The sequence below is a fragment of the Drosophila suzukii genome, unplaced genomic scaffold, assembly GCF_043229965.1.
Source record: "Drosophila suzukii unplaced genomic scaffold, CBGP_Dsuzu_IsoJpt1.0 scf_22, whole genome shotgun sequence".
NCBI lineage: Eukaryota > Metazoa > Arthropoda > Insecta > Diptera > Drosophilidae > Drosophila > Drosophila suzukii.
The window spans coordinates 283,791-427,969 of record NW_027255909.1 but is presented as its reverse complement, the minus strand read 5'-3'; the positions used below and the strand labels follow the sequence as shown (position 1 = coordinate 427,969).

General features: G+C 46.7%; 1 protein-coding gene and 3 long non-coding RNA genes across 5 annotated transcripts in view; 2 read left to right on the top strand and 2 right to left on the bottom strand.

The window, feature by feature from the left end:
- LOC139354783 (uncharacterized) overlaps window positions 1-117 on the top strand; it is a 3,048-nt gene extending 2,931 nt beyond the window's left edge. For both annotated transcript variants that reach the window (XR_011605641.1, XR_011605640.1), the window contains one exon: window positions 1-117. This exon is cut by the window's left edge and continues 1,823 nt beyond it. This is a non-coding gene — a long non-coding RNA (uncharacterized lncRNA).
- A 15,347-nt stretch (window positions 118-15,464) lies between these two features.
- On the top strand, window positions 15,465-16,543 carry LOC139354797 (uncharacterized). Its single transcript, XM_070999042.1, has 2 exons — window positions 15,465-15,926; window positions 15,986-16,543. Exons 1-2 carry the CDS (start codon window positions 15,465-15,467, stop codon window positions 16,541-16,543), a joined length of 1,020 nt encoding a protein of 339 aa, XP_070855143.1.
- A 10,539-nt stretch (window positions 16,544-27,082) lies between these two features.
- Window positions 27,083-107,027, bottom strand: LOC139354789 (uncharacterized). The gene is made up of 3 exons (XR_011605647.1): window positions 106,857-107,027; window positions 27,390-27,622; window positions 27,083-27,324 (listed from the first exon to the last, which is right to left on the bottom strand). It is a non-coding gene; the product is annotated as an uncharacterized lncRNA (long non-coding RNA).
- A 5,340-nt stretch (window positions 107,028-112,367) lies between these two features.
- On the bottom strand, window positions 112,368-143,469 carry LOC139354781 (uncharacterized). The gene is made up of 2 exons (XR_011605638.1): window positions 143,085-143,469; window positions 112,368-120,501 (listed from the first exon to the last, which is right to left on the bottom strand). It is a non-coding gene; the product is annotated as an uncharacterized lncRNA (long non-coding RNA).
- Window positions 143,470-144,179: the final 710 nt, after the last annotated feature.

Here is a 144,179-nt window from a genome sequence, read left to right as displayed (position 1 = left end):
TACTGACAAGCAGCTGGGTTTGTTGCCAAAACGAAAACAAATCAATTGGAGAAATTTAAAAAGGAGGAGTCTGCTGGTACACAAAGAAATTAAACCGAAAATATATGGAATGTTCAACGAATGTTTTTATTTATGTAAATTATTAGTTTAAAGCTTCCTTCTCGTTTCACGGATGCTTCGCCAACTGGAGAGGTCGTCGGAGATAATATAACTGCTGGTTCTGCCAAAAATATACTTCTACTAGTAGTTCTTTTGGACAGATCTTACTTTCTTTGCGAGGACACGCTCGGCAGGATGTCCATGTAGGGAGCGAAGTCTCACTCGGCATGTTCCTTCAAGCTGAAATTTTCTAGTGGATCCCCTCCAATACTTCAACTAGTTTGTGGATTTGCCCTGTATTGATATTGCTTCCTGTCGGTGAAGTCCCACAATATTGAGCAACAGCTTGGATTAGGCGTCCTGTTTCATCTGCACTGACATCCTGCTGGCGATTTTGGGGATTTCTTTCCATTTTTAATGTTGTTGGTTTCGCACAGCTGAAGATTACATTTCTTATTCTCTGGGCAGCGGCTTACGGCGTTCATCGAAATTGAATGGTATTTTTCTGGTACTTCCTTAGCTCATTTGAGTACCGCGGTGAAAAAGAGACCCGACAAAAAGCGTTAGCTGCGTATTTGCCTCTCGCTTACTCCTGTGGTTAACTCGTGGTTTTTGTCGATGTGAGTACTAGGCTTTAAGTTTGAAATGGCTGGAAATATACCGATATTGGGATAGACAGGCTATCGATATCGTGTGCACGATTACCCCTATGCCGGTGACGACCCCTATTGTTGGCCACTGGGCGATCTAACTATTTAAATAAATCCCGGTTCGGTCTCAGGAATTCTTTTAGATGGTCTCGGTCGTCCAAGGGGCTCCACAGGATTAGGTGACCCGACATTCGCGCATCGCGGGTGTCCCTTGTTGTGTGCCGTGTTTTTATACGAGCTCTACCAATGCGTGAATGGTAAGGCATTTTTTTCGCGGCGCCTATGGAATTGGATATAGGAAATTCCTTTGGAATTTGTTTGTGCCAAACCGAAGTAGACACTTCCGGGTCACACCGCGGGACAGGGGGGTAATGAGCACTTGTCGCTGGCACAGGGACGCTTTGCTGGCAGGACGATCGCGTCGCGGCAACGGTAACGATGGTTACTGCGATGCCGAACCACAGGCGATGCGGAACTGTGCTGAGGTAGAGCTAACGTGGTTAGTTGCTAGTTGAGATAGTGTATTACGAGCCCTATTCCCAGTGGTAGGAGGTAGAGTCGCGGAGTTATGAGATGCGTTAATAACTGTTTTATTCTTCATTTGGAACATGTTTATGTACGACTTGGAGCACGGAAGATTAGTGTAATGATTAGTGAAGTAAGCTATATTCTAAAGTAGGTCAGGGAATTATGATTATGGTAGCAGTTTACGTAGTTGGCCTTGCGCAGTTGGCTGACACTGCAAAATGTGCTGACTGCATTGGCGGGTCAGTGTGCCGTTGAGTCGCTGAGACGGTGAGTTAGTGAGACATATAATGCTACTGGTGGGTGCTACTGAGCGCCTGGTACTGTTCCCAACTTGGCTACTGCTTGATTTGTTGGGTGTGGTCATGTTGAGCACCTTTGGGTACGAACATTCTCCCCCCCATTGAGGAGAACCCTCAATTAAGTCGTGATGTTGGTCAGCCCTTGGCCGTATTGTATAGGAAACACCTAACAAATCAATGACCGAGGTGGATCCTTCCTTCAACTGCGGCGGTTCATGTTTGTGATTCAGGTCCCTCATACCTTCTTGATGCTGCTTAACACTCCCCGTTGCGATAAAATTTACATTACCGTGGGGACTGAAATTGTGCCCTCGTAGAACTTGATTATTTGACCTGTGGTATGTGGACTTTCTGCAACAACACTTAGGTATTTCTTGGTTAAATTTAGAAAAGTTGAACAAGTGTCAGGCTCCTTATTGGATTTAAGTTGATGGGAAGTCGGTTGTGTATCAATTGGTTTTTCTTTTGTAGTATAAAGTGCTGCAACTAACTATTTGTATAGCGGTTGATTCTCGATCGGACGAGTCAGTGTCGCTGGTTCTTGAATGGCTACATATATCTTCAGGTTCCCTTTTTTTATGATCCATCAATGCTAAGTTCGTTTAATGAATCCTTGAATTGGTACTGACGGTTGGTCTATAATGACTGTGGGAATAATAAATACCTCCATTAGTCTTTCAAACCCAGATGTAACTGATGAGATCTTTAGTGTTGATCTAATTGCTGTTGATATCTTTCCTCCGATTCCAGATATTTCAATCGGTAACCTTTCCTTAAGAGATAGCAGATCTGCCATTATCCTTGAGATAAGATTCACCTGTGATCCACCATCTATTACATCGCGACATGTTTGTAATTGACCGTTTGGCCCTTGTAATGAGACCTTGGCGGTCGCGAGCAGAGTATATCCTGCTACGTAGTCGTAGCCTGTAATGGTTACTGCGCCGGCCACTGGATTGCTAGTCGGTCCTTGGTGTAACAGTGAATGATGCCGTTGCTGGCAGACTCGACAAGTGGTCGGTGATCCACAGTTTTCAACCTTATGAGCTGTAGACAAACAATTTGTGCATGCTCCTACTTCAATAATGGCTTGGCGCCGTGCTTTGGGGTCCATTTGCTGGATACGGCTACATGCTTTAAGATTATGTTGTCCTAGGTGACAAATCATACAGCTCTCTTCGTTGTGAACTGACTGATGGCGGAGTGTTGCTGTAGGTTGAGCGCTTATCGTCTCCAGCATGCAAGCGCGCCGCTCAATAAACGTCAGTACACTCAATAACGTTGGAATTTCCGTTGGTGCATCCGCTGAACTTTCTAGAGCAGCTAGAGACTGCTGGTCTAGTTTTCTTCTGATAAGAAAACACAGGATTGGATCCCAGGATTTTGTGCTGATATCGAGGTTTTTGAGAGTACTCATTGAGTTTTTATAGTGTCATGTAAGGCCCTTAGTTGTCGTGAGGAGCCGAATACTAGTATTTTTCCGTTCTGGTACCTCGCCTTTAAACGCAACCAAGTGTCCTCATAGCCACCCTGTGAGAAGGCTGTGTCTGTCAAGACGTTTCTCGCTTCACCACGAAGCGAACTCTGTAGAATATGTAGTTTTTGCCTGGCCGAATATGGTTTATTATGTACCAATTCCACAAAGAGATCATGGAACCGTGGCCAGTCTAGATACTCGCCGTTGAACTCCGGAATGCTAATTGGCGAAAGTGACAAGTTTAGGCTCATTGGCGAGTCGTTTTCTTGAAGCACGTTCAATTCGTATTCCTCGTATTATGTGTGGAATTGAGCTAGCTCTGTTTCTGCCAGAGCTGCGGCCTCAGGTGTGCTTTCCAGTGCGTCGTGAGCTTGCCTCAGTAACGCCCAATGGAGATCCAGGTGCCTTTGTAGGGCTGGGGTGACGGTTGGGGCGTTCGAGGCTAATGTTAATGATGACTCCAATTCGTTGCATCTTCTCTGCAACTGTCGGATCACTGTGTCAATTGCGGAATCTCCTGTTGATCTCTTGTTGTGATCTTGATGTGGGCCGACGTTCGTCTCGGGGCCTTCGGAAGCCCGCTTCCAGTCGGCATGTTGTCCAGAAAGATATTCTGATATTTTTCGACCAGCTCCTTAAGTGCTACTAATCGTGAAGAGTACTCACTTTCAGTGGGTAATGCCGCTTGTTGGACTTCTTCATCTAGGTCGCAAAACTGCTGCCAGAGATCGTTTAACTGATTTAGCTTACCAGAATAGTAGCCGTCTCGGTGGCGTCGGTTGGCAGAATCCTTGCCATAATTCTTAATGAGCTGTTGGATTTTCAATTGTAGCTCGTTTTGGGTATCTAGTAATCGATTGTGTGTGACTTGTTTCCTCTATGAATGAAGTAGACATATTGTGTGTCTTGGAAACAACGAATCCTGTGAAGCTGCATGAAGCTGAGTATCTTGTGAAGCTGAATGCAGCTGACGTTCCTGTGACACTGGAAGAAGATGTCCCGTGAAGCTGGGTTAAGCTGAGTATTCGGTGAAGCTGGATGAAGCTGCGTATCCTTTGAAGCTGGATGAAGCTGACGTTCCTGTGACGCTGGAAGAAGAAGCGTATCCTGTGAAGCTGGATGAAGTTCCTGTGACGTAGGAAGAAGAAGCGTATCCTGTGAAGCTGGATTAAGCATAGTTCCTGTGACGCTGGAAGAAGAAGCGTATCCTGTGAAGCTGGATTAAGCTGAAGTTCTTATGACGCTGGAAGAAGAAGCGTATCCTGTGAAGCTGGATTAACCTGAGTTCCTGTGACGCTGGAAGAAGAAGCGTATCCTGTGATGCTGGATTAAGCAGAGTTCCTGTGACGCTGGAAGAAGAAGCGTATCCTGTGAAGCTGGATTAAGCTGAAGTTCCTGTGACGCTGGAAGAAGAAGCGTATCCTGTGAAGCTGGATGAAGCTGACGATCCTGTGACGCTGGATGACGACGCCTATCCTGTGAAGCTGGATGAGCTATGGTTTCCAGGGCGGGTGGATGTGGTGAACCTAACGGGTCTTCTTACCAGTCAGAGGTTCAGCCTTTGGTGGGAAGGGTTTTGCTTGAGTGTGATCCTTTGTTGGTAAAGGATCACGTCGGGGTCACCAATGTTTGTGCCTAACCGAAGTAGACACTTCCGGGTCACACCGCGGGACAAGGGGGTAATGAGCACTTGTCGCTGGCACGGGGAGGCTTTGCTAGCAGGACGATCGCGTCGCGACAATGGTAACGATGGTTACTGCGATGCCGGACCACAGGCGATGCGGAACTGCGCTGAGATTGAGCTAACGTAGGTTAGCTGCTAGTGGAGATAGTGTATTACGAGCCCTATTCCCAGAGGTAGGAAGTTGAGCCGCGGAGTTATGAGATGCGTTAATAACTGTTTTATTCTTCATTTGAAACATGTTTATGTACTACTTGGAGCACGGAAGATTAGTGTAGTGATTAGTGAAGTAAGCTATATTCTAAAGTAGGTCAGGGAATTATGATTATGGTAGCAGTTTACGTAGTTGGCCTTGCGTAGTTGGCTGACACTGCAAAATGTGCTGACTGCATGGGCGGGTCAGTGTGCCGTTGAGTCGGTGAGACGGTGAGACGGTGAGTTAGTGAGACATATAATATGCTGATCATCAATTCTCATATGCAGTGGGTGCTACTGAGCGCCTGGTACTGTTCCCAACTTGGCTACTGCTTGATTTGTTGGGTGTGGTCATTTTGAGCAACTTTGGGTACGAATAGTGTAGGACCAAGTACAACTTCCAAGGATACTCACCAAGGGTGATCAAGGTAGGGTCTCAAACAAGTTGGTTAGGGAACTGAGAGGAACAACGAACCGCAGCATCCAGAGTGCCACTGTGATCTGAGGGAGTACAATATTAGTGTTTTACGAAGAAAGGGGGAAGACGGCACAGCAAAGAGAGCTATACCGTAAGAGAGCGAGCGCCCCAAAGAAAGGACATAACGGTATCGGGCAAAGAGGAAGGCGCGCAACCGAGGTTTCATGTATGGGGAGCCTGGCGACGGTCGAGCATTACAAGTCAGGAAACCAAGATGAGCACACGCGTCACAAGGTCCGAAGGGCGCCGGAGGATGGCGGCCCTACAAGGACCCCGCCCGGGGCAAGGTCCGCGGCGGGCCCTGGAGCGGACCCACGCCCAGGACTCCGCACCAGAACCCGCGGAGAGCTCGGACAGCGACGTGGAGGTGGTCGGCGATCCCGTCGTCGAAGAGAGAGAGTGGCGGCTCCGGAGAGCGGCGGTGGGCGACCGGATACCGCGCGGGACGACGGACGTCGAAGGAGCGGAACTCCCGAGGGGCCACGCAGAGGACCTCGGAAGAGGTTCCGGGACAGGGAGCCGTCGGACGAGGAGCAGCAGCGGGCGACGGAGGAGGAGGCGCTGGCAGGTCCGGCTGCGTCAGGACCACGAAGCGGCGGCGTCGCGATGGCATGCCCGTCTGCAGGAGGCGGAGGAGGAAGAGCGACGACTGTGGGAGGAACCGGTGGAGGACTCGTGGGAGGTTCCACTCACCCCCAGGTACGCGGCCGAGGAGCCCAGTCCGGGACGGAAGAGCGAGGATTGGGACGAGCCCTGCGCCCCATCCCCTCCGCGGTGGCTGCCGGAGGTGCCTCCCACTCCCCGCTACGAGGGGGAGTGGTTCGCGAACGAGGTCCGAGACAGCGACGGAGGAGCCCCGTAGGCCACGCCGCCGTGGAGGCCGGCCCGGCCACCCACGCCGCGATACGCTGAGTCGCAAACCGCGGCGCAGCCGCAGCCACAGCCGCACGAGGAGACAACCCACCAGGCACAGGCGGAGGAGCAGACGATGGTGCGGACGGAGGTGCCGGCAGCACACGTAAGCCACAGCACGCGGACATTCGTGGCCGAGGGCGTGCGGTGGCGGCAGCAGACGGTGGTGTGGTCGTTGGGAAGCCCAGGATATGGGAAGAGGGGGTCCCCAAGGTGAGTCCTCGGGATCCCGGACGAGAGGCCGGCAGGATGCGTGGGTCCCGCCGACACTGAGCACGGGCCCGCCAACACCGGCGACGACAGCACCGACGGAGGAGGCGGAATCATTAGAAAAGGGACCTTGAGTGTGGCCCGAGCCACCGGCCACCCAAAGACCCCCGTTGCAGCGGCAGACTTCGACGCCCGGACCGCCGCGCCCGCGGCCGCAGTTCACGCGGCAAGTAGCGGCCCCGGAGGAAGGCGGTTGGCGCGAGATCGCTAGGAGCGAATGGCCGGAGGGGATAGAGGAGGCACCCGCGGTCGCGACGGCACGGCGGAAGGGCGGCAGGCGTTGCGTCCTGGTCAACGAAGGAGGGCGGAGGTACCGGGTGAGGCTCGGAGTCGCGGGCATCCGGGTGTTCGCGCAATGAAATAAACAGTAAAAAAAAAAAAAACTCACAAACAATGGTTTCCCAAGTAAAGATAAGGAAGGGGCACGGGGCCAAGAGGATGATTGGGGACGTGGCTGGGAAAAATGGGGCATGCATGGGCCGCACCAGCCACCTGAAATTCAAAGGGGTTTAATGCAGGAAGCAGAAACGAACATCATGATACTTACCTGCTGTCCCGGTTGCGAAGCAAATGCGAAGTCCTCTCCGCCCCGGCTCTCGAAAGTTGCCAAGATGGAGTCAGGTGCAGCCAACAGAGGATAAGTGAAGGGCGAGAGAGGACGAGATGAGAGAAAGGGATGAGATCAAAAGGAGTGAAAGAAATGCAAAAAAAAACTTTGCTATGAAAGTTGCAAAATCACCACGAGCCAGAAAAAGGGGGCGCCTCGATAAGCGATTGATTGGCACTGGACGATAGTGCGATCGATGGGCACACGAAAATGGAAATATCAACCAAGGTGGAAATATCGAAACGAGCAGGTGGCAACGCCGCACCGTCGGTATCGATATTCGAAGAAACATCGATCTCGCAGGGATGGTGTGACCAGGCGGAGGAACCATGGAAAGGAGTGGGACGCAGCAATGAGCAGCGAGCTGGGGACCGATAGCCCATTAGTATCGATGTCCCAGTGGAAACACGGGAAATATCGGCGCGGGAGATTTAAAGAATCTACGAGGAGGATGACCAGCGCTGTAGTAACTCAGTAGAGTTAAGAGCGTCGAGGGAGCATCGGGGGAGCAACGAGGGAGCGCCGCGGGAATCACAAGGACTCGAAGGCTAGGATATGCAAGGACACGCCGGAGAGTAGGAACAAGTTTTTAATGTTTCCCGAAAAAAGGGGGGAATGTGCGGAGTTGAAAAACTCCCCACAAATAGAAGCAGCAGCAGATGGCCGGCCGCTTACCAGATACGCAGCGAATTCGCGTAGTAACGGCGCGGCGAGGAGAGCTTGGAGACTTGGATGGAGAAAGAGCGAGCTTGGAGACCAAGGGTGGAGATCGAGAGAGTTTGGAGACCAATGATGGAGATCGAGAGAGTTTGGAGACCAAGGATGGAGAGCGACAGAGTTTGCAGGCCAAGGATGGAGATCGAGAGAGAATGGAGACTTCACGGGCACGGCAAGAGGGCCGTGTGCAAAAGCGGATAACGGAACTCCACCGGACTTTGGAATCTCCCGTGATCGATTGTAAGCAGTACGTAATGGACAAGTGGGAGGCACCAGGAGGAACGGACTTTGGACCCGGAGTGGAGAGATCCAGCGGGCCATGTGCAAACGGGAAATAACGGTTCCCGGAGGCCCTATATAAGGCCGCAGAGCGCAAACCTTCAAGATCAGTTAAAGTACCAAGTGAACAGTCAGTCAAGCAAGTAATATACGAGGGAGCCACGACCAAGCGAGTCGTCGGAAGCAGCGCCATGGGAAGCACACAAGGAGCAAGATCGCCACGTCGAGACGTTCGGGATGGGGACATCAGGAATCTCCGAATTGAGACACAAGTGGCTGAGTTCCGGAAGGTATCACACGGCTAAGTCAAGGCGTTTGTTTTCCAACTTTGTCGACCACACCCTGGCGAGTCGCCCGGTGGATCTGTCAGAGACAAGGAAAAGAGTCCTACGGCGAACGTACTCCCCCCCATTGAGGGGTACTGCCAATTAAGTCGTGATGTCGGCCAGTCCTTGGCCGAATTGTATAGGAAACACCTAACAAATCAATGACCGAGGAGGATCCTTCCTTCAACTGCGGCGGTTCATGTTTGTGATTCAGGTCACTTATACCTTCTTGATGCTGCTTAACACTCCCCGTTGCGATAAAATTTACATTACCGTGTGGACTGAAATTGTGCCCTCGTAGAACTTGATTATTTGGCACGTCTGTGGTATGTGGACTTTCTGCAACAACACTTAGGTATTTCTTGGTTAAATTTAGAAATGTTGAACAAAAGTCAGGTTTCTTATTGGTTTTAAGTTGATGGGAAGTCGGTTCTGTATCAATTGGTTTTTCTTTTGTAGTATAAAGTGCTGCAATTAACTATTATGTATAGCGGTTGATCCTCGATAGGATGAGTCAGTGTCGCTGGTTCTTGATTGGCTACATATATCTTCATATCTTCCCTTATTTTATGATCCATTGTTGTGAGAAACGCCTTGTATTGGTAGTTTTAATATTCTTTATCCATATAGTGAGAACGCATCTTTTATTAGTTTTAATATTCTTTATTTGTATTTTGTATTTGTATTTAGGAGCAGCGTGAAGGCCGCTTCCAACGTCAAGTTGTTTCTGATTTTACAATTTGCCTTAGGATCTAAGTAAGCCAAAGTCTTGTAGCTGCGCTGCCTACAGTTGAGCGGCAAAGAGACGGCTATGTATATCTTATGTATATCAAGTGTATTTAATTATGCTCTATTTAGCTGGAGCGCGAGGGTATATGTATGTACTTGAGTTTGGCTGAGCGACCGGCGTGTGCAACAGAATGCTGACACTTGCACTTTTTGTGAGCGCGCCGATCGACTCATGTTTCGGCCACTTAGGTTTTTGACCGAGCCTTTGTTTATATAAATACTGCAACAAAGTGTTACAGTGTGTTTGTTTCAAGTACTCTTGGTACAGTAGATATTCGATATAAGTGCATACTACATCTTCCTCCTTTTGAAAGATAACGTAATATTATGAAGTTATTTTGTTAGTATATTTTACTTAAAGGAATAATTTTTTTTTTTTTAATCTTGTTTTAATTTTTAATTTTATTTTTTTTGGTACAAAGAGAATGGAATTGGGAATATTATACGTATTAAAAGAAGAAGTATTTCTAAAGCATGGCCATGCCAAATGCAATTATGAAATAAACGTTTTTAATCTATCTTTACGTACTATTTGTGTTTTATTTTTGTTATTTATTATAGTTATGTTATCTCTATCTCCTATTTGTTCTACCCTATAAGGACCTGTATATTTCGATTCTAAATTATGTCCTGTTTCATTTTTCAATAAAAACTGATCACCTATTTTTAAATCGAAATTTAAACTGGTTTTGTCTTAACTAATTTTCTGTTTTAACTTATGAGGTTCTAGCATTTGTCTAGCTCTCTCAATTGCCGGTTCTAATCTAAATTTGGATTCCTTAGCATAATCTTCTATATTATAAAGGGGTTTTATTTTATCTATGCTATTAAAGTGTTTTGGTAGATTTGAAGTTTTACCGAAAACTAGCTCATATGGACAATAGTCATGTGCCATAGATGGGGTTGTGTTAAAACAATAGACGAAGTATCGTAGCCATACATCCCAATCTGTTTTGTCAACTGAGATGTATGAACGAATGAACTCATTGAGTGTTCTGTGGCTTCGCTCCACGGTACCTACAGTCTGGTGGTGGTGTGCAGTTGAAGTTATGTTCTTAACATGTAAGTATTTACATAGATCTTCAATAATTGAATTTTTATATTCTGTTCCCATGTCCGTAATGAACGTCTTCATTGGACCGTACTTTAGAATAAAATCTTCAAATATAGCTTTTGCTACTGTATTTGCACTTTTATTTGGTATAGGTATAGCTACTAGGTATTTAGTTAAATCGCAGATGAGTGTTACTGCGTATTCGTTTCCATTATTAGACTTTGGAAGTGGACCAATAGTATCTACAATTACTATAACAAAAGCTCTTTGTGGAGTTTCGGTTATAGTTAGTGGGGTCTTAGTATGTTTAGTCGTTTTCGACTTTTGGCATTTAGGACATTTCTTTATGTACTCTTTTATGTCTTTGGACATATTTTTCCAGTAATAGTGTCTCTGGACCTTGGCCAAGGTTTTTGTAATGCCTGTATGACCACCTTGTATTGGATCATCATGGAATGTAGACAATATAGCTTCTTTTTCTTTATTATTTTTGATTACGGTCAACGGGTTGAGTAGCGCTACTCTCAATGATTTCAATATATTATTGCCCATCATTTTAAAATTATCAATTGAAACATGTTCAAAGATATTTTCCCATGGTGCCACTTTGAGTTGGTTGACTTAGTGAATACCGGCCTGCTTTTCAAGCCTTTGAAAGAATTGACCTAAGTCAATGGTTCCATTAGTATACAAATCGCTAACATCATAACTTGCTGTAATTTTCTTTCCGTGCTTAAATAAACACATTTTATTATTTACATGCAAGGTCACTACTTTACGTACTTCATCATTATTAATGACTTCATATACGTTGGGCTTTGAAGCTTTTTCTATAGATTGCTTATGCAATTCTAGTTGATCTTTTCCTGCGCAGGATTTCTGTCTACTTTGGTTTCTGGTAGTGACTTTCAGAATTTTATTGCTTGTTTGTATATTTGTTAGGTCTGTGATGGTTATTCTAGAGAGCGCATCGGCTACATAGTTATCTTTACCCTTTATATACTCTACCGTAAAATTATATTCCTCCAATTCAAGTCTCATTCGTGTTAGTTTGGAACTGGGATTTACCATTGAAAATAAGTATGCAAGTGCTCTATGGTCTGTTTTGACAGTGAAGTGTCTACCATAAATATATGGTCTGAAGTGTGTTATTGCCCAATGAATGGATGCTAATTCTTGTTCTGTAGTGCTCTTGTTGCTTTCACCTTTCGTAAAGGATCTTGATGCGTATGCCACTGGAAGCTGTAGTCCATTTTTGTTTTGAGTTAGAACTGCTCCACAAGCGTATTTGCTAGCATCTGTGATTATGCAAAATTCTTTACTAAAATCTAGGTATTGCAACAGAGTGGGATTTATTAATGCTGATTTAAGATGTTCGAAGGAGTTTTGACATTGTGTTGTCCATTCGAATTTTACATCTTTCTTACATAATCTTGTTATGTGACGGGAGTATTCAGCAAAATTCTTTATAAAACGTCGGTAATAATTGCAAAATGCAATGAATCTTCTAGCGCTGTCCGCATCATGTGGGACTGGATAATTTTGAATGCTAACTTCGTTAAATGAATCCTTTCTTTGGCGCATAAGCAGCATTCGGTCCTGCAAGATCATCTCTGTCTTCTACCAGAATAGGGTTGCTTTCCGTATCAAATGAGGTTTCTTTATTGAGATAACCTGTGATTACATAAGCAAGCCTTGTGACTTGCGCCAAAGGTTTATTAGGTCCTAGTTCAAGAAGTTCACCGGGTATTACACGAGAATAAGGTCAATGGGTCCACGTTGCCGAAAATCAGGATCTGCTAACGGCAGTCCCTCGGGAATATTAAGATCGGTATCAATCGGTACTGACGGTTGGTCTGTAATGACTGTGGGAATAATAAATACCTCTATTAGTGTTTCAAACCCTGATGAGAGCTTTAGTGTTGATCTAATTGCTGTTGATATTTTTCCTACGATTCCACATATTTCAGTCGGTGACCTTTCCTTAAGAGATAGCAGATCTGCCATTCTCCTTGAGATAAGATTCACCTGTGAACCACCATCTATTACAGCGCGACATGTCTGTAATTGGCCGTTTGGCCCTTTTAATGATACCTTGGCGTTTGCGAGCAGAGTATATCCTCCTACGTCCTACGTTACTACGCCGGCCACTGGATTGCTAGTCGGTTCTTGGTGTAACAGTGAATGATGCCGTTGCTGGCAGACTCGACAATTGGTCGGTGATCTACAGTTTTCAACCTTATGACAAACAATTTGTTGACAAACAATTTGTGTATGCTCCTACTCGAATAGTGGCTTGGCGCTGCGTTATGGGTTCCATTTCCTGGAAACGGCTACATGCTCTAAAATGATGTGGTCCTAGGTGACAAATCTTACAGTTCTCTTCGTTGTGAACTGACTGATGGCGGAGTGTTGCTGTAGGTTGAGCGCTTATCGTCTCCAGCATGCAAGCGCGCCGCTCAATAAACGTCAGTACACTCAATAACGTTGGAATTTCCGTTGGTGCATCCGCTGAACTTTCTAGAGCAGCTAGAGACTGCTGGTCTAGTTTTCTTCTGATAAGAAAACACAGGATTGGATCCCAGGATTTTGTGCTGATATCGAGGTTTTTGAGAGTACTCATTGAGTTTTTATAGTGTCATGTAAGGCCCTTAGTTGTCGTGAGGAGCCGAATACTAGTATTTTTCCGTTCTGGTACCTGGCCTTTAAACGCAACCAAGTGTCCTCATAGCCACTTTGTGAGAAGGCTGTGTCTGTCAAGACGTTTCTCGCTTCACCACGAAGCGAACTCTGTAGAAAATGTAGTTTTTGCCTGGCCGAATATGGTTTATTATGTACCAATTCCACAAAGAGATCATGGAACCGTGGGCAGTCTAAATACTCGCCGTTGAACTCCGGAATGCTAATTGGCGAAAGTGCCAAGTTTAGGCTCATTGGCGAGTCGTTTTCTTGAAGCACGTTCAATTCGTATTTCTCGTATAATGTGTGGAATTGAGCTAGCTCTGTTTCTGCCAGAGCTGCGGCCTCAGGTGTGCTTTCCAGTGCGTCGTGAGCTTGCCTCAGTAACGCCCAATGGAGATCCAGGTGCCTTTGAAGGGCTGGGGTGACGGTTGGGGCGTTCGAGGCTAATGTTAATGATGACTCCAATTCGTTGCAACTTCTCTGCAACTGTCGGATCACTGTGTCAATTGCGGAATCTCCTGTTGATCTCTTGTTGTGATCTTGATGTGGGCCGACGTTCGTCTCGGGGCCTTCGGAAGCCCGCTTCCAGTCGGCATGTTGTCCAGAAAGATATTCTGATATTTTTCGACCAGCTCCTTAAGTGCTACTAATCGTGAAGAGTACTCACTTCCAGTGGGTAATGCCGCTTGCTGGACTTCTTCATCTAGGTCGCAAAACTGCTGCCAGAGATCTTTTAACTGATTTAGCTTACCAGAATAGTAGCCGTCTCGGTGGCCTCGGTTGGCAGAATCCTTGCCATAATTCAATTTTCAATTGTAGCTCGTTTTGGGTATCTAGTAATCGATTGTGTGTGACTTGTTTCCTCTATGAATGAAGTAGACATATTGTGTGTCTTGGAAACAAAGAATCCTGCGAAGCTGAATGCAGCTGACGTTCCTGTGACGCTGGAAGAAGAAGCGTATCCTGTGAAGCTAGATGAAGCTGTGAGTCCTGTGAAGCTGGATTAAGCTGAGAATCCGGTGAAGCTGGATGAAGCTGAGTATCCTGTGAAGCTGGATGAAGCTGACGTTCCTGTGACGCTGGAAGAAGAAGCGTATGCTGTGAAGCTGGATGAAGTTCTTGTGACGCAGGAAGAAGAAGCGTATCCTGTGAAGCTGGATTAAGCTGAAGTTCCTGTGACGCTGGAAGAAGAAGCGTATCCTGTGAAGCTGGATTACGCTGAAGTTCCTGTGACGCTGGAAGAAGAAGCGTATCCTGTGAAGCTGGATGAAGCTGACGATCCTGTGACGCTGGATGACGAAGCGTATCCTGTGAAGCTGAATGAGCTATGGTTTCCAGGGCGGGTGGATGTGGTGAACTTAACGGGTTTTCTCACCAGTCAGAGGTTCAGCCTTTGGTGGGAAGGGGGTTGCTTGAGTGTGATCCTTTGTTGGTAAAGGATCACGTCGGGGTCACCAATGTTTGTGCCTAACTGAAGTAGACACTTCCGGGTCACACCGCGGGACAAGGGGGTAATGAGCACTTGTCGCTGGCACGGGGAGGCTTTGCTAGCAGGACGATCGCGTCGCGGCAACGGTAACGATGGTTACTGCGATGCTGGACCACAGGCGATGCGGAACTGCGCTGAGATTGAGCTAACGTAGGTTAGCTGCTAGTGGAGATAGTGTATTACGAGCCCTATTACCAGAGGTAGGAAGTTGAGCCGCGGAGATATGAGATTCGTTAATAACTGTTTTATTCTTAATTTGGAACATGTTTATGTACTACTTGGAGCACGGAAGGTTAGTGTAATGATTAGTGAAGTAAGCTATATTCTAAAGTAGGTCAGGGAATTATTATTATGGTAGCAGTTTACGTAGTTGGCCTTGTGTAGTTGGCTGACACTGCAATATGTGCTGACTGCATGGGCGGGTCAGTGTGCCGTTGAGTCGGTGAGACGGTGAGTTAGTGAGACATATAATATGCTGATCAGCAATTCTCATATGCAGTGGGTGCTACTGAGCGCCTGGTACTGTTCCCAACTTGGCTACTGCTTGATTTGTTGGGTGTGGTCATTTTGGTACGAATAGTGTAGGACGAAGGACAACTTCCAAGGATACTCCCCAAGGGTGATCAAGGTAGAGTCTTAAAGAAGAAGGGTTAGGGAACTGAGAGGAACAACGAACCGCAGCATCCAGAGTGCCACTGTGATCTGAGGGAGTACAATATTTGTGATTTACGAAGAAAGGGGGAAGACGGCACAGCAAAGAGAGCTGTACCGTAAGAGAGCGAGCGCCCCAAAGAAAGGACATAACGGTATCGGGCAAAGAGGAAGGCGCGCAACCGAGGTTTCATGTATGGGGAGTCTGGCGACGGTCGAGCATTACAAGTCAGGAAACCAAGATGAGCACACGCGTCACAAGGTCCGAAGCGCGCCGGAGGATGGCGGCCCTACAGGGACCCCGCCCGGGGCAAGGATGGTCGGAGACCCGGCCTACCCGAGGACCGCGGCGGGCCCTGGAGCGGACCCACGCCGAGGACTCCGCACCAGAAGCCGCGGAGAGCTCGGACAGCGACGTGGAGGTGGTCGGCGATCCCGTCGTCGAAGAGAGAGAGCGGCGGCTCCGGAGAGCGGCGGTGGGCGACCGGATACCGCGCGGGACGACGGACGTCGAAGGAGCGGAACTCCCGAGGGGCCACGCAGAGGCTGTCTGCCGGGCCACCGAGGAAACTCAGAAGAGGTTCCGGGACCGAGAGCCGTCGGACGAGGAGCAGCAGCGGACGACGGAGGAGGAGGCGCGGTGGCAGGTCCGGCTGCGTCAGGACCACGAAGCGGCGGCGGCGCGATGGCATGCTCGTCTGCAGGAGGCGGAGGAGGAAGAGCGACGACTGTGGGAGGAACCGGTGGAGGACTCGTCGGAGGTTCCACTCACCCCCAGGTACGCGCCCCATCCCCTTTGCAGTGGCTGCCGGAGGTGCCACCCACTCCCCGCTACGAGGGGGAGGGGTTCGCGAACGGGGTCCGAGACACCGACGGAGGAGCCCCGTTGGCCACGCCGCCGTGGAGGCCGGCCCGGCCACCCACGCCGCGTTACGCTGAGCCAGAGCGACCGGACGCGCAACCGCAATCCGAACAACCGACCGCGCAGCCGCAGCCACAACTGCACGAGGAGGCAACCAACCAGGCACAGACGGAGGAGCAGACGGTGGTGCGGACGGAGGTGCCGGGAGCACACGTAAGCCACAGCACGCGGGCATTCGTGGCCGAGGGCGTGCGGTGTCGGCAGCAGACGGTGGTGTGGACGTGGCTAGAGGGGCTCGCGACGGCACCGACGAGGGAGGAGCCCAGGATACGGGAAAAGGGGGTGCCCAAAGTGAGTCCTCGGGATCCCCCGGATCCCCAAAGACCCCCGTTGCAGCGGCAGACTTCGACAACCGGACCGACGCGCCAACGGCCGCAGTTCACGCGGCAAATATCGGCCCCGGAGGAAGGCGGTTGGCGCGAGATCGCTAGGAGCTAATGGCCGGAGGGGATAGAGGGGAAACGAACATCATGATACTCACCTGCTGTCCCGGTTGCGAAGCAAATGTGAAGTCCTCTCCGCACCCGCTCTCGAAAGTTGCCAAGATGGAGTCAAGTGCGGCCAACAGAGGACAAGTGAAGGGCGAGAGAGGACGAGAAGAGAGAAAGGGATGAGATCAAGGAGTGAAAGAAATACAAAAAAAAACTTACCTATGAAAGTTGCAATATCTCCACGAGCCAGGGAAGGGGGCGCCTCGATAGGCGATCGACTGGCACTTGACGATAGTGCGATCGATGGGCACACGAAAATGGAAATATCGGCCAAGGTGGAAATATCGCAACGATATTCGCAGAAACATCGATCACGCAGGGATGGTGTGACCAGGCGGAGGAACCATGGAAAGGAGTGGGACGCAGCAATGAGCAGCGAGCTGGGGATCGATAGCCCATGAGGAAACACGGGAAATATCGGCGCGGGAGATTTAAAGTTGCTAAGAGGAGGATGACCAGCGCTGTAGGAACTCAGTTAAGTTAAGAGCGTCGAGGGAGCATCGGGGGAGCAACGAGGAAGCGCCGCGGGAATCACAAGGACTCGAAGGCTAGGATATGCAAGGAAACGACGGAGAGTAGGAACAAGTTTTAAGTGTTTCCCGAAGTAAGGGGGGAATGTGAGGAGTTGAATAACTCCCCACAAATAGAAGCAGCAGCAGATGGCCGGCCGCTTACCAGATACGCGGCGAGTTCGCGTAGTAACGGCGCGGCGCGGAGAGCTTGGAGACTTGGATGGAGAACGAGCGAGCTTGGGGGCCAAGGGTGGAGAGCGAGAGAGTTTGGAGACCAAGGATGGAGATTGAGAGAGTTTGGAGACCAAGGATGGAGATCGAGAGAGTTTGGAGACCAAGGATGGAGAGCGACAGAGTTTGGAGACCAAGGATGGAGATCGTGAGAGAATGGAGACTTCGCGGGCAAGGCAAGAGTGCCGTGTGCAAAAGCGGATAACGGAACTCCACCGGACTTTGGACTCTCCCGTGAACTTTGGACCGGGAGACGAAGTGCCACATCTCGGCAGTGGAGCGGCACACAGGCGTGCCACAAGCACCACGGGAATCAGCGGGTTTGCAGCAGTGGGCGGAGCATCGATTGGAAGCGGTACAGGAACGACAAGTGGGTCATCCAGGAGGCACGGACTTTGGACCCAGAGCGGAGAGATCCAGCGGGCCGTGCGCAAAAGAGAAATAACGGTTCCCGGAGGCCCTGTATAAGGCCGCAGAGCGCTGGTAGCTGGATCAGTCGATCACGAGGAGTCAAACCTTCAAGATCAGTTAAAGTACCAAGTGAACAGTCAGTCAGGCAAGAAATCTACGAAGGAGCCATGACCAAGCAAGTCGTCGGAAGCAGCGCCGTGGGAAGCACACCATGAGCAAGATCGTGACGTCGAGACGTTCAGGATTGGGACATCAGGAATCTCCGAATTGAGACACAAGTGGCTGAGTTCCGGAAGTTATCACACGGCTAAGTCAAGGCGTTTGTTTTCCAACTTATTCGACCACACCCTGGCGAGTCGCCCGGCGGGTCTGTCAGAGACAAACAAAAGAGTCCTACGACGAAGAACCTACTGGCCAGGAGACAGCGCAGAGGACATCGGCAGCGACGCCAGCAGACATTTCCGGCAGGACGTTACCATCGTCGCGCGGAGGTTATTGGGGAGCGCAGGAGCGTCGCGGACGTCACGCATTAGGGTGAAGCCGGGTGGAACGTTCGTCTGCGCTAGGCGTAAAGTAAAGTGAACTGCTAGGCAGCTCCTGGCGGCAGCCTTGACTGTCAGCGCGATCTGATCAAGAACCTAGCGGGACCGTCTGGGACAGAGCAAAGGACAGGTATTGCCTCGAAAGGCGTCGGCCTGGAGAGCAAGGCTTGTTCACCCTAGTCTGAGAACGGTGAACAACGCTTCCCTAAGCCTGCAAGGCCGAACTATCTGTGAGTCCAATGCGCAACAAGCGACCCCAAGGCAGCGCGTCGGCAAGCAAGCAATGGCTGCCACTACGAGCGTCCCGAAACCCAGGAGCCAGCGGAAGCCGAGGCAACGCGTCAACAAGCCAGAAAGAGGAGCGCCAGCAGCCGGCGGAACCATAGCCAGGAGATACCGAAGCCAGCCCAGCCACACACCCGCTGTATTAATACCACGAGAATAAATCCCACTGTTACCATTTCAATCCTTTGTTTTCTTACTGATCTACGGGGCAGTCACGTCATATAAATTTGGTGGGACGAACACACAATCTTCTGAGCTAGCCGCACGAATCTCGTAGAGAGCAGACACAAAAATCTGTTCTTTACAAGGTTAATTTCGTATTCCTCGTATGTGTGTGGAATTGAGCTAGCTCTGGTTCTGCCAAGGCTGCGGCCGCAGATGTGCTGTCCAATTCGTCGTGGGCTTGCCTCAGTAACGCCCAGGTGCCTTTGTAGGGCTGGGCTGACAGTTGGGGCGTTCGAGGCTAATGTTAATGATGACTTCAATTCGTTGCATCTTCTCTGCAACTGTCGGATCACCGTGTCAATTGCGGAATCTCCTGTAACTTGATCTCTTGATGTGATTTTGATGTTGGCCGCATTCGTCTCGGGGCCTTCGGAAGCCCGCTTCCCCACGGCATGTTGTCCAGAATGATATTCTGATATTTTTCGACCAGCTCCTTAAGTGCTACTAATCTTGAAGAGTACTCGCTTCCAGTGGGTAATGCCGCTTGCTGGACTTCTTCATCTAGGTCGCAAAACTGCTGCCAGAGATCGTTTAACTGGTTTAGCTTACCGGAATAGTAGCCGTCTCGGTGGCCTCGGTCGGCAGAATCCTTGCCATAATTCTTAATGAGCTTTTGGATTTTCAATTGTAGCTCGTTTTAGGTGTCTAGTAATCGATGCTGTAAATCGATTCTTGTGTGACTTGTTTCCTCAATGAATGAAGTAGACACATTGTGTGCCTTGGAAACAAAGAATCTTGTGAAGCTGGATGAAGCTGAGTATCCTGTGAAGCTGGATGAAGCTGAGTATCCTGTGAAGCTGGATGAAGCTGACGTTCCTGTGACGCTGGAAGAAGAAGCATATCCTGTGAAGCTGAATGAAGCTGACGTTCCTGGGACGCTTGAAGCAGAAGCGTGTCCTGTGAAGCTGAATGAAGCTGTGAGTCCTGTGAAGCTGGATTAAGCTGACGTTCCTGTGACGCTGGAAGAAGAAGCGTATCCTGTGAAGCTGGATTAAGCTGAAGTTCCTATGACGCTGGAAAAAGAAGCGTATCCTGTGAAGCTGGATTAAGCTGTAGTTCCTGTGACGCTGGAAGAAGAAGCGAATCTCGTGAAGCTGGATTAAGCTGAAGTTCCTGTGACGCTGGAAGAAGAAGCGTATCCTGTGAAGCTGAATTAAGCTGAGTATCCTGTGAAGCTGGATGAAGCTGAGTATCCTGTGAAGCTGGATAAGCTATGGTTTCCAGAGCGGGTGGATGTAGTGAACTTAACGGGTCTTCTCACCAGTCAGAGGTTCAGCGTTTGGTGGGAAGGGGGTTGCTTGAGTGTGATCCTTTGTTGTTAAAGGATCACGTTGGGGTTACCAATGTCTGTGCCTTACCGAAGTAGACACTTCCGGGCCACACCGCGTGACAAGGGGATAATGAGCACTTGTCGCTGGCACGGGGACGCTTTGCTGGCAGGGCGATCGCGTCGCGGCAATGGTAACGATGGTTACTGCGATGCCGGACCACAGGCGATGCGGAACTGCGCTGAGGTTGAGCTAACGTGGTTAGCTGCTAGTTGAGAGAGTGTATTACGAGCCCTATTCCCGGAGGTGGAAAGTAGAGCCGCGGAGTTACGAGTGGTGTTGATTACTGATTTATTCTTCATTTGGTACGTTTTTATATACTACTAGGAACATGGAAGTTTAGTGTAATGATTAGTGAAGTAAGCTATATTCTAAAGTAGGAAGGTAGGTCATGGAGTTTTGAATGTGGTAGCAGTTTGTGTAGTTGGCTTGGCAGACACTGCAAAATGTGCTGACCGCATTGGCGGGTCAGTGTGCCGTTGAGTCGGTGAGACGGTGAGTTGGTGAGACACATAATCAGCAATTCTCATATGCAGTGGTTGCTACTGAGCGCCTGGTACAGTTCCCAACTTGGCTATTGCTTGATTTGTTGGGTGGGGTCATGTTGAGCACCTTTGGGTACGAACAATGGCTAAGTCGACTCGGCTAGTGATCCTGAGCAAGAATATTTATACTTTCTGGAGTCGGAAACGCTTTCTTCTACATGTTACATCATTTTCGACGAATCTAGCATACCCTTTTACTTTACGAGTAGCGGGGATAAATATTCAAAAAAACATATATTTTAAAAAGATTTTTCTAAACAGTAATTCTGCATACTATTTTATTATTTTTTCTAAGCAAATGACATGTTTGAAACCACAAACAAGAAAGGAAGCTGACTTCGGCAAGCCGAAGTTTTTGTACCTTTGCAGTTATAACTATTAAATATAAGAATACAAAAAATGATATTCCCAATAGTATAAGATAATATGTCAAAAAACACCAAAGCTATAATTTGTTTCATATTATTTTCCCACCCATTTTTCGATCGTTCCTATGGCACCTTTATGATATAGTCGTCCGATTTAAATAAAATTAAATTCGAAACTCAGAACTAATTAAAAAATGTTATTTCCAAGCGTAGGAAATTATATGTTAGAAAACACAGAAGCTATAATTTGTTTCATATTATTTTCCCACCGATTTTACGATCGTTCCTATGGCAGCTATATGATATAGTAATCCGATTTTGATAAAATTAAATTCGAAATTCAGAACTAATTAAAAAATGTTTTTTCCAAGCGTAGGAGGTTATATGTTAAGGAACACCGAAGCTATAATTTGTTTCATATTATTTTCCCACCAATTTTACGATCGTTCCTATGGCAGCTATATGATATAGTCGTCCGATTGTGATATAATTAAATTCGAAATTCAGAACTAATTAAAAAATGTTATTTCCAAGCGTAGGAGGTTATATGTTAAAAAACACCGAAGCTATAATTTGTTTCATATTATTTTACAATCAATTTTCCGATCCTGTCTATGGCAGCTGTATGATACAGTAGTCCGATTTTAATATTATGAAATTCGCAGCTATATGATATAGTCGTCGGATTTGGATAAAATTTTATTCGAAATTCTAAACTTATTAAAAAATTTTATTTCCAAGCTGAGGAGGTTATTTGTTAAAAACACCAGATATAATTTTTTTAAAATTTCTTTTCCGATTAATCCTATGGGAGCTATAAGAGTTGTTCGATCCGGCTGCATCCGACTTATATACTACCTGCAAAATAAAGAAGATTAAAATCTGAAAGACTAGTTTGCGTAGAAACGGACGGACAGATGGACATGGCTAGATAGGGCCCGCCTAAAGTGGTAGCTTACGCGGACGACGTGGTTATCCTATTGCAAGCAAAATTTCCTCAATCTCTCTGCAATCTGATGGATCCACCCTCTCTAGGTGGACAGCGGATTGTGCACTAGGAATTAACCCAGAAAAGACCGAACTAGTTCTATACACAAGGAAGTATAAGATACCAAGTCTAACTCTCCCAAGCGACCATAGCACTCTTCGCTTCTAAAAAAGACATAGGGTGGAAGTGGGGTTTCTTCCCCTGTAATAGTTCACTGGCTATACACTGCAGTTAGGTTAGGTTAGGTAGCAGTGGTTGGAGATTAGATACTAGTCCCCACACTTACGCCACACTGGGCCCATTGTGATATTACGTGATCTCTGTGCAGAGCCTTTTCCCTAGCTCATGGGTTATTTCCTTTAGTATTTTGTTTTTCTTAGAAAAGAGTTTTTGAATGCTTTCGCCTTGAATGGCCGCAATGTTCGGAAGTGCTTAGCTGTCCTAGGGTTTGAAAGCGCTTAAGGTTATGCGCTGGGCAGATGCATAGTAGGTGTTTGATGCTGTCTCCATTAGATTGCAAAGAGTTTGCGGGAATTTACCCTGCAGTAGGAAAACCACGTCATCCGCGTAGGCTACCCGCCTGCCCGCCTCTTCTAGAAGTGATATTAGTTTGTTGACCACTATAACCGATAGAAGAGGTGAGAGTACACCCCCTTGTAGGGTTCCTCTGCTGACATTCCTGGTCGAGTGGGCTGATCCCATAGTGGAGTACACTACTCTGCTGGTAAGCATGGTGTGTATGAGTCCCACTATGGGCCGCTCAATGCCCAGTTCAGTCAGAGCGCCAGTAATAGCCGTTGGGGTGACGTTGTTGAAGGCACCTTCTATGTCTAGAAACGCTGCCAGAGTATTCCTTATTGCGGAACCCTCTCTCTATACTAAATACTAGAGAGTGGATGGCGGTATCTGTTGATCTACCTTTACGGTACGCGTCCTGTGCGTCGGAGAGTAGGCTTGGGTTGATGGTTAGCCTGATATGGATATCAATTAGCCTTTCCAGGGTATTCAACAAGAAGGAAGAGAGACTTATCGTGCGGAAGTTCTTTGCGTTGGTGTGGGAGGGTTTGCCGGCTTTCGGTATAAAAATTACTTTAACGTCCAGCCACCTTGTTGGAATGTGGCTTAGAGCAAGGCAGCAGTGGAAGATGGCTGTCAGCCAGGGTAGGGATATATCTAGTGCCCGTTGTAGCTGGGCCGGGAAGAACCCGTCCGGGCCGGGGTATTTGAGGGGCTTAAAAGAGTTAATAGCCCACTTAATGCGGTCAGCGTTCGAGATGTTGTCCATACTCTGGTCGTCAAGGTTCTCGTCTATGTAGAGGTCCTCCACTACTTGAGTGTTATTAGGGAAGTGGGAAGTCTAACAGTAGTTCAAGGGTTTCCTGGCTGTTTTTCGTCCAGCTATCAGCATTGGTTTTTAGGTAGCCAATGGTTGCTGAAGATTTTGCTAAAATTCTTCTGAGTCTGGATGCCTCCGCAGTAGATTCTCTGCTACTACAGCAATTCGCCCATGCTCTTCGTTTTGATATTCTTATTTCCTACTTGTATAGGCTTATCTTTGTATGGTATAAGTTCCAGGATGATTCGCTATTGTTGTGTTTAGCTCAATTGAAGTAAATCCTACACTCAATTTTAAGGTTCGCCAAGGTTGTGTTCCACCATGTGGATTGTGCTTTGCTTTGACTGTTCTGCTTGGGCAAGCCCTTTTTATGGCCTCACCGCAGATGTCAGTGAAAGTATTATTTAGGTTTTCTAATTCTTGACCGTTGAGTACGTGTGTCGGTGGAGCGTGTAAGTTCCTATTGAGGAGATTTTTGTAGTATCCCCAGTTGGTTAATCTTAGATTAGTAATGTTCTCGGCGGCAGGACAGCCTAGAGTTATTGTAAATTCTATGTATCGGTGGTCTGAGAATAAGTGCTCGATCGATTGGGTCATTACCTTTGTTGCAGATGAATAGATTTGATTGAAGGAGATAGTCGTAGAGTAACTCACCCCTTTCGTTTATGTTTGTACTTCCCCATTGCGTGTGGTGTGAGTTAGCGTCCCCACCCAGGATAAGTTCCATAGATGGGTGTGCATGTGAATGAGGACTACGTCTATGTTGTCTGTTGCCAGGCGGATGAGGAGGGCAGCGGATGCTGCCTTGCTGTGGTGCAGATAAATCTGCAGGAACTGCACCATCTTTAGGACCGTGGTCAAGCTGGGTACCCTGTCTTGCGCTCTGGTCGCGTCGTATCCTGAGTGCACATCTGCCTCAGGCTTTCTGTTAGCTCTGAGTCGGTTGACACGTACCCTGTATGGGTGGCCTCCTCGTGGTCCATTTCATCGTTGCTCGGGGGTTCATTCGACGCACAGGCAGCCAGGCTGTCTGCCGCTAGATTGTCTGTAACGTAGATGAAAAGTGGCACCTTGTCGAACCCGTAATTCAACTGGTTCTGTTGCGCTGCGAGGGGTTCCAAGCAGGCCTGGTTCAGGAGGATTACCACGTTCATAGTGAGGCGCTCGGTTTTCTCCACCTTAACCACCTTCCAACAATCTGTTGGAAGCTTCGGGTTGAACCTGGTCAGCAGGCTGAGGATAGCCACTAGCTCCGAGGGTTCCGACGGCAGCCACACCCTCGCCCTCGGTCAATAAGGGATGTCTGCAGCCTCGCAAACTGCCAGCTTGTTCCCGTGGTAGACCTCGCCGCCCTTGTTAATGGCAGCCTTGTAAAGTGCTGCCGATCTCTCGTCTTCACAGGCGATCTATTTTAAGTTGCCCTGGTACCACCCTGAATCTGTGCAATCGGGTGGCAGACCTGGCTTTTCGTCTAGCGCTTTTAGGGCCACTGACGCAAGGGCGCGTCTAACTAGACCCCATTGGTTCCTAGGGATCCTTCCGCCTTCATCGCTCTGGTTGATGACGCCAATGATCTCCCGATTCTTTACTACTTACGCAAAGGATATCGCCCATGTGCCGCGGTTGGTTATCTTGGACGTCTTGCTCGCTGGTTGCGTTGCTTCCATCCACCTCTCTCGCTTGTTGCCGTTGCTGATGGTCATAGCGATGCCGAAGTCTGGGACTACCGCCTTTGCCCAGGCTATGCCTTCTTGGATTTTTTGGCAATCCAATTTTGACGTTTTATTCTGACGTATTTGGTTGGTGGCCAGCCATTTAAGGATACAGAATGCTTTCTTTCATTCAAGAGGTCCTGCCTGGTCAGGTGGTGTCCTCTTGAACTCCTTTGCCCTGGTACTCATCACAAGACCGGCTTTGGCGCTCCCCTCAGGTTGGAGTAGCTGGTTAGCCACACCTACGCTGGTGGGAGTCTTTGGCTGGTCTTTTTGGTGAATTGGGCTTATACGGCTGCGTTGTTCGCTGGCCTTCGCAAGGGTCGACGTCACATGGACTTGGGTTTTCGGAGCAGTGTTCTTGTTCGTCTTATCGTCGCTGGTTGCGACTTCCGACTTTTTGTCGTTGTCGTTTTCCTTTTTGATAAAATTCTCCATAATTAATACCACGAGCTGCGGAGTGGGGACAGATCCACCCGGGCAGAGATCCGCTGTAGCCGGGTAAGGCTGACATAGAATAGGCGGTCGCCGCTTGCTTGAGCTCACCGCTTGAGACTGAGTTACTGGTTGACTCGGGCTGCCAGCCAGATTGACTCCCGGCACGGTACGAGTGACACCTTAGTCCAGCCCAGGGTGAGATGAGTTGTGTGGGTAGGGAAGAGGTAGGTTTAAAGAGTGTGGGAAGGGGGTATGTGTGAGCTATTTGTCGGAGGCGGCAGCACAAGCGCGACGTTGGTACTGCTACGGCGCAGATACCTGCTGACTGTCCGGGGCTACTTATTTACGTTTCGTGTTGGGGGCTTGGCGGTAGCCGGGCCGTGTCCAACTTCCACGCTTATTCGTAGCTACCCTGGAGAACCAGGGCGCTCGCTTTCCGCAACCTGCGACCCCATCCCACTAGCTCTTTGGCCGAACAAAATATAATACACTGCAGTAGTCAGGCCCATTGTTCTCTACGGAAACGTTGTCTGGGTGCCTTCCCTAGAAATGAATTATAACCTTAAGGTCCTTCACAAGATCCAAGGAAGTGCAGACCTCTGCATTAGTGAGGCGCTCCGCACCACCGCAACTGAAGCATTGAATACAATCCTCGACCTTGAACCCCTGGACCTGCTTGTTAGAAGCTGGGCATCAGCCACAGCGCTGAGGCTCCGCGAAGCAACGGCCTGGACAACAGGCTCAACTGGTCACTCCCTTATACTAACAAGTCAAAAATCGATACCACACATATCAGACTACGTTCCACCCATAGTCAACTTCGAAAAAAAGTACAAGGTCTTCATACTTACCCGTATAGACTGGGAGAACCTACCACACCAAAACAAAAACGCCGTCAATATACACACAGACGGATCCAAGCTTAGTATTCTTTCCTGAACTGGACATTAATGTCTCATTTCGCCTACCAGATCACTGTATTGTTTTCCAGGCGGAAGTCATGGCAATCCAGGTAGTCATGGAACACTTGGACACCTCGTAACATCACAACACAGACATCTTCGTCTTATTGGATATTTTTTCTGGTATTTCCTTATCTCATCCGAGAACCGTGCTCAAAAACAGACTCGACGAAAAGCGTTAGCCGCCTATTTGCTTCTCGCTCACTCCTATGGTTCATTCGCGGTTTCCGTCTATGTGAGTAATAGGCTATAATTAAAAATCGCCAACAAAACAAGACAAGCTGTTTGACAGTAAGACCATGCTCGTGCATTGCGGGAGAACTTTAAAAACATCGGACACACTACATAGAAAAAGATTTTTCGACAAGTGAAACTCTTAGCCGATCTGAGTACTGGGTTTCACCAGGTAACGATTTTTTGACGGAAACACAAGTGCCACACATATTAGAAAAATAACCTTGTTAGGTTTTTGGGGTTGTTTTAAATTCTTAATCACCTTTACATTCATAGTACGACAGTTTGTTACGATCAGACATGCACCTGGATATTTAATAATTTGACGGAAACACAATTTTGCATTTTTATTATTGTTTCCACGTTTCAGAAACACTTCTGAGATTCATTTTATTGGAATTTTTGAATTTCTAATTACTTTATCACTCATAGGTCACATTTTTCCTTAACAAGATTGGAAATTCTCCTCTAAGACAACAATCTGGGGATATTACGGGTGTGGGACCTTTCTCACGTAACCAACAACAGCTGGGGAAATGATGGTATGTGGGGGCAAGTGTGCCAACTTTCTCACGTACACAACAACACCTGTTGAATATTTATTACTCATACTGAGGAAAAAAGTCACGTTATAACTCGTGGGACACATTTCTCCTTAGCACTCTTGATCACGTACCTGTGTAGTTAATCCGTAAAATCCGCAAGGAATTTTAGTTATGATTTTAAATACTTTTAAGGAATGATTTAAAGGGAAGAGCAAGCAAAATATTTCAATCGGTAGATATGCATGATACAAACGCATACAGATCTGCAAGTCAGCATGTACCATGTATATGTTAAGACCACTATGAAATTTCATATTATCGATAATTATCCAGCAGTTCGAATTTTTGGGTTGTATTCTTAAAACTGAAAAAAGAACAAAGTAATACAATAAATAAAAATTAATAATAATAATAAATATAAAATAAAATCTAATATTATCGTTCTCAAAACCAAATTCGCATTTTAGATGAGGAAGTATTCGCTTAGAAGTGCTTGTTGCTGAGTTTCTGACCAAAATTATACAATTAATAATGTTTAAAAAGGTTTTGTTGTGATGCTACTTGTTTTTATTTGCTTTGTCGGTCCTGAACTATTTCCGACTGTGCATTTCGCAGATGCCGCAGATGCCAAGAATTAACGGTGTCAGGAGCCCAGCACTGGAAGCAGGATCAGTCGATCACGAGGAGTCAAACCGTCAAGATCAGTCAATATACCAAAGTGAACAGCCAGTCAACCACATAAACTACAAGGGAGCTACAACAAGTCGAGTCATCGGAAAAGTATCGCCGTGGCAATCTACAGGGAGAAAGATCGCTACGTTGAGACATTCGGGATTTGGATACCAGGAATCTCCGAATAGAATTCTCCACCCTGGAGAACCAGGGTGGATTCCTGGATACCAGGAATCTCCGAATAGAATTATCCACCCTGGAGAACCAAGGCGCTCTCTATCCGCAACCCACTAGCTCTTTGGCCGAATATAATATAATACACTGCAGTAGTCAGGCCCAATCTTCTCTGCGGAAACGTTGTCTGGGTGCCTTCCGTAGAAATGAATTATAACCTTAAGGTCCTTCACAAGATCCAAGGAAGTGCAGACCTCTGCATTAGTGAGGCGCTCCGCACCACCGCAACTGAAGCATTGAATACAATCCTCGACCTTGAACCCCTGGACCTGCTTGTTAAAAGCTGGACATCAGCCACAGCGCTGAGGCTGCGCGAAGCAACGGCCTGGACAACAGGTCACTGGTCACTCCCTTATACTAACAAGTCAAAAATCCACACCACACATATCAGACTACGTACGACCCATAGTCAACTTCGAAAAAAAGTACAAGGTCTTCATACCTACCCGTACAGACTGGGAAAACCTACCACACAAAAACAAAAACGCCGTCAATATACACACAAACGGCTCCAAGCTTAACTCGCAAACAGGTGGGGGAGTATTCTTTCCTGAACTGGACATTAATCTCTCATTTCACCTACCAGATCACTGAATTGTTTTCCAGGCGGAAGTCATGGCAATCCAGGTAGTCATGTCACACTTGGACACCTCGTAACATCACAACACAGACATCTTCGTCTTATTGGATAGTCAGTGTGGCCCAAGTGGGGGGATTAGTTTTCTAATCTCGAACCATACGTACCTAACCTGCCTTCCATGTCGTTTTTTTCATTCTTTGTCTGACAGCTAGCGGCGTTCATCGAAATTCACCCGCTAAGTCTGGTATTGTATCTGGTATTTCCTTATCTCAAACGAGAACCGTGCTCAAAAACAGACCCGACGAAAAGCGTTAGCCGCCTATTTGCTTCTCGCTCACTCCTATGGTTCGTTCGCGGTTTCCGTCTATGTGAGTAATAGGCTATAATTAAAAATCGCCAACAAAACAAGACAAGCTGTTTGACAGTAAGACCATGCTCGTGCATTGCGGGAGAACTTTGAAAACATCGGACACACTACATAGAAAAAGATTTTTCGACAAGTGAAACTCTTAGCCGATCTGAGTTCTGGGTTTCACCAGGTAACGATTTTGTGACTGAAACCCAAGTGCCACACATTTTAGAAAAATAACCTTGTTAGGTTTTTGGGGTTGTTTTAAATTCTTAATCACCTTCACATTTATAGTAAGACAGTTTGTTACGATCAGACATGCACAATTTTGCATTTTTATTATGGTTTTCACGTGTCAGAAACACTTCTGAGATTCATGTTGGTGGAATTTTTGAATTTCTAATTACTTTATCACTCATATGTCACATTTTTCCTTAACAAGATTAGAAATTCTCCTCTAAGACAACAATCTGGGGATATTACGGGTGTGGGACCTTTCTCACGTAACCAACAACACCTGGGGAAATGATGGTATGTGGGGGCAAGTGTGCCAACTTTCTCACGTACACAACAATACCTGTTGAATATTTATTACTCATAATGATGAAAAAAGTCACGTTATAACTCGTGGGACACATTTCTCCTTAACACCTGTGTAGCTAGTCCGTAAAATCCGCAAGGAATTTTAGATATGATTTTAAATACTTTTAAGGAATGATTTAAAGGGAAGAGCAAGCAAAATATTTCAATCGGTAGATATGCATGATATAAACGCATACAGATCTGCAAGTCAGCATTGTTCACGCCAAAAGGGCGTTTAATTTCAGGAGGCAGTGTCGAGCGGCAGTTTTATCCAGATTTCTATATCTCGCGCGCTCGCACTGCCGTCCGCTCTCCCTCTCCATCTCTCCCCTAAGTCTCCGCTCTGCTCTGGAGCGCTTAAGTTAAGTTAGGCTTAAGCAGTTCTTGTTTCAAAGTGATACAATAAACATCTACGCCCGTCGCGTAAAAACCCCAAAGTACCCGCGTATTTTTATGCGTACCACTCGATCTTGGGGCTTCAATTATTTCAGCGATCAAGCCGCACCGCCCCAACATTTTGGTCCTTCGAGCCGGATTTCAAAATCTTTGGACTTTCCTCTCCTGGAGTTTCCTTTGATTTTGTCCCAGCAGGCTTGAAACACTCCAGATAAGTTCCGCTTACTATAATTGCCGGTCATAAAGCCAGTTTTTCGAACCCTATTTCGACTAACTTTCTGTATGATATATTGTCTAAATCCAAAAGAGATTAATCCGACGCAACGGCATTAAATATATATATATTTCTATTCCGTTACTTGTGCCCGACAATATTCCAGTTTCCTTTGCCCACAGTTGCACACTTGAAACAATTCCAGTAAATATTTCAGTGCTACTATTCAACGAAAATATTTCTCAAATATATTTTCAATTCCAATTGTGTGTAAAATATAACTCAGCCACAGTAAAAAATTCCCGATCATAAAGATTGTCCTTAAGATTTGCACTCTTTATTTTTTACTGTGTTCCAGCTGCATGTGTATATTTACAAAAACAATCTAATACAGTCCACTCCAACTACTTTTCTCGACCTACAAATACGGCTAAACTATTTCTAAAATTAAAAACAAAGTGACAATATCCACAAATTTACTCCAGCAAATCGTTTGCAATTTAGTTGTGCAGGTGACAAACAAACGCACCGACACACAAACATAAGCGAAGTCTTTCCCATTCCCGCAACGTTATTCTGCTATTCGCACCCCACATATATACATACGTACAGTGTACATACATACGTATACCGTATATCGCCAGTGCACAGTGGGTCAAGAGCTCACAAAAAGTGTTCCTTCCAAACATACAATATTAAAGTCCGTAATTCTTTACATAAGTCCGACAATCCGATACAATAAATATTTATTGACTCTGCCTATCCTACAGTGTGACCGTATATATTTACAATCTTAATTGGTTCCTAAATTCCAATTTGATTCTAATCCGTTTCCTTACATCTGAATTAAAATTCTAAATTATTTAACGTCATGGCAACATCAGTAAAATCCGCTTTAACCCGATTTATGGCCACAGCTGACTGTCTGATCCACTTTGAGGCCACTGTGAACGCTCCAGGTGCTCCTACACCAACGTTATCCGCCTATAAAATCCGTCGCGATCATCTCAATTCCTTGTGGCAAACGGTAAAGGCAGCATACGACATATGCTCCGACTGCATTATAGCTGCAGGCGAGAGCGCCGCAGACACAAAATCCATACTAAAGTCCAAGTATTACCAAACGTACTCCACTTACGAAATATTTGCCGCGCAGCTGATGGAACAAATCCAAAAGGGCTCCTCCCAAATACCTCAAGCTCCAGTAACTCCGTCCCAAAATTTCACGTCTTATGGCTGTCGGCTCCCTCCTATTGACACAGAGGTTTTCTCTGGCGATTATCTTCGCTGGCCAACCTTCCGGGACCTTTTCACGGCAATATACATAGACAATCCGAGTCTAACGCCCGTTGAAAAATTATTCCATTTAAATTCAAAAACTAGTGGCGAAGCTCATTCCATAGTTTCAAGATCCCCACTCACCAATGATGGCTTTCGCTCAGCCTGGAATAACCTAACTGAGCGTTTCGAAAATAAGCGATTGCAGGTGAACAGTCACCTGAAAACACTTTTCAATGTGCAATCCATAGCACAGGAGTCGGGAGCAGCCTTAAAGGAACTTCAACGCACTTTTCAAGGTTGCTTAACTTCCTTAAAAATTTCCGGTGTTAATATTGAGAATTGGGACCCTATCCTGGTTTATATGTGCTCGACAAAACTACCAAAGCTCACTCTCTCATTATGGGAGCAATCCATCCAAAATAAAGCCGAAATTCCTACGTGGCTTGAGCTTGATTCATATTTGACGGAGCGCCATCTAACTCTTGAGGCCGTCGATAGCTTCCGATCTGCCAATTTCCAACACGTCCAGTCCAAAGACACAAATCGAGAGGCAGAATTTCCAAAAATAAATTCCTTCAACACAAGGTTAGTTCCGATAACCAAAGGCTGCGATCTGTGTTCGAAGAAGAACCACCCCGTGCGTATATGTCCACGCTTCCTACAGATGACGGTAGAAGATCGCTTAGCCTATATCCAAAGGAAGCAGTTGTGCTCCAATTGCTTTGCAAGTAGCCATCAATTCCGGGATTGCACAAGCGCTCACAACTGTCTCACTTGCCAAGATCGGCATCACACATTGCTGCATCGAAACAGCGGTCCTACTACTCCGACGATTCCATCCGACCCTCCAAGGCCAGTATCCGCCTCAGTTCCACACATCATTTCGTCCTATTCAACGCAAGTTTCCGTACAAAATGTTCCTCCTAAGAATACTCCATCCGAATATTGGATTCCATACCCCGCCTTGGATGGCAGACGTACTCGAGGTATTAAATCCTACCAATGCCGAGTCTGCCAAAAGATCCATCCTCTACGGAAGTGCCACCACTTTCTACGGCTAAGCCCCCAGAATCGGCTTCAGGAAGTACATATCCAGAAGTACTGCTCCAATTGCTTAGCTCACAATCATTCCAAGGACTCCTGCCGCAGTGGTCATCACTGCCACAAGTGTGGAAAGGCCCACCACACTCTCCTACATACGGACGACCGATCTATACTTCCAAAATATTCCTGAGCCTACTATCCTGAGGTTCTTGCTACGGGTGTCCTCGCAAGGGGGGGGAGAATGTTCACGCCAAAAGGGCGTTTAATTTCAGGAGGCAGTGTCGAGCGGCAGTTTTATCCAGATTTCTATATCTCGCGCGCTCGCACTGCCGTCCGCTCTCCCTCTCCATCTCTCCCCTAAGTCTCCGCTCTGCTCTGGAGCGCTTAAGTTAAGTTAGGCTTAAGCAGTTCTTGTTTCAAAGTGATACAATAAACATCTACGCCCGTCGCGTAAAAACCCCAAAGTACCCGCGTATTTTTATGCGTACCACTCGATCTTGGGGCTTCAATTATTTCAGCGATCAAGCCGCACCGCCCCAACAAGCATGTACCATGTATATGTTAAGACCACTATGAAACTATCCAGCAGTTCGAATTTTTGGGTTGTATTCTTAAAACTGAAAAAAAGAACAGAGTAATAAAATAAATAAAAAATAATAATTGTTCGGAGCAGATCGCCAGTGCCTAGTCATGCGCGCATAGGTGTACGACGGCACCTGCAGCGCTCTCTGCTTATCCTTGTCGCCTTCTTTCTTATGCCACTAAAGCTGTCGCTTATCTATTCAGCACCTATTTTTTAAGCCTGCAAATGTCTATATAAAGTTATTTTTTTTATTTATTTATATCCTAGCGCTACAAGTGCACACTTATAATTATCGCACTAGTCACATTGAGTTGATATTTTATATTATTATTATTTTTAAATTATTAAAACAAATTCTCTCGCTCTCTTAATTAATATTAATGACTAACATCAAATTTTCGTAGTTTCTTAGTTACTATTAATATTGTTTTTAATATATTTTTTTTATTTTAATTTTATTTTATTTCATTTAATTTTTATACTTATGTGTACAGGTATTTTAAAAGATCTTTTACTTTATTGTAAAATTGAGTTGCGCTCCCAATTGTTTTGTATTGGTGCGGTAGATTGCTCCATAACCGGATACCATTTATGAAAAATTGCCTTCTCGAACACAGTGTTTGTATTCGAGGGCATATGCAATTTTTGGTTAAGTTTATTGAAAAGATATTTTGGTTCTCCACTCGTCACTATTTTGTGAAAGAAGATTAAAATTCTGAGATCGATCCAGGAGGTCAAGTTAAGGTCGAGTATTTTATATGTCAGTTCTGATACATGGTCAAAACGTCTTAAGTTAAACACATAACGGACAATTGAATTAAAAGCTACAGTTAATGTGCGCAAATCCCGCGCATCACAATTTTCAAAAATTTCTATGCATTAAAAGAGAGTGGGCAGGAGGATTACTTTGGCGATCAATAGTCTAACTTCCTCAGTTAGGAACGATATAGAGAATGCAAATTTTCTCAACAGAGCATATGTACGCCCTGTCGCTTTGACTATATGGTTGCTCCATGATAAAGTATTGTTAAATGTTATCCCTAGATTAACTGCATTCACTTCATAGCTTATCTGTGTATGGTTTATATATAATTTTTGGAGTGAAAGTGTTAAAAGTTGCTTTTTACCAATTACAAAGCACTTCGATTTTTTAGGACTTATACCCAAGCCATTTTCCTTTGCCCATTTTTCAATTAGTCACAAAATTGTATTACTTATACGGACACAGGCATGTATTTCAGTTACGGGTCTACTAACATATATTTGGACATCATCAGCATATAAATGTACTTCACACTCAGACAGGATACTAGGGATATCATTGACATATATAGAAAACAATAAATTGCCTAGCACAGATCCATGTGGCACTCCTCTGGATAAGTTCCGGAGAGTAGAAACTTGCGTCTGAGAGACGACTGCTTGATACCTATTCGTTAAGTACGACCTAATAAACTTCGTCGCATTAGTTGAGAAATTAGACATATTCCTAAGCTTGGTACAGTGAATGTTTTGATTCACAGAATCAAAAGCCTTGCTGTGGTCAAGGAGCGTCAAAAACGTTACGCAGTTACTGTCCAGTTCTTGTCTTATATCCTCAGGCTGGTACAGAAACCTGGTCATAATGTATGATTTTGCTATGGTCATTGATAAGTGTTCACGCCAAAAGGGCGTTTAATTTCAGGAGACAGTGTCGAGCGGCAGTTTTATCCAGATTTCTATATCTCGCGCGCTCGCACTGCCGTCCGCTCTCCCTCTCCATCTCTCCCCTAAGTCTCCGCTCTGCTCTGGAGCGCTTAAGTTAAGTTAGGCTTAAGCAGTTCTTGTTTCAAAGTGATACAATAAACATCTACGCACGTCGCGTAAAAACCCCAAAATACTCCCGTGTTTTTTGGGTACCACTCGATCTTGGGGCTTCAATTATTTCAACGATCAAGCCGCACCGCCCCAACATTTTGGTCCTTCGAGCCGGATTTCAAAATCTTTGGACTTTCCTCTCCTGGAGTTTCCTTTGATTTTGTCCCAGCAGGCTTGAAACACTCCAGATAAGTTCCGCTTTCTATAATTGCCGGTCATACAGCCAGTTTTTCGAACCCTATTTCGACTAACTTTCTGTATGATATATTGTCTAAATCCAAAAGAGATTAATCCGACGCAACGGCATTTAATATATGTATTTCAATTCCGTTACTTGTGCCCCACAATATTCCAGTTTCCTTTGTCCACAGTTGCACACTCGAAACAATTCCAGTAAATATTTCAGTGCTACTATTCAACGAAAATATTTGTCAAATATATTTTCGTGTGTAAAATATAACTCAGCCACAGTAAAAAATTCCCGATCATAAAGATTGTCCTTAAGATTTGCACTCTTTATTTTTTACTGTGTTCCAGCTGCATGTGTATATTTACAAAAACAATCTAATACAGTCCACTCGAACTACTTTTTTCTAACACAGTCCACTCCAACTACTTTTCTCGACCTACAAATACGGCTAAACTATTTCTAAAATTAAAAACAAAGTGACAATATCCACAAATTTACTCCAGCAAATCGTTTGCAATTTAGTTGTGCAGGTGACAAACAAACGCACCGACATACAAACATAAGCGAAGTCTTTCCCATTCCCGCAACGTTATTCTGCTATTCGCACCCCACATATATACATACGTACAGTGTACATACATACGTATACCGTATATCGCCAGTGCACAGTGGGTCAAGAGCTCACAAAAAGTGTTCCTTTCAAACAAACAATATTAAAGTCCGTAATTCCTTACATAAGTCCGACCATCCGGTATAATAAATATTTATTGCCTATCCGACAGTGTGACCGTATATATTTACAATCTTAATTGGTTCCTAAATTCCAATTTGATTCCAATCCGTTTCCTTACATCAGAATTAAAATTCTAAATTATTTAACGTCATGGCAACATCAGTAAAATCCGCCTTAACCCGATTTATGGCCACAGCTGACTGTCTGATCCACTTTGAGGCCACTGTGAACGCTCCAGGTGCTCCTACACCAACGTTATCCGCCTGTAAAATCCGTCGCGATCACCTCAATTCCTTGTGGCAAACGGTAAAGGCAGCATACGACATATGCTCCGACTGCATTATAGCTGCAGGCGAGAGCGCCGCAGACACAAAATCCATACTAAAGTCCAAGTATTACCAAACGTACTCCACTTACGAAATATTTGTCGCGCAGCTGATGGAACAAATCCAAAAGGGCTCCTCCCAAATACCTCAAGCTCCAGTAACTCCGTCCCAAAATTCCACGTCTTATGGCTGTCGGCTCCCTCCTATCGACACAGAGGTTTTCTCTGGCGATTATCTTCGCTGGCCGACTTTCCGGGACCTTTTCACGGCAATATACATAGACAATTCGAGTCTAACGCCCGTTGAAAAATTATTCCATTTAAACTCAAAAACAAGTGGCGAAGCTCACTCCATAGTTTCGAGATCCCCACTTACCAATGATGGCTTTCGCTCAGCCTGGAATAACCTAACTGAGCGTTTCGAAAATAAGCGATTGCAGGTGAACAGTCACCTGAAAACACTTTTCAATGTGCAATCCATAGCACAGGAGTCGGGAGCAGCCTTAAAGGAACTACAACGCACTTTTCAAGGTTGCTTAACTTCCTTAAAATTTTCCGGTGTTAATATTGAGAATTGGGACCCTATCCTGGTTTATATGTGCTCGACAAAACTACCAAAGCTCACTCTCTCATTATGGGAGCAATCCATCCAAAATAAAGCCGAAATTCCTACGTGGCTTGAGCTTGATGCATATTTGACGGAGCGCCATCTAACTCTTGAGGCCGTCGATAGCTTCCGATCTGCCAATTTCCACCACGTCCAGTCCAAAGACACAAATCGAGAGGCAGAATTTCCAAAAATAAATTCCTTCAACACAAGGTTAGTTCCGATATCCAAAGGCTGCGATCTGTGTTCGAAGAAGAACCACCCTGTGCGTATATGTCCACGCTTCCTACAGATGACGGTAGAAGATCCTTAGCCTATATCCAAAGGAAGCAGTTGTGCTCCAATTGCTTTGCAAGTAGCCATCAATTCCGGGATTGCACAAGCGCTCACAACTGTCTCACTTGCCAAGATCGGCATCACACATTGCTGCATCGAAACAGCGGTCCTACTACTCCGACGATTCCATCCGACCCCCCAAGGCCAGTATCCGCCTCAGTTCCACACATCATTTCGTCCTATTCAACGCAAGTTTCCGTACCAAAAGTTCCTCCTAAGAATACTCCATCCGAATATTGGGTTCCATACCCCGCCTTGGATGGCAGACGTACTCGAGGTATTAAATCCTACCAATGCCGAGTCTGCCAAAAGATCCATCCTCTACGGAAGTGCCACCACTTTCTACGGCTAAGCCCTCAGAATCGGCTTCAGGAAGTACAAATCCAGAAGTACTGCTCCAATTGCTTGGCTCACAATCATTCCAAGGACTCCTGCCGCAGTGGTCATCACTGCCACAAGTGTGGAAAGGCCCACCACACTCTCCTACATACGGATGACCGATCTACACTTCCAACATATTCCTGAGCCTACTATCCTGAGGTTCTTGCTACGGGTGTCCTCGCAAGGGGGGGGAGAATGTTCACGCCAAAAGGGCGTTTAATTTCAGGAGACAGTGTCGAGCGGCAGTTTTATCCAGATTTCTATATCTCGCGCGCTCGCACTGCCGTCCGCTCTCCCTCTCCATCTCTCCCCTAAGTCTCCGCTCTGCTCTGGAGCGCTTAAGTTAAGTTAGGCTTAAGCAGTTCTTGCTTCAAAGTGATACAATAAACATCTACGCACGTCGCGTAAAAACCCCAAAATACTCCCGTGTTTTTTGGGTACCACTCGATCTTGGGGCTTCAATTATTTCAACGATCAAGCCGCACCAAGCCGGAATAAGTCAGGTTATGTATCACAGTGGCTGCTATAGTGCGTGGAAATCGTTTCGTTTACGGAAAGCAAACCTAGAGATTTAAATTTATCTACGAGATGGCTTTCTGACAATAGGTTGCTGTTAAAATAACCTGCCAATATGATGTCAGTGTACTCCAACGAAATGTCTGAAACAACATTAAGTAATGACCCGTAGTCAATTGTCCGATTCGGTCTATATATGCAACCTAGAAGGGTTCTTCCATGGGATATATTGGGAAGTTCTAATAGAATGTATTCAATAGTACTGTCACTTGGCCTTTGAAGTACCACTTTACATTTCTGTAAAGTATATTTTGTATTTTGTATAGAGCCTTCGATAATTTGACAGCTCTAGTCTGGGGTTAGATAGAAACACTAGTATTGTAGCTGAACTAACGTCTGTGGTCTTGTGTAAGTTAGCTAGACAAGGTTCCGGTCACTCCGCGGGACGAGGAGGGGTATGAACGCTCTTCGCGGGGACGGGGACGCTGTGTATTACAGTATGATCGCGTCGCGACACGGATGACTACGGGTAGCACGGTGCCGAACCACAGCCGATATGAGCTGTGTTGGGGGAGTTAGCGAATGTTCGTGTAACCAGGGATCAACAGTGTGTTGGGGTCACGCCGCGTGACAAGGGGGGTACTGACACACTTGTCGCTGGCACGGGGAAACTAAATAGAACAGGACGATTGCGTCGCGACACAGGTGAATAGAGTAGTACGGTGCCAGACCACAGGCGATCGAAGAACTGTGCTAGGGTGAGTTGACAAGAGTCTACATGTGATGGAAGTATTAAGTCTTGTGGGTGTTTAGATTTGTAACTGACTTTATTGAGCTGTTGATCAGAGCTTAAATACTATCATGACCTGGAAGCTTAGGTGCATACATTATCTGCTACGTTAAGCCTCATGTTGGGGTTTCACCTGCATGTGTGTTGACCTAGTTTAGCTTCTGGTTCGTTGACTGGTCGTCTACGCTGCAATGCCAGCAGTATTCTGCTTGCTGCTGCTGAGTCTTGGCCGAATGTTCCATACTGGCAGCGTCGGCATGATATTGTGCTGCTGTTGTGCGCCTGGTCGCTGTTCCGTATAAGTTGCATTGGTCGTATGTTCTGCTTGCTGACAAGTTAATACTCCGTCGTGTTGCGGGTTGCGTGCGTTTGACCCGTGCTGCGCAACCTTGCTAGACTGAGCCGAGTAACCTTGGTTAGGAACAGTCTGCACAGGCACTTTTAATATTGCTATGTTCATTGCTTGTAAGGTCCAAAATTTCTGGCCAGCCCCCTACTTTTTAATAAATTTTACTGCGGCTTTTTTTTTTTTTTTTTTTTTTTTTTTTATTCCTGCCCGGACACTTTTTAAAGCCACAAAAAAAAAATTTCACACACTGTAGAACAAATTTTTTAATTGTACAAAGGTTTTTAGTCCATATTGTTTTGATCTATACAATCATTCAAGGTTTTTCCTAAAATGTTGATTAAATTCCATCGAGAAAGTAAAAAAAAAAAAAAAAAACTTCAATGTTCCACCGTTCCGCTATCACTTCTAATTGGCCAATGCCAATTTGATGCCCACGTGAAAAACCAACACCCCAAAACAGCCAATTCACACAGAAGAGGTTTCCCCTTTAGCAAACAAATTTCGCTTCAGCCACTTAATCTTTCATTAGAAATGCACATGCTAGAAAAAGATGGGAAAAGTCGCTATAGCTCTCTTTAGCGGAAAATGAGACTGCACACGCAAATCAGCTCAGTATTCTTTACGAGCTAAGGTATTTCTATATTTTACGTTTCGTGATTTTTTTTTAGAAGAAAATGCATTTGCACTGCAGTGGCCCTGTTTCAAGAAAATGATTGTTGATGCAAGACCAAGAAGCCTTCCCACGGCTTCCCACGGCGCGGTACTCAGCAATCGATCTCATCATGAAATGAAATATTGCTACGCTTTTTTATTATCCAAAGAACAAACCAAGTGAAGGGATGCGCATCCCAAAATTCTTGCTTAAAGAGTGTTGCTCCGAGGGACGTCTTGGAGCCACCACCCATCTCACCCAAAAAGGTAAACACTCACACCTTTATGCTTTGTTTAGTGAGTGTACATTTTATATATGCTAGCTTTAAATTTGTCCCAAACCTCAATATTTCATTGCCCGACACGCGACGGTCCCCGGTGCTCTCTAAAGTGGGTCATTTTACGATCCAAAACCACTGAAGAAAATTCTCAAAGGCGAAGCGGGACTTATTTAAAAAGCTAGATCGCCCAATAGTTAACAACAGGAGGAGCCATGGGCATTGGGGTTAGCCCGCCTACGCTATCTGTCTCGGGCCAGGCCAAACGGTACGTAATATGCGCTGTTATCTATACCACTAAAAACTTATACTCGCGATCTTTTTTAAAGGCAAACGACGAGGACAACTAAGGCTCTCGGAAATGAATGTAAACTTGTAATTTACAATCCTGAATTTCAGCCACTTTTGGGACAAACATGGAGGGCAATTATAGCCCGGGCCGAAGACTTCTGGCCGGAGGCCACAGTCAAGTAAAGTCCACGAAAGTACTGGCGCACTAAGATGAGCTGCTGGACGGCCAGTCCAAAGTTTGGACGCCCGACTCAAAACGGCGGGCTTCTCACCGCCGCGCGTTTTGGGGGCGCTGATGTTCCCCAAAGTGAGTTGGACGTTATAGCCCGGAACGATCTCACCGGGGAATGTTGAATGGCGATGGCGGCGACTGAGAAAGGCGATTATAGCTGATCCAAGGACTTCTAAGCGGGCCGAACGGACACCGGTTGCAGGCAGCAAAATCGTTGCTTGCAGGTAAGGCAAAACTACGTCACAGACGTCGTGAAGCTCCCGAACGAATATCCTGGGGCCTTCGCTACTTTTTAAGCCTGGTGCGACATATTTAGGAGAATTCCCAAGAGTGAACCTGGATTAATTTAAATAGCTAGATTGCCCGATGGCCAACATAACGGGCGCCAATGGCATGGGGGTAACCTTGCCTACGCTATTAATAATCTGTCTGTCCCAATATCGGTTTACTTCCAGCCGGTTCCAACTTAAAATACAACACCGTCAAAGGATTTAAAGAGACGCCACCCGGTCTGAAGCCACTCGACGAAATCATTCTGACCATTGAAATCCTTTTCTGATGGAAGGTGGTTTCCCATCCAACTAGCAGTTCCAAACGGTAGGATTAGCTTACTGAATTGTGTTAGGTTGTGTTCTAAGTGATTATTTCCAGAATAAAACGGCTTTTACAGTCAGCCTGAGTAACCTTTCTACTCGCTGGGTGGAAACCGGCCGTTAAAGGCAACTCCATGGGGTCAGCAACATGGTCTTTTATTCGCAGTCCTAGAGGTCGACTGCAAGGTGCGGGCAGCGCAGAGGAAGACGCGGGTAGCGTTGGAACGCGGACAGCGTAAAGGCGCGGACAGCGCAGAGAAAGACGCGGTCAGCGTCGGAACGCGGACAGCGTAAAGATTGGTTTAAGTTCCTGGGCAGAATACAACAAAGCAACATTCCTCTAGACGAAGTCACTGGTTGATCGAGGAGCAGGTCATTCCCATATCAACGAGTGCGGGTCAATCACCCGCGAGCAATGGCGCGGGAAATAAGCGGGTAAAAAAGAAAGCGATAGCTACTACGGCTCCGCTGATTCCTATCCAGATCACTGCTTTCACGGTGTCAGCTTCCCAACCTGTAGGTATTGTTACCACGGTGGGAGGTATTGTACCAGAACAGATCCCGCCACCTCCAATGTTGGAGCTCTTGGAGAGAATCGCGTCGTTGTAGAAGGAGCTGGAAGCTGTAAAAGCTCGCAACAAAGTAAGCAGAGGCGATTACGTAACCGAAGGCGACGGTGGCGTGGGTAACGCAGCGCCATCTTTGACTAGTAGTAACGGGATCCCACATATCGGGGTCGGTACGGGCAGTACGGCACTCGTGGCGCCGCCATCTTGGAGCGGGCCAGCACTGCTAGCAGTCAGCAGTCATCACCATATAGTACAACAAGTACGGTGCAGACAGCGCATGGTTTTGCACCGCCGGGCGTGAGTATCCAGAACATCGTGACGCCGACGTCAATAGCTGGGTCCTACGCCTGGACGACATCGAATGGGAACAGTGGAAACTACATGCCACGCAAGCTTCCTGATCTGCCAGTATTTGGTGGTCAGCCCCAGGACTGGCCGATCTTGTATTGTGAGTTTACTGAGACAACTCAAGCGTACAACTGCACGAATATGGAGAACAACCAACGCTTGCTGAACGATATGGAATGTGAAACCGTCCAATCTTTCTTAATCCATCCAAGGAATGTCAGCGCTGTGGTAGAGCAGCTGCGCTTTTGGTATAGCCGACCGGAAAAACTTATTCGCAGCCAGCTGAATGGTATTCGAGAGGTGCCTCCAATTTCGGAGCACAACCTGGCGAAGATTGTGCCCTTCGCAACCCGTGTGAGTAACCTCACAGCCTTCTTGCAGTCAGCGAGGGCAGATCAGAATTTGGGGAATCCAAGCCCCCTCCCAGCAAACTAGTGGAGTGGGCAAGGCATGCTGCGACGATTATTCCTTTCCCAACCATTGTGCTTTTTAGTGCTTGGGTAACGGAGTAAGCGAATGTAGTGTGTACTATCGTGGACGTCGAAGGGAAAGAACCGAGGCGTCGATTGCTGCATGCGAGCATCTACGACAACATGCAGTCAGGGACTGCAGAGAATTCAATGGAGCTTCGCCGCCGGTCAGGTGGAGATATGTGAGGAGGTATCGATTATGCTTTACGTGCCTTCAAAGTGGTCACATGACTAGATCCTGCAATTCGCATGGTGAGTGTCAAATTAATTGATGCCGGCAGAGGCATCACAGCATGATGCACTAGGCGGACAGCCAACGCAGAAGATCGCAGCAACGAGGCAGCGATAGAAGGTACAACGAGGGAAACCAGCAGTCAGCAGTTTCTAGGCGTACCAACAATGAAGTAACTCCGCAGTCACGGACTCCTGGATGAGGGATCATCCGTTACGATGATCGACTACGAGCTACGGAGAGACCTTGGGGTTCAAGGTGAGCGTCGACAACTTAATATTCAGTGGTTTGGAGGTAGGGCAACCGGACAGCCCACCAACGTCGTGAGTCTGCAAATCAGTGGATTGGGCAAGCAAGTCCGCCATGCGCTGCGAAGCGTGTATTCCGTTCCGGATCTGAGCTTGCCGATGCAGACCCTGAACCGACGAGATGTTCAACGCATGCATAAGGATGCGCGACTCCCGATGAAACCCTACAGCAACGTGGTACCGAAATTGCTCATTGGGCTTGATCACGGACACTTGGGACTTCCACTTCCAACGCGACGGTTTGCCAGACAGGGACCGTACTCTGCCGTAACCGAGCTGGGCTGGGTTGTGTTTGGGCCCGTAAGTGGACAATCAATTTCGCCGTCACCGATGTCTTGCCTTTTAGCCGTGCCAAAGGATGAAACTGTTCAGAGGATGGTGTAAGACTACTTCGATATTGAGAATTTCGGCGTGAAGCTTGCACCACCAGTCGCAGGTAGCGACGACCTGCTGGCACAGAGGATACTCGAAGACACGACGGTGGAATTGGGCCTAAAAGATACGCTCGACGATTGGAGCCTAACGAAGTCGCGGTGGAAAGCGACAGGCTATGTTACCTGCTTCATTTCGGAGCGACAACCCGAATAAGCCAGGCAAGATTCGATTGGTCTTCGACGCTGCAGCCAAAGCTGGAGAAACATCGCTAAACTCAACCTTAAACAAAGGACCGGAACTTTTTCTTTTCCGAGAAGGAGCCGTCGGAGTTTGTGGGGACCATGGAAATGTTCCAGCAAGTTCTGATCCGACCCGAGGATAGATGTTCCCAACGCTTCCTGTGGAGAAATGGCAACGATGAGAGGGATCCTGATGTCTACGAGATGAACGTGATGACCTTCGGAGCAGTCTGCTCGCCAAGTGCTGCGCATTACGTTAAGACTGTGAATGCCAAACAGTTTGAGCACTCGGATCCCAGAGCAGTCAAGGCCATCATCGATTGTCATTATGTGGATGACAATGCGGACAGCTTTGCTACCGAGGGCGAAGCCATCAGCGTATCTACACGAGTGAAGGAGATACATGCGAACGCCGGATTTGCGTTATGCCAGTTTTTATCCAGTTCCCAATATCGGTTTACTTCCAGCCGGTTCCAACTTAAAATACAACACCGTCAAAGGATTTAAAGAGACGCCACCCGGTCTGAAGCCACTCGACGAAATCATTCTGACCATTGAAATCCTTTTCTGATGGAAGGTGGTTTCCCATCCAACTAGCAGTTCCAAACGGTAGGATTAGCTTACTGAATTGTGTTAGGTTGTGTTCTAAGTGATTATTTCCAGAATAAAACGGCTTTTACAGTCAGCCTGAGTAACCTTTCTACTCGCTGGGTGGAAACCGGCCGTTAAAGGCAACTCCATGGGGTCAGCAACATGGTCTTTTATTCGCAGTCCTAGAGGTCGACTGCAAGGTGCGGGCAGCGCAGAGGAAGACGCGGGTAGCGTTGGAACGCGGACAGCGTAAAGGCGCGGACAGCGCAGAGAAAGACGCGGTCAGCGTCGGAACGCGGACAGCGTAAAGATTGGTTTAAGTTCCTGGGCAGAATACAACAAAGCAACATTCCTCTAGACGAAGTCACTGGTTGATCGAGGAGCAGGTCATTCCCATATCAACGAGTGCGGGTCAATCACCCGCGAGCAATGGCGCGGGAAATAAGCGGGTAAAAAAGAAAGCGATAGCTACTACGGCTCCGCTGATTCCTATCCAGATCACTGCTTTCACGGTGTCAGCTTCCCAACCTGTAGGTATTGTTACCACGGTGGGAGGTATTGTACCAGAACAGATCCCGCCACCTCCAATGTTGGAGCTCTTGGAGAGAATCGCGTCGTTGTAGAAGGAGCTGGAAGCTGTAAAAGCTCGCAACAAAGTAAGCAGAGGCGATTACGTAACCGAAGGCGACGGTGGCGTGGGTAACGCAGCGCCATCTTTGACTAGTAGTAACGGGATCCCACATATCGGGGTCGGTACGGGCAGTACGGCACTCGTGGCGCCGCCATCTTGGAGCGGGCCAGCACTGCTAGCAGTCAGCAGTCATCACCATATAGTACAACAAGTACGGTGCAGACAGCGCATGGTTTTGCACCGCCGGGCGTGAGTATCCAGAACATCGTGACGCCGACGTCAATAGCTGGGTCCTACGCCTGGACGACATCGAATGGGAACAGTGGAAACTACATGCCACGCAAGCTTCCTGATCTGCCAGTATTTGGTGGTCAGCCCCAGGACTGGCCGATCTTGTATTGTGAGTTTACTGAGACAACTCAAGCGTACAACTGCACGAATATGGAGAACAACCAACGCTTGCTGAACGATATGGAATGTGAAACCGTCCAATCTTTCTTAATCCATCCAAGGAATGTCAGCGCTGTGGTAGAGCAGCTGCGCTTTTGGTATAGCCGACCGGAAAAACTTATTCGCAGCCAGCTGAATGGTATTCGAGAGGTGCCTCCAATTTCGGAGCACAACCTGGCGAAGATTGTGCCCTTCGCAACCCGTGTGAGTAACCTCACAGCCTTCTTGCAGTCAGCGAGGGCAGATCAGAATTTGGGGAATCCAAGCCCCCTCCCAGCAAACTAGTGGAGTGGGCAAGGCATGCTGCGACGATTATTCCTTTCCCAACCATTGTGCTTTTTAGTGCTTGGGTAACGGAGTAAGCGAATGTAGTGTGTACTATCGTGGACGTCGAAGGGAAAGAACCGAGGCGTCGATTGCTGCATGCGAGCATCTACGACAACATGCAGTCAGGGACTGCAGAGAATTCAATGGAGCTTCGCCGCCGGTCAGGTGGAGATATGTGAGGAGGTATCGATTATGCTTTACGTGCCTTCAAAGTGGTCACATGACTAGATCCTGCAATTCGCATGGTGAGTGTCAAATTAATTGATGCCGGCAGAGGCATCACAGCATGATGCACTAGGCGGACAGCCAACGCAGAAGATCGCAGCAACGAGGCAGCGATAGAAGGTACAACGAGGGAAACCAGCAGTCAGCAGTTTCTAGGCGTACCAACAATGAAGTAACTCCGCAGTCACGGACTCCTGGATGAGGGATCATCCGTTACGATGATCGACTACGAGCTACGGAGAGACCTTGGGGTTCAAGGTGAGCGTCGACAACTTAATATTCAGTGGTTTGGAGGTAGGGCAACCGGACAGCCCACCAACGTCGTGAGTCTGCAAATCAGTGGATTGGGCAAGCAAGTCCGCCATGCGCTGCGAAGCGTGTATTCCGTTCCGGATCTGAGCTTGCCGATGCAGACCCTGAACCGACGAGATGTTCAACGCATGCATAAGGATGCGCGACTCCCGATGAAACCCTACAGCAACGTGGTACCGAAATTGCTCATTGGGCTTGATCACGGACACTTGGGACTTCCACTTCCAACGCGACGGTTTGCCAGACAGGGACCGTACTCTGCCGTAACCGAGCTGGGCTGGGTTGTGTTTGGGCCCGTAAGTGGACAATCAATTTCGCCGTCACCGATGTCTTGCCTTTTAGCCGTGCCAAAGGATGAAACTGTTCAGAGGATGGTGTAAGACTACTTCGATATTGAGAATTTCGGCGTGAAGCTTGCACCACCAGTCGCAGGTAGCGACGACCTGCTGGCACAGAGGATACTCGAAGACACGACGGTGGAATTGGGCCTAAAAGATACGCTCGACGATTGGAGCCTAACGAAGTCGCGGTGGAAAGCGACAGGCTATGTTACCTGCTTCATTTCGGAGCGACAACCCGAATAAGCCAGGCAAGATTCGATTGGTCTTCGACGCTGCAGCCAAAGCTGGAGAAACATCGCTAAACTCAACCTTAAACAAAGGACCGGAACTTTTTCTTTTCCGAGAAGGAGCCGTCGGAGTTTGTGGGGACCATGGAAATGTTCCAGCAAGTTCTGATCCGACCCGAGGATAGATGTTCCCAACGCTTCCTGTGGAGAAATGGCAACGATGAGAGGGATCCTGATGTCTACGAGATGAACGTGATGACCTTCGGAGCAGTCTGCTCGCCAAGTGCTGCGCATTACGTTAAGACTGTGAATGCCAAACAGTTTGAGCACTCGGATCCCAGAGCAGTCAAGGCCATCATCGATTGTCATTATGTGGATGACAATGCGGACAGCTTTGCTACCGAGGGCGAAGCCATCAACGTATCTACACGAGTGAAGGAGATACATGCGAACGCCGGATTTGCGTTATGCCAGTTTTTATCCAGTTCATCCGTTGTGGAGACAGCATTGGGTCCATCAGGACACTAATGTATTGGCAGGCAGTCATGGATTACTTCAAGTTTAACGTGAAGTATCATCGAAATCCGAGCAGTGAAGTGTACGGAGAACAAGTCCCTACCAAGAGGGAGTTTTTGAGCTTGGTCATGCCTACGTTTGATCTCTGGGATTTCTTTGCTGTCTCATGATAACAGCTAAGTTGCTGTTGCGAGAGATCTGGAGGCAGAAAGTGCACTGGAATGAACCACTACCGGATGAGATCAACAGAGCTATTGTGAATTGGCGTAAAGAGATGGACACCGTGGGACAGTTCCGATGTCCTCGCCATTATTTTGGGCGCGGACATGTAAGGAGGAATAGAATTGCACGTCTTCGTGGATGCGAGTCAATTAGCATTCGCAGTAGTGGCTTACTGGAGGGTCACTTATGAGGATGACGACGTGCTAGTGAGCTTTGTATGTGTGTGAACGAGATTGATGGACGCTGTCAGGCTGGAACACAGCATGGCCATCAATGATATCGTGCTATGGTCGGATTCTAAGACGGTGCTTCGATGGATTGGCAGCACACATCGCCGTTACAAGCAGTTTGTCGTCGAAGGTATCTCAATGGAGGTGGGTGCCAACAGCCGACAACGCAGCGGATGATGCAACGCGTTCGCAATACCACGTGAAGCTCAGTCAGAAGTCACGGTGGCTAGGCGGACCAGCGTTCTTGAAGCAGCCAGCGGGTAGCTGGCCACAGCCTGAATCCGGACTTGAACAAGGTCTTGATATAAATGACGCCGAGGAAGCCTCAAGTGAGTTTGCGTTGGTTGCCGCAAACAACTTTTGTATTTCGTTTCAGAGATCCTCGAGCTACAGTCAGCTACTCAGGACCACAGCCTGGGTCATAAGGTTTACGAGAAGGTGCCGTAGATAAAGGAGCCAGCTCGAGGAATATGGACTCACCGTAGCGGAGTGTGCTGCGGCAGAAAACCTGTTGGTCAGACAGGCGCAACGAGAGGCATTTCCCTATAAGATGCGGTCGACAGATGACTGCAAGGTCGTCACCAATGGAAGCGACATTCGAGGGCTGATGCCCAACATAAATGACCGTGGCGTTTTGCGAGCCTACGGCAGATTTTAAGCCTCACTGTGTATGCCATACAGTGCGAGGAGACCTATAATCCTGTCACATCGACACAGTCTTGCGGAGATGATTGTGTACCATTTTCACGCCAAGATGAAGCCTCAAAATGTGGATGTGACAATTACTGAGATCCGGATGAGATTCTGGGTCACGAAGTTGAGACGTGTCCTACGCAAGGTGATCTCAACGTGTAACGTGTGTAAGCTCAACGAGCGCGGCCGGTGCCGCCGGTTATGGGACCCCTCCCGGAGGATCGCTTGGAGGCCAATGGTTGGCCGTTCAAGAACACTGGACTGGATTATTTTGGGCCATTGATGGTGATGGTCTGCCGTCGAGGGCAAGTGTACAAGCTGCGCAGTGATAACGGCAAGAATTTCGTGGGAGCTGACAGGGAAGCCAGACGATTTGGTGATGTTTTCGAGCCGAAAAGAATACAAGGAGAGCTCTCAGGCAGAGGCATTGAGTGGAAGCGAATGGTGAGAGGGTCCTGCGTCACACACTAAAGGAGGTGGCGACACGAGATCACGTACTGGATAGTTTCCTGATCGAGGCGAAGAACATTGTCAATTTGCGTCCGCTTACCCACTTGCCGGTGGATGCGGACCAGGAAGCGCCTCTGACGCCGAATGATCTACTCAGAGGAGTAGACAACTTGCCTGACACGCCTTGCGAGGATGTGGAGCTGCCCAAGGAGTGCGATACACGGAATTAAAGGAGGATAGCACGGCTTCTGAGGGATCGTTTCTGGAAGAGGCCGGTCTTGGAGTACTTGCCTACACTTGTGCGCCGCGAGAAGTGGTGCCGGAGGACGGAGCCGAAAAGCCAGGGTGAAATGGTCTTCGTTTGAATCCAGCCTTGCCCCGAAGAGAGTGGCGCAAGGGAATAATCGAGGAGGTCTATCATGGATCGCGTGAGCGACAACGGCCTATCTAGAAATATTGTGCGTCCCGTCGTTTGAGTAAAGCGGGTCTTCACGGGGTCGGGAATGTCGACGCACGATAGTTAATCCGATAGGTCTTAAGATAGTTTTAGTATATATATCGAGAAATGTAATGATTAGATCTCGATCGGTATACGGTCATAGTAGGCCATTGATTTGCCGCCATGGTTTAAGCTTCCGCATTTATTGTCGCGTGTTGAATTAAGGAGGACATACTGCGGTAAATTAGCTTACAGATTTTTGTTAGGTTATGTTCTAAGTGAATATTTCCAGAATAAAATGGCCTTACAACGGCAGTCAGCCTGAGTAACCTTTCTACTTGCGGGGTGGAAACCGGCCGTTAAAGGCAACTCCGTTTGGCCAGCGACAATATTTAATCGGAAAGCTCTGTACATACAATGCTCCCCTGGGAACGACCTGCAAGGGTTTATAAACGTCGGCATGCCGAGGCTAGCTTCCTTTCTTGTTGTTAATATTGTCTGCCATCCTAACCCACCCCTAAGAGCTCTAAAGGGGATTTAGAGCCATTAGTGTTATTTATCATTAAAATTACATTAACCATTACAAAATCACTAATGTTATTGTTAATCACATAAATTGACCGAAGGCTAGTAAAACCCATCTTCCACGACAAAATCTGGCTGTCGAGGCTGTCAGGTTACGGTCACTCCTCGTGGGCTTCCAAGATGAATATCCCAAAAAAATGAGCAAGGCCAATCGTTTTGATCTGGCTAGTCTCTCCAGAATTTACTGGGTCAAGTCGAGTCCAGAAGCCTGCCACTAACCTAAAGGGTTCCTCGGTCTAGCTTCCCAGTCTCCTGATTAATTTAACGGCACAATAATATATAAATAAATATGTATTTAAATCAATCGCGCGCTGCTGCGAATGCGCAACCGACAATTTCATTAGAAAAAACAGACAGATTTAAGCGTTATGGGCGTAAGAGTTTGCGTGTCAAACTTTTGTTGTGTCAATCGATAGGATTGACAATTTTCTCAAAATGGAGTCAAACGATTTCTTTATAAATTTTAAATCATATAGCCCTTGAGATTCCTCAACATTTGATATATAGCACTTTTTGCCCTAAAAATTACCGTTTGTAAGATATTAAGCGATATAAAGTGCAACTCGTTTCAGCTCCGTATACGTAATTTTTCATACTTATTCGAGAAAACAAGAAAAAAACCAATTTGATGAAAAAGTTCTTATTCGATTTCGGAAAATCTGTTATGGTTTTAGGGTCCTTTACTTGCATGAAGCTAATCGAAATAGAAAATCTTGATTTATTTGTTCTACCACTTTGGAAAAACCCGCTAGTTCGGCGGGAAATGTAAGAAACGACAGATTTCTTTTGGAATCTGAAACTATACAGCCCTTGAGATTCCAAACTTGTTCTTTTAAAATAGGTAATTGACGCGATAAAACTTGTTATTAAAAAGTTTAATATTCATGGGGACGACTCCTAGTCATGGTATTTCGGTACTTAAACTCTTGTGCAAAAAAAAAATTCTGATATCAAACAAAAACACGAGGTAAACGAGGTAAAAAGGTAGTGGCGAAAGCGCTCTTAACAAAAATTTCTGATATCAACAATTGTGACGAAAAATGATATTACATTCGATAAAATAAATAAACTATATTAAATTTATGTATTCGGCACGCTACAACGGAAAATCTACGTGTAGGTTAATAAATATTTACTGTTGCGGGCCGAAATCATAAATTTAATATAGTTTATTTATTTTATCGAATGTAATGTCATTTTTCGACACAATTGTTGATATCAGACATTTTTGTTAAAGGCGCGTTCGCCACTACTTTTTACCTCGTTAAGAGGTGTTTTTGTTTGATACACTTTATTGGGTCGGAAACGATTCTTTCTACCTGTTACATACTTTCCGATGGATCTAGTATACTCTTTTACTCTAAAAAAACTGTGCGGAGCAGCAGCCTAAAACAACTTTCCTCAATTTTCGACTCCTTCAATCTGTCCCTCTCTCTATCTCCTCGTCAAGTCATGGAGATAAGATTTCAGTTTTTCTCTTCAAAAATTCCGGGTCGTTGACCACGAAAATCCTAAGATGACTATGGTTTCCTGCCCGTGAAATGAGTTGGCAGGTCTCTGGCACTGCTTGCAGGTCTATTAAAAAGGTTGGCTCTACCTGGCCGATTTCTAAAATCGCTATCGATAACCTAAAATGTGCACAGCAGGAAACCGGACAAGAACCAAAATTTTAAAATAATTTGAATTGGCAGCGAAAAATGTATCTTGTTGGATATCTTTCGAAGCGACCAACGAGAACAAAAACTTTTGCTGAAGTCGCTCAAAATAAAGTTTCGCCGGAAAATCATCATCGCTTGTGAACAGATGCGTTTACTCTTGTGCTCTGAGTCTTTCTTATTAGGTGATTTTTTGCGAGTGTCTTGTGTTTGTTTATTAACAAATCTTAGCTTATCAGTTGTGTTAGTGTTTTAAACTAGATCTCTCAGTAAACGGGTACGTGGTTATAGTTATTTTAACATTCCTATTAGATTTGTTTAATCTGCTTGCATTGTTAGTGTAATTTACACTCTCTAAACTTGGCAAAAACACTTTTGATCACTCTCTCTTCCGCTCAATATTACAACTGTAATTAACACTCTCTCTGAACCTGCCAATCTTCTGGTAGACTTTTGGTGTGCTATATGATTTTCTGAAGTTTGTGGGTGTTAAAGTGGGCGTGGATCAATCGATAGGTATTGACGAGACCAATACATTTCAGTTAAAATTTTGGGCGCAACAGGATTGGTCGGCTTGTGAGCGTTAGAAGGGGCGTGGCATTTTTGTTTTTAGATCAATCGATAGGTATTGACGACACTAATACACTTCAGTTACAATTTTTTATCTAGCATGAAAATTGTGGGCGCTACAGGGTTGGGCGGTTTGCGGGCGTTAGAGTGGACGTGTCATTTTCGCGCAACAAACTTGCGCTGCGTACAACGCTATGGAATCTAAATCGAATATCCCAATTCTCTATCTTTGATAGTTTTTGAGATATCCGCGTTCATACTTACGATTTTCTAAAGTTTGTGGGCGGTATGTGGGTGTTAAAGTGGGCGTTGGAAACTTTTTTTTGGTCAGTCGATAGGTATTAATGAGAACAATACATTTCTGTTAAAACTTTTATCCTAGCATCAAAACTATAGGAGCCACAGTTTTGGGCGGCTTGTGGGCGTTACAGTGGGCGTGGCACTCAGCTGAAACAATCTTGCGCTCAGGAATCGGAATGCCAAATCTCAATAGCCTAGCTCTTATAGTTTCCGAGATCTCAGCGTTCATCCGGACAGACGGACATGGCTAGATTGACTCGGCTAGTGATCCTGATCATGAATATATATACTTTATCGGGTCGGAAACGCTTCCTTCTACCTGTTACATACTTTCCGATGGATCTAGTATACCCTTTTAATCTACAAGTAACGGGTATAAAAATTACTAGCTGAGTCGCCCAAACGCAAAAAAGCCAGCTTAGCATAATCCGAACTTGGTAGCTGCAGCAGCTTCTGTTGACACAGGGGTAAGTGAGCCAACTTTGATACAGTTTCTGGAAGTCTGGCTGACTAACAATCTTCAGTGCTGGCTAAGTCAAACAATTCGGTGCCGACCGTACCTATAGGTACAGAGGTATCCTTTTTGGCTCTCAGCTTAGGGAGGTTCAGACTGCTGCTGGGGGCGTGAGAAACTGTCAGTTATTCCACATAGGAAGCAATTATTTTGTTCTAGATTCACCCCAGATACCACATCTGAGGATCTTTTCGAATTTATACGTGAAAAATTCCCATCCGAGAATATTGCTGTTGAACAATTTCGATTTTCATACGCTCGTAGTATATGGTCTTTTAAAATATTTTCTCAATCTGATGTGTTTAATGTACTTCTTTTTGAAAGCTTTTGGCTTAATGATGATTTGGTAATAAAAGAAATTGTTTCCAATAAACCGAGAACAAATAACAAGCCTTCCACAGCGCCAAAAACTAAACAATTTTTTTTTGCTTATCGAAATGTACCCAAGCTGTATGCTGACTCCTCTGCATTTACTGAAGATATTTTAACTTTTGCGAAATCTTGACTGAAACTAGAGATATCTGACTCTGAAGTTCTGTCAAATAACTTTTTTACCTATAGGACCGATCGCTCCTCACGTTGGAGGGGGCGGTGTGCTGACTGCCGTTACCTCTAGCCTAACATCTGAGAGAATTCACTATGATATCCCTAACGAAATTGAATTTGTTAGTCTTAAAGTTTCCTTGCAATCCTTATTTTTTTTTGTTACATGTTCCTATCTTCCACCGGGCTCTGATTAAATAATTTATGAGCACCATCTGTCTGCGATAAAATCTGTTCAATCGCTTCTCTCTAACAGAGACCTTTTGATTGTTTTAATCTTTGACTTTAATCTCCCTGATATTTGTTGGTCTCCTCCTACTGACTCACTTGTCGCTATACCTTTGTCCATCCATGATTTTGTGGATGACCTTTTAGAATTATCGTTACAGAAAGTAAGCTTTATATGGAATTTTGTTTGTTGTGTTTGTTTCAGACGCGTCTGAAGTCACGATATCTAGAATTGACGGTCTTGTTGTAGCTGAAGACCGATATCATCAAACAATAGAATTGACAATCAGCCTCCCCTGCGTTGATACCCTCTCTCCTTTAGTTTCAACAACTAAAATGAGATGTTTTCGAAAATGTGACTATAATAAACCTAACGACATGATATTTCAATATAACTGGACAGACTTGTACAATTGTATGGATATTGAAAGTGCCACTGAACTATTCTTTACAGTGTTAAATACTTTTTTTAATGAATTCGTTCTTGATAGACTTCCTTCAAGGCTAAACAGGCCTCTTTAGTTTACCAATGCGCTTCAAATAGTTAAAAAGCTTAAAACAAACACTTATAAAAAGTATAACAAATCGGGTAAGTCATTTGATTTCTCGAAATATGTAGTGGCTCGATCGAATTTTAATGTTCTCAATAGTCATTGCTATTGTATGTATTTAGGTCGATGTAAACTTGAATTTTCAAAAGATCCGAAGCAGTTTCATAACGTTGTTAATGTCAAGCGTAAGTCGTCGGCATTGCCTTCATCGGTATGTTTTAACTCAATGGAGGCATTGACGGATTCTGAAATTGCTGATTTATTTGCCGAGTTTTTCCCAACTACTTATAGTTCGGCTGCTTGGTCAAACTACACTAATCCCTTAAATAGGGCAAATTTTACTTTTACCTCATTAATTAACGAAAGTTCTCTCTTAAGAGATTTAACAGCAATAACGCCAACATATTCTCCCGGTCCAGATGGACTCCCAGGGTGTGTGCTTAAGTTTTTTGCATCAACCATTTGTAAACCGATTCTTAAACTTTTTAATTAGTCTATTTCATCATCAGCTTTTCCTACTATCTGGAAGGACTCTTTTATCATTCCACTTCACAATACGGGTGCGAAGGCGGATAGCCAGAATTTTAAACGTATTTCTAACTTCTCATTTCTTTACATTAATGCTCCTCGCTAATATCACCGTGTCAGCGTGATTTTGTTAAGCGAAGATCGACCACCACCAATCTTCTTGAATTGGCATCTATTGTAATAAATGGATTTAAGAAAAAAACGCAGACTGACGTTATATATACAGATTTTTGTAAGGCCTTTGACTCTGTCAAAAACCCTCTTCTCTTATTCAAATAAAATCAGCTTGGGTTTCCAAGAAATCTATTAACTTGTATTTCAAGTTTTTGAATGGTTAGACTCAGAGAGTTATATTCAAGAACGCTGCTTCAAAATTGATCTACGTGACATCTGGAGTGCCTCATGCTAGTCATTTGGGCCCTTTAATGTTTACTTTGTTTATTAACGATCTTCCGTCTAGCATAACACAATCCCGTGCACTAATGTATGCTGATGATGTTAAGCTTTGTTTATCATAAATTGATATAGCGTCGGGTTTCAATTACAGTCAGATATTGATTGTTTTCAGGGATGGTGTGAGTACAACCTTTTAAATTTGAATTGCCTTAAATGCAACTTTATGACTTTTTATAGGGGTTCTCCTACTTTTGTTGTTACTCTCTTCAAATAAAATATTCAGTTAACGATTTAGGTGTTCTCCTGGACCCAAAACTTAAATTTTACTGCCACATAATGTCCACTGTCAACAAAGCCATGAGTGTTCTTGGGTTTATAAAGTGTTGGTCAAAAAAATTTGATGACCCTTATACAACCAAATTATTATTTACCTCCCTTGTCCGTCCTATTTTGGAATATTTTTCTTCGGTTTGGAGTCCACAATATCAATACCGACTCAATACGGTCGATATGTATTGAGTCGGTACAAAAATATTTCTTCGTTTTGCCCTTCGCAGTTTGAACTGGGAGCAAAACTTAGGGCTACCTTCCTACCAGATTATATTACAATCGCTTAATTTACCTACACTTGTAAGTCGTAGTACAATGCTTGGTACTATTTTTATGCAAAACGTTATAAGAGGTCATATTGATTCTATAGAACTTGTAAGCCGCCTACCTTTCAATGTTCCTGTTAGACTAACACGAAATTTTTATCCTCTAAATTTGCCACGATGTACATAAAATTTTTTTTTGCACGAGCCCTTTCGCGTTCTATGTAATAACTATAATAACCTTTATCATTTAATATGCACTTGAACTTCTATCCCGTTATTAAAAACTAATATTTTAAGTAATTTGCTTCATTCTAAGTCACGTCTTTTATTTTCATTTGTGTCCCGTCTATATTTGTTTTATGTATCTTCCTCGCGAACTCGAATTTTTTGCCCAAATTGATAAAAGGGCCCTGCGCGTAACAAGCACGTACTTGGTGCATCAACGTCCATCATATATATATATATATATGTATAACCTCCTATCCTGACCTGAACTTCATTTCTCGCGTCCTCTGGTTGAAGTATCGCGCTCTAGACTCGTGTGATTTATGAAAAGTTTTTTACGAGTCTTGCCCCTCAGCAGTGCAAGCATATAATTTTGCCTCAAGTTTCTTATCTTACTGTTTTCCAACGATTGCATCATTCTTGCCAGTTGATAGTCGCTTTCGCTAGTGCTGTTCAAACATTGCAAAGTACGGTGAAACTCCTGTAGGCCTGACAGTGAACTGGCACTGATTAGCTTACGTGGGATGTTTTTCGTAACTGCGAATTCATCTGTTGACCAGTATGTTGGTGAAGCAGGTGAAACACAGTCCACCCTATTCCTTCCTCTTGGAGTCATAAGGCGAGAGCCCCAGTGCGTGTGCTTGGCGTTATAGTCTCCTGCTGCTCTGAAGTGTTCGCCTAGTGTGTTGAAGCTGTCCATAAACTGTGCTTCAGTTATTGTGAAATGGGGAGGACAGTATACAGCCGCTAGAGTTATATTTTAGCTTTCCGTTTGTAGATTTATAGAAGTGGCTTACAAAAAGTTGGTTGCGAACTCATTGTGGAAGTGATGTTTTATGCGGTTTCTGATCAAGATTTCGGTGACTCCAAGTGATTTTCCGTTGGGATGACTTGTACTGTAAAACAAGTGCCCACGGATTTGCAAATGTTACTTGTTTGTAAAGTGTGTTTCAGCAAAAAGCATGTCGTCGATTTTGTTATCATTAATGAATTGAGCTATCTCAAGTTGGTTTCGTGAAACGCCGTTAGCATTCCAAAGAGCTACACGCAGGGAAGCCATTATAATTACCGTTACTATCAAAATAAGATGTTTTGGAGCCACTGAATCAAAATATCTTGATTTCTCATCAAACCTTGCATACTTTGTTGCTGGTAACGTATCAATATTTCAATTTTGGTACCTGTCTGCTCAATAGGTTGGTAGGAGGCTGAAGGTGGTATTGCATCATTGAAGGTAGTGCCTGCAAGGTTGAATTTTAAAACGCTCGCAAAGCTTACGTTCTGGGAAAAGTTTAAAATACCCAATGAAGATCTCCCTGCAGTTAAAAATAAGACGTCAGGGGTAGCTTTCGATCGTATCAATGGTGCTGTCTGGAACCGAGATGTAGACATTTTTTGTTGGATCCGGCTTTTCAGCTTCTTGTAAACCGGACAACCTCTGTAGTTTGCCGTGTGGTTACCTCCACAGTTTCCACACTTTTTGTTGATGGGGTACTCTTTGTTTAATTTGCATTCAGGAGACCCATGAAGCCCAGCCTTCGTCGATTTCTATTAATTATGTTGGTAACAATTTTTGCTTCAAGTCCGATCTCCCTAAGTGCATGTGCTACGTCTGTTGGTTGTACGTCTGCTTCAATGCCCTTTATTATTACTTTTAGCCGTTGCTGCTTTTAAGCTGATAAGTGTACTAGATCTTTTTATTGTCATCTAGGTATTTAGTCAGAATTCTGAACTTGTCATCGTGCTTACTTGGACTTTAGTCTCATTAATATTGCCTTTTGTTAAGGGAATAACGTGGAACTTATCAATCCCAATAAGTTTTCGTCCGTATAAAAATTGGAGGCGGCTTTGGCTTTCTCTTTTCCGATTTAGTGTCTGTATCGGGCAGAACATTGGACTTGTCCTCCCGAATTGCAAATCAATTCTTTCTGCTTTTGTTCTCCACCGTAAGTTGTTTGCAGGCAACACGGTTAAGCTTTGCCATGTTGCCCGACTTTGCATTCTGTGGGCCTAATTTCCGCTTTATTTGAATGTAGCTGTCCATTCCAGTCTCCACGGTTTAACCTGTTTTTGCCGGCAGTGCGCTGGTCAGTGTTGAGCTCGTGAAAGTCGTCGATTCGGCATCGATGGTATCGTGAGCACGGCTGATACAGTTGCAGTTGTTGTTGTAGTTGCTGTTGCAGTGACTAGTGAGGTTAGTGTGCTAGTAACCGTCGCCAAGCACCTTAGTATTTTATAGGGGGAAAGATGCATTTGACGAAGGGAAATACATTGATTTTCGCCACGTATTGCTAACCATTGTGCGAATTAATTATTTTGTCAGGAATTTGATTACGGCAGCAGTCGTGGCCATTTTTATTTCCTTTAAAAACACAAATTTGGAAAATTTATCCACCACAAAAAATATGTACGCGTGCCCACATTTTCACCTGTGGTACTTTCCCAAAAAATCTATATACACCTATCCCTCGCTTTGCGTCGGGGATGCGTTCCAAAAAAATACGACGCAAATTGAAACGACGCAAAGTGAATTGGGATTTTCTATAGCAAACCATGTAAAGTTCGAAGATGGGTTCCAGGGTTACAAAAATACTACTTTTTAAAAAGAAAATTAAGCAAAGTGATCATTAAAAAAAAAAATAAAATAACATTTCATTTTGTTACATATTATACATATAAAAACAAAAAGAAACTAAATTATTTAAAACAAAATAAATTCTTCAATTACATACTGAATTATGAAAAATAAATTAGAATTAATCATTCTCTGACGAGTCTTTAACTACTGCTGTCGTAGGCCGGCTTTCTTTAAAAAAAAAAATTGGTACAATGTTTGCTGAACATTTTTTTTTAAAGCCTAGTACTCACATCGACGAAATCCGCGAACTAACCATGGGAGTGGGCGAGAAGCAAATACGCGGCTAACCCTTTTCGTCGGGTCTGTTTTCCAGCGCGGTACTCAGATTATTTGCCAGCCTATTGGGACTCGGAGCTGGACTACAGATGGCGCGGGAAAGATGGCGAAGCATCCGTGGGACGAGAAGGAAGCCTTAAACTTATAATTTACATAAATAAAAACATTCGTTGAACATTTCATCTATTTTAATTTTAATTTCTTCTTTTTTAAATTGCTCCAATTGATTTGTTTTCCCTTTGGCAATAAGCCCAGCTGCTTGACAGTAAGACCATGCCACATGCATTGCGGATGAACTTTGAAAACTTCGGTCACACTACAAAGAATAAGATTTTTCGACTAGTGAAACTCTTAGCCGATCTGTGTACTAGGCTTAAGTGTGAAATACATTTCCTTGTAGCTAATGATATTCGTAACTACCGCATGGGACACTTTAAGATTCCTTTCGCTGTCGGGATCGACACCCTTAAAAAACATATTAACGACTTCGTCCCAAAACAACGCAACATCAAAAATTAGTTCTAATTAAGAAGCGACGCAACTTCGACAAAACGCAAAACGAAAAGACGCAAAGCGAGGGATAGGTGTACATTATTAGTGGATTTTTTCTCTGCGCACACTTTGCAATCATGCACAAACCTTGAGCGACCGTCCCGGACCAATAAGATCGCTGCCTCAAGAAATTAAGAGTTTTTGTCAGCCCTCCATAAGCTTTTGTATGGGCGAATGTGCTTTCGCAAAGCTATGTTCCTCGGGGCTGCCACAAGCCTGATTACGTTATAATATGAGCCCCTCAACAATTTCCACATCCGGCAATCGCCCCTTGTTGGCCTCTCAAGTCCGTTGTCTCAAATCGCAGCATCCAATCGTCATCCTGCCCCATTTCTTCATTTCTTCATTTCTACAGCTCGTGAGACCGTATCTGCTGGCACCGTTATCTGAACCTTTCGGATGTACGATTTCAAAATCAAAAGCCTGAAACATCAGCGGCCATCTTGCCAGTTTGCCACTAAGGTCTTTAAGTGATATCATTCATATTAAGCTCGAATCACCGTGAACGGCATCATTTCGGTGTAGGGTCTGAAACCGCTTAATTGCTAAAACAGCTGCGTAGCACTCCTTCTCCGCCACGCTATAGTTTCGCTGGCAAGGATTTAATTTGTTGTCGTCATGAACGCTCTTTCTTCAGTCGCCTCATAGCTTCCATTGCCTTCTTGGTCATCTCAAACCTTTTTCCCGTTTTATGTGTATCCGTCAGTGGGGCTGCCATCTCTTCAAAATTTTGGAAAAACCTCCTAGCAACTCCTTGGAATCGGCTTATTTTTGATCGTCTCCACCTTGACAGGATCAGTCTTTAAAAGTCCTCCACCAGTAAAGAACCCCAAATTCCGAAGCTCTATAAAGCAGAAGTGGGACTTCTTATGCCCGAAAGTCAGACCTGCTTCCTTCGGGCATCGATAGACTTCCCTCAGAGATTCTTAGTGGTTATCCTACTCAAGATTTCCTCTATGTTCTGTTCCGGATATTCCCCGGCTTCCTTATTAGGGTGATTGTCACTCTTTTTTAAGACCCCAAGAGGAGCATCTCATCGATTTCCTAGTAGATTACTGCTCTGCTGGAGAAACCGGAACTTTAACGGGCGTGGCACCTGGCACCAGCTCTATGACGTGCTTCATCTTTGCAGTTCGCCCCAGTCCATTCTTTTCAAACGAGAAATGGGATTTCCGGACCAGTTTCAACTGCTGTTGCTCTGCATTCACCTTCTGTGTTTCGGTTCAGTCACCTTATGCGGCTCCTCGATTCCGGAAAGAGTTTCCCTGCTTGCAATTGGGGCAATGGGGTGTCAGCGTGTCTGCCAATCCAAATCTGTAGCAAAACGGACTTACTTTGGCGGAAACACATTGCTTAAAGTAGTGTCCCGGCTCTTTGACAGTTCCAACATATCATTGTTTTTCCGTAGACGGCCTCATTGGTACAATCATGTTGTTCTACATTATCGTAATTCTATTCGTCCACTGTGTCACGAACCCGCCTAGAAGACGCGTGCGCCACAATAAGTTCTACTTTCTTTATTATAGCTATAAGAGAAATACAGTGAATTATAATAAATGTTAAGTCGAATTAAGAATAAATAAGTCATAGCTAAGTTCAGAACCCTGGGAGGCAACGCCAACCGATGGTTCATCAAGCCATGTTAAATACTAGAAAAGCAAAGGAGCTAAAATACCAGAAGTAGGAAAATACTAGAAATCCCGAATAGAGGAAAAGGCCGGAAAATGAGGGAGGGTCACGCGGCGATCGTGGCGGCTCTCTTCTCTCGGGATCGCGGAACGGAAAAGACGTGTGATTCGGACACGGCTTAGCGAGGTTTCAAAAGTCACGCGTGCTCCTCGAAATAGCCGAGCGGAGGCGATCAAGTTCTGTGGAGTGGCCGCGGACGCGGACGATTACAAGGCACACATATATATATAAGCAAGTCAGCTAAGGTTAGTACGATCATATTCTCATGTGCTGAAGACGGTGTAGCGGACCCGAGTGACGACAAATTGAATAAACGGTGAAGAATATCTAATTGCATCTCTCTATCGTGTGTTTCCTTCTCGTAGTTAGGTACCAAAGCTTTCCTAACTTTACCCCGTTCACACCGCTGCTTCGGACCTGGATGTGGACCCCCTTCCCGTCCGGTCCAGTAGTTTTCCTGCCTCCCCCGTAATTTTGGGATTCGTGCGTGGACACCCTTCCGCCGTATCCGCAATCCTAGCTTTCCCACCGCCTCCGTAGTTTTTGGAATTTGCGCGTGGACACCCTTCCCGCCTTATCCGCAAGCCTAGTTTTCCTGCCTCCCCCGTAGTTTTGGGATTCGTGCGTGGACACCCTTCCCGCCGTATCCGCAATCCTAGCTTTCCCACCGTCTCCGTAGTTTTTGGGATTTGTGCGTGGACACCCTTCCCGCCTTATCCGCAAGCCTAGTTTTCCTGCCTCCCCCGTAGTTTTGGGATTCGTGCGTGGACACCCTTCCCGCCGTATCCACAAACCTAGTTTACCTGCCTCCCCCGTAGTTTTGGGATTTGCGCGTGGACACCCTTCCCGCCTTATCCACAATCCTAGCTCCTTCGCCATCCTGGGGCTCGTGCGCGGCCCCGCCCCTCGTGCTGACTTACGCCCGCAAAGTAATCTCCCGGCTTGGCCTCGCCCGAAGGTCCAGCCCGGTGTATTTTTCGCCTCCGACGCGAACCCCAGGACTGATGCCCGCCAAGTAATCTCCCGGCTTGGCCTCGCCCGAAGGTCCAGCCCGGTGGATTTTTCGCCTCTGACGCGAAGTGCAAGACTCCGGCCAGCCCGTTAGGTCGCAGCCCAGGTATCGGACTCTGCATAACCAACGTCATCTGTTTTCTTCGACGTAAATAAGGACCTCTGGTGAAGACTCCCCTCAAAGTTAACCGTTCCCCCTGTGGAGTGGAACCCTCTAGTCCGGCGTTTCGGTGATTTACAAATTTTCTTGTAAAGGACTCTGGATCCGACTGAGATCTGTATTCCGGCCGAGAAAGCATCCTTACAAGTGGCGCCCGAACAGGGACACCGAGACTAGCGGGACATTTATCCAAGTGGCCTAAAGAACCACCGTGAAAAGAGAAGAGTCGCCCGGAGAGTCGAGACGACCGCCCCTACCCAGAGTCGGGAAGGAATAGGAGGATTTAAGAAGGAAGTCCGCCCAGGAAAACAAGACGATGAGTACCCCTAAAGAATCAGACGGTGAGTCCGAAGAAACCGATTTTATCAAAAACCCTGGTGTAGGAGTTCGCTGGATATATGCTCGCCGAAAAGGCCAACTCAACTCACTCGCCGTTGAGTTTGGCTTTAAAGCGGATGGTACCGTCGAGGAGGCCAGGAGGGCGTTCGCTAACCTAGTCAGCGCAGGATCCTTCCCACAGCGGGTGTGGACCCGACTAGCTCAGTTGCAGGAACAGTATAGCAGTCGGGCCCCGAGCCCCAACCCTGCGGGGAAGAACGATGAGATGGGACAATTTGCGGAGTCCCTCCGGATCCCCGTCGGCTCGGACGCCGCGCCGATCAAGGTTCCAACGCGTCATCGAGGGATACATCCAGGAACGACACACGGCGTCTGGATGCCGCCAGGAGATGTTCGCCCAGCCACCGGCCTACAGGAACAAAACGTACAAGGTAACACGACTTCCACTCAACATTTGCTCCCCGAGAAGATGCTACGGTTCGACGGTAGCTCAGATCCGTTGGCTCTCGTCGCCGCACTCGAGGAGAAGATGACGACATATAGGAAAAATCCGAATGAGATCCCCCGGGCTATGTCCGAAATCTTCGAGGGCCCGGCGGCACGGTGGCTCCGCACTAGCCATCTGCAATCTGCCTCTTGGGAAACTTTCCGAAGGGAATTTCTGGATTTCTTCCTACTTCCTCGATATTTCGAAAGGTTAGAGGACGAGATTCGCACTCACATGCAAAGGAAAGGAGAGTCTTTCAAAACATACCTGATCGAGCTCAGGACGAAGATGCAACAGGCTGGGTACCGAGAAGAGGAAGAGTTGTACCGGGCATACGAGAACATGGCTCCCGAGTATCGGCTGTATATCAAGCGCGGCGAATTCGCGTCATTGAAGCAGCTGACACACATGGCTACCGAGTACGAGAGTGTCAAACAACTCGAGTTGATTCGTGGTGGAGCCCCAGGGGTGACGGGCGGAAACCGCGAGGGAGCTGGAGCCGGTCGCCTTCGCTTATTTAGATGACATTATTGTCATTAGCGCTACGGAGGAACAGCACTTCGTTAACCTCGTCGAAGTGTTCCGCAGATTGCGGGCGGCAAATTTGAGGATAAATCCAAAGAAGTGTACTTTCTTCAAGCAAAAACTGGTTTACCTCGGTCATGTGATCAGTGGTAAAGGGATTCAGACTGACCCCGAGAAGGTGTCCGCGATTAATGGGTTGAAGACTCCCACCAACCTGAAGGAACTCCGCCAATGGATCGGGATGGCCTCATGGTATCGGAGGTTCGTCCCCAGCTTCGCGACCATCGTACAACCAGTGACCGCTCTACTGAAGAAAGGTCAGAAGTGGACTTGGGGACCAGAACAGCAAACCGCCTTGGAAGAGATTAGAAGATGCCTGACTACCGCCCCCGTGTTGGGTTGTCCAGATTTCGACCAGAAGTTTGTTTTACAGACTGACGCGAGTGACGTCGGTTTGGGAGCGATGCTATCCCAGGACATCGAGGGTCAAGGGAAGGTCATCGCATACGCTAGCCGCCGACTAACTCCTGCGGAACATAACTATACGACGACAGAAAAAGAGTGCCTGGCCGTCATCTGGGCCATCAGGAAGATGCGGAGTTACTTGGAGGGCTACCGATTCGAAGTCATTACCGACCACTTGGCTCTCAAATGGTTAAATTCTATCGAGAGTCCTTCCGGCCGAATAGCGCGCTGGGCTTTAGAACTGCAACAGTTCCAATTCGACGTGCGCTACCGACGAGGGAAGCTGAACGTCGTGGCAGATACACTTTCGCGACAGCCCTGTGAGGTGCTTCAAGGCGCTGTCGAGATCGAGGACCACTGCGAGTGGATCGGTAAGATGAAGAACAAGGTACTCGACGAGCCTGAGAAGTTCGCGGACTATACGCTAGAGAACGACCAGCTGTACTGGAATATGGGTTACCGAGCTGACGACGAGGACTACTTTCCGTGGAAACTCTGTGTGCCCACTCCCCATAGAGCCCGCGCCTTATATGAGTGTCATGATTCCCCGACCGCAGGACACTTGGGGACGATTAACCGCCTGTCACAAAGATATTTCTGGCCCGGCATGTACCGCGACGCAAAACACCATGTTCGACACTGCGAGTCGTACCAGAAATTTAAGACTGTTCAGACCAAAGCAGCAGGGAAAATGCTTACCCGCGTCGTAAACGAATCCTTTGACATTCTTTGTGCCGACTTCGTGGGTCCACTGCCCCGTTCGAAACTATGCTTCTGGTTTTCCACGAAGTGTTCTCCAAATGGGTAGAGTTGATCCCACTCCGGAAAGCCACCGCCGCGGAAGTACAGAAAGCGTTTCGGGAACGCATACTCGGGCGAGTGGGCGTCCCTCGGAAGTTCGTGTGCGACAATGGAACCCAGTTCACAAGTCGGGCCCTAAAAGACTACTTTACTAAACTCGGCGTGGAAGTCCAGTACACGGCTCCGTATTGTCCGCAGGAGAATCCCACCGAGAGGATCAACCGTACAGTGAAGACGCTGATATCTCAGCTGTCGGAAGACGACCAAAGTTCTTGGGATAGTATGTTGCCGGAGATTTCTCTCGCTATCAATAGTAGCATATCGGATTCGACGGGATATACTCCCGCATATCTCACCCAGGGACGGGAGTTACGCCTTCCTGCGATGTTGTACGACGAACTTACCCCTGGATCGGGGGTCTTACATACAGGTCCTGAAGACAAGGCGTCGCGTCTCAAAGGGATCTTCGACATAGTGCGATCGAATCTACAACGAGCATCTCTAGAGCAGGCGAGGCACTATAACCTTCGAAGGCGCGAATGGAGACCAACGCTAGGGAGTCAAGTGTGGCTGCGACAACATCCCTTATCAAAGGCCGCTGAGGGATTCGCCGCCAAACTCGCTCCCAAATACGACGGTCCCTATACCGTCGCGAAGTTTACGTCTCCGGTCTCCCCGGGAGACCGACGGCGACGGATCGCCAATATATCACAGCTTAAACCCTACTATGCGGTAGACACCCGCGACACGATCGACGACGGCATCACCGGGGCGAGTAACCCGGCTCGGTAAGCGCACATAACCGCGGAATAGTTTTAAGATCAATGCTTGTAATAGGTTAAGATTGACGGGTCCTATGTTAGCTACACCGTTAGGTAGGGAGTTCAGAAGGTAGGGTTATACCAATAAGTCTAGACTAATATTCCAGATGGACGAGGCAATCGTGGTATCCGACGACTCCGGCGACACCGAGGCCTTCCACCCGGGGGCAAACTACGGAGACGGCCGTGAAGAAGAAGAGGAGGAGGAGTCCCCCACCTCCGAAGGTGAAGCCGAGGGCACCTCAATGGGAATGGACGGCGACGATTCCCAGGATCCCGGCGACCCACACTTTGCTGGACTTCGCGGAGGTCTGTGGAGTCCCCGACCCGGGGAGTCGCGTCAAGGCTACCAGCCGACGTCGCCCCAACCAGCCTCGTACCGCCTCGACGACGACGAGGACAGCGCGAGCGACCACGATGCTGACCGATTCAGTCGACCCCCACGCTCTGGCTTCAGCTCACCGTACGGTCATACCCAAGGACGACGGCCCGGGGAGCCGTACTACGCCGAGTCGCGACAATCCGAATCGGAGGAGGACTGCCCGTGGACCAGGCGCGATTCCCGGGCCGGCCATCCGAGGTATTCACGGCCCAGACAACCACCGTTTCCGGACGTAGAACACTTCTACCACCATTCGACCGAGGATCAGGTGTGCAGATACGCCGGACACGTGTCGCTCATGCGCATCGACGTCCGATCGGTACTCATAAAGGTACCTGGGCTACCCGCACAAGAGCCATATGCGGACGAACCTCCATCCCCACCCCCACGCCCGGCACTTGAAGCCGGCGAAGGAGGTAACCTCGAGGACGATCAACGTAGCCGTACGACGTAGCAGCCCAACTAGAGGGGGAAGCTACTAAGGGATCCGAAGGGCTAACAACTCCTCCCCGACGAGTTTCGACGACCCCAGCTACGCTTTCTCAAGGGGTCCAGACGTCCCCAATAAGAGAGGACCATCCGCAGGAGGTGTTAGATCAGGGAACCCAAACCTCGCCGCCCAACCGGCAGGACCTACGTCGCTTGACTCAGACGCCCGAGATGCAGGTACCTTACGACGAGGGGCCTATCAGTCCGAGACGCGACGTCGAAGTCTCAACACCGATCGTTCCGTGTTCCGAGTATCTGGCCGGCTTTGAGTTGGTCACGGACACTGAGGACGATGACCCAGCCCCTGTTTCGCCGTTCCTTTGTGGCATCGCCTCAGCAGGATCAGACGACCGAGACGAACCCGCCTAGAAGGCGCGTGCGCCACAATAAGTACTACTTTCTTTATTATAGTTTTAAGAGAAATACAGTGAATTATAATAAATGTTAAGTCGAATTAAGAATAAATAAGTCATAGCTAAGTTCAGAACCCTGGGAGGCAACGCCAACCGATGGTTCATCAAGACATGTTAAATACTAGAAAAGCAAAGGAGCTAAAATACCAGAAGTAGGAAAATACTAGAAATCCCGAATAGAGGAAAAGGCCGGAAAATGAGGGAGGGTCACGCGGCGATCGTGGCGGCTCTCTTCTCTCGGGATCGCGGAACGGAAAATACGTGTGCTTCGGACACGGCTTAGAGAGGTTTCAATAGTCACGCGTGCTCCTCGAAATAGCCGAGCGGAGGCGATCAAGTTCTGTGGAGTGGCCACGCAGACGATTACAAGGCACTCATATATATATAAGCAAGTCAGCTAAGGTTAGTATGATCAGATTCAGATGTGCTGAAGACGGTGTAGCGGGCCCGAGTGAGGACAAATTGAATAAACGGTGAAGAATATCTAATTGCATCTCTTGATCGTGTGTTTCCTTCTCGTAGTTAGGTACCAAAGCTAACCTAACTTTACCCCGTTCACACCGCTGCTTCGGACCTGGATGTGGACCCCCTTTCCGTCCGGTCCAGTAGTTTTCCTGCCTCCCCCGTAGTTTTGGGATTCATGCGTGGACACCCTTCCCGCCATATCCGCAATCCTAGCTTTCCCACCGCCTCCGTAGTTTTTGGAATTTGCGCGTGGACACCCTTCCCGCCTTATCCGCAAGCCTAGTTTTCCTGCCTCCCCCGTAGTTTTGGGATTCGTGCGTGGACACCCTTCCCGCCGTATCCGCAATCCTAGCTTTCCCACCGTCTCCGTAGTTTTTGGGATTTGTGCGTGGACACCCTTCCCGCCTTATCCGCAAGCCTAGTTTTCCTGCCTCCCCCGTAGTTTTGGGATTCGTGCGTGGACACCCTTCCCGCCGTATCCACAAACCTAGTTTACCTGCCTCCCCCGTAGTTTTGGGATTTGCGCGTGGACACCCTTCCCGCCTTATCCACAATCCTAGCTCCTTCGCCATCCTGGGGCTCGTGCGCGGCCCCGCCCCTCGTGCTGACTTACGCCCGCAAAGTAATCTCCCGGCTTGGCCTCGCCCGAAGGTCCAGCCCGGTGGATTTTTCGCCTCCGACGCGAAACCCAAGACTTACGCCCGCAAAGTAACATCCCGGCTTGGCCTCGCCCGAAGGTCCAGCCCGGTGTATTTTTCGCCTCCGACGCGAACCCCAGGACTGATGCCCGCCAAGTAATCTCCCGGCTTGGCCTCGCCCGAAGGTCCAGCCCGGTGGATTTTTCGCCTCTGACGCGAAGTGCAAGACTCCGGCCAGCCCGTTAGGTCGCAGCCCAGGTATCGGACTCTGCATAACCAACGTCATCTGTTTTCTTCGACGTAAATAAGGACCTCTGGTGAAGACTCCCCTCAAAGTTACCCGTTCCCCCTGTGGAGTGGAACCCTCTAGTCCGGCGTTTCGGTGATTTACAAATTTTCTTGTAAAGGACTCTGGATCCGACTGAGATCTGTATTCCGGCCGAGAAAGCATCCTTACAAGTGGCGCCCGAACAGGGACACCGAGACTAGCGGGACATTTATCCAAGTGGCCTAAAGAACCACCGTGAAAAGAGAAGAGTCGCCCGGAGAGTCGAGACGACCGCCCCTACCCAGAGTCGGGAAGGAATAGGAGGATTTAAGAAGGAAGTCCGCCCAGGAAAACAAGACGATGAGTACCCCTAAAGAATCAGACGGTGAGTCCGAAGAAACCGATTTTATCAAAAACCCTGGTGTAGGAGTTCGCTGGATATATGCTCGCCGAAAAGGCCAACTCAACTCACTCGCCGTTGAGTTTGGCTTTAAAGCGGATGGTACCGTCGAGGAGGCCAGGAGGGCGTTCGCTAACCTAGTCAGCGCAGGATCCTTCCCACAGCGGGTGTGGACCCGACTAGCTCAGTTGCAGGAACAGTATAGCAGTCGGGCCCCGAGCCCCAACCCTGCGGGGAAGAACGATGAGATGGGACAATTTGCGGAGTCCCTCCGGATCCCCGTCGGCTCGGACGCCGCGCCGATCAAGGTTCCAACGCGTCATCGAGGGATACATCAAGGAACGACACACGGCGTCTGGATGCCGCCAGGAGATGTTCGCCCAGCCACCGGCCTACAGGAACAAAACGTACAAGGTAACACGACTCCCACTCAACATTTGCTCCCCGAGAAGATGCTACGGTTCGACGGTAGCTCAGATCCGTTGGCTCTCGTCGCCGCACTCGAGGAGAAGATGACGACATATAGGAAAAATCCGAATGAGATCCCCCGGGCTATGTCCGAAATCTTCGAGGGCCCGGCGGCACGGTGGCTCCGCACTAGCCATCTGCAATCTGCCTCTTGGGAAACTTTCCGAAGGGAATTTCTGGATTTCTTCCTACTTCCTCGATATTTCGAAAGGTTAGAGGACGAGATTCGCACTCACATGCAAAGGAAAGGAGAGTCTTTCAAAACATACCTGATCGAGCTCAGGACGAAGATGCAACAGGCTGGGTACCGAGAAGAGGAAGAGTTGTACCGGGCATACGAGAACATGGCTCCCGAGTATCGGCTGTATATCAAGCGCGGCGAATTCGCGTCATTGAAGCAGCTGACACACATGGCTACCGAGTACGAGAGTGTCAAACAACTCGAGTTGATTCGTGGTGGAGCCCCAGGGGTGACGGGCGGAAACCGCGAGGGATCGCAATTTCGACGGTCGCCGAATCCCTTCCGGAGCTCGGAGAGTACTACACAGGCAGGTCACGTGACCCACCGTATGATCGAGCAAGGAACATCCCGAGTAGCGGTGAGAACGGACACTTCCGTCGAGACTGTCCCAACCCACGCCGCGACTTCTGTTGGGATTGTGGCCGAGTAGGATTTCTAACCATAGAGTGCTGCCGTCAGGATGCCTCGGGAAACGGAGGACGTCTCCGCCGGAATCTGGGTGCGGCGGAGACGAACGAAGCATCGGCTCGACCCCAGCAAACCCCCCGTTAAGGGTACACGGTGGGCTCATCACAGCAGCGATAGAAGTCGGAGGGAGATGGGTGGACGCCACCGTTGATACCGGGGCATCGAGGAGTTTCGCCAGCGAAAGTTTTACAAACCTGGTCGCCCGCGCCGGCGAGGTTCGGGATGTGGTCACTAGAATAGCGTTGGCCGATCGGTCATGTCTGGACATTACGAAATTGTGGCGAACTCCAGTCACGTTGGCGGGCACCACAGTACTCTTACCCATGTTGGTGATGCCCACCATGTTGGATCGAGTGATACTTGGGATGGATTTCCTCAAGACCGCAGGAACGCGCGTGCGATGTGGGCAGCCCGAGCCACAAGCGGTAGGCGATCCGTTGTTACTCCCAGTGCTCATACCACCGAGGGACGATCGAGGGGAAGCAGTACGCCCTGTCAAGTTTAAGGTCCAATTGGGGACTGCCAGACAAGGAGGTCCAGAGGTTCTCAGTCCGACGCCTACGCGGGCCACGGCTGCGACAGACGACACTGGGATACCCGAAGGGATGGGAGCGGGAGAGCACGACGAAGAGCGACAAATCGTACCTTTGAGCCTGGGGCAACAAAGCTTTATCGACCGGGAGTTAGCTTTGTTCGAGAGTCTCCAGGGGGTATCGCATGTCGCCGAACACCGTATCGTCATGCGCGACGATAAACCATTGAAGCAACGGTATTATCCCAGGAACCCCGCGATGCAACATGTCATCGATACCCAAGTAGACGAGCTGCTCCGCTCCGGAGCCATCGAGCCTTCCAGGAGTCCACAAAGCGCACCAATCGTTTTGGTGAAGAAAGAGGCTGGCGATTGGCGCATGTGCGTTGACTACCGACAGTTGAACGCACACTCGGTGCCCGACGCTTATCCGGTCCCGAGGATCAATCACATCCTGGTGAAGTTGCGTCACGCACGGTACATCTCTACGTTGGATCTGAAAAACGGCTATTGGCATATACCCATGGCCAGGGGTAGTCGCCAATACACGGCCTTCACCGTTCCAAGTCGGGGACTATACCAATGGAAGGTCATGCCCTTTGGGCTGCACTCCGCCAGTGCCACGTTCCAACGTGCTCTGGATAGCGTAATCGGGGGGGAGATGGAGCCGGTCGCCTTCGCTTATTTAGATGACATTATTGTCATTAGCGCTACGGAGGAACAGCACTTCGTTAACCTCGTCGAAGTGTTCCGCAGATTGCGGGCGGCAAATTTGAGGATAAATCCAAAGAAGTGTACTTTCTTCAAGCAAAAACTGGTTTACCTCGGTCATGTGATCAGTGGTGAAGGGATTCAGACTGACCCCGAGAAGGTGTCCGCGATTAATGGGTTGAAGACTCCCACCAACCTGAAGGAACTCCGCCAATGGATCGGGATGGCCTCATGGTATCGGAGGTTCGTCCCCAGCTTCGCGACCATCGTACAACCAGTGACCGCTCTACTGAAGAAAGGTCAGAAGTGGACTTGGGGACCAGAACAGCAAACCGCCTTGGAAGAGATTAGAAGATGCCTGACTACCGCCCCCGTGTTGGGTTGTCCAGATTTCGACCAGAAGTTTGTTTTACAGACCGATGCTATCCCAGGACATCGAGGGTCAAGGGAAGGTCATCGCATACGCTAGCCGCCGACTAACTCCTGCGGAACATAACTATACGACGACAGAAAAAGAGTGCCTGGCCGTCATCTGGGCTATCAGGAAGATGCGGAGTTACTTGGAAGGCTACCGATTCGAAGTCATTACCGACCACTTGGCTCTCAAATGGTTAAATTCTATCGAGAGTCCTTCCGGCCGAATAGCGCGCTGGGCTTTAGAACTGCAACAGTTCCAATTCGACGTGCGCTACCGACGAGGGAAGCTGAACGTCGTGGCAGATACACTTTCGCGACAGCCCTGTGAGGTGCTTCAAGGCGCTGTCGAGATCGAGGACCACTGCGAGTGGATCGGTAAGATGAAGAACAAGGTACTCGACGAGCCTGAGAAGTTCGCGGACTATACGCTAGAGAACGACCAGCTGTACTGGAATATGGGTTACCGAGCTGACGACGAGGACTACTTTCCGTGGAAACTCTGTGTGCCCACTCCCCATAGAGCCCGCGCCTTATATGAGTGTCATGATTCCCCGACCGCAGGACACTTGGGGACGATTAACCGCCTGTCACAAAGATATTTCTGGCCCGGCATGTACCGCGACGCAAAACACCATGTTCGACACTGCGAGTCGTACCAGAAATTTAAGACTGTTCAGACCAAAGCAGCAGGGAAAATGCTTACCCGCGTCGTAAACGAACCCTTTGACATTCTTTGTGCCGACTTCGTGGGTCCACTGCCCCGTTCGAAACTATGCTTCTGGTTTTCCACGAAGTGTTCTCCAAATGGGTAGAGTTGATCCCACTCCGGAAAGCCACCGCCGCGGAAGTACAGAAAGCGTTTCGGGAACGCATACTCGGGCGAATGGGCGTCCCTCGGAAGTTCGTGTGCGACAATGGAACCCAGTTCACAAGTCGGGCCCTAAAAGACTACTTTACTAAACTCGGCGTGGAAGTCCAGTACACGGCTCCGTATTGTCCGCAGGAGAATCCCACCGAGAGGATCAACCGTACAGTGAAGACGCTGATATCTCAGCTGTCGGAAGACGACCAAAGTTCTTGGGATAGTATGTTGCCGGAGATTTCTCTCGCTATCAATAGTAGCATATCGGATTCGACGGGATATACTCCCGCATATCTCACCCAGGGACGGGAGTTACGCCTTCCTGCGATGTTGTACGACGAACTTACCCCTGGATCGGGGGTCTTACATACAGGTCCTGAAGACATGGCGTCGCGTCTCAAAGGGATCTTCGACATAGTGCGATCGAATCTACATCGAGCATCTCTAGAGCAGGCGAGGCACTATAACCTTCGAAGGCGCGAATGGAGACCAACGCTAGGGAGTCAAGTGTGGCTGCGACAACATCCCTTATCAAAGGCCGCTGAGGGATTCGCCGCCAAACTCGCTCCCAAATACGACGGTCCCTATACCGTCGCGAAGTTTACGTCTCCGGTCTCCCCGGGAGACCGACGGCGACGGATCGCCAATATATCACAGCTTAAACCCTACTATGCGGTAGACACCCGCGACACGATCGACGACGGCATCACCGGGGCGAGTAACCCGGCTCGGTAAGCGCACATAACCGCGGAATAGTTTTAAGATCAATGCTTGTAATAGGTTAAGATTGACGGGTCCTATGTTAGCTACACCGTTAGGTAGGGAGTTCAGAAGGTAGGGTTATACCAATAAGTCTAGACTAATATTCCAGATGGACGAGGCAATCGTGGTATCCGACGACTTCGGCGACACCGAGGCCTTCCACCCGGGGGCAAACTACGGAGACGGCCGTGAAGAAGAAGAGGAGGAGGAGTCCCCCACCTCCGAAGGTGAAGCCGAGGGCACCTCAATGGGAATGGACGGCGACGATTCCCAGGATCCCAGCGACCCACACTTTGCTGGACTTCGCGGAGGTCTGTGGAGTCCCCGACCCGGGGAGTCGCGTCGCGGCTACCAGCCGACGTCGCCCCAACCAGCCTCGTACCGCCTCGACGACGACGAGGACAGCGCGAGCGACCACGATGCTGACCGATTCAGTCGACCCCCACGCTCTGGCTTCAGCTCACCGTACGGTCATACCCAAGGACGACGGCCCGGGGAGCCGTACTACGCCGAGTCGCGACAATCCGAATCGGAGGAGGACTGCCCGTGGACCAGGCGCGATTCCCGGGCCGGCCATCCGAGGTATTCACGGCCCAGACAACCACCGTTTCCGGACGTAGAACACTTCTACCACCATTCGACCGAGGATCAGGTGTGCAGATACGCCGGACACGTGTCGCTCATGCGCATCGACGTCCGATCGGTACTCATAAAGGTACCTGGGCTACCCGCACAAGAGCCATATGCGGACGAACCTCCATCCCCACCCCCACGCCCGGCACTTGAAGCCGGCGAAGGAGGTAACCTCGAGGACGATCAACGTAGCCGTACGACGTAGCAGCCCAACTAGAGGGGGAAGCTACTAAGGGATCCGAAGGGCTAACAACTCCTCCCCGACGAGTTTCGACGACCCCAGCTACGCTTTCTCAAGGGGTCCAGACGTCCCCAATAAGAGAGGACCATCCGCAGGAGGTGTTAGATCAGGGAACCCAAACCTCGCCGCCCAACCGGCAGGACCTACGTCGCTTGACTCAGACGCCCGAGATGCAGGTACCTTACGACGAGGGGCCTATCAGTCCGAGACGCGACGTCGAAGTCTCAACACCGATCGTTCCGTGTTCCGAGTATCTGGCCGGCTTTGAGTTGGTCACGGACACTGAGGACGATGACCCAGCCCCTGTTTCGCCGTTCCTTTGTGGCATCGCCTCAGCAGGATCAGACGACCGAGACGAACCCGCCTAGAAGACGCGTGCGCCACAATAAGTTCTACTTTCTTTATTATAGCTATAAGAGAAATACAGTGAATTATAATAAATGTTAAGTCGAATTAAGAATAAATAAGTCATAGCTAAGTTCAGAACCCTGGGAGGCAACGCCAACCGATGGTTCATCAAGCCATGTTAAATACTAGAAAAGCAAAGGAGCTAAAATACCAGAAGTAGGAAAATACTAGAAATCCCGAATAGAGGAAAAGGCCGGAAAATGAGGGAGGGTCACGCGGCGATCGTGGCGGCTCTCTTCTCTCGGGATCGCGGAACGGAAAAGACGTGTGATTCGGACACGGCTTAGCGAGGTTTCAAAAGTCACGCGTGCTCCTCGAAATAGCCGAGCGGAGGCGATCAAGTTCTGTGGAGTGGCCGCGGACGCGGACGATTACAAGGCACACATATATATATAAGCAAGTCAGCTAAGGTTAGTACGATCATATTCTCATGTGCTGAAGACGGTGTAGCGGACCCGAGTGACGACAAATTGAATAAACGGTGAAGAATATCTAATTGCATCTCTCTATCGTGTGTTTCCTTCTCGTAGTTAGGTACCAAAGCTTTCCTAACTTTACCCCGTTCACACCGCTGCTTCGGACCTGGATGTGGACCCCCTTCCCGTCCGGTCCAGTAGTTTTCCTGCCTCCCCCGTAATTTTGGGATTCGTGCGTGGACCGTAGTTTTTGGAATTTGCGCGTGGACACCCTTCCCGCCTTATCCGCAAGCCTAGTTTTCCTGCCTCCCCCGTAGTTTTGGGATTCGTGCGTGGACACCCTTCCCGCCGTATCCGCAATCCTAGCTTTCCCACCGTCTCCGTAGTTTTTGGGATTTGTGCGTGGACACCCTTCCCGCCTTATCCGCAAGCCTAGTTTTCCTGCCTCCCCCGTAGTTTTGGGATTCGTGCGTGGACACCCTTCCCGCCGTATCCACAAACCTAGTTTCCCTGCCTCCCCCGTAGTTTTGGGATTTTCGCGTGGACACCCTTCCCGCCTTATCCACAATCCTAGCTCCTTCGCCATCCTGGGGCTCGTGCGCGGCCCCGCCCCTCGTGCTGACTTACGCCCGCAAAGTAATCTCCCGGCTTGGCCTCGCCCGAAGGTCCAGCCCGGTGGATTTTTCGCCTCCGACGCGAAACCCAAGACTTACGCCCGCAAAGTAACATCCCGGCTTGGCCTCGCCCGAAGGTCCAGCCCGGTGTATTTTTCGCCACCGACGCGAAACCCAGGACTTATGCCCGGCAAGAAATCTCCCGGCTTGGCCTCGCCCGAAGGTCCAGCCCGGTGGATTTTTCGCCTCTGACGCGAAGTGCAAGACTCCGGCCAGCCCGTTAGGTCGCAGCCCAGGTATCGGACTCTGCATAACCAACGTCATCTGTTTTCTTCGACGTAAATAAGGACCTCTGGTGAAGACTCCCCTCAAAGTTACCCGTTCCCCTGTGGAGTGGAACCCTCTAGTCCGGCGTTTCGGTGATTTACAAATTTTCTTGTAAAGGACTCTGGATCCGACTGAGATCTGTATTCCGGCCGAGAAAGCATCCTTACAAGTGGCGCCCGAACAGGGACACCGAGACTAGCGGGACATTTATCCAAGTGGCCTAAAGAACCACCGTGAAAAGAGAAGAGTCGCCCGGAGAGTCGAGACGACCGCCCCTACCCAGAGTCGGGAAGGAATAGGAGGATTTAAGAAGGAAGTCCGCCCAGGAAAACAAGACGATGAGTACCCCTAAAGAATCAGACGGTGAGTCCGAAGAAACCGATTTTATCAAAAACCCTGGTGTAGGAGTTCGCTGGATATATGCTCGCCGAAAAGGCCAACTCAACTCACTCGCCGTTGAGTTTGGCTTTAAAGCGGATGGTACCGTCGAGGAGGCCAGGAGGGCGTTCGCTAACCTAGTCAGCGCAGGATCCTTCCCACAGCGGGTGTGGACCCGACTAGCTCAGTTGCAGGAACAGTATAGCAGTCGGGCCCCGAGCCCCAACCCTGCGGGGAAGAACGATGAGATGGGACAATTTGCGGAGTCCCTCCGGATCCCCGTCGGCTCGGACGCCGCGCCGATCAAGGTTCCAACGCGTCATCGAGGGATACATCCAGGAACGACACACGGCGTCTGGATGCCGCCAGGAGATGTTCGCCCAGCCACCGGCCTACAGGAACAAAATGTACAAGGTAACACGACTCCCACTCAACATTTGCTCCCCGAGAAGATGCTACGGTTCGACGGTAGCTCAGATCCGTTGGCTCTCGTCGCCGCACTCGAGGAGAAGATGACGACATATAGGAAAAATCCGAATGAGATCCCCCGGGCTATGTCCGAAATCTTCGAGGGCCCGGCGGCACGGTGGCTCCGCACTAGCCATCTGCAATCTGCCTCTTGGGAAACTTTCCGAAGGGAATTTCTGGATTTCTTCCTACTTCCTCGATATTTCGAAAGGTTAGAGGACGAGATTCGCACTCACATGCAAAGGAAAGGAGAGTCTTTCAAAACATACCTGATCGAGCTCAGGACGAAGATGCAACAGGCTGGGTACCGAGAAGAGGAAGAGTTGTACCGGGCATACGAGAACATGGCTCCCGAGTATCGGCTGTATATCAAGCGCGGCGAATTCGCGTCATTGAAGCAGCTGACACACATGGCTACCGAGTACGAGAGTGTCAAACAACTCGAGTTGATTCGTGGTGGAGCCCCAGGGGTGACGGGCGGAAACCGCGAGGGATCGCAATTTCGACGGTCGCCGAATCCCTTCCGGAGCTCGGAGAGTACTACACAGGCAGGTCACGTGACCCACCGTATGATCGAGCAAGGAACATCCCGAGTAGCGGTGAGAACGGACACTTCCGTCGAGACTGTCCCAACCCACGCCGCGACTTCTGTTGGGATTGTGGCCGAGTAGGATTTCTAACCATAGAGTGCTGCCGTCAGGATGCCTCGGGAAACGGAGGACGTCTCCGCCGGAATCTGGGTGCGGCGGAGACGAACGAAGCATCGGCTCGACCCCAGCAAACCCCCCGTTAAGGGTACACGGTGGGCTCATCACAGCAGCGATAGAAGTCGGAGGGAGATGGGTGGACGCCACCGTTGATACCGGGGCATCGAGGAGTTTCGCCAGCGAAAGTTTTACAAACCTGGTCGCCCGCGCCGGCGAGGTTCGGGATGTGGTCACTAGAATAGCGTTGGCCGATCGGTCATGTCTGGACATTACGAAATTGTGGCGAACTCCAGTCACGTTGGCGGGCACCACAGTACTCTTACCCATGTTGGTGATGCCCACCATGTTGGATCGAGTGATACTTGGGATGGATTTCCTCAAGACCGCAGGAACGCGCGTGCGATGTGGGCAGCCCGAGCCACAAGCGGTAGGCGATCCGTTGTTACTCCCAGTGCTCATACCACCGAGGGACGATCGAGGGGAAGCAGTACGCCCTGTCAAGTTTAAGGTCCAATTGGGGACTGCCAGACAAGGAGGTCCAGAGGTTCTCAGTCCGACGCCTACGCGGGCCACGGCTGCGACAGACGACACTGGGATACCCGAAGGGTATCACAAATCGACAAATCGTACCTTTGAGCCTGGGGCAACAAAGCTTTATCGACCGGGAGTTAGCTTTGTTCGAGAGTCTCCAGGGGGTATCGCATGTCGCCGAACACCGTATCGTCATGCGCGACGATAAACCATTGAAGCAACGGTATTATCCCAGGAACCCCGCGATGCAACATGTCATCGATACCCAAGTAGACGAGCTGCTCCGCTCCGGAGCCATCGAGCCTTCCAGGAGTCCACAAAGCGCACCAATCGTTTTGGTGAAGAAAGAGGCTGGCGATTGGCGCATGTGCGTTGACTACCGACAGTTGAACGCACACTCGGTGCCCGACGCTTATCCGGTCCCGAGGATCAATCACATCCTGGTGAAGTTGCGTCACGCACGGTACATCTCTACGTTGGATCTGAAAAACGGCTATTGGCATATACCCATGGCCAGGGGTAGTCGCCAATACACGGCCTTCACCGTTCCAAGTCGGGGACTATACCAATGGAAGGTCATGCCCTTTGGGCTGCACTCCGCCAGTGCCACGTTCCAACGTGCTCTGGATAGCGTAATCGGGGGGGAGATGGAGCCGGTCGCCTTCGCTTATTTAGATGACATTATTGTCATTAGCGCTACGGAGGAACAGCACTTCGTTAACCTCGTCGAAGTGTTCCGCAGATTGCGGGCGGCAAATTTGAGGATAAATCCAAAGAAGTGTACTTTCTTCAAGCAAAAACTGGTTTACCTCGGTCATGTGATCAGTGGTGAAGGGATTCAGACTGACCCCGAGAAGGTGTCCGCGATTAATGGGTTGAAGACTCCCACCAACCTGAAGGAACTCCGCCAATGGATCGGGATGGCCTCATGGTATCGGAGGTTCGTCCCCAGCTTCGCGACCATCGTACAACCAGTGACCGCTCTACTGAAGAAAGGTCAGAAGTGGACTTGGGGACCAGAACAGCAAACCGCCTTGGAAGAGATTAGAAGATGCCTGACTACCGCCCCCGTGTTGGGTTGTCCAGATTTCGACCAGAAGTTTGTTTTACAGACCGATGCTATCCCAGGACATCGAGGGTCAAGGGAAGGTCATCGCATACGCTAGCCGCCGACTAACTCCTGCGGAACATAACTATACGACGACAGAAAAAGAGTGCCTGGCCGTCATCTGGGCTATCAGGAAGATGCGGAGTTACTTGGAAGGCTACCGATTCGAAGTCATTACCGACCACTTGGCTCTCAAATGGCTAAATTCTATCGAGAGTCCTTCCGGCCGAATAGCGCGCTGGGCTTTAGAACTGCAACAGTTCCAATTCGACGTGCGCTACCGACGAGGGAAGCTGAACGTCGTGGCAGATACACTTTCGCGACAGCCCTGTGAGGTGCTTCAAGGCGCTGTCGAGATCGAGGACCACTGCGAGTGGATCGGTAAGATGAAGAACAAGGTACTCGACGAGCCTGAGAAGTTCGCGGACTATACGCTAGAGAACGACCAGCTGTACTGGAATATGGGTTACCGAGCTGACGACGAGGACTACTTTCCGTGGAAACTCTGTGTGCCCACTCCCCATAGAGCCCGCGCCTTATATGAGTGTCATGATTCCCCGACCGCAGGACACTTGGGGACGATTAACCGCCTGTCACAAAGATATTTCTGGCCCGGCATGTACCGCGACGCAAAACACCATGTTCGACACTGCGAGTCGTACCAGAAATTTAAGACTGTTCAGACCAAAGCAGCAGGGAAAATGCTTACCCGCGTCGTAAACGAACCCTTTGACATTCTTTGTGCCGACTTCGTGGGTCCACTGCCCCGTTCGAAACTATGCTTCTGGTTTTCCACGAAGTGTTCTCCAAATGGGTAGAGTTGATCCCACTCCGGAAAGCCACCGCCGCGGAAGTACAGAAAGCGTTTCGGGAACGCATACTCGGGCGAATGGGCGTCCCTCGGAAGTTCGTGTGCGACAATGGAACCCAGTTCACAAGTCGGGCCCTAAAAGACTACTTTACTAAACTCGGCGTGGAAGTCCAGTACACGGCTCCGTATTGTCCGCAGGAGAATCCCACCGAGAGGATCAACCGTACAGTGAAGACGCTGATATCTCAGCTGTCGGAAGACGACCAAAGTTCTTGGGATAGTATGTTGCCGGAGATTTCTCTCGCTATCAATAGTAGCATATCGGATTCGACGGGATATACTCCCGCATATCTCACCCAGGGACGGGAGTTACGCCTTCCTGCGATGTTGTACGACGAACTTACCCCTGGATCGGGGGTCTTACATACAGGTCCTGAAGACATGGCGTCGCGTCTCAAAGGGATCTTCGACATAGTGCGATCGAATCTACATCGAGCATCTCTAGAGCAGGCGAGGCACTATAACCTTCGAAGGCGCGAATGGAGACCAACGCTAGGGAGTCAAGTGTGGCTGCGACAACATCCCTTATCAAAGGCCGCTGAGGGATTCGCCGCCAAACTCGCTCCCAAATACGACGGTCCCTATACCGTCGCGAAGTTTACGTCTCCGGTCTCCCCGGGAGACCGACGGCGACGGATCGCCAATATATCACAGCTTAAACCCTACTATGCGGTAGACACCCGCGACACGATCGACGACGGCATCACCGGGGCGAGTAACCCGGCTCGGTAAGCGCACATAACCGCGGAATAGTTTTAAGATCAATGCTTGTAATAGGTTAAGATTGACGGGTCCTATGTTAGCTACACCGTTAGGTAGGGAGTTCAGAAGGTAGGGTTATACCAATAAGTCTAGACTAATATTCCAGATGGACGAGGCAATCGTGGTATCCGACGACTTCGGCGACACCGAGGCCTTCCACCCGGGGGCAAACTACGGAGACGGCCGTGAAGAAGAAGAGGAGGAGGAGTCCCCCACCTCCGAAGGTGAAGCCGAGGGCACCTCAATGGGAATGGACGGCGACGATTCCCAGGATCCCAGCGACCCACACTTTGCTGGACTTCGCGGAGGTCTGTGGAGTCCCCGACCCGGGGAGTCGCGTCGCGGCTACCAGCCGACGTCGCCCCAACCAGCCTCGTACCGCCTCGACGACGACGAGGACAGCGCGAGCGACCACGATGCTGACCGATTCAGTCGACCCCCACGCTCTGGCTTCAGCTCACCGTACGGTCATACCCAAGGACGACGGCCCGGGGAGCCGTACTACGCCGAGTCGCGACAATCCGAATCGGAGGAGGACTGCCCGTGGACCAGGCGCGATTCCCGGGCCGGCCATCCGAGGTATTCACGGCCCAGACAACCACCGTTTCCGGACGTAGAACACTTCTACCACCATTCGACCGAGGATCAGGTGTGCAGATACGCCGGACACGTGTCGCTCATGCGCATCGACGTCCGATCGGTACTCATAAAGGTACCTGGGCTACCCGCACAAGAGCCATATGCGGACGAACCTCCATCCCCACCCCCACGCCCGGCACTTGAAGCCGGCGAAGGAGGTAACCTCGAGGACGATCAACGTAGCCGTACGACGTAGCAGCCCAACTAGAGGGGGAAGCTACTAAGGGATCCGAAGGGCTAACAACTCCTCCCCGACGAGTTTCGACGACCCCAGCTACGCTTTCTCAAGGGGTCCAGACGTCCCCAATAAGAGAGGACCATCCGCAGGAGGTGTTAGATCAGGGAACCCAAACCTCGCCGCCCAACCGGCAGGACCTACGTCGCTTGACTCAGACGCCCGAGATGCAGGTACCTTACGACGAGGGGCCTATCAGTCCGAGACGCGACGTCGAAGTCTCAACACCGATCGTTCCGTGTTCCGAGTATCTGGCCGGCTTTGAGTTGGTCACGGACACTGAGGACGATGACCCAGCCCCTGTTTCGCCGTTCCTTTGTGGCATCGCCTCAGCAGGATCAGACGACCGAGACGAACCCGCCTAGAAGACGCGTGCGCCACAATAAGTTCTACTTTCTTTATTATAGCTATAAGAGAAATACAGTGAATTATAATAAATGTTAAGTCGAATTAAGAATAAATAAGTCATAGCTAAGTTCAGAACCCTGGGAGGCAACGCCAACCGATGGTTCATCAAGCCATGTTAAATACTAGAAAAGCAAAGGAGCTAAAATACCAGAAGTAGGAAAATACTAGAAATCCCGAATAGAGGAAAAGGCCGGAAAATGAGGGAGGGTCACGCGGCGATCGTGGCGGCTCTCTTCTCTCGGGATCGCGGAACGGAAAAGACGTGTGATTCGGACACGGCTTAGCGAGGTTTCAAAAGTCACGCGTGCTCCTCGAAATAGCCGAGCGGAGGCGATCAAGTTCTGTGGAGTGGCCGCGGACGCGGACGATTACAAGGCACACATATATATATAAGCAAGTCAGCTAAGGTTAGTACGATCATATTCTCATGTGCTGAAGACGGTGTAGCGGACCCGAGTGACGACAAATTGAATAAACGGTGAAGAATATCTAATTGCATCTCTCTATCGTGTGTTTCCTTCTCGTAGTTAGGTACCAAAGCTTTCCTAACTTTACCCCGTTCACACCGCTGCTTCGGACCTGGATGTGGACCCCCTTCCCGTCCGGTCCAGTAGTTTTCCTGCCTCCCCCGTAATTTTGGGATTCGTGCGTGGACCGTAGTTTTTGGAATTTGCGCGTGGACACCCTTCCCGCCTTATCCGCAAGCCTAGTTTTCCTGCCTCCCCCGTAGTTTTGGGATTCGTGCGTGGACACCCTTCCCGCCGTATCCGCAATCCTAGCTTTCCCACCGTCTCCGTAGTTTTTGGGATTTGTGCGTGGACACCCTTCCCGCCTTATCCGCAAGCCTAGTTTTCCTGCCTCCCCCGTAGTTTTGGGATTCGTGCGTGGACACCCTTCCCGCCGTATCCACAAACCTAGTTTCCCTGCCTCCCCCGTAGTTTTGGGATTTTCGCGTGGACACCCTTCCCGCCTTATCCACAATCCTAGCTCCTTCGCCATCCTGGGGCTCGTGCGCGGCCCCGCCCCTCGTGCTGACTTACGCCCGCAAAGTAATCTCCCGGCTTGGCCTCGCCCGAAGGTCCAGCCCGGTGGATTTTTCGCCTCCGACGCGAAACCCAAGACTTACGCCCGCAAAGTAACATCCCGGCTTGGCCTCGCCCGAAGGTCCAGCCCGGTGTATTTTTCGCCACCGACGCGAAACCCAGGACTTATGCCCGGCAAGAAATCTCCCGGCTTGGCCTCGCCCGAAGGTCCAGCCCGGTGGATTTTTCGCCTCTGACGCGAAGTGCAAGACTCCGGCCAGCCCGTTAGGTCGCAGCCCAGGTATCGGACTCTGCATAACCAACGTCATCTGTTTTCTTCGACGTAAATAAGGACCTCTGGTGAAGACTCCCCTCAAAGTTACCCGTTCCCCTGTGGAGTGGAACCCTCTAGTCCGGCGTTTCGGTGATTTACAAATTTTCTTGTAAAGGACTCTGGATCCGACTGAGATCTGTATTCCGGCCGAGAAAGCATCCTTACAAGTGGCGCCCGAACAGGGACACCGAGACTAGCGGGACATTTATCCAAGTGGCCTAAAGAACCACCGTGAAAAGAGAAGAGTCGCCCGGAGAGTCGAGACGACCGCCCCTACCCAGAGTCGGGAAGGAATAGGAGGATTTAAGAAGGAAGTCCGCCCAGGAAAACAAGACGATGAGTACCCCTAAAGAATCAGACGGTGAGTCCGAAGAAACCGATTTTATCAAAAACCCTGGTGTAGGAGTTCGCTGGATATATGCTCGCCGAAAAGGCCAACTCAACTCACTCGCCGTTGAGTTTGGCTTTAAAGCGGATGGTACCGTCGAGGAGGCCAGGAGGGCGTTCGCTAACCTAGTCAGCGCAGGATCCTTCCCACAGCGGGTGTGGACCCGACTAGCTCAGTTGCAGGAACAGTATAGCAGTCGGGCCCCGAGCCCCAACCCTGCGGGGAAGAACGATGAGATGGGACAATTTGCGGAGTCCCTCCGGATCCCCGTCGGCTCGGACGCCGCGCCGATCAAGGTTCCAACGCGTCATCGAGGGATACATCCAGGAACGACACACGGCGTCTGGATGCCGCCAGGAGATGTTCGCCCAGCCACCGGCCTACAGGAACAAAATGTACAAGGTAACACGACTCCCACTCAACATTTGCTCCCCGAGAAGATGCTACGGTTCGACGGTAGCTCAGATCCGTTGGCTCTCGTCGCCGCACTCGAGGAGAAGATGACGACATATAGGAAAAATCCGAATGAGATCCCCCGGGCTATGTCCGAAATCTTCGAGGGCCCGGCGGCACGGTGGCTCCGCACTAGCCATCTGCAATCTGCCTCTTGGGAAACTTTCCGAAGGGAATTTCTGGATTTCTTCCTACTTCCTCGATATTTCGAAAGGTTAGAGGACGAGATTCGCACTCACATGCAAAGGAAAGGAGAGTCTTTCAAAACATACCTGATCGAGCTCAGGACGAAGATGCAACAGGCTGGGTACCGAGAAGAGGAAGAGTTGTACCGGGCATACGAGAACATGGCTCCCGAGTATCGGCTGTATATCAAGCGCGGCGAATTCGCGTCATTGAAGCAGCTGACACACATGGCTACCGAGTACGAGAGTGTCAAACAACTCGAGTTGATTCGTGGTGGAGCCCCAGGGGTGACGGGCGGAAACCGCGAGGGATCGCAATTTCGACGGTCGCCGAATCCCTTCCGGAGCTCGGAGAGTACTACACAGGCAGGTCACGTGACCCACCGTATGATCGAGCAAGGAACATCCCGAGTAGCGGTGAGAACGGACACTTCCGTCGAGACTGTCCCAACCCACGCCGCGACTTCTGTTGGGATTGTGGCCGAGTAGGATTTCTAACCATAGAGTGCTGCCGTCAGGATGCCTCGGGAAACGGAGGACGTCTCCGCCGGAATCTGGGTGCGGCGGAGACGAACGAAGCATCGGCTCGACCCCAGCAAACCCCCCGTTAAGGGTACACGGTGGGCTCATCACAGCAGCGATAGAAGTCGGAGGGAGATGGGTGGACGCCACCGTTGATACCGGGGCATCGAGGAGTTTCGCCAGCGAAAGTTTTACAAACCTGGTCGCCCGCGCCGGCGAGGTTCGGGATGTGGTCACTAGAATAGCGTTGGCCGATCGGTCATGTCTGGACATTACGAAATTGTGGCGAACTCCAGTCACGTTGGCGGGCACCACAGTACTCTTACCCATGTTGGTGATGCCCACCATGTTGGATCGAGTGATACTTGGGATGGATTTCCTCAAGACCGCAGGAACGCGCGTGCGATGTGGGCAGCCCGAGCCACAAGCGGTAGGCGATCCGTTGTTACTCCCAGTGCTCATACCACCGAGGGACGATCGAGGGGAAGCAGTACGCCCTGTCAAGTTTAAGGTCCAATTGGGGACTGCCAGACAAGGAGGTCCAGAGGTTCTCAGTCCGACGCCTACGCGGGCCACGGCTGCGACAGACGACACTGGGATACCCGAAGGGTATCACAAATCGACAAATCGTACCTTTGAGCCTGGGGCAACAAAGCTTTATCGACCGGGAGTTAGCTTTGTTCGAGAGTCTCCAGGGGGTATCGCATGTCGCCGAACACCGTATCGTCATGCGCGACGATAAACCATTGAAGCAACGGTATTATCCCAGGAACCCCGCGATGCAACATGTCATCGATACCCAAGTAGACGAGCTGCTCCGCTCCGGAGCCATCGAGCCTTCCAGGAGTCCACAAAGCGCACCAATCGTTTTGGTGAAGAAAGAGGCTGGCGATTGGCGCATGTGCGTTGACTACCGACAGTTGAACGCACACTCGGTGCCCGACGCTTATCCGGTCCCGAGGATCAATCACATCCTGGTGAAGTTGCGTCACGCACGGTACATCTCTACGTTGGATCTGAAAAACGGCTATTGGCATATACCCATGGCCAGGGGTAGTCGCCAATACACGGCCTTCACCGTTCCAAGTCGGGGACTATACCAATGGAAGGTCATGCCCTTTGGGCTGCACTCCGCCAGTGCCACGTTCCAACGTGCTCTGGATAGCGTAATCGGGGGGGAGATGGAGCCGGTCGCCTTCGCTTATTTAGATGACATTATTGTCATTAGCGCTACGGAGGAACAGCACTTCGTTAACCTCGTCGAAGTGTTCCGCAGATTGCGGGCGGCAAATTTGAGGATAAATCCAAAGAAGTGTACTTTCTTCAAGCAAAAACTGGTTTACCTCGGTCATGTGATCAGTGGTGAAGGGATTCAGACTGACCCCGAGAAGGTGTCCGCGATTAATGGGTTGAAGACTCCCACCAACCTGAAGGAACTCCGCCAATGGATCGGGATGGCCTCATGGTATCGGAGGTTCGTCCCCAGCTTCGCGACCATCGTACAACCAGTGACCGCTCTACTGAAGAAAGGTCAGAAGTGGACTTGGGGACCAGAACAGCAAACCGCCTTGGAAGAGATTAGAAGATGCCTGACTACCGCCCCCGTGTTGGGTTGTCCAGATTTCGACCAGAAGTTTGTTTTACAGACTGACGCGAGTGACGTCGGTTTGGGAGCGATGCTATCCCAGGACATCGAGGGTCAAGGGAAGGGCATCGCATACGCTAGCCGCCGACTAACTCCTGCGGAACATAACTATACGACGACAGAAAAAGAGTGCCTGGCCGTCATCTGGGCTATCAGGAAGATGCGGAGTTACTTGGAAGGCTACCGATTCGAAGTCATTACCGACCACTTGGCTCTCAAATGGTTAAATTCTATCGAGAGTCCTTCCGGCCGAATAGCGCGCTGGGCTTTAGAACTGCAACAGTTCCAATTCGACGTGCGCTACCGACGAGGGAAGCTGAACGTCGTGGCAGATACACTTTCGCGACAGCCCTGTTAGGTGCTTCAAGGCGCTGTCGAGATCGAGGACCACTGCGAGTGGATCGGTAAGATGAAGAACAAGGTACTCGACGAGCCTGAGAAGTTCGCGGACTATACGCTAGAGAACGACCAGCTGTACTGGAATATGGGTTACCGAGCTGACGACGAGGACTACTTTCCGTGGAAACTCTGTGTGCCCACTCCCCATAGAGCCCGCGCCTTATATGAGTGTCATGATTCCCCGACCGCAGGACACTTGGGGACGATTAACCGCCTGTCACAAAGATATTTCTGGCCCGGCATGTACCGCGACGCAAAACACCATGTTCGACACTGCGAGTCGTACCAGAAATTTAAGACTGTTCAGACCAAAGCAGCAGGGAAAATGCTTACCCGCGTCGTAAACGAACCCTTTGACATTCTTTGTGCCGACTTCGTGGGTCCACTGCCCCGTTCGAAACTATGCTTCTGGTTTTCCACGAAGTGTTCTCCAAATGGGTAGAGTTGATCCCACTCCGGAAAGCCACCGCCGCGGAAGTACAGAAAGCGTTTCGGGAACGCATACTCGGGCGAATGGGCGTCCCTCGGAAGTTCGTGTGCGACAATGGAACCCAGTTCACAAGTCGGGCCCTAAAAGACTACTTTACTAAACTCGGCGTGGAAGTCCAGTACACGGCTCCGTATTGTCCGCAGGAGAATCCCACCGAGAGGATCAACCGTACAGTGAAGACGCTGATATCTCAGCTGTCGGAAGACGACCAAAGTTCTTGGGATAGTATGTTGCCGGAGATTTCTCTCGCTATCAATAGTAGCATATCGGATTCGACGGGATATACTCCCGCATATCTCACCCAGGGACGGGAGTTACGCCTTCCTGCGATGTTGTACGACGAACTTACCCCTGGATCGGGGGTCTTACATACAGGTCCTGAAGACATGGCGTCGCGTCTCAAAGGGATCTTCGACATAGTGCGATCGAATCTACAACGAGCATCTCTAGAGCAGGCGAGGCACTATAACCTTCGAAGGCGCGAATGGAGACCAACGCTAGGGAGTCAAGTGTGGCTGCGACAACATCCCTTATCAAAGGCCGCTGAGGGATTCGCCGTCAAACTCGCTCCCAAATACGACGGTCCCTATACCGTCGCGAAGTTTACGTCTCCGGTCTCCCCGGGAGACCGACGGCGACGGATCGCCAATATATCACAGCTTAAACCCTACTATGCGGTAGACACCCGCGACACGATCGACGACGGCATCACCGGGGCGAGTAACCCGGCTCGGTAAGCGCACATAACCGCGGAATAGTTTTAAGATCAATGCTTGTAATAGGTTAAGATTGACGGGTCCTATGTTAGCTACACCGTTAGGTAGGGAGTTCAGAAGGTAGGGTTATACCAATAAGTCTAGACTAATATTCCAGATGGACGAGGCAATCGTGGTATCCGACGACTTCGGCGACACCGAGGCCTTCCACCCGGGGGCAAACTACGGAGACGGCCGTGAAGAAGAAGAGGAGGAGGAGTCCCCCACCTCCGAAGGTGAAGCCGAGGGCACCTCAATGGGAATGGACGGCGACGATTCCCAGGATCCCAGCGACCCACACTTTGCTGGACTTCGCGGAGGTCTGTGGAGTCCCCGACCCGGGGAGTCGCGTCGCGGCTACCAGCCGACGTCGCCCCAACCAGCCTCGTACCGCCTCGACGACGACGAGGACAGCGCGAGCGACCACGATGCTGACCGATTCAGTCGACCCCCACGCTCTGGCTTCAGCTCACCGTACGGTCATACCCAAGGACGACGGCCCGGGGAGCCGTACTACGCCGAGTCGCGACAATCCGAATCGGAGGAGGACTGCCCGTGGACCAGGCGCGATTCCCGGGCCGGCCATCCGAGGTATTCACGGCCCAGACAACCACCGTTTCCGGACGTAGAACACTTCTACCACCATTCGACCGAGGATCAGGTGTGCAGATACGCCGGACACGTGTCGCTCATGCGCATCGACGTCCGATCGGTACTCATAAAGGTACCTGGGCTACCCGCACAAGAGCCATATGCGGACGAACCTCCATCCCCACCCCCACGCCCGGCACTTGAAGCCGGCGAAGGAGGTAACCTCGAGGACGATCAACGTAGCCGTACGACGTAGCAGCCCAACTAGAGGGGGAAGCTACTAAGGGATCCGAAGGGCTAACAACTCCTCCCCGACGAGTTTCGACGACCCCAGCTACGCTTTCTCAAGGGGTCCAGACGTCCCCAATAAGAGAGGACCATCCGCAGGAGGTGTTAGATCAGGGAACCCAAACCTCGCCGCCCAACCGGCAGGACCTACGTCGCTTGACTCAGACGCCCGAGATGCAGGTACCTTACGACGAGGGGCCTATCAGTCCGAGACGCGACGTCGAAGTCTCAACACCGATCGTTCCGTGTTCCGAGTATCTGGCCGGCTTTGAGTTGGTCACGGACACTGAGGACGATGACCCAGCCCCTGTTTCGCCGTTCCTTTGTGGCATCGCCTCAGCAGGATCAGACGACCGAGACGAACCCGCCTAGAAGACGCGTGCGCCACAATAAGTTCTACTTTCTTTATTATAGCTATAAGAGAAATACAGTGAATTATAATAAATGTTAAGTCGAATTAAGAATAAATAAGTCATAGCTAAGTTCAGAACCCTGGGAGGCAACGCCAACCGATGGTTCATCAAGCCATGTTAAATACTAGAAAAGCAAAGGAGCTAAAATACCAGAAGTAGGAAAATACTAGAAATCCCGAATAGAGGAAAAGGCCGGAAAATGAGGGAGGGTCACGCGGCGATCGTGGCGGCTCTCTTCTCTCGGGATCGCGGAACGGAAAAGACGTGTGATTCGGACACGGCTTAGCGAGGTTTCAAAAGTCACGCGTGCTCCTCGAAATAGCCGAGCGGAGGCGATCAAGTTCTGTGGAGTGGCCGCGGACGCGGACGATTACAAGGCACACATATATATATAAGCAAGTCAGCTAAGGTTAGTACGATCATATTCTCATGTGCTGAAGACGGTGTAGCGGACCCGAGTGACGACAAATTGAATAAACGGTGAAGAATATCTAATTGCATCTCTCTATCGTGTGTTTCCTTCTCGTAGTTAGGTACCAAAGCTTTCCTAACTTTACCCCGTTCACACCGCTGCTTCGGACCTGGATGTGGACCCCCTTCCCGTCCGGTCCAGTAGTTTTCCTGCCTCCCCCGTAATTTTGGGATTCGTGCGTGGACCGTAGTTTTTGGAATTTGCGCGTGGACACCCTTCCCGCCTTATCCGCAAGCCTAGTTTTCCTGCCTCCCCCGTAGTTTTGGGATTCGTGCGTGGACACCCTTCCCGCCGTATCCGCAATCCTAGCTTTCCCACCGTCTCCGTAGTTTTTGGGATTTGTGCGTGGACACCCTTCCCGCCTTATCCGCAAGCCTAGTTTTCCTGGCTCCCCCGTAGTTTTGGGATTCGTGCGTGGACACCCTTCCCGCCGTATCCACAAACCTAGTTTCCCTGCCTCCCCCGTAGTTTTGGGATTTTCGCGTGGACACCCTTCCCGCCTTATCCACAATCCTAGCTCCTTCGCCATCCTGGGGCTCGTGCGCGGCCCCGCCCCTCGTGCTGACTTACGCCCGCAAAGTAATCTCCCGGCTTGGCCTCGCCCGAAGGTCCAGCCCGGTGGATTAGTCGCCTCCGACGCGAAACCCAAGACTTACGCCCGCAAAGTAACATCCCGGCTTGGCCTCGCCCGAAGGTCCAGCCCGGTGTATTTTTCGCCTCCGACGCGAAACCCAGGACTTATGCCCGGCAAGAAATCTCCCGGCTTGGCCTCGCCCGAAGGTCCAGCCCGGTGGATTTTTCGCCTCTGACGCGAAGTGCAAGACTCCGGCCAGCCCGTTAGGTCGCAGCCCAGGTATCGGACTCTGCATAACCAACGTCATCTGTTTTCTTCGACGTAAATAAGGACCTCTGGTGAAGACTCCCCTCAAAGTTACCCGTTCCCCTGTGGAGTGGAACCCTCTAGTCCGGCGTTTCGGTGATTTACAAATTTTCTTGTAAAGGACTCTGAATCCGACTGAGATCTGTATCGCGGCCGAGAAAGCATCCTTACAACTGGCAAGTCACAAATCTCGTCGTCTCTTCCATATTTGAATTTCTGTATTGATCGAGGCACCACAAAGATTCCATGTTCCGGACCAACGAGAGAAACTGCCCTAAACTGGAGAGAAGAACATCCGTTTCGAAGCTAGACCTGAAGGAAGTCAAAAACTTGCTTATGTTCATCAGAAATTCCAAGAGATCTGTTAAACGACGCCTATTACTGTTTTCGGATTTATATTAATCTTGCCTTTCACTTTTGGAGCGATGGTTAAACTTTCCTTCTTATCCCTTTGCCCTCGACTCACCTCGTGTTCCTAAGTCACTGCTTTAGTTCCTTCACATGTAGCACTCCTCCTCGCACATATTATTTGCGATCGGTCTGCGGATTCTACACTTCAAAAACTGAGCAATCTTGGCGTTGAAGTTCTTGCTAAGGTCGCTCAAAATAAAGTTTCGCCGGAAATCCTCTCATCCTGGCCTGATCTTCATTTCTCGCGTCCTCCGGTTGAAGTATCGCGCGCTAGACTCGTGTGATTTATGCAAGTTTTTTACAGATCGTGCCTCAGGTTCCATATCTTACTGTTTTCCAACGTTGCATCTTTCTTGCCAGTTGATAGTCGCTTTAACTAGTGTACCTGTGCTGTCCAAACATTGCAAAGTACGGTTAAAGTCCTGTAGATCGACGGATCGCACTTCTGAGAGCTGCTTTGATCTCCGGGAAGTATCCTCTGATCGCGTTGAGCACGGACTGATTTACTCAATTCGCTGCATTTGACGAAAGGAAATACATTGATTTTCGCCACGTATTTCTTACCATTGTGCGAATTAATTATTTCCGGGACTCCAAAGGTGTTAGGCGCCTTCTTAGTCAGAAAGTTTAATACGGCAGCAGTCATTTTTATTCCATTTCATATTTCATGGTCATGTTTATTTCCTTCAAAAACACAAATTTTAAAAAGTATCCACCATAAAAAATATGTACGCGTGCCCACATTTTCCCCTGTGGAATTTTCTCAAAAAATCTATATACATTATTAGTGGATTTTGTCTCTGCGCACACCTTGCATTCATGCACAAACCTACGGACTTGAGCCACCGTCCCGGACCAATAAAATCGCTGCCTCAAGAAATGAAGAGTTTTTGCAACCCCTCCATAAGCTTTTATATGGGCGAATGTGCTCGCTCAATTATCATAGGGGCCAACGGTGCCGGCACTTATAGCTTCCAGCTATGTTCTTCGATTTCAGGGCTGCCACAAACCTGAATACGTTTAAATATGATCCCATTAACAACTTCCACATCTGGCAACCACTCGTTTCTCGATTTAGCGTCAATTTTGCCAGGTTGTGTTTAACTTGTTTTCTGTGATTTTTGTCAATTTGTCATTAATATCTTTGATACTGGTGCTGGTTGCTTTGTGACTTTGTCCAACATAGCAAGCCATGCTTGTGTTTTAAATCGTCTGTTTATGTCTATTTTATTGTAGCAATTTTAACAAAACTGATTTCTGTTTGTAGCCTGTGCATTTTGTTATTGTAACTTCTGTACGCTGTGGTGCATTTGTTTCAACAGCTTTTGTTGTTCTTTCCCATAACTTTCTGTAGCCAATCTCTCACGCTCTCTTGCTCACGCGTTCTCTACGCGCTCATACACTTTTGTGTTTTTTTATTTTATTTTTTATTGTTTGATCCCAGAGTCAAATTAAATGAGGTATTTATAATTCTTTTGATTTTTGGTTTTATAAATAACTTTTTTTTATTTTAAATTAAAGTACTTTACTCTTTTGTTCCAAAAAAGATTGTCAGCTTGGATCGTCACCTAATGCCCACCTAATTTATTTACTGTCGTCTCTGCAACATAGTCATACATCCGAAATGTACTGGACTTGATAGCAGAGTAAAAGACTATATTGATCTGTGTGTTGGTTTTTCGTGGACTTGTGCCTCATGCGTTGAAATAGACCGTGATTTGGATGGCCAATTGACGCTGACCAATGATCGTTTTAAGAAACTGTTTTATAAACTTATGAGCGTATTTGCTGCTTTCAAAGAGTTTAAGTTTGTTGAACTAATAAGCTTTTTTATTAGTTATTGCTAAATTAAAAAATACGAATTTCAGGTTGCTTTAGCTTTATGCTTGTTAACAATTTATTTGCGAAAAAGACTACAGCAGGCGAGACGAGAGTGCATTTAATGTCGAGATCAGAATTCGTACTGATTTACAAAGGGACAGCCAGCCGAAAGCTGGGCTAAAAAATGCAAGTACACAAAAGACGAGAGAGCTAGATAAAGAGAGCTACCTTTCGCGATGCCATTAATATAAGAGATCGAATTAAGAAGTTAGTTGGCTGCTGCGGCTGCGTGACCCGACATACTCCCCCCGTTGGAAGCCTGGGCTTCAACATTATCCTTAAGGGGTAGCAGACACAGCTTGTTTACTGCACGCTTTGTCACTCCTGATGCTGTCTTCAGAACGGCAACTCGAGCAACCCCATCTCCACCGAAAAGAAGCTCGATCACTCTGGCGAGGGGCCACTTCATGGGAGGCAAGTTTTCGTCCTTAACCAGAACTAAGTCATCGACAACCAGGCCAGGTTTTGGGGTGCGCCACTTGGAGCGCTGTTGTAGCAATGTTAGGTATTCTTCCTTCCATCGAAACCAAAAGATCTGCTGCAAGTAAGCCACGCGTTGCCATCCATCCAAGCGATTGAAGTTAAGACTGGTCACATCCGGCTCGACGAAAGAAGAAGGCGGACCACCATTCAAAAAATGTGCTGGGGTTAATACATCCAGATCAGCTGGGTTTTCTGAAATCGAGACTAATGGTCGAGAATTAACAACCGCCGAAATGTGACACACCAGGGTCCGCAACTCCTCAAAGGCTAAAACAGCAGTGCCAACAGCGCGGTAGAAATGATGCTTAGCGATCTTCACAGCCGTTTCCCAAAGACCGCCAAAGTGTGGCGACCTAGGAGGAATGAAACACCAATCAATAGCCTCAGCTAGGCAAAAGTCCAATGTAGCTCTCTGATGATCACTGCTGAGGAAAAGACGCCTTAGTTCGAGCAGCTCATTGCGAGCTCCAACAAAGTTGGTTGCATTATCAGACCAAATCTGCCGCGGCCTTCTTCTAGTGCATATAAATCGTTTGAGGCCATGTAGAAACGATACCGTAGAGAGATCCTTGACCAACTCCAGATGAATAGCCTTCGTGGCGAAGCAAATGAAGACACAACCGTAGCATTTTACTGGAGGCTTGCTTCGCACCTCTGACTTGTAGAGAAATGGCCCGCAAAAGTCAATGCCAGTGACTTCGACTGCATGAGATCCATCAAGTCGTTCCTTTGGAAGATCCGCCATTATATGCTCCACTACTCGAGGCTTCATTCGAAAGCATCTAATGCATTTGTTTACCGCCTTCATTACCGTCTTTCTCCCCCCAATAGGCCAATATTGGGATCGAATTATGCCAAGTAATGCCCGTGGCCCAGTGTGCAGATTGCGTTCATGAAAGTGAGTAATAATGGCAATAGTGACCGAATGACTCCGTGGTAATATAATTGGATGACGCCCATTAAAATCCAGAGAAGAATTCCTCAGCCGGCCATCCACTCTAAGAAGCCCAAATTGGTCAATGAATGGCGAAAGAGATGCGAGCGAGCTGGAGGAGTGCACCATTCCCTTTGACTGCAATGATTTGATGTCATCCCATAAATGTGAGCGCTGGACAAGACGAAGCAACAGCAGCGTACCGCCTTGAAGGTCAGACACCGTGAACGTAGGGCGATGGATGCGATTACTAAACTTATAGACGTATCCGAAAACTCTTTGAAGGGCAGCAAAGGAATTGGCAAATTTGGAACTGGGCACTATGTCTTCATATGGAGATTTTATTAGCAGAATCCTCCGGCGAACCTCAAGCGTTGGCTTTTCAGCAGTGATTGGGGTCGGCCAGCCAGCTTTGGGACCACAGAGGAATTTTGGTCCATGAGTCCAGAGAGGAGACTCGTTGAGCGAATAGCCTGAGGAACTGGCCGCCGATCCATCAAAAACTACGCGAAGCTTTGTAGTGGAGCTATCTTCCTTTATGACGCAATGATGAGGCAAGAAATATCGGCACAACCCGATGTCAGCGGCAGAAACTGATGACATATGTCCTAGATCGAGATATTCTTTTATGAATGCTGCATATTGAGCCTTCAAAGATGGCTGACGATTCAACTTTCTCTCTAGGGACAAAAATCTTCGATAAGCTTGCTGGTAGGACTCTCCCAAAAGATCTAGATTAAACTTGGCAGGCAGCCGAACAGAATAATCACCAGCTGGCAAACGATTGACGTGTCTTACGAAATGTGCTTCACAGTCCAATTCTTCCTTAGTAGCGCGTATAATTGGCTCGGCGCAGCTTTCCACTTCCCAAAATCGTCGAAGAAGATCATCTAACCGATCGAAACTATTCTCTCTACTAGCGAGAAGTTCATCTTGAGACGACATTAAAACCGAGCCATCGGAAAGGCCATAGCCTCCAGAAACAACCCAACCCAGACGCGTCTTTTGAATTAGGGGTAATCCAGGTGGGAGCTTGATTTGGCCAACGCACAACATCTCGAAAAAGAGGCTGGCTCCGATTAAAAGATCCACCCGCTGGGGAGCATAAAACCTTGGGTCAGCTAACTGTATATTTTTGGGTATGTTCCAGCTGCCAATGTCGACGTTGAAGCTAGGCTGTCGCTCTGTTATGTTCGGAGCAATCACCGCGGTAATGTTGGCCGAGTATTCGGAAGTTCGGGACTGAATCGTAATATTGACCGAGTGACCGTCCGTCACAAAACTGGAATCTCCAACTCCAGTTACAGATGCTGAGGATTTTACTTTCTTTACTTGAAGCTGATTTGCGAATCGGGACGTTATTAGATGCAGTTGGGAGCCCGAATCGAGTAGAGCTCGACAGGGAACGAAAACCCCAGAACGGTTTTTTACTAAAATGCTAGCCGTTGCTAAGAGCACAATATCATTACTAAATTCCTGTGCAATAAGAGCAGTCGAAGTGGAAGGCAGTGCAGAGGGTGAAGCAGAAGGAAGTGCTTCTTGAAGCTGTGCTCCTTCTTGTGAAGGAAAAGAAGGTGAGTTTCCCAGGTGAAGCAGGGTGTGGTGCTTAGATCCGCATGAACGACAACTACTAGAGTTGCATTGCCGAACTTGATGACCAACCTTTAGACAATTTATGCAAAGACCGAGCCGCTTCGCTTCTTGAAACCTATTCGCAGGAGACAGGATTTTAAAATTCTGACAATAAGAAATGGAATGCCCTGTATCATTACAGAATATACAAATCCAGGGGTTAGCGTTCGAGGCAACAAATGCTGATCTACGCGCATTGGGTATTCTGTTACTTCCCACCTGATTGCCCGGCGTATAGTTTGCCATGGCGAAATCCATAGTCTCCAACGTCCTGCATCGCTGCTCCAGAAATGATGCCATTGACTCCCACGTAGGAATTAAATTGACGAAGGCAGGGTCCTCTAAACGCTCTTCCCACTTTGCCTGACTTGCCGGATCCAACCTTTGGAACAGGACTTGGACGATGATGCATCCTGCGATTTGTTCTGTCGTGCCCAGTCCCTTGAGAGCACGAATATGAGCATTGAATTTATCGGACAGATCCCGAAGTGTCGAGACGGAACCACTCTGCACAGCCTTTAGTCCCAGGATCTGAATAATGTGTGCCTGAAAAACCAAACGTCGATTATCAAATCTATTTTTCAGCAAATCTAAAGCAATTGCGTAGTTGCCATCCGAAATTTCCAATGAGCGAATAGTTTCCAACGCTGCGTCCCTCAGACATGATCGTAGATGCTGCAGCTTTTCTACGTTGGTGAGGTCCGGATGACTATCTATGATCGTGGTAAACATAGAATAAAAGTCAGACCAATTTGCATAACCTCCAGCGAATTTTGGAAGCTCCAGTGGGGGCAGCAATGCTGCCCTATGTCGAGGCTGACGCTGCTGGGGGCCGAAAACTCCCGGAGTGATGCTGTCAGCAAAAGTTGAATGCGAAAGAAGCTGTGAGGTGCGCTTTGAAATTTCGGATCGAACCGATGACTTCAGAGTTACGAGAATGTCATCAAATTTCTCACTTAAATCACTTTCAATTTCCTCTAAATCCAATTCTTCGAGCTCACCGAGCACCTTTTTAAATGACTCTTGAAGCTCATCAATCAACTCTAACCTCACATGAAGACCGGATTCGTCGCATGAAGTTAACGCCGCACTTGATAGGGAGTCCACTAAGCGCTCCACTCTATTAAATAAAGCCGTTGCCTTGCGCTTTAAAAATATTGCCCTGTTTGCATCAGCGGTAACATCTCCAAAAGCTCCCGTAGGCATGGCTACAGCAACAACAGCAGACGAAATGCCCGAAATTCGGCTCCAGCGGGAAGATGAGCGCAAAGCAAACGAGGGAATAACAGCCCGTTACTTGGCTATGTACGCTTCTATGTATAGCTGATTTTGCGCCTTATATGTAAATTTCCGCAATCACCAACTGCTATTTATTTATAGCGCTCACTGCATTTAAGGCCTTATGATTGTTGCTACGCCAATGCACCGCAGAAGCAAGAATGAAAAAAGTCAATAAATAGACTTATATGATTTGCACTTAGTATTATTTATGCACAAATCACGTCGGGGTCACCAATGTTGAACTAATAAGCTTTTTTATTAGTTATTGCTAAATTAAAAAATACGAATTTCAGGTTGCTTTAGCTTTATGCTTGTTAACAATTTATTTGCGAAAAAGACTACAGCAGGCGAGACGAGAGTGCATTTAATGTCGAGATCAGAATTCGTACTGATTTACAAAGGGACAGCCAGCCGAAAGCTGGGCCAAAAAATGCAAGTACACAAAAGACGAGAGAGCTAGATAAAGAGAGCTACCTTTCGCGATGCCATTAATATAAGAGATCGAATTAAGAAGTTAGTTGGCTGCTGCGGCTGCGTGACCCGACAAAGTTGATAATAAAAAAATGTCATCAGGGTCACCTAAACGCAAAAAGGCCGCTCCTTTAAAAGCTGTGGCAGTAAAGGAATCAGTCCCAAATCCAAACTTAGTTTCAAATATTTTTAACCGATCGGTAACGGCAGCTATGTCGGCATCCACTGGGTCTGGGGGACCTAAAGCTTCACTGCCAGCAGTACCCACTACGGAGCTTTTTGAGCCTACAGGTGAAGTTAGCTCTATAGGAGTCCCTGGTCTCGATAATCAGACGAACTATGTTCAGATTGTTGGTGGCGGAAGATAGAGACTCTCGGTTGTTCCATATAGGCAGCAATTTTTTGTTTTGAATAACCACTGAAACAAAAAATTTTAGACAGACGTTATACATACAGATTTTATTAAATCCTTTGACTCTGTAAACCACTCTCTTCTTTTATTCAAATTATCAGCACGGACATCAGCTCGGAAAAATCTGTTAACTTGGATTTCAAGTTATTTAAATGGTAGATCTCAGAGGGTTATATTCAAAAACGCTGTTTCCAAGATTATCTACGTGACATCTGGAATGCCTCAGGGCAGTCATTTAGGCCCTAATGTATTAATGTATGATGATGATGTAAGCTTTGTTTATTATATAATAATATTGAGTCTGGTTTTTGCTTGCAGTCATATATTAATTAACATATTTATTAACATTTTCAACTTAAACTATCTTAAATGCAACGTTATGACTTTCTATAGGGGTACGCCAAAAAATGTCTTCTTTTTGCCTTATGTGGTTTGAACTGGGATCAAAAAGTCAGGTTGCCTTCCTACTCGAGTAGATTGCTATTAATTAATTTGCCTACTCTACTAAATCGTTGAACTATGCTTGGTACTATTTTTATGTATAATCTTATCAGAGGCGATTTTGATTCCGTAGATTTTGTAAGCCGCCTAACTTTTAATGTTCCTGTTAGACTAATACGAAATAACTATCCTATTAACTTGCCACGATGTACATCTCATTTTAGTCTGCACGAGCCCTTTCGCGTTCCTTCTAATAATTACATCACCCTATATCATTTAATTTGTTCCTCAATTTCTATCCCTGTATTATAAACTAAAATCTAAGCTCATTTGCTTTAGTCTTAGTTGGTCTAAGTTTGTTCCTGTCTTAATTTGTTCTATGTACCTTCCTCACGAACCGTATTTGCCCGAAAAAAACAGGAGCCCGCGCGTAACAAGCACGTGCTTGGTGTCGTTTGGGCCACTTGTTTGTACTGCTCTTAATGCATCAACGTTCAACAGTACAATATATCCTCCTCCGCTTCTTCCGAAGCATGGCATTGTACAAAAAATCTCTTCATAAAGTCTATATGACTCATACACTCAGGCTTACGCGGTTCTTCCGTGGCTTCCTTACTGGGGTGATTGTCTCTGGTGGAGCATCTCGCCGATTTTCTTGTAGATCAGCTGCGGCACTGCTCTTCTGGAAACACCGGATACTGGCGATCTTTGATGGGCGTGTCACCTGGCACCAGCTCTATGGCGTGCTTCATTCTTGAAGTTCGCCCCAGTCCATTCTCTTCAAACGAGAGAAAGGATTTTCGGACCACCTCAAACTGCTGTTGCTCTGCAGTCAGCTTCTGGGGTGGCTAAGATCTCCACGATTCCCAAAACTTTCGGTGCTTTTTCAAAAGTCCACTCACAGGTACAGCTCTGGCTCCAATGTAGGACATAAAGACATAGTGGGCACACCCATTCCACCCAAGATTGCTGTCCGACCCGTTTGCTGTTCGTACCTTTGCGTGAAATGGTCGCCATGAGTTTTTGAATTTATTGACCAGATTCCATCGCTTATCCTGCCACTTGAACTATCGCATGTGGACGAGGATCTTCCTTGCCCTTATCCTGCTGTGGTTTTTGCAAGTAAGGTTTACGTTTTCTAAACCATTCTATGGCTGTCTTCACCCCTTTTGTGATGACCGTCGTGCCAGCCAGCTTTCCCTTCTTAAAAAACGACCCCATACCTCTCTATACGAGTGTAAACAGCGCCTAATATAGTATATACCAAACCTTCCTAGATTAGTGTGTAATAAGTCCCTTTTAGTAATGTTACCAAACTCTAAAAATGAAAAGTAGTCGGCACAGAGATAGACTCTAGAGCAGAACGTGTGCAGAACACTTTTAGTTATAATTTCTATATGTAACGATATATCCAACACAACTATCCTAAAAAAAAAACCTACACCACTCATTAGCTACCCTTCTCAGTTCAGAAGTGTAATAAGTGTGGTCGGATATGTATGAAGCGGAGGAGTTGTGCCAAGAACGCTAAGAAAAGCAGCAATTACGTGGAAAGTTTGCAATGGGATGTGTTCCCATAGGTCTATGTGGCAGCTAAAATTGCAAATTTCGGATGTGTTCCAGTTTTACGTGGCAGGCGGATTCAAGCAAAGCAGATCGGGAATCTTAGTGAACCTGTGGAGTCAAGCATATCAGTCAGCATATCAGAGCAGCCGAAGTCTCAAGGGAAGCCAAAGCACATACACACAAAGCGGTTGTGAGTATTGGTGAATTTCACAAGTCGATGCAAGTCAGAGTTCTCTAGAAGCCGGAGCACATACATGCATACAAGGAGCTTGTGTGTATTGGTCAAGTGAGAATGCAGATGCAGAACTTTGTGAGATACATATAGTTGTCTCGTTCGCAAAGAGAACTGCCTAGTCGCTAAAACAACAATAAAATGCCGAGGATTGCAGAACTTAAAGGCGACGTGTTAAGATTCCTGCTGAGATCTAGAAACGTGTCAGTTTCGGGCACCAGAGCCGAATTGGTTCAAAGACTAATAGAGTTGGAACATTCGGAGGACGTAGAACTGCCAGCAGCAGTGGGGATCACCATGCAGCAAGAAAAAAACGATGTCAGCACAGTCAGCAGCAATTTCACAATTGCAAAACGAGATGTAGGAGCTAAACAGAGAGAGCATTCCTGTACAGGCTACTAACAACGTGAGGCAAGCTTCAGTCAAGGAAATTGCCAACACCTTGCCAGAATTTGATCCCAGCGACGACAACGCCATTTCAGTCAACCAGTTCATCGATCGTTTCAACAAAGTGGTTGATGCCTACCAGTGGGACGAGAAGTTTCTGTTACTCGCCATTTATACAAAGCTAAAAGGTACAGCCAAGATGTGGCTAGATTCATTACCCATTCTACACACTACGTGGAAAAACTTCGACGAAGCTATAAAGGACGAGTTTAGAGCAAATCCAGACGAATCAGAAGTGCATTTCAACATGGCCATGCAACCAGGCGATCAAAGGAGACGGTAAAGGAGTACTGTTTCAGGATGTCAGCAATTGGGGTGCGTTACAAGCTCAGCGAGGCAGCGATCATCAGATATGTTCTCTCAGGTCTACAGCATAGAGAATTGTAAAACAGTATTGCAGCAATTCATTTCGCCACAATTAAACACCTTCGTGATGCAGCCGAATCGTATTTCGTTAATCGAGGTCGGTCAAGTACGAGGAAGAAAGAGTATTAACCGCAAGCCAGCAACTTCGAGCAAAAGCAAGACAGCGATGTTAAACCACCAAGGGCAAAGGAATCCGTAATATGTTACAACTGCGGAGAAAGTGTCCCCTACTTTGCTAATTCGTGCCAGAAGGAGAAGAAAATGTCACGCTGTACAAAATGCAAAAGGTTCAACGAGCCAAAAGGAAGTTGCCAAACCACGAATGTCATGCGTTAAGGAGCCGCAAATCAGGACAAACTTTTCACGAGGAAAATTTGCGTACACTCGCACGAGTATAGCGCCTTCATCGACACAGATAGTCAAGCCAGACTCATCTGACAATCAGTTGCCGAGCAAATTAACGCCAAGCACCACAAGTGCTCTATGAAGATTAGAGGCATTTGCGGAGGTTCATGTATCCTCACTAAAGCGATGACTGTGGATCTATTTAGCTTACAGCGAAAGTGTATATAGCAGACAACGATCTATTGCAGGAGGACTTTCTGTTGGGACAGGACGTCATCATCCCCGCTTATCTCAAGCTCAACTTTGAGTCAGGCGATTCTAAAATCAAGCGAGCAGTCCATCAGCCATCAGCCCCTGTAAGCACCAATATCGCGAAGCTGCTGGAAAATTTTCAGAACGATACTATCAGATAGAGATAGTCCAGAGAGCCGAAAATTTACTGCATTCATCACCACAGACGGATTGTACGAATTCAAGCGACTTCCGTTCGGATTGAAGAACGCAACTGCGGTTTTTAATCGACTCATGACAGAGTTACAAAAGAGAGTGCAGAAAGGCGACATGATAAACTACATGGACGACATCCTTATTGGCAGTGAAACATTTGATGAGATGTACGAGAAGTTTGAGATGATCCTGAAAGTTTTAAAGGAATGCGGATTGACGTTAAACCTGGAGAAGTGTGAGTTATATAAGCAGTCAATAACATTTCTTGGTCACCAGATACACGCAGAAGGAATCAGTCCTGGAGAAATTAAGACGAACGCCATCAGAATGCTCCCGAAACCAGCCGATGTGAGAAAGTTTTTGGGTCTCACTGGATATTTCCGCAAATTCGTTGCTGGATATGCCATCACTTTAGCGCCGTTGAGAATTCTATTGCGCAAGGATCAGCCGTTTTCTTGGAAAGCGCCACAAGAAGAAGCTTTCGACGAATTAAAAAAATGCCTAGTATCAAATCCAGTTGTCACCAGTTATCGTCTAGACGCAGAGCATGAACTACATACGGATGCCAGCGCTGTTGGTTTAGCCAGAGTTTTGCTACAACGTGAGGAGTATCAGCTGAAACCAATCGCTTATTATGGCCTAGCTACTTCAAAGTAAAATTATCACAGCTACGTACTTGAGGCTCTAGCCGTCGTGGAATCGTTGGAGAGATTTAAATATTACATCTATGGCAAGAAGATAAAGGTTCTCACAAACTGCAATGCCCTAAAGACGTCGATGGAAAAACGAGAACTGATACCCCGGATTGCAAGATGGTGGTTACGTATTCAAGAATTCGACATTGACATCGTTCATCGAGCAGGAACACAGATGAACCACGTAGACGCAATCAGTCGAGCTCCGTTCGGAGATGCTCGAGAGATGGATACCGCAAGTCTGAAAATAGCAAAAACCATAATCGACGAAGAGGATTGGCTATTTTATATACAGCTACAGGACGAGAAAATACAGAAAATTGTCGCAGACATAAAATTGAAAAAGAAATCTGAGAACGATGAGTATGTGATCGAAGAAGATGGCTTGTTTCGAAAACATGGCAACAATTTGTTATGGGTTGTACCGAGGCTGTTGAGATTCCACATTTTACATGAATGTGACGATAAGGCCGGACATGTGAGCACAGATAAGACTATGGCACGGATTCTAAACTTATTTTGGTTCACCGAATGCAAAACTATGTCAAAAGCTATATCAAATCCTGTGTGGGCTGTGCGTTTTATAAAACACCAGATGGACGTCAGGAAGGTCAGTACCACTACGATGACATCAAGCCGATTCCCTTTTCCACGATACACATGGAACACTTGGGGCCATCTCCAAAGAAGTCCAGGAGAAACGAGCATATTCTGGTAATAGTCGATGCATTCACCAAATTCGCCATTGTACGAGCAGTGAAAAGTACAGCAACTAAACACGTCCTGGATGTCCTGCAAGATGTAACCAGCTACCTGTGAATGCCAGATCGAACTATAACAGATCGTGGTACAGCATTTACACCAAAAGATTTCGAAATGTACTGCAAATCAAAAAATGTAAAGAACATTTTAAATGCTGTAAGCACACCCAGAGCCAATGGTCATGCACAGCACACAAATCGCATCATTTTGTCAATGTTGTTAACTTCCAATGACATCGACAGTATCCGATTAATCCAGTGGAGCATTAATACCATGGTAAATAGTACTTCTAAACGCTCTCCCTTTCAGCTCCTGTATGGGTATGAGCCGCAAGATATCCTGAAGATCGCGATAACCAACATCATTCAAAACCACGACCAACAGTTGTTAACCGATGCGGAATTGGATCAACGATCACCGAGCTGCTGCCAAGAAACGCTACGATGCCAAACATGCGAAGCCAACTATTTAGACCCTTGGAGACCTTGCGTTGGTCGAGAATGAGTCATTCACCACGGGCAAGTCACGCAAATTGGAGCCTCGCTACAAAGGACCTTTTATAATCAACAAGGTACTGCCAAACGACAGATATCTTGTAGAAGATATCCCTCACGCACAAAGAAAGCAGAGACACTACAAGTCGGTGTTTTCGTCCGACAAGATGAAACGCCGGTGTGAGCTGCCACCGGAGGAGCCAGACGAAGATGACAATTTTGAAGATGATCCACCCCATGAATCCTGCGAGGACGCAGAGATTTGTCAGGAAAGGCCGACTGTGAACAGCGCCTAATATAGTATATATCAAACCTTCCTAGATTAGTGTGGAATAAGTCCCTTTTAGTAATGTTACCAGACTCTAAAAATGTCGAGACAGAGATAGACTCCAGAGCAGAACGTGTGCAGAACACTTTTAATTATAATTTTTATATTTAACGACATATCCAACACAGCTATCCTAAATAAACCCTACACCACTCAATAACTACCCTTCTCACGAGTATCACCGTACTCTTTCCTGTAGGAACATGTAAGCCTTGTTAACTGGAATTTCCCGGCCTAAATCGTTCGTTTTTAGGAATCCTTTTCGGTATCCTTAGTTTTGTTGGTTTTAAAATCTCGGGGACTTTTGAAACGCTGATATCCCGCTGACACTGCGTTTCGGAAAGAGTTTCCCTGCTTGCAATTGGGGCAATAGGCTGTCAGCGTATCTGCCAATCCAAATCTGTAGCAAAACCTGTCGTGGTCGGGGTACCACAGAGATTCGGCCGTACCGATTTCCATATTCCGGACCAAATGCCCTTTCCGCTTCCTTCCATTCCTCCAGCAGGTGCTCTAAAGTAAAAACTCGAATCGAAAATGCTCTATTCTAAAGAGGATGTCCTCGGCCTGAAAAATGAAAGCCCCAATCGTCCAATGGCACATTTTGGAAAAGGACGATTGTGGGTCTACCATCTGGAATCGCTGGGTAATTCCTGTAATATCCTTTTCTGAAAGTGAATCCGGAATCGGCGCTTTGGTATCTTCCCAACTTGTATTATTCTAATTCCTGACTCTTATTAATAACCTGTGTAAGCGCGAATCCTAGGATTCTTACGCAGTTCGATATCCCTTGGGGAACCACGTGGGACAAAAACGTGGAGTTCCGAGCGACATTTTGCCCACAATTCTGCAAGGAGCTGCTCGCTGGATAGCCCTGATCATTTTGCTCGACCCCTTCGACTCCCTGATTCTGCCCTGCACGGATCCGACCTGCCTCTACTTCTACAGCTCCAGCTCAATTTGGCCCGTGTTGTTGTTGCATTCCGTACTCTGGTTGTTGCCTAGAATTCCCTGCGATCTTGGGATCGGTGTGCTTCAGAGTTCTCCATACTATATTTTACCTGATTGGGAACTAGTTGTGTATGCGATAATATCCCATATGGACTGGATTGTGGGTCCAGATTTGGAGTCCTCGGGACAATTCCCCATTGTTGCCCGCTCAATCGGCCCCCTTATTCCCTGGTAGAAGACGGATAAAGAAAAAGCACCATGCGCAAAAATATTTAAACTCAAATGATCACATTCTGAAAATATATAATATATTTATTACTTCAACGGAATTTTAATCAAATTCAACATGTAATAGAGAAACTAAGTTGCCCGAATTATAAGTGAAATGTGAGCTACTAAGTAAGTATTGCTGGCTTATACTCGTATGTGCAAGTAAAAAAATAAAAGCATGCGGCCTGGCTTAGTCAACCAAAAAATGCCAGCTTACCTATAACATTACACTAGTAAATTTATTTTATTCCAGGCGGATTCATCCTCCGTCATCCAAAATGCCTCTTTCTACTCCACCCTCGGTAACTGAGCTTATCCTGAACTTTAACCTGATCGTCAAAGAGGCTTAAAATACATCGCCTCTGGTCGTTAGATGTCGCAGGGTTCTCCGGCTTATGGAAACGGGACAATCAATTTATTATGATGTTCATTTTTTAACTCAATTTAGGTATAAGTACGTTTATGTTTATTTATATTTACCTATAACAGCCAACCAGAGAACAAGAAGGTCGATACATAATTATAATTTTCCCGCTAATGTTACGGTCATTACTGTCAGCAAATTACGCCGGAGCCTAAGTAGTCTGCAAATGCTGAAGCTTAAAACTATATTCTTCGATCATATAACCATTTTTAAATTCTAACTGCCTAAACATGCCACCACCGCCAGCTAAGAGAACCTGGAAAAAACTTCCACTGAGTTATGTCCTCCAGCAGATGGGCTTTGAAAAAAAATATGACAGGAGCTTGCTGAACAAACTGACTCTTTTTAAAACCATATGGCTAAACTGGAGAATCGCATCACGATATTCGCATGATATCTGATAATAGGCAAGTTACATTTCAAACACTGCTAGACTATAGTAAGGCTTTCGACATTTTGCAATAAAATAGAAAAACTATACAATTTTTCAAGCTATAAGCTTGATAAGAACATACCTAATGGGCCGATCTCAATGTTTTGTAAAGGAGTCTGAGACCTCCGGCTTTCTATTCATTAAGCGCGGTGTCCCCCAAGGGTCGGTCCTTGGAACATTACTGTTTTCGATATATGTGAATGATCTTCCAAATGTCTGGTCTAATTGTGAAGTGCAGATGTATGCTGACGATATGCAAGTGTATGGTCTTCAAATAAATCCAAAAAAAATGTAAATGTTTCGTTATTTCTAAAAAAGAAATAGTCGCACAAATGCAAATGCTCAGGGTTGATACTGATGAGATTAAATATGTAAATCAAGCAAATAACCTTGGAACTGTTTTTAACAGTACTCTTTAGTGGTCCAACCATATTAATTATATGGTTGGTAAGACTTATTGTCAACTATGGCAAATAAAACTGATCCAGAACAGTTTACCAACCCATAGTAAAATGGCATTAGCAAAATCGATAATAATTCCATCATTATTATACTGCGTTGATATATTTGAAAAGTGTGACTCAATAAGTAGGAATAAATTGACCGCAGCATACAACAACATAGCAAGATTTATTTTCAAAACTAAGCCACACGATTCAATTTCGAGTCATGCTAAACAAATCTTTGGACTAGACTTTTCCACATTAGTCGCATTTAGGACACCGATTCTTCTCCACAAAATAGTCACGACCAAGGAACCGAATTACTTGTTTTCGTTCCTCAACTTTACACAGTCAACCAGAAATAATAATATAATACCAACAAGAAACCACTACTCCTCGAGAAAATCACTTCTTTGCATGGGCTGTTAAGCTTTGGAATAATTTACCACACAGTTTAAAGAATTCAAGAAGTGCTAGACTGTTTCGAAAAGAATTATTATTAAAGTTAAAAAATAACTAGGCCCCATTCACACACAACTAATTATACATTCAACATTATACTAAATAAGAATTGAAAATTGTACTATTGATAACCATTACCTATAAAATAATCAAAACGTGTATGTTAAAGTAATTTTTGTAAAACTTTCTGTAAGACTGTAAATCTTTTCTTGTGACTAGTGTTTTATATTTAAGTTATATTTTTAACTTTAGCGCTAGAAAGATAAATAAATAATATTAATAATAACAAGACGCAATGAGTATCTTAAATCTTTAGATTCCCTAACCGTCCGTGTCTGTCCGATATTATTTTGTTAACTCGCGCGAATTAGCCATGTCGCTGTTAGCTTCCTCCTTTTTGCTGATTGCGATATGCCAGTTTAAAATATCTGACATAGTCGTCGGCTACTTTCTGTCTCGGTCTTGTTAATCCATAAAATCTATATTTATTATATCTATATACTTAAATATGGCTATATCATAGGCTTATATCACATATGGTAAAAATGTTTCTTTGCATTACATATCGCAAGTCAACTCCGTTGCTTAGTCGAGCTTAAAAGGTATATGCTTATCCACCACGCGAACACTTTTTATCTTAGGGACCCTCTATTAATGAACGATCTCCCCTCTAATTTAGAGGGGAGATTATAGTAACCTGTGTGGTTCTGTGAGCTTTTGCCAGGCTAGCTAAATCCAGGGCCCCGCTACAACGATAAATATAACGTCGACTCACATGAACGGAGGCTCAACATTTAAAAATACAGTAAGCTGCACGTTGGCATTAAAATTTAAATTAAAAAACATCCAAGACAACATCTCGCAGCACACACATATGTCAACAATTTGTTGGGTCTCTACGGTGAACTGAAAGTCTTATTTCTATTGCAGATAGAATATAAGTCGGAACGAGCCAGATCGGAAAAGTACACATTGTTGCTCCAATAATAACGACCAAAGAAATAATTTTTAAAAATTTAAATAAAAATACAACTTATACTCTTGGTAATATCATTCTTTTAATATTTCAGAATTTTGAATACAACTTAAAAATAAATCGGAAGACTATATAATATAGCTGCCATAGGATCTATCCGATGATTAAGGGGAAAATAATATCAAAATAAATATAGCTTCGTTTTTTTTATTATATTCTCTTCTACTCCAGAACTTAACATTTGTTTCATATTTCAGAATTAAGAATTCAATTTAAATCAAATCGAACTATTATACCATATAGCTGCCATAGAAAGGATCGGAAAATAAATGTCAAAATAACACAAAGACCGTTACACTTCGTTTTCGGTAAGCATATACGGTAGTTAATTAAAATTTACCATTATCTTAATATTACTGTAATTACTTTTTAGTTTTCTAAGAATCGAACAGCTCTGTACATACAATGGTCCCATTGGAACGACCTGCATGGGTAAGAAACTAATGAATAAATTAATAAAGAAGAAAACATGTAAACTCCGCAAAAATAAATAACTTTAAGGGTGGACAAAAACTCTAACAAAAATAAAAATACTACCAATTCTTAAAATTGCATTAAAAACAAGAGAAGACGCAACAGTCGATAGCCAAGACTATTAGATACCCGTTACTCAGCTAAAGGGAGTGCGAGAGGGATGGAGATTTGCTTAGAGCAACTATGCTTTTTTCACTAACACACCTAGCCTATAGCGCCACCTAGCCTATACCGTCACCCAGACCGACGTCACCTAGCGCCCCTAGCTGCTTGATTGCTTATTAAAGAAAACAAAATCAGCGAACATCTAGCAAGTTTGCCATAAGTGACATCAGCAATGTCAGGCTCGAGTGGTCAGGAATCATCGTGAGCGGCATCATTTCGATGTAGGGTCTGAACCGTTTAATTGCGTAGCACTCCTCCGTCACGCTATAGTTTCGCTGGCAAGGATTGAGTTTCAGGAAAAAAAAATTTGGGCCTTTCCCTTCCTCCGCTTTTTTCGAAGCATTGCATTGGAGAAAATATATCTTCTAAAAATCTGTATGACGCAACACTGGCGTTGTCATGAACGCTTCCTTCAGTCGTCCATAGCTTCCATGCCCTTCGTGGTCATTTTGTCCGTCAGTTTGGCTGCCATCTCTGCAAATTTTCGGAAAAACCTCCTTGCAACTCCTTTGAATCGGCTTGCCAGGATCAATTTTAAAACTCCTTCGCCAGTAAAGAACCGCAAAATCCGAAGCCCACCCAATATATTGTATCCCCCCGACCCGTTTGCTGTTCGTACCTTTGCGTGAAATGGTCGCCATGAGATGTTACATTTATTGACCAGCTCCCCAAAACCGTTTTTCCAGCAAACTCACTGATGCTCCCGAGTCCAGCAATCCTCTCACCGCGTAACCCGCCACTTGAACTATCGCATATGGATGAGGATCCTCCTTGCCCATATCCTGCGACCCCGATTGCTGTCACTGCAAGCTGTAGTTTCTGTCTGCCCTGTTAACGTTTTCTAAGCCGCTTTCTGGACTTCCTCGCCCTCTTTGTGATGTCCGTCATCCCAGCCAGCTGATTCTCCCCAAATAAAAGACCCGGTACCTCTTTTTATCGCCGTGCTCTATAGGGACATGTAAACCTTGTTACCTGGAATTTCCCGCCCCGATACATTCATGTTTGGAATCCTGTTCGCTATGTTTAGATTGGTGTGTGTTTTTAAATCTCCTCTTTCTTGGAACGCTGATTGTCCGCTGAACATGCTTAAAACATTCCGAAAAACATTTCGGCGTGACGGTCAATCCACTAACGTAACAAAACTGACGTGCTTTATCGGAGCCACAATGCTTAAATAAGTTACGCGGCTTCTGACAGTTTCATTGGAAAACCCCTCGCGGTACAGCCTAGTACTCACACTGGGCCAAAAAGTTCATTTTTTGTCCAAAAATATGTAAGTTCCTTCCTAGGATAGTTAGAAAGTATCAGCTTTTTGCAATTATTTCTTAAAAGATTTAACTTTTTATAAACTAAAAATAAAATGTTTTAGATTGATATATAACATACACAATCCAAGCTACTAGATTCGTCGGAAAGTATGTAACAGGCAGAAGAAAGCGTTTCCGACCCCATAAAGTATATACATTCTTGATCAGGATCACTAGCCGAGTCGATCTAGCCATGTCCGTCTGTCCGTATGAACGATGAGATCTCGGAAACTGTAAGAGCTGCAATACTGGGATTAGGCATGCATATTCCTGAGACTCCTTCGCAGCGCAAGTTTGTTTCAGCAGGGTGCCACGCCCACTCTAACGCTCACAAACCGCCCAAAACTGTGGCTCATACAGCTTTGATGCTAGAATAATGAAATGAAATGCATTGTTCTTGTGGCGCCCACAATTTTCATGCTAGATAAAATATTTTAACAGAAATGTATTGGTCTCTTCAATACCTATTGATTGATCCAGGCCCACTCTAACGCCCATAACGCTTAAATCTGTCTACCGCCCACATAACCATATATTGAGATCACGGGTAAGTGGCGCATTTTAATCTCGCTTTGCTGCTTGAATATCTCCATTTCCCCTTGGTCCCTTTAGCTGAGTAACGGGTATCTGATAGTCGAGGTACTTGACTTTAGCGTTCTTAATTGTTTCTCCTGTATTTATATTTGGCAACATTTGTGCTAATCTTTGATATTACCGTGTCAACATGGTTTTGTTAAGCGAAGATCGACCACCACTAATATGCTCGAATTGACATCTTTTGTAATAGATCGACAACAAATTTCAGACAGACGTTATGTATACAGATTTTAGAAAAAGCCTTGGACTCTGTAAACCACTCTCTTCTTTTATTCAAATTAGATCAGCTCGGAATAATCTGTTAACTTGGATTTCAAGCTATATGAATGGTAGATCTCAGAGGGTTATATTCAAAAACGCTGTTTCCAAGATTATCTACGTGGCATCTGGAATGCCTCAGGGCAGTCATTTAGGCCCTAATGTATTAATGTATGATGATGATGATGTAAGCTTTGGTTATCATATAATAATATTGAGTCTGGTTTCTGCTTGCAGTCAGATATTAATAGATAGCAGGAATGGTGTCAGTACAACATTTTCAACTTAAACTATCTTAAATGCAATGTTATGACGCCAAAAATGTTTTTTCTTTTTGCCTTACGTGGTTTGAATTGGATCAAAAAGTTAGGTTGGCTTCTTACTCGAGTAGATTGCTTTGAATTAATTTGCCTACTCTACTAAATCGTTGAACTATGCTAGTACTATTTTTATGAATAATCTTATCAGAGGTGATATTGATTCCGTAGATTTTGTAAGCCGCCTAACTTTCAATATTCAAGTTAGACTAATGCGAAATTACTATCCTATTAACTTGCCACGATGTACATCTAATTTTAGTCTGCACGAGCCCTTTCGCGTTCCTTCTAATAATTATATCACCCTATATCATTTAAGTTGTTCCTCAACTTCTATCCCTGTATTATAAACTAAAATCTAAGCTCATTTGCTTTAGTCTTAGTTGGTCTATGTTTTGTTCTGTATTTATTTGTTCTATGTACCTTTCTCGCGAATCGTATTTGCCCGAAATAAAAATGGGCCCGAGTTATGTATAGATGGGCGTAATGCCAAGTGTTTGGTTGTCTTCAGAAAATAATAACGCTGCCGCTCAGTTTGAGTTTGAAATTCAGATTAAAGTTTATTACTCAGCTTGGGTTTATGTATACCCTTGCTGCACGAAAATGTCTTATTCAGCTAAATACAATGTTCGTAATTCTAAGAGTAAGTATATGTGTGTGTAAGTATGTGTGTGTCTTTGGTGTCGTCAGCCGATGTTGCGACAGAGCTACATCCTGCTTGTTGTTGACGCTGCACTTTCTGGTTGTTATGGGCGGCCACTGACCGATCGTTGGCCGCCGTCCAGGGTAGCACGAGGTGGTTTGGTTGGGGGGTCCGTAGGGTAGGTAACTCCTCCCCCCCTGGATTGAAGTGACGGCCAGAGTGAAGGGATGGTCGGAACGAGACTGATGGGTGGCTCTGCGGGAATGATGTACGTTCTATTCCGCCTCAGGACCATTATTAGGATTACCCCAATTGTTGTAATCCCCAGCCAAACATATGTGTATATTAGATGTGAAGACGTTGAATTTCTTATTTTTAAAATTTTCCCAAAATTTCTTGTACCCATAAGGTGTAAAGTCTGTAGGCTTAGTTCTTGGGTAGTTTTGTTGATGAAAATTGGTGCTCTTGTAGGTATAAATATCTCAAGGTCCTCGGTGAATTCACCTATGTTTTCGCCATATGTTAAATTATTAATTTGGGTTGTGCAGTTTTTGGTATTAATCAATGCACATCCGCTGAACATAAACTGTTGTTTACAAGAGAGAATGACAGATATGTTCACGGCATTGATTAGAACAACGTTCCCGTCTTCGGCTTCTATAATTATCTCGTCCGTTCCTGTCTCCTTGGCCTCGCACGTAGCTGCTATCCCGTTCAGAATGCTTTTTAAACATCCCTTACTGAATTTTTGGAAAACTTCGTCGTTGTGGCAGACGTACTGATTATAAATTTTGGTGCATTTTTCGTCCATGTTGAATATGTTATATTCGTTGTGTATAATGTATTTGGGTAAATGTAGGATTGTTGTGTTTCTTATAGGTAAGGGGATTATGTGGGAAAGTACAAATTTGTGTGGATCAAAAATTGGTATCTTAATATTAAAAATCAATCTATTATATTTGTCCGCTAGGGTTTCTAGATTTAATAATCGGTATAATTGTTCGTCTGTCTGTATTTTGAAATTTTGCTTTTCTATTATATTTTTGATTACTTCAATTTCTAGTTTTGACAATATGTATTTGGGTATGATATTTAATTTTGATAGAAGCAAACTTTCCGCAATATTGTTAACATGATTAGTAAGAATGTCAATATTAAAACTTATACGATTTATATATTGTAACAGGTGGATTTCTTTATGTTCTTGTGACAGTTTTTTATAAACGTCTTTATTATGATTGTTGATATATTCGTTAATTGTTTCTTGTTCCCTATTTATGTGTTCAGTAATGTTTTTGAATCTAATGAAAACTTCGTCATTTATTTCAATCTGACGGCTTAATCTTTCGGATACTTCTAAGTTGGTCTTGTCTAATCCATTTAACTGGTTTTTAATTTCTCTATCATCTGTGGCATCCATGTTTCCTGTAATTATTTTAACTATACTTCCTAGGCCATTAATTAACCCTCTTCTTGCTCTATTTTTTGGAATCAAAGCTCCCAGTTTTTCCCGTACCTGTTGTACCTTAGAGTTTAGGATGTGTACTGTTTCCCCTGAAAAGGTTATGGTTCTGAGATTATTTAATGCTAATTGGATTTTATCAATATTTTCCTGATAGTCTCTTAAGTCTACCACATGTGACAGTGTTTTTGATGTCTTGACAAGTGTAGCTTCCCCTAAGTTGATGTTAACAAGTGGCGTATCGGGTTGGAATTTTATCATTTTATATGACTGTGTCGTCACGTAGCATAGGGAGAGGCTGTAAGAGTTATAGGACAAGGTAATTGTTAAAAAGAGTCATTATTTTCATTGTGTATTCGTTTTTTAATTTTGGACTTATGTAATTTTTGACGTTTCTTAGTAATAAGAGTGTCTCCCAGATCTTCTAAAACAGTATGTTTTGTAAATCGTGCCGTTAATTTGTTTCGGCGATTTTCTTTTCTAAAAATAATGTCGTCCGGCTTTGTTTCTACGGGTTTGGCTCGGTTCAAATTTAGGTTTTGTGTTCTTGATGTTTTCTGCTCAATTGTGTCTTTCTGCACTTGAGCGTATAGTTTTTCCCTAAAGGCGTTAAGCTGTTGTAAGTAGTCGTGTTCGTTGTTAAATTTTATTTCCTTATTGAATGTGTGTGTTCTACCAGTGAAAAGTTCGTGTGGGGTGTGCTTGGTTGCTGAATGTATAGAATTGTTGTACGTTATAAATGTTTCCGTTAGTATGTCATCATGATCGACAGATAGGTTCTCTAGTTTTTTCTTGTTAAGGATTATTCTATAAATTTCCGTTAAGGAGGAATGAAGTCTCTCTACTGGAGAGTTACTTGAAGATTGCTGGAAGGATGTTACATGGATTTCCATGTTATATTGATTACAGAAATCCCTGAACAATTTTCCCGAAAATTCAGCACCTTGATCAAAAATAAGTTTTTGAGGAATACCATATGTGTTAATGAAACTTCGAAGTGACCTGGTTGTGTTAAGGCAGTCTCTTGTAGGGATTGTATATCCCGCTGCGAATCTTGAAAATTTATCAATTGCGGTTAAGATTGTCTTTCCATTTATCGTATATAGGTCTATGTGGACTATCGAAAGGGGTTTAGGTGGTGATTCGGTAATTGCATACTTTAGTTTTTGAGGTTGTCTATCGTATTTTAGCGTTTGGCAGATATCGCAATTGTTAGTAAACTTTGATATTGCTTGCCGCATTTTTGGAAAGTAGATAGTTCTTCTAAGATGATTAAAGGTCTCTTCAGCTCCTCTGTGATTGGATTTAATGTGATAATTTTTAATTTCTGCTTCCTGTTCTTCTTCTGTTAGAATATCCCTAAGAATTTCTTTACAGCGGACCACGTTATATTTGTTTGTTTTGGTGAAATGTTCTTTAATAATAGGTCGAATTAACTCAAAAATTTCGTCCGAAGTTAAGATTGCACAAGCTTTTTGTGGTCTTAACGTATCGTTGAGAATTTCTGATAGCTTTTCGGTGGTAAAATTCGGTTCTGCGTATGTTTTTCGTGTTTTATTTTCAAACAAGGTCTCGTCTTTTGTTGTTGAATTGGGGTTCATTAAAATGACAATTTGGATGTTAAATTCATTTAGTGGAGTTTCCGAGTTCTTTATCTCGTATTTCCCTACGTCTACACTATGGGTGTTAGCTTCTAAATTAACTCGACTTAATGCGTCTGCTACTAGATTTTGAGATCCTTTCTTATATTCGACCTCGTAGTCATATTCATTGAGTTGTAACTTCCAGCGGACCAATTTTGAGTTTGGTTCTTTGAAGTTCATTAACCACTTCAGTGGTTTGTGATCTGTCCGTATTTTAAATCTCTGTCCGAATAGGTATGGTCTAAAATATTTAGCAGCCCAGATAATGGCCAACATTTCTTTTTCGACTGTCGAGTAATTTAGTTCCGTGTCGGACAGGGTTCTGCTTGCGAATGAAACGGGCCTATCCGAGTTTTCGTTTCCCTGTGATAATACCGCACCAATGGCTACGTTACTAGCATCTGTTGTGAGTATGAAGGGTTTGGTAAAATCCGGGTAACGTAAAATTGGATCATTACACAATAAGGTTTTACACAATTCTACGGCTTCCGTAAACTCTGCTTCGATTTTTATCGGTGCTTTTCCTTTTAATTTCTGGGTTAGAGGCTTAGTCAGTTTCGCAAAATCTCTAATGAACTTCCTATAATACCCCAAAAGTCCGAGAAAAGATTTGATTTCCTTTCTAGATTTGGGAATAGGAAATGCCTTAATGGCTTCTATCTTCTTTGGGTTAGGTCGAACACCTTCATCCGTAACTACATGTCCTAGGTATTCAATTTCTTTCCTTAAAAATTCGGATTTTTCTGGTTGAAGTTTAAGTCTAGCTTTTGATAGTTTTTCGAAAATTTGGCTCAAGTGGGTCATGTGTTCCTGGAGAGAGGGTGAGAAAACAATTATGTCGTCTAGGTATATCAGACAGCATTTGCCGTTTAGGTCGGCTAATACGTTATCCATTACTCTTTGAAATGTGGCTGGGGCGTTAGTCAAGCCGAATGGCATCCGAATGAACTCAAAGTGGCCGCCTTCTGCTGAAAAGGCGGTTTTTTCAGTATCTTCGGGCTTCATTTCCACCTGGTGGTAACCACTTGCCAGATCTAGAGCTGTAAAGTATTTTGCTCATCCTATTCTATCTAGTACCTCGTTTATATTTGGCATTGGATATTTGTCTTTAATTGTCTTCTCATTAAGTTTTCTGTAATCTACTACAAGTCTCCATTTCTTTTTGTTTGAAGCGTCCATCTTTTTTGAGACCAAAAAGACTGGAGCACTCCATGGGCTGTGGCTATGTTTGATCACTTTCTGTTCTAACATTTCGTTTATTTGTCTTCGCACTTCCTGTGATTCAATGTGGCTGTACCTAAAAGGTTTAGTATATATTGGATTTTCGTCCGTTAGTTTAATTTTATGTTTTACAAGATTTGTAAAAGTAAGAGGGTCGCTTTGTTGATAGAAAAGATTGGGGAATTTCCTTGTTAGTTTCTTAAGTTCTGTCTTTTCTTCGTCGTTTAGATGGTCTGTCCTTAAGAGTTCGAAGCTATTTGACTTATAACTTTTCCCTTTAGTTATATAATCAAGAGTCGGTCTAGCTTCCAAATAATCAGATGGGGCGAATTCATTCACCTTTATTCGAGAATCTACAAATAGGTTTTGTTTTTCTTCAGAGTAGTTAACGATTTCCATTAAACTATATCCGTCTTTTGCTTGATATAAGCCCCCGTTTATGACTAAGTCTTTGTTAACGTCGATGTTGTCGCACAAAAATGTGCCATCGGTGACAGTAACTGGTAATCGAACGAGGGTTTTCGACTCCTCGTCGATTACGTGTACTCCGGTGGCCACATTTTGTTCTTGATATAATTTCAGGTTGCCGACTATTGATTGGAGTTGTAGTTTTGGAATATCAACAACTGCGTTAATCTGTTGTAAAATATCCATTCCTATAAGTCCTTGGAAAAAATCGTGGAAATGGAATATAAACATATCGAATTTTCTTTCCTCATTTGAATTGTTAAAAAGTTTGACTTCTGTTTTCTTTTCAATAAAATGGACTTTCAGTACTGTTTTGATTGGAATAGGGGTATTGAGTTTTTTTTGGTCTTTTTGCGGAATTATTAAGGGGTCTATGAAGGACATAGTTGCCCCAGTGTCTATTAAGAATTTCAATGGTGTGCCATCTTTGAATGGAGTTAGGACAATGTAGGGAAGTAGGCACCCATGGCTCACTTGGTTTAAGTATCCCGTTTGGACTTTGAGGCTCTGTCCCAAAAATTTGAATCTTCATCAATATTATGTACTTGATTATTCTCCTGTTTTTCCTGTTGTTTGTTTTCCTCAATGTTGTGTAATCTGGCAGTAGATCTAGTGTTAGGGTAGCTTGATCTACCGGTTGATTCCTGCTTCGGCATAATTGCCGGAACTTCCCTATTCCTGCCACTAGAATTGCTGCGTTCTGTGTTCCGTCCAGAGTATCGGTAGTTTCTGTTGTTATAACTTGTATATCGCCTTACCTCGTCTCTCCTACTATTTCTGTCGTTATATTGTAATCTATTGTTGTATTGGGGGTATCTTTCCCTAGGCTGATAATTATTACGTTGGTTAGTGTTGGTCTGTGTTCCCTGCAAAAATATGTTTCTCTCCTGTATTGCCCAATCGTATGCTTCCTGCAGATTGGTTGGTTTCATAGCCCTAATCGTCCCTCCTAGTTGGCCTCTCATACCCATCAAAAAGGTGTTTAGGCAAGTTCCCGCAATATCGATTTTTTTGCTCTAGCTAGGTTAGGGTCAGTTTCTTTAGTGTCAATAAGTTTGAAAAGGAGAGTTTTTATATCTATAATCTGGTCGAACAACTTTTGAACTGACAATTGTTTGTGTATCAGTCCGTGAAGTTCGATAGAAAGGGTGTGTTCATCCCTTTTGTCGGAACAATGCAAAATTAATGCCTCTTTAATTTCGTCCCAATTAAGGCCAGCCTCTGAGGCCGTTAGTATATCTTTGGCTTTCCCTACTATTTTGTTTTTAATGGACCGTAGCAAAAATTGTCCATATGGGGTCTGGTCTGTGCCCCTTATGAGCATTAAAATTTATTCTACGTTATTAATAAAATCGCTTAGTAATTTCGAGTCCCCATTATATTCCGGTAAAAATTTAATTGCGTCCGGGATGCGTAAGGACGCATAAACCTCGGCCGAATTAATGCTGGTGTTAACCGTAGACGTGTCTGAGGAACTCATACTAACAGATGGAGGTCGTAAAATTATCTGATCAGCACTAATTGGTTCTTCCCTAATGTCTGGCAAACTTGTACTCTGTCTAGTTCTGATTCTGCTACCTGGAAGTATGTTTTTTACTTTATTGAGTTTCGACATCTACTCTTTACTTTCTTATTTCGGTAATTTCTTAGAAATTAATTTATCGCTTACGTATTAAGGTTTACTTATATCGTATTTGGTGATTGGTGGTGTGGAGGTGAAGATTCTCTGAAAAATTTTTGACTTTAGTTTTTATGGACTAGCAGTGTGGGCAAAAATAATGTGTAATTGTTTTTCTATATATATACTTGCAATCGTGTGAGTGTTATGTTGGTGTGTGTGTATATTTCCTCGACGTAGGGTAGTCGGACAGTGTGAGGGTCGAATTTCACCTATAAAGAGAACTTCTTTAATAGATTCCAGATATCGGATTTTCTTATATATTTGTTTATTCTTAATGCTCTTATTTAATTTACCATCACAACCGTAGCTGTAGAGATGTTAAATTACCGCACCTTTGTTTAATTTTTATTTCTTGTATACTTGTTTTTATTTTTGTATATTTGTATATTTTTAATGCTCTCATTTAATTTACCATCACAACCGTAGCTGTAGAGATGTTAAATTACTGCACCCTTGTTTTTAATTTTTTATTTTTATTTTTAAATGATTTGGCTTTCATCACAAAATAATTGTAGAGATGATTTACCATTCACTTTTTGAACATAGCACTAAGTTCGCCCTGAACTTTTTGGGTTGTTTGCATTTTAATATTTATTTATCTTTGTTATTTCCGTGTTCGCACTGAACAACGGAAAAACTTCACTTTATATGCATTTTTATATATATTTTATTTCCATTTTTTTTTTGTGTATTGCATATTTATATATATTGTTTTTCATACTGCACCATCACTGTTGTCTTTTGCTATCCATATTATTTTTCTTTTCACCTCCACACTTGTTCTATTTCTTTTGGTGTATTTACTTATATTAACTTACACTAAAATTATCTTCATATTCCTGTGGGTTCTCCCTTCTGGTCTCCTGATCCTGGAAGGGCCGTTCGACTGCGCCAGTTATGTATAGATGGGCGTAATGCCAAGTGTTTGGTTGTCTTCAGAAAATAATAACGCTGCCGCTCAGTTTGAGTTTGAAATTCAGATTAAAGTTTATTACTCAGCTTGGGTTTATGTATACCCTTGCTGCACGAAAATGTCTTATTCAGCTAAATACAATGTTCGTAATTCTAAGAGTAAGTATATGTGTGTGTAAGTATGTGTGTGTCTTTGGTGTCGTCAACCGATGTTGCGACAGAGCTACATCCTGCTTGTTGTTGACGCTGCACTTTCTGGTTGTTATGGGCGGCCACTGACCGATCGTTGGCCGCCGTCCAGGGTAGCACGATGTGGTTTGGTTGGGGGGTCCGTAGGGTAGGTAACTCCCGCGCGTAACAAGCACGTGCTTGGTGTCGTTTGGGCCACTTTTTTCTACTGCTCTTAATGCATCAACGTGCAAAAATACAATATACCTTCCTCCGCTTCTTCCGAAGCATTGCATTGGACAAAAAATCTCTTCTTAAAGTCTGTATGACTCATACACTCAAGCTTACGCGGTTCTTCCTTGGCTTCCTTACTGGGGTGATTGTCTGTGGTGATCGTCTGTGGTGGAGCATCTCATCGATTTTCTTGTAGATCAGCTGCTGCAGTGCTCTGCAGATTATTCCGAGCTGATCTAATTTGAATAAAAGAAGAGAGTGGTTAACAGAGTCAAAGGCTTTACTAAAATCTGTATATAAAACGTCTGTCTGAAATTTGTTGTCTATCTATTACAAAAGATGTCAATTCGAGCATATTAATGGCGCCTTTTCCACTTATGGAGTGGCTAAGATCTTCACGATTCCCAAAACTTTCGGTGCTACGTTTTTAAAATCTTGGAACTTCTGACAGTTTCAACATTTCATTGTTTTCTTGTCACGAACTGTAGCTGGCCTCAATGGTACAATCATGGTGTTCTCTCGTCGTCTTTTCCATATCTGGCATCCTGTCATGGTCAAAGTACCACAGAGATTCGGACGTACCGATTTCCATATTCCGGACAAAATACCCTTTCCGCTTCCTTCCATTCCTCCAGCGGGTGCTCTAAAGTAAGAACTCGAATCGCAAATGCACTATTCTAAAGAGGATATCCTCGGCCTGAAAAATGAAAGCCCCTTTCGTCCAATGGCACATTTTGAAAAAGGACGATTGTGGGTCTACCATCTGGAATCGCTGGATAAATCCTGTAATGGCCTTTTCTGAAAGAGAATCCGGGATCAGCGCTTTGTTATCTTCCCAAACTGTTTTATTCTTATCCCTGACTCTTATTACTACCCTGTGTAAGCACGAATCCTAGACTTCTTACGCAGTTCGTTATCCCTTTGGGAAACACGTGGGACAAGAACGTGGAGTTCCAAGCAACATTTTGTCCACAATTATGCCAGGAACTCATCGCTGGAAAGCCCTGATCACTTTGCTCGACCCCTTCAATTCCCTGATTCTGCCCTGCACGGATCAGCGTGACACTACAAAGCCAAGAACTAGAGGTGAACCAGGTCAGCTGTTGTCGCCATTCACACTGCACGATCACACCACCGCTGAAGTGTGACTGTTAAAAGAGTTCATGCTGTAGCAGCTAGCTTATTCTTCATCAAATATAGCCATTTTTAAATTCTAACTGCCTAAACATGCCACCACCGCCAGCAAAGAGATCCGGGAAAAAAACTTCCACTGAGTTAAGTCCTCCAGCAGATGGGCTTTGGAAAAAAATATGACAGAAGCTTGCTGAACAAACCGGCTCTTTTAAAAACCGTATGGCTGAACTGGAGAATCGCATCACGATGTTGGAACTCATGAAAAGAGTTGAGCGTTTAGAGAGTGATGTAGCGGAAATCTGAGCCTTGCGAGACCAAGACCAAGACCAATCGCCTAAAGTCTGCATCTGAGTTGCAGCAAAATGAAAAGGAGGCTTGTAGTCTCCACCTTCATGGGGTACCATTTAATCTAGGCGAAGGTGTGAGGGCATTGTTTCACACCTATTGCCTAAATCTTAAAGTTACTCCTACCCCGAGAATTCGAGATATCTTCCGGATGAAACCCCCTAGAAACGGTCATTCTATAGTTGACCCTATAATAATGATCAAGTTCGATAAAACTGGAGGTAAGACCTGAAAACAACCTGAAGTGTAACGAAAAGCAAACTTGTCTAAGTTACGTTGATATAGATTCGCCGACTCCAATCTATCTAAACGAACAGTTAACTAAAACTAATTTTTAAAGCAGCTATGTACATAAAGCGTCTGACGGTCCTATCGGCTGTCTTTACTCGTCGAGCAACAGTCCACGTAAAGATGACGGGCAGTGATAAGGCCCTATACATTGACAATATGAAGGCCTTTTACGACATTAATCCTGATCTGCATAAAACACCTGCTGAAACTGACTCAACGAAGGATGGAGCGACACCTAAATTTTTCATTAATGCAGCTCGTCTAAATGTTCTAAATGTTAATTTTAAAGTATTATTAGCTCTATTTCAATTTACTTTCAATTACAATTCGTACTCTTGTTATATTATGTGTGGTTCTGTGTCTGTATTCCAGGCCTTAGCAATTCAAAATACTCATATTGTTATTACTTTTGCCTTCAATCGAGCCTAATCAAAACCTTAACAGCCATGCATTTATCAGAATTCTTTGTAACCAAACAACTGATCTGAAAGTATGTCACATAAACGCGCAAAGTCTGACTAATAAGATCGATGAGTTCAGGTACCTTTTCGAAAATTCAAAAGTCGATATCATCTGTGTTTCCGAAACTTGGTTCACGTCCAATATTAGTAGTTCATATATTCGTTGTGCTGATTACAATCTGTTTCGTTCTGATAGAGTAAATCATGCCGGTAGTGTTGCTATTTTTGTCCGTAAACAATTTAAATGTAAAGTTATATGTCAGCAAGCGTTAGAGAGTGCAATAAAATACTTATTTGTAGAAGTACGAGGAAAAAATTATAAATACATTCTTCTTGGCTGTGCCTATAGACCACATCGTACTACTTGCTACTCAGATCTTCTTGCCGATCTAACAGCCCTAACAGGGACTTACAAAAATGTTGATTTAACAGGTGATTTCAACATGATCACTCGGACTTCAGCCAGCAAATGTCACATTTCCTACCCATTTTTCAGAATCCTCACAAACCTAATTTGACGCATTTTTCGTGTATGGCGCAAGTAAAATCGTTTCTTATGCCCAGGTATCTGTACCACTATTCTCGCGGCATGATCTTATCTACATGACGTATAGCATAGAATTAAGCGCTGAGGAATACTCTAACTAATTTAACTCTTTCAACTGGCAAGCATTGTATACAATTCCCAGTGTTGATTCACAGTTGGAGTTTTTTAACAATAATATTTGGCTTCTAAGCCGAATGAGTACCCATGGATTAGCACGGAAATAAAAAATACCATAAATGCGTGTGATAGGGCCTATAGAAAGTGGAAACGGTATAAAACAGAATACTTGGACAAACAATACTGTTCCTTCAGAATAAAGGTAAATAAGTCATGCTGGTTAGCTATAAGGAAATTCTATCAACAGAAATTCCATAATGAGTCATCTGGAAAAGAATTCTGGAAGAATATTGAAAGTATTCCTCGCGAACCGTATTTGCCCGAAATAAAAATGGGCCCGCGCATAACAAGCACGTGCTTGGTGTCGTTTGGGCCACTTGTTTGTACTGCTCTTAATGCATCAACGTTCAAAAATACAATATACCTTCCTCCGCTTCTTCCGAAGGATTGCATTGGACAAAAAATGTCTTCTTAAAGTCTGTATGACTTATATACTCAAGCTTACGCGGTTCTTCCTTGGCTTCCTTACTGGGGTGATTGTCTGTGGTGATCGTCTGTGGTGGAGCATCTCGTCGATTTTCTTGTAGATCAGCTGCTGCACTGCTCTGCTGGAAAAACCGGATAATGGCGATCTTTGATGGGCGTGGCACCTGGCATCAGCTCTATGGCGTGCTTCATCCTTGCAGTTCTCCCAGTCCATTCTCTTTAAACGAGAGAAAGAATTTTCAGACCACCTCAAACTGCTGTTGTTGTGCATTCAGCTTCTGAGGTTTCGGTTCGGTCATCTTAGGCGGCTTTTCCACTTATGGGGTGGCTAAGATCTTCACGATTCCCAAAACTTTTTCCAAAGTCCACTCACAGGTACAGCTCTGGCTCCAATGTAGGACAAGATTGCTGTCCGAACCGTGAAATGGTCGCCATGAGTTGTTCAATTTATTGACCAGATCCCACCGCTTATCCTGCCACTTGAACTATCGCATATGGACGAAGATCTTCTTTGCCCTTATTCTGCTGTGGTTTTTGCAAGTAAGGTTTACGTTTTCTAAACCATTCTATGGCTGTCTTCACCCTTTTTGAGATGACCGTCATGCCAACCAGCCTTTCTCCTTAAAAAACGATCCCGTAGCTCTTTATACGAGTATCACCGTACTCTTTCCTGTAGGAACATGTAAGCCTTGTTAACTAAAATTTCCAGGCCTGAATCGTTCGTTTTTAGGAATCCTTTTCGGTATCCTCAGCGCTGATATCCCGCTGACACTGCGTTCACAAAAGAGTTGCCCTGCTTGCAATTGGGGCAGTAGGTTGTCAGCGTGTCTGCCAATCCAAATCTGTAGCAAAACGGACGTACTTTGGTGAAAAAACATTGCTTAAGAAAGTGTCAAAACTTCTGACAGTTTCATAGAGTAAGAATCTATATAGAGGTTTCAATTGCTCTGCCCGAACCTCTGCCCAACCTCTGCTAAGAGCCCATTCAAGGCCAAGCTTGAAGCTAACTTAGGTGCGAAGCAACAGCAATAGGGATTTCGATTAAAAACAAAAACAAAACAGTGAGCAAGAGCGGTGCAGAATGAGGTGGGAACGAATTACAAGTTCGATCGAACTTGTCAAAAAGAGGGGAAATAAGCATTTTTCGCCTAGGTGGCATCATAGCCTCATTATCTAAAGAGAGCGGCAGAGCAATTGGCGCCTCTATATAGTTCATTACTCTATGACAGTTTCAACATTTCATTGTTTTCTTGTCACGAACTGTAGCCGGCCTCAATGGTACAATCATGGTGTTCTCTCGTCGTCTCTTCCATATCTGGCATCCTGTCATGGTCAAAGTACCGCAGAGATTCGGCCGTACCGATTTCCATATTCCGGACCAAATGCCCTTTCCGCTTCCTTCCATTCCTCCAGCAGGTGCTTTAAAGTAAGAACTCGAATCGCAAATGCTCTATTCTAATTCGTCCAATGGCACATTTTGTGGTCTACCATCTGGAATCGCTGGATAAATCCTGTAATGGCCTTTTCTGAAAGAGAATCCGGGATCGGCGCTTTGTTATATTCCCAACCTGTATTATTCTTATTCCTGACTCTTATTACTACCCTGTGTAAGCGCGAATCCTAGACTTCTTACGCAGTTCGTTATCCTTTGGGGAACCACGTGGGACAAAAACGTGGAGTTCCGAGCAACATTTTGTCCACAATTCCCTGATTCTGCCCTGCACGGATCAGACCTGCCTCTACTAGTCCAGCTCCAGCTCACTTTGGCCCGTTATTGTTGTTGCACTCCGTACTCTGGTTGTCTTTTGGGCACATCAGCGAAACAACTGAACCCGTTGACGACGTTGTCGAAGCTGCTATTCATCAAATCCAGAAATCCAGCCCGCATGCACTGACCGATCCAATCATCAATAGGGTGTGTCAATCGACCCTTATTTTTTCCTGAGAGGCCTGTTCAATAGCCTGGAAATCCCTGCGATTTTGGGATCGGTGTGCTTCAGATTTCTCCATACTATATTTTTCCTGATTGTGATCTGGTTGTTTATGCGATAATGTCCCATACGGACTAGACTGTGGGTCCAGATTTAGAGTCCTCGGGACAATTCCACATTGTTGCCCGCTCAATCGGCCCCCTTATTCCCTGGTAGAAGACGGATAAAGAAAAAACACCAAGCGCAAAAATATTTAAACTCAAATGAGCACAATCTGAAAATGTATAATATATTTATTACTTCAACGGAATTTTAATCAAATTCAACATGTAATAGAGAAACTAAGTTGCCCGGATTATAATTGAAGTGTGAGCTACTAAGTAAGCATTGCTGGCTTATACTCGTACGTATGTGCAAGTAAAGAAGAAAGCCATGATACCTGGCTTAGTCAACTAAAAAATGCCAGCAAACCTATAACATAACCCTAGTACTCCACCCTCGGTAAAAGAGGCTTGAAATACATCGCCTCTGGTTGTTAGATGTCGCAGGGTTCTCCGACTTATGGAAAGGGAACAATCAATTTAATATGATGTTCATTTTTTCCGTACGTTTTTACCCCCGTTTAACTTAATTTAGGTATAAGTACGTTAATTTAGGTATAAGTACGTTTATGTTTATTTATATTTACCTATAACAGCCAACCAGGGAACAAGAAGGTCGATAGAAGCCACCAGCGCCCCAACAGTCATAGTTATAATTTTCCTGCTACTGTTACGGCCATCAATTAATGTCAACAATTTTCGCCGGAACCTAAGTAGTCTGCACATGCTGAAGCTTAAAACTATTTTCTTCGCGTCGCAAACAACAACTCAAATCACTGAAGACCGCTCAAAGCGTCGCAAAAACGGTTGAAAACGGCAAAAGGTGGAAAACTCTTTCCTGAGTCCAGAAAGCGTGACACTACAAAGCCAAGAACTAGAGGTGAACCAGGTCAGCTGTTGTCGCCATTCACACTGCACGCTTACACCACCGCTGAAGTGTGACTGTTAAAAGAGTTCATGCTGTAGCAGCTAGCTTATTCTTCATCAAATATAACCATTTTTAAATTCTAACTGCCTAAACATGCCACCACCGCCAGCTAAGAGATCCGGGAAAAAAACTTCCACTGAGTTAAGTCCTCCAGCAGATGGGCTTTGGAAAAAAATATGACAGAAGCTTGCTGAACAAACTGACTCTTTTCAAAACCATACGGCTGAACTGGAGAATCGCATCACGACCAAAATTACTCTTACGCTGGACGGTATTAACAGTGATATGTCGGAGCTTATGAAAAGAGTTGAGCGTTTAGAGAGTGAGGTCGCGGAAATCCGGGCCTTGCGAGACCAAGTCAATCGCCTAAAGTCTGCATCTGAGTTGCAGAAAAATGAAAGGGTAGCTTGTTATCTGCGCCTTCATGGGGTACCATTTAATCAAGGCAAAGATGTGAGGGCATTGTTTAACACCAATTGCTTAAACCTTAAAGTTACTCCTACCCCGAGAATTCGAGATATCTTTCGGATGGAACCCCCTAGAAACGGTAATTCTATAGTTGACCCTATAATAATGATCAAGTTCGATAAACCTGAAAATCAGACCTGAAGACAACCTGATGCGTACCGTTGGTGCTCTACGGCGTGAAACGAAAAGCAAGCTTGTCTAAGTTACGTTGGTATAGATTCGCCCACTCCAATCTATCTGAACGAACAGTTAACTAAAACAAATTTTTAAAGCAGCCATGTACATGAAGCGTCTGAAGGACCTATCGGCGGTCTTTACTCGTCGAGCAACAGTCCACGTAAAGAAGACGGGCAGTGATAAGGTCCTATACATCGACAACATTAAGGCCCTTTACGACATTAATCCTGATCTGCATAAAACACCTGCTGAATCTGACTCAACGAAGGAAGGAGCGACACCTAATTTTTTTCGTTAATGCAGCTCGTCTAAATGTTCTAAATGTTAATTTTAAAGTATTATTAGCTCTATTTAAATTTACTTTCAATTGCAATTCGTATTTTTGTTATATTATGTGTGGTTCTGTGTGCTGTTCCAGGCCTTAGCAATTCAAAATACTCATATTGTTATCACTTTTGCCTTCAATCGAGCCTAATCAAAAGCTTAACAGCCATGCATTTATCAGAATTCTTTGTAAACAAACAACTGCTCTGAAAGTATGTCACATAAACGCGCAAAGTCTGACTAATAAGATCGATGAGTTCAGGTAACTTTTCGAAAATTCAAAAGTCGATATCATCTGTGTTTCCGAAACTTGGTTCACGACCAATATTAGTAGTTCATATATTCGTTGTGCTGATTACAATCTGTTTCGTTCTGATAGAGTAAATCATGCCGGTAGTGTTGCCATTTTGTCCGAAAACAATTTAAATGAAAAGTTATGTATCAGCAATCGTTAGAGAGTGCAATAAAATACTTATTTGTAGAAGTACGAGGACCTAATTCTCAATACATTCCTATTGGCTTTGCCTATAGACCAAATCGTACTACTTGCTACTCAGATCTAATTGCCAATCTGACTGCCCTAACAGGGACTTACAAAAATGTTGATTTAACAGGTGATTTCAACATGATCACTCGGACTTCAGCCAGCAAATGTCACATTTCCTACCCATTTTTCAGAATCCTCACAAACCTAATTTGACGCAATTTTCGTGTATGGCGCAAGTAAAATCGTTTCTTATGCCCAGGTATCTGTACCACTATTCTCGCGGCATGATCTTATCTACATGACGTATAGCATAGAATTAAGCGCTGAGGAATACTCTAACTAATTTAACTCTTTCAACTGGCAAGCATTGTATACGATTCCCAGTGTTGATTCACAGTTGGAGTTTTTTAACAATAATATTTGGCTTCTAAGCCGAATGAGTACCCATGGATTAGCACGGAAATAAAAAATACCATAAATGCGTGTGATAGGGCCTATAGAAAGTGGAAACGGTATAAAACAGAATACTTGGACAAACAATACTGTTCCTTCAGAATAAAGGTAAATAAGTCATGCTGGTTAGCTATAAAGAAATTCTATCAACAGAAATTCCATAATGAGTCATCTGGAAAAGAATTCTGGAAGAATATTGAAAGTATTCCTCGCGAACCGTATTTGCCCGAAATAAAAATGGGCCCGCGCATAACAAGCACGTGCTTGGTGTCGTTTGGGCCACTTGTTTGTACTGCTCTTAATGCATCAACGTTCAAAAATACAATATACCTTCCTCCGCTTCTTCCGAAGGATTGCATTGGACAAAAAATGTCTTCTTAAAGTCTGTATGACTTATATACTCAAGCTTACGCGGTTCTTCCTTGGCTTCCTTACTGGGGTGATTGTCTGTGGTGATCGTCTGTGGTGGAGCATCTCGTCGATTTTCTTGTAGATCAGCTGCTGCACTGCTCTGCTGGAAAAACCGGATAATGGCGATCTTTGATGGGCGTGGCACCTGGCATCAGCTCTATGGCGTGCTTCATCCTTGCAGTTCTCCCAGTCCATTCTCTTTAAACGAGAGAAAGAATTTTCAGACCACCTCAAACTGCTGTTGTTGTGCATTCAGCTTCTGAGGTTTCGGTTCGGTCATCTTAGGCGGCTTTTCCACTTATGGGGTGGCTAAGATCTTCACGATTCCCAAAACTTTTTCCAAGGTCCACTCACAGGTACAGCTCTGGCTCCAATGTATGACAAGATTGCTGTCCGAACCGTGAAATGGTCGCCATGAGTTGTTCAATTTATTGACCAGATCCCACCGCTTATCCTGCCACTTGAACTATCGCATATGGACGAAGATCTTCTTTGCCCTTATTCTGCTGTGGTTTTTGCAAGTAAGGTTTACGTTTTCTAAACCATTCTATGGCTGTCTTCACCCTTTTTGAGATGACCGTCATGCCAACCAGCCTTTCTCCTTAAAAACGATCCCGTAGCTCTTTATACGAGTATCACCGTACTCTTTCCTGTAGGAACATGTAAGCCTTGTTAACTAAAATTTCCAGGCCTGAATCGTTCGTTTTTAGGAATCCTTTTCGGTATCCTCAGCGCTGATATCCCGCTGACACTGCGTTCAGAAAAGAGTTGCCCTGCTTGCAATTGGGGCAGTAGGTTGTCAGCGTGTCTGCCAATCCAAATCTGTAGCAAAACGGACGTACTTTGGTGAAAAAACATTGCTTAAGAAAGTGTCAAAACTTCTGACAGTTTCATAGAGTAAGAATCTATATAGAGGTTTCAATTGCTCTGCCCGAACCTCTGCCCAACCTCTGCTAAAAGCCCATTCAAGGCCAAGCTTGAAGCTAACTTAGGTGCGAAGCAACAGCAATAGGGATTTCGATTAAAAACAAAAACAAAACAGTGAGCAAGAGCGGTGCAGAATGAGGTGGGAACGAATTACAAGTTCGATCGAACTTGTCAAAAAGAGGGGAAATAAGCATTTTTCGCCTAGGTGGCATCATAGCCTCATTATCTAAAGAGAGCGGCAGAGCAATTGGCGCCTCTATATAGTTCATTACTCTATGACAGTTTCAACATTTCATTGTTTTCTTGTCACGAACTGTAGCCGGCCTCAATGGTACAATCATGGTGTTCTCTCGTCGTCTCTTCCATATCTGGCATCCTGTCATGGTCAAAGTACCGCAGAGATTCGGCCGTACCGATTTCCATATTCCGGACCAAATGCCCTTTCCCCTTCCTTCCATTCCTCCAGCAGGTGCTTTAAAGTAAGAACTCGAATCGCAAATGCTCTATTCTAAAGAGGATTTTCTTGGCCTGAAAAATGAAAGCCCCTTTCGTCCAATGGCACATTTTGAAAAAGGACGATTGTGGGTCTACCATCTGGAATCGCTGGATAAATCCTGTAATGGCCTTTACTGAAAGAGAATCCGGGATCGGCGCTTTGTTATATTCCCAACCTGTATTATTCTTATTCCTGACTCTTATTACTACCCTGTGTAAGCGCGAGTCCTAGACTTCTTACGCAGTTCGTTATCCTTTGGGGAACCACGTGGGACAAAAACGTGGAGTTCCGAGCAACATTTTGTCCACAATTCCCTGATTCTGCCCTGCACGGATCAGACCTGCCTCTACTAGTCCAGCTCCAGCTCACTTTGGCCCGTTATTGTTGTTGCACTCCGTACTCTGGTTGTCTTTTGGGCACATCAGCGAAACAACTGAACCCGTTGACGACGTTGTCGAAGCTGCTATTCATCAAATCCAGAAATCCAGCCCGCATGCACTGACCGATCCAATCATCAATAGGGTGTGTCAATCGACCCTTATTTGTTCCTGAGAGGCCTGTTTAATAGCCTGGAAATCCCTGCGATTTTGGGATCGGTGTGCTTCAGATTTCTCCATACTATATTTTTCCTGATTGTGATCTGGTTGTTTATGCGATAATGTCCCATACGGACTAGACTGTGGGTCCAGATTTAGAGTCCTCGGGACAATTCCACATTGTTGCCCGCTCAATCGGCCCCCTTATTCCCTGGTAGAAGACGGATAAAGAAAAAACACCAAGCGCAAAAATATTTAAACTCAAATGAGCACAATCTGAAAATGTATAATATATTTATTACTTCAACGGAATTTTAATCAAATTCAACATGTAATAGAGAAACTAAGTTGCCCGGATTATAATTGAAGTGTGAGCTACTAAGTAAGCATTGCTGGCTTATACTCGTACGTATGTGCAATTAAAGAAGAAAGCCATGATACCTGGCTTAGTCAACCAAAAAATGCCAGCAAACCTATAACATAACCCTAGTACTCCACCCTCGGTAAAAGAGGCTTGAAATACATCGCCTCTGGTTGTTAGATGTCGCAGGGTTCTCCGACTTATGGAAAGGGAACAATCAATTTAATATGATGTTCATTTTTTCCGTACGTTTTTACCCCCGTTTAACTTAATTTAGGTATAAGTACGTTAATTTAGGTATAAGTACGTTTATGTTTATTTATATTTACCTATAACAGCCAACCAGGGAACAAGAAGGTCGATAGAAGCCACCAGCGCCCCAACAGTCATAGTTATAATTTTCCTGCTACTGTTACGGCCATCAATTAATGTCGCAAACAACAACTCAAATCACTGAAGACCGCTCAAAGCGTCGCAAAAACGGTTGAAAACGGCAAAAGGTGGAAAACTCTTTCCTGAGTCCAGAAAGCGTGACACTACAAAGCCAAGAACTAGAGGTGAACCAGGTCAGCTGTTGTCGACATTCACACTGCACGCTCACACCACCGCTGAAGTGTGACTGTTAAAAGAGTTCATGCTGTAGCAGCTAGCTTATTCTTCATCAAATATAACCATTTTTAAATTCTAACTGCCTAAACATGCCACCACCGCCAGCTAAGAGATCCGGGAAAAAAACTTCCACTGAGTTAAGTCCTCCAGCAGATGGGCTTTGGAAAAAAATATGACAGAAGCTTGCTGAACAAACTGACTCTTTTCAAAACCATACGGCTGAACTGGAGAATCGCATCACGACCAAAATTACTCTTACGCTGGACGCTATTAACAGTGATATGTCGGAACTTATGAAAAGAGTTGAGCGTTTGGAGAGTGAGGTCGCGGAAATCCGGGCCTTGCGAGACCAAGTCAATCGGCTAAAGTCTGCATCTGAGTTGCAGAAAAATGAAAGGGTAGCTTGTTATCTGCGCCTTCATGGGGTACCATTTAATCAAGGCAAAGATGTGAGGGCATTGTTTAACACCAATTGCTTAAACCTTAAAGTTACTCCTACCCCGAGAATTCGAGATATCTTTCGGATGGAACCCCCTAGAAACGGTAATTCTATAGTTGACCCTATAATAATGATCAAGTTCGATAAACCTGAAAATCAGACCTGAAGACAACCTGATGCGTACCGTTGGTGCTCTACGGCGTGAAACGAAAAGCAAGCTTGTCTAAGTTACGTTGGTATAGATTCGCCCACTCCAATCTATCTGAACGAACAGTTAACTAAAACAAATTTTTAAAGCAGCCATGTACATGAAGCGTCTGAAGGACCTATCGGCGGTCTTTACTCGTCGAGCAACAGTCCACGTAAAGAAGACGGGCAGTGATAAGGTCCTATACATCGACAACATTAAGGCCCTTTACGACATTAATCCTGATCTGCATAAAACACCTGCTGAATCTGACTCAACGAAGGAAGGAGCGACACCTAATTTTTTTCGTTAATGCAGCTCGTCTAAATGTTCTAAATGTTAATTTTAAAGTATTATTAGCTCTATTTAAATTTACTTTCAATTGCAATTCGTATTTTTGTTATATTATGTATGGTTCTGTGTGCTGTTCCAGGCCTTAGCAATTCAAAATACTCATATTGTTATCACTTGTAAGGACCTTTTTCATGGGCTGGGATAAAACTCAGTCCGGCCAGGGTCCTCTACAGTTAAATTTGTAGAAAAGTGTTGGGACGAAACTGGACGGGGAGTTGCCGCGGGGGTTTGTAGGGAAAGGAGGCCAGAGTATCCGCGTTGCACCGAGTAAGCAGCTCTAACGCAACACGGCACCCGAAAGGTATAGTGGAGGGCGGGGCTGCTCCCGGCGAAAATACTAACGAAAACGAGCGGCGTAGCCGATCCCTGAGAAAATACCAACAAAACTGGACAGCGTGGCCGTTCCCCCTGGATGTGCGACTCACAAGCTACTGGGGTAAGGGAGTAGGGATCCGAGGGGAGGATGGCCGGAGGCGACCCTTCCCTGTGCTCCCTGTGGTCGGTCGAGTGGTCGTTTGCACTGAGTAAGCTTCTCTGGCGCAACACGATTCCCGACCGGCACAGATTACTGCACGTGGCTCGCGACTACCTAAATCGTATTTGGGGCGGGGTTCCCAGGAGAGGGTGGCCAGAGGCGATCCTTTTTTATGCTCCTTGTCGGCGATCGGGTGGTCGTTTGCACTGAGTAAGCAGCTCTGGCGCAACACGATTCCCGACCGGCACAAATCACTGCACGTGGCTCGCGCCTACCTAAACCGTAATTGGGGCGGGGTTCCCAGGAGAGGGTGGCCAGAGGCGATCCTTTCCTATGCTCCTTGTGGGCGATCGGGTGGTCGTTTGCACTGAGTAAGCAGCTCTGGCGCAACACGTTTCCCGACCGGCACAAATCACTGCATGTGGGTTCCCGAAAAATGTACCAATTCACACGGACACATACTTCTTCACTCTCTCTTGTCTTTATTATTCGCTAGTACTACTACTGCTACCCCTACTCGCACTCAGTCTGATCGCTATTGTCTCCTATTGTCCCACTTACTGCTTGGATCCGGCGTGCCGACGCTCGTGCCGCTGTACCACTCCGGGTTGAAGTCCGCTCCTAGGTCTGCTCGCCTTGGCTGCCATTCGAGAAAGAGAGCGAGCTTCCGCCCTTGCGGCCGCATGTAAGCCCGGCTTGCCGGGTTTCTTCGTTTCCCAACACAGTTTCTTATCGAACCTCCCGCCTATCGCTATCGGCACTATCAGCTGTTGGCCCTCGGTCGACCAACACTGGGTGGTTTTCCAGCCCTGGTGCGCGCAATATTTAAATCGGATAAGCTTAGCTTCTAGTTTGAACTTATATAAGTAAATTGCCTTCGTGGCGTAATCTCCAATTGTATGCCATCGTGGCAGAAAGAATAGAAATGGCGAAATGTGGAGGGTGTGTTTCACGCATCCTCACACCCCCCCCCTTTCTTCGGCGTGATTATGGCGGAGGGAAACGATCACCTCCCGCCCGGCGGTGATGGTGACTCGGAACCGATGACCCTCGATCTGGCGCAGGTAGCGCACCCTCCGTCGATCCTGCTCCTGGATGGATGCGACTAGGGCTGTAGGCAGTCGTCGCTGGTGGGTGTCTACCCTCCAGCTGACTGGGGCGACGATCCACTGGGCCTCCATCCTGTTGTTGTAGTTCCGATCTGTAAATTGCTAGAATATTAGCCTAGGCCTACGTTCCTTACTGGCCCTGCCTGAGTGCGAGGATCGACTTATCTAGTGGGTACAACTCTCAGCTTAACCTAGTTTCCTACTAAAGTTATTACTACGATGCTTTGGGTACATTCGTCGACTCCCTTATGTTGGGCACGCGCTCTCTCCGGTGGCTTCTTCCGGGTCCCCTAGTTGGTCACTGCGTTGGTGGTACTCCTTCAGGTCGCCTACTCCTGCTGTTCGCCTCTTCCTGTTTTCCATATGTTGTATCCTGACGATATTCGGGGAGAGGAACTTCAGCACCTTAAATGGCCCCGAGTACTTAGGAGCAAGCTTCGCGTTAAAGCCTTCGCTGGCCTTTGACAGGTGGTGGAGGCGGACCATCACCTGTGATCCGAGCTGAGGTCTCCACTCGCGACGTCGCAAATTGTAGTGGCGGCCTTGTTCCTGAGAAGCCATCTGGTTGGTTTCCAGCGCAGTGCGGAAAGCTTCCTGAAGTCGTTTAGCTCGCTCAGTGGGGTCCAACGGCGACGAGTGTAGACCAGGCGTGACCACATCAAAGAGGGCCCCTGGCAATCTGGGTTCCCTACCCTGCACCAGATAGGCGGGGCTGAAACCGGTGCTATCTGAGATGCTCGTGTTTATGGCCAGCGAGATCTTTGGCAGTAGCTGATCCCATGTCCGGTGATCCTGGTCCACGTACTGGGCTATCATTGTCTTGATGGTCCGGTTTGCCCGTTCGGTGGGGTTCTGCTGCGGGGAATAGGGAGCTGTGTATTCCAGTTTGATACCGTTAGTGCGACAGAATGTCTTGAAACCGCGGCTGGTGAACTGCGTGCCGTTGTCGCAGATCAAAGTCCTGGGTGCTCCAAAGCGGGATATTATCCTTTCCCGAAATCCAAACTCCAGTTGGGCGGCTGTGGCCTTCTTTAGGGGTATGATCTCGACCCATTTGGAAAAGACATCTATAAATACGAGCAGCATGGTATTCCCTCGTCGGGTCCGAGGAAGAGGTCCAACGAAGTCGGCTCCGACGAGCGCAAATGGCTCCGTGGGATGGCGGGTGAGCATTTTGCCCGCCGGTTTGCGTTGACTCACCTTGTATTGTTGGCAAACCAAGCAGCTGGTGACGTACCGCACAACGTCTCGATGTAATCCCGGCCAGAAATATCGTTGGGCAATCCGTCTGCGAGTCTTCCGGATGCCCAGGTGACCAGCAGAAGGGTGGTCGTAGCATTCCTCCAGCACTCGTTGTCTCTGCTCCCGAGGCACGCCAAGCTTCCATGGGTTGCTGTTTCCCACGTCTGAGGTGTGTCCGATGTGTCGATACAGCTGTCCGTGATCCAGAGTGTAATCCGGAAACTTTTCGGGGCGCCTCTGGACTTCTTCTTGCATCCTCCGGATCCATTTGCACTGAGTTCCGTGTTCCGCGAGCAGCTGAAGCATCCCTAGGGGTTGTCGGGAGAGGGCGTCGGCGACAACGTTGTATTTGCCCTTCCGATAGAGGACGGTAAACTGGTATTGCTGCAGCTCCAGAGCCCACCGGGCTATACGGCCCGTGGGGTTTTCAATCGAGTTCAACCACTTGAGAGCGAGGTGATCCGTAATCACGTCAAGTAGCAGCGTAGCTTCCGCGTGGCCCAAACTATGGCGAGGCACTCCTTTTCGGTAGTGGAGTAGTTTTCCTCGGCTCGCTCGAGGCGTCGACTTACGTAGGCGATGACCTTCTCCTCTCCATCGATGCTCTGAGTGAGGACTGCTCCAAGTCCTGTATCACTTGCATCCGTCTGAAGCTGGAACTTGTATTCAAAATTTGGGCAGGCCAGTAGCGGTGCGGCCGTTAGTCTGGCTTTGAGTGTCTCGAATGCCTGCTGTTGGGGCTCCTCCCAGCTCCACTTGACCCCCTTCCTGAGGAGTCGGGACATGGGCTGAACGATGGAGGCGAAATCCTGGACGAAGCGTCGATACCAAGATGCGATGCCCAAATGGCGACGGAGTTCCTTGACGTTGGTTGGCGGGCGTAGTCCCTGGATAGCAGCTATCTTATCTGGGTCCGTCCTTATGCCTTCTTCGCTGATCAAGTGGCCTAAGTATACCAGCTTTTTCTGGAAAAACTTGCACTTGCCTTGATTCAGCCGAAACTTTGCTTCCCGCAGTCGTCGGAAGACTTCCCTGAGATTCCTGGCATGTTCCTCCCACGTCGCCCCGATGACGATGATGTCATCCAAGTAGGCAAAGGCGTGGGGTTCCATATCCGGCCCGATGACGCTGTCAAGGGCTCGCTGGAACGTTGCTGGGGCAGAATGCAGTCCAAAGGGCATGACTTTCCAGTGGAAGAGTCCACGCCCAGGGACGGTAAAAGCCGTGCATTCGCGGCTTCCTTCCGCCATAGGGATCTGCCAGTATCTATTCTTAAGATCCAGCGTTGAGATGAACCGGGCGTTCCGTAGCCGCTCCAATATGTGGTTGATTCGTGGGAGTGGGTACGCATCGGGTATGGAATGTGCGTTGAGTTGTCGATAGTCGACGCACATCCGCATATCCCCTGTCTTCTTCCGCACGAGCACCAGCGGGGCACTGTGCGGGCTACGGGAGGGCTCGATTCGGTCGTCTCGTAATAGCTCGTCCAACTGCTGATTGATTATGCTCTGCATGGCGGGGTTCTTTGGATAATACCGCTGCTTTAGTGGCTTATTCTCCCGGAGAGTGATGGTATGCTCGGCGATCTCCGTTGGCCCGCTTAGCTCGTCGAAAAGCTGTAGCTCCTCCTGCAGAAAGTGGGCGGTTTCCTCGGCGTGAGGTTCTTCGGTCACCTGTAGCCTGGTTGGGTCCTCCGCTACAGTGGCCAGGTGTCCGTGGGGACAGTGGCTCCGGAACGGGTTGTGCTTCCGTGCGCTGGCTGCGTCCGACTGGGCTGGCAGCTGATATACACCGATTTTCCGTTGTGGTTCCCCAGGCCCAGGTGAGGTGGCTGGTTTGCGCGTGTGAGTTTCCACCGTTGTGGTGGCCAACAGGGCGCTCGTGGAGGGGCGTCGAAACGGGTTCTTCTCCTTTGCCGTGGCGGCGTCCGCCTGCGGTTGTAGGCCGTACTTGTTCTCCGTGGTGATGCAAGTTCCCGCGGTGTCGCCTGACGGGTTCCTTGACAACGGGGGTCCCGAGGGGTCAGGACTTGTCTTCCGCACTGGCGCGTTTGGCTTTATGTGAGTCCTCGGAGCAGGCTTTGGAACTGTTTTGGTCCCCTCCTCGGTGCCTTGCGATGATTGCGGCGTACCGGGTGTGCTTGGGGATTGCGCGGTTGCGGCCGTAGGAGTCGCCCGCGTATCTGGGGTTGGTTCTACCTTCCGGGTGGCAGGTGGGGCTAGTTGCAAGCAGACTTGCCCGCAGATTAGAGTTGCGCTGATGGCGCAAAGAAAGTCGATGCCCAAAATCACTTTATCCAGGATCGTTGGCAGGACTAGTAGCGTCAGCCCGATCTGTCGGTCGTTTAAGCCGACTTGCGCCCGGAGGGCCTTGGTCACCTCTTTCTGGGATCCATCCGCCAGAGAGATGCGGGAGCGGACTTCTCTGCTGTTTCTTCCTGAGTCTAAGCGCTTGGCGATCGCTTCGCTGACAAAGCTTCGCGAGGCTCCTGTGTCAATTGTTGCCGAGAAAGGTTGTCCCTCGATGGTAATATTGGCAACAATTCGCCCCCCCGCCAGGCGGAGTGGGGAATCTAGTGATGGGGGAGCACCGAGTGGGTCACCGCGGGCTCCCGACGTGGGCGGCGACCCTGGCCGTTTTCCGTCCGGCGGCAGCAGTCGATGGTACGGATGCTTCGTTTCCCACAGTCCCAGCAGTACATCAGCGGTGGGTTTCGGCATTCTCGTGTGAAGTGTCCAATTTCTCCGCAGCGGTGACAAGCTCGGCCGACGTCAACCGGTGGTTCCGCTTCCTGGGCGATCATCCCGTTGGATATCGCCAGCGGGCGTTGGAGCGAGAAAGTTCTGGAGTCGAGGTGTGGGTCTTCCGCTGCTCTCCCTGCCGGAATTCCAGCTTGCGGTTGGAATTAGGGCTGCATGTCGAACGGGGTCTCGATCCCGTGCGATTTCGAACGCAGTTGCCAGTTGGGTAAGCCCCTCTAGTGAGGAGAACTCATGTCGCCGTATGAAAAGCTGGTACTCCGGCATCAAATTCTCGTAGATCCGCTCGAGCTCCTGGCCTAGTGAGTACTTGGCGCGTTGCATCATCAGGCGTAATTCCACTACGTATATTTTGAAGGGCTCGCCCACTTGTTGTTGCCTGGTCCGGATGGCATCTTCTAGGCTCTGGTAGTACCGCGGAGGCAAGAAAAACTCCAGAAACTCTCTCCGGAAAGTTTCCCATGGCTCGGTGTGCATTTGGTATGCCCGGTACCAGCCTTCGGCGCGGCCTGAGAGAAGTCCAATGACGGCCCTCGGTATGTCACTCGTTCTCACATTGTAGGCAGTGGCACCTTCCTCGATGCGTTCTATAAAATGAACGGGGTCTGACTGTCCGTCAAACAGTACGCCCCATCCTCGCAGTTTCTCGGCGAACACTGCCGCGGATATAGGGCTGTGCGGAAGATGGGCGGCTGGGTTGGCGGCCGGTATCTCCCGTCCAGGGCTTTTCCGTAGGTTCCCTAAGCAGGGCACGGGAAGCGTGTGGTCCTCAATTCCGGGCATCGGTGAGGTGGCCCGACTGGTGGACGTCCTCTGGGTGGGTGCTTCCGGGTATATTGCCTCCAGTGCGGCAAAGCGCTCTCGTAGAGCCGGGCTGTGGTCTCCTCCTCCGATGAAGGATGCCAATCGTGGTCGTAGTTCGTCTACTTGGCCGTTCGGGTCAAGTCCAAACTCTTTTAGCAGAGCCTGCAGCTCGTCCTTCCGGCGGTAGGCGATCCACCTGACCCCCATTTTGGGGTCGTGGAATCACCCCCGGATGCGGTGAAAAACCTGTCCTCTTCCAGTCCGGCAGCTTCCGGATCTGGCTTTGATTCTGCGTCCTCTGACGTTTTCTTTCCCAAGACACTGGGCATACGGGCGGTGGCGCTGCCGATGGCTCTGATGGGGATCACTTGGTGAGCGCTCCTAGTGGCGTGACTGGGCGCTGGGCGCACGGCAGGTGCTGCTGACGTGCGGCACTGGCTGACCGATGTGGTTGCGGCTAGCGCTCCCGGTGGCGCTCGGAGCGTGGCTAGTGACCACGTATCCGGCGCGGTTGGCGCTGCTGAGGGCGCTACTGGTGGCGCTCGGTGGGCACTCGGTAGGCACTCGGTGGGTGCTGCTGGTGGTGCAAATGACGCCGATCGCTGGACGCTTGTTGGGTGCTGCTGGGCCGCTCTGTTGGCGCTGCTCGGGGCGCGGTATGCGCTTGACGGCTTCGTGGGAGACCACGTGGCTATGTGGCGCTCCGGGAGTGGGTTGGCATTGGCGGGCGCAGCGTTACGGGATCCCCTACTCTAACTATTCCTGCGGTCTCCTATATTTCTCTAAATCTCGTCTACTGGACATGGGTCTTTAGGCCATGCGGTTGGTGGTAAAAACCCAACTCTCCTAAAGGATATCTAGTCGTCCTTATTCGTCCCTGCTCGGGCGCCAAACTGTAAGGACCTTTTTCATGGGCTGGGATAAAACTCAGTCCGGCCAGGGTCCTCTACAGTTAAATTTGTAGAAAAGTGTTGGGACGAAACTGGACGGGGAGTTGCCGCGGGGGTTTGTAGGGAAAGGAGGCCAGAGTATCCGCGTTGCACCGAGTAAGCAGCTCTAACGCAACACGGCACCCGAAAGGTATAGTGGAGGGCGGGGCTGCTCCCGGCGAAAATACTAACGAAAACGAGCGGCGTAGCCGATCCCTGAGAAAATACCAACAAAACTGGACAGCGTGGCCGTTCCCCCTGGATGTGCGACTCACAAGCTACTGGGGTAAGGGAGTAGGGATCCGAGGGGAGGATGGCCGGAGGCGACCCTTCCCTGTGCTCCCTGTGGTCGGTCGAGTGGTCGTTTGCACTGAGTAAGCTTCTCTGGCGCAACACGATTCCCGACCGGCACAGATTACTGCACGTGGCTCGCGACTACCTAAATCGTATTTGGGGCGGGGTTCCCAGGAGAGGGTGGCCAGAGGCGATCCTTTTTTATGCTCCTTGTCGGCGATCGGGTGGTCGTTTGCACTGAGTAAGCAGCTCTGGCGCAACACGATTCCCGACCGGCACAAATCACTGCACGTGGCTCGCGCCTACCTAAACCGTAATTGGGGCGGGGTTCCCAGGAGAGGGTGGCCAGAGGCGATCCTTTCCTATGCTCCTTGTGGGCGATCGGGTGGTCGTTTGCACTGAGTAAGCAGCTCTGGCGCAACACGTTTCCCGACCGGCACAAATCACTGCATGTGGGTTCCCGAAAAATGTACCAATTCACACGGACACATACTTCTTCACTCTCTCTTGTCTTTATTATTCGCTAGTACTACTACTGCTACCCCTACTCGCACTCAGTCTGATCGCTATTGTCTCCTATTGTCCCACTTACTGCTTGGATCCGGCGTGCCGACGCTCGTGCCGCTGTACCACTCCGGGTTGAAGTCCGCTCCTAGGTCTGCTCGCCTTGGCTGCCATTCGAGAAAGAGAGCGAGCTTCCGCCCTTGCGGCCGCATGTAAGCCCGGCTTGCCGGGTTTCTTCGTTTCCCAACACAGTTTCTTATCGAACCTCCCGCCTATCGCTATCGGCACTGTCAGCTGTTGGCCCTCGGTCGACCAACACTGGGTGGTTTTCCAGCCCTGGTGCGCGCAATATTTAAATCGGATAAGCTTAGCTTCTAGTTTGAACTTATATAAGTAAATTGCCTTCGTGGCGTAATCTCCAATTGTATGCCTTCGTGGCAGAAAGAATAGAAATGGCGAAATGTGGGGGTGTGTTTCACGCATCCTCACACACTTTTGCCTTCAATCGAGCCTAATCAAAAGCTTAACAGCCATGCATTTATCAGAATTCTTTGTAAACAAACAACTGCTCTGAAAGTATGTCACATAAACGCGCAAAGTCTGACTAATAAGATCGATGAGTTCAGGTAACTTTTCGAAAATTCAAAAGTCGATATCATCTGTGTTTCCGAAACTTGGTTCACGTCCAATATTAGTAGTTCATATATTCGTTGTGCTGATTACAATCTGTTTCGTTCTGATAGAGTAAATCATGCCGGTAGTGTTGCCATTTTGTCCGAAAACAATTTAAATGAAAAGTTATGTATCAGCAATCGTTAGAGAGTGCAATAAAATAGTTATTTGTAGAAGTACGAGGACCTAATTCTCAATACATTCCTATTGGCTTTGCCTATAGACCAAATCGTACTACTTGCTACTCAGATCTAATTGCCAATCTGACTGCCCTAACAGGGACTTACAAAAATGTTTCTTTAACCGGTAATTTCAACAGTAATATTTTCACTGAATCTAGTCTCTGCGCAGAACTATGATCCCTCGGACTTCGGCGAACAAATGTCACATTTCCTACCCATTTTTCAAAATCCTCACAAACCTAACTTCACGCATTTTTCGTGGATGGCGCAAGTAAAATCGTTTCATATGACCAGGTATCTGTACCACCATACTCAAACTAATTTAACTCTTTTAACTGGCAAGCATTGTATACAATTCCCAATGTTGGTTCACAGTTAGAATTCTTTAACAGTAACATTGAGTTTCTAAGCCGAGTGAGCACCCATGGATTAGCACGGAAATACAAAATGCCATAAATGCGTGTGATAGGGTCTATAGAAAGTGGAAACGCTACAAAACAGAATACTTGTTGTCAACAAGCAATACAGTTCCTTCAGAATAGAAGTAAATAAGTCATGCTGGTTAGCTGTAAGGAAATTCTATCAACAGAAATTCAATAATGAGTCATCTGGAAAAGAATTCTGGAAGAATATTACAAGTATTGGAGTAGAAAAACAACGAGAAGAGACAGCTTGCCACATTAAAGCTGATGAATTAAATAACACACTCGTAAAATCACAACCTTAAATACCTGATTAAACTTACAATCCGTACTTGAGCACATTGCCAAACAACAACTGTGATGTCCTACAGTCCATGTTAAGAATAAAATCAAGTGCAATAGGTCTCGATAATATACATCCAAAATTTTTACTAATCCTTGTCTCCAGGCTACTCTTAACATAATACACATTTTAAATACCGCAATAACATCTTCTACATTTCTAAAATGTTGGAAGACAGCCAAACTATTGTACTTCCCATACCAAAAACAAAGGGTGAATATAGACCGATATCTATACTTTTATTTTTATCTAAAGCACTTAAGCTACTAGTCTCCACACAAATTAATATGTATCTTCACGATAATTCACTGTTGAATACACGACAACATCGCTTTCGGAAAAACCGTAGTTGTAAAACAGCAATCTTAAAAATCTCATAGGATATTCGCATGAAATCTGATAATAGGCCAGTTACATTTCATACACTGCTAGACTATAGTAAGGCTTTCGACATTTTGCAATAGAATAGAAAAACTATACAATTTTTCAAGCTATAAGCTTGATAAGAACATACCTAATGGGCCGATCTCAATGTTTTGTAAAGGAGTCTGAGACCTCCGGCTTTCTATTCACTAAGCGCGGTGTCCCCCAAGGGTCGTTCCTTGGAACATTACTGTTTTCGATATATGTGAATGATCTTCCAAATGTCTGGTCTAATTGTGAAGTGCAGATGTATGCTGACGATATGCAAATATGTATGTGAGCCGTCCCTATAGCTGTATATCAGAAAATATATTGTATATGTATATGTATTGACGTCATTAATACTGAACTTAAACTAGTAAGCAATTGAGCAAATTAATTAATTATATGGTTGGTAAGACTTGTTGTCAACTATAGCAAATAAAACTGATCCAGAACATTTTACCAACCCACAGTAATGGCATTAGCAAAGTCGATTATAATTCCATCATTATTATATTGCGTTCAAATATTTGAAAAGTGTGACTCAATAAGTAGAAATAAATTGACCGTAACATACAACAACATAGCAAGATTTGTTTTCAATACTAAGCCACACGATTCAATTTCGAGTTATGCTAAACAAATCTTTGGACTAGACTTTTCCACATTAGTCGAATTTAGGACACCGATTCTTTTCCATAAAATAGTCACCTTGCACTGTCAACCAGAACTAATAATATAATACCAACAAGAAACCACTACTCCTCCAGAAAATCACTTCTTTGCATGGGCTGTTAAGCTTTGGAATAATTTACCACACAGTTTAAAGAATTCAAGAAGTGCTAGACTGTTTCGAAAAGAATTATTATTAAAGTTCAAAAATAACTAGCCCCCATTCACACACAACTAATTATACATTCAACATTATGAAGAAGAAGTGTGTGCAGTGAGTGAAGGTGTGGGATCCAGCGCTCCGCTGAAAAAGTCGGCCAGCAGCGTCCACATGCAGCGGCGCGGCAGCTCGCGGCTTCCAGCGGGCGGCTTAGGGACTCACCTGTCTCCGCACATGAAGGCAAACCCACCGTGAACTCCAGAAGGCATCTAGGCTGACATCGAGATTCCTCGGGAACCAAGCGGCACCAAGTAGCACTCTCTTGAGTGATTCTAGATGGCGGGTAAATATTGTTGTTGCACCTTCTCTCCA

Excerpts from the sequence above, each read along its gene's own strand:
- LOC139354797 (XM_070999042.1), top strand. The coding sequence starts at position 15,465 with ATGGCGGCCCTACAGGGACCCCGCCCGGGGCAAGGATGGTCGGAGACC. Across the intron at positions 15,927-15,985 it reads GACGACTGTGGGAGGAACCG|TGGCTGCCGGAGGTGCCACC; the intron begins GTGGAGGACTCG and ends TCCCCTTTGCAG.